This window comes from Apis florea, unplaced genomic scaffold, assembly GCF_048593485.1.
Source record: "Apis florea isolate Af1SG1 unplaced genomic scaffold, ASM4859348v1 contig_3758_pilon, whole genome shotgun sequence".
Taxonomy (NCBI): Eukaryota; Metazoa; Arthropoda; class Insecta; order Hymenoptera; family Apidae; genus Apis; species Apis florea.
This window is the reverse complement of record NW_028256839.1, coordinates 785,954-907,849: the sequence shown is the minus strand read 5'-3', so window position 1 is coordinate 907,849 and position 121,896 is coordinate 785,954. Positions and strand designations below refer to the sequence as shown.

The following is a 121,896-nucleotide window of genomic DNA, read 5'->3' as shown; positions in this document are numbered from 1 at the left end:
TATATCCGATAAGACTTTAATTAACGAATTATAAATATTTTAAGTTTATATTAAATAGACAATGAAAGACAGAGAAAATATGGTTATCAAATGAGATTTTAGATTTTCAAAGTTTAACATCACTTCGATTTTTAAAAATAATAAAGAGAATAAAATTAACCAAAGATAAAGCATAGTTGCCAAATGCGAACTTTACATTATTTTTATTATTACTACAATTAGTAAATGTGTTTCAATTTTTCTTTAATAGAATTGTCGGATAAATGCGATATATTAACTTCTTTACATTAAAAATGGCTCAATTCCTGTACGGCGAATTTCCGTAAGAGGAAAATAATATGACATCATATTATCTTACTATTATATTAGACAGAGATACATTACATGATTAGATTTCCATCAAAACGTTGAATTGCATTATCACGTATATATATTTGTCTAATTTAACAATAATAATAGGAATAATATAATGTTATAAATTCTTCTCCTGTAGAAATTTGTCGCAAGAAAATTGAATTTTTAATGATATAAGAAATAGTATATTATTCTCTCTACAACTCTCTTCTCTTTTTAAAAATATATCTTTATATAATCTCTTAATAATCTCTTTTTTTTCAATTATCCTTTAGTAACGCAAGTTAATAAGTGATATACAAATGTATATTCACTTTTAAATGTATATACTATAATCAATGCTAAATATCGTTATTTGATAGATTATACATATAATTATATAATAAAAAAATTAATAAATAAAAAAAATTGTTTTATTATTGAATATAATTTCTCTTATATCGATATAATACGCTTCTTTTTTTAGTAAAATAATTAAAAAAACCCAAAATAATAACAAAAAATAATCTAAATTCTATAGATATATATATATATATATATATATATATATATATATATAAATCATATACATTATATGAAATAACAAACATCTATTTTCTATCATATAATAAAAGAAAAATAATATCGAAAAGCAGAATATTAACACAATAAAAAATAATAAAAAATAAGAATACAAAATTTATCTCCTTATTTAAAAATCACAGAAAAGGTAGAAAATTGAATTTTGAAAGGATTTATTCATGTAAAAAAATTTTATTTTCAAAATTAAAATACGATACAAAAATATATTTCATTAATGAATTTTTTAAAATAAAAAATTCTATTTAAAAGATAAAATTAACTTAAACTTGTTAAATTTATATTTTGAGTTTTGTTAATATTAAATTAATTAAATTAAATATTTTATAATTTAATTTATTACAAATAGAAAAAAAATAAAATTCCTTTCAAAATTCAAATTAATGTTATTTTTTCAGGAGATATGTTTGGTAAAATAAATTATATTTCAGTTCGTATCAGTTTACTGTATTTCAATGCTGAATACGGCGTATTATCAGTTAAATGCAAATAAATGCACGCACATCGAAGCAGTAACGGCGAGAAAAAGATTATCACTTTTGACATCCAAGCCGCCCTACGATCAATGTGTCTAAAAATTTTTATAATATACGGGTAGAACCAGCCGATAGCAGTTCTTCTCTTTTCTTTCATTAATTTATAAAAATATTAAAAATATGATTATTCAAAAAAAAAAAGTTTCTAAAAAATACAAAATAAGAAATTAAATATTTTAATATTGGATTGAATTATTTAAATGAAGTTTAAATTAATGAAATAAGAAAACTAAATTTAAATTTTAATAAACAAATAATAATGATTAGAAAATCATAGTGTATAAAAGTAGTAATAATAATATAAAATTGATGTAATATTTTTCAAATAAAGAATTATTACTACAATTAAAATTGAGAAAATATTGAAATCTAATAAAAATTACATGATAGTAATTATTAAAACAAATTATAATAATTAAATAATTCGAAAAATAAATAAATAGTCGAGGAACGATTGATTTTCGCAGTCTAAATTTGTTCTTACGCTAACAATATATAATGAGTAAACTATGCTATGCAATATAATGAGTAATAAATACTAATGTGATGTATAATATGTATTAATAATCAGATAAAAGACATTAGAATATCTTTTATATTGATATAATAGAGAAACGTGGAATTATGTATTTTTTTATATTTTTAGTGACCAGAAAAAATAAAATTAATTAATTTTTTATTAAAATAATTATTTTTTCATTATATTTTATAAATTTATAACTTATAAACATAATCGATATTAAATTATATCAATTATTCACGATTAAATCGATTATATTTATAAATTATTAAATTTTTATATGTAATTTCTTTAATATTATTATTAAATTTAATATAATTTAATGAAGAATTAGTTTACAAATATTACTCATTCTTCATTTCAGAGTTCTTCCACATCTCTCTTATGTATTATTATAAAACTACATTTCACTTCCTCGAAACTTAATATTGTAAAACAAATTTGTGTGACCAGAAAAGGAAGAAAGAAAAACTAATGCTTTCGGCCAATTGATCCGTAATTTAATAAAAGAGCGAGTGTAACGCAGACTTGAGCGCCTGTCAAGTGAAATTTTATTCGAAAATCTACGAACAAATTTTAAGTTATTTGAATAAATATTATTCAAACAAAAATAAAAATATTTTAAATAAACAGTCTCATCTACAAAGCGTGCTAGGTAAAACAAACTTTACATAATTATATTGAAATAAATAAAATAATTTCATCCTTAATTTAAATAATTATTTAAATTATATAAAATTACATGATATAATGTCTAGCACTACTTACAAATATAACTAGAAAACTAGCTTGTGAATTTTTATGCATTTATAGAAAATTTAAAAATATAAAGATGTAGAGAATGCACGTAATATGAAAAAATATATACAATATTTAAAGTAAATTATTTCTTATAATACTTAGTGGATAAAACAAATGTTTAAGTTCCACTTCTTTAATTATGTTCATAAAAATATGAATTAGTATAAACATTCACAATCTAGATATAATTAACAATTTAATTCTTTGCAAAAATTTGTTCGTTAATTATTCGAATAAAGATTTTCCGACTTTCAAACGAAAGAAGGCGCATGTAACTTTGGATAGAAAGAGGTGTGCGGCTAAGGGAGCTGGCTCGTGTTTTCAAGATGAAAAGACGAAAAAAGATTATTTAATCCTCTTTCTCTGGTTTCTCGACATCCTGTTTTTCTTCAGCCTCTGTATCTCCCTCAAATTTCGGTCCTGGTGTTTCTTCTCCTTCAAGAACGATTTCTTCTGGATCAGGTGCACGAGGGAGGAAATCTTGATCAGGATACATAGATTGAAAGATACTCTTCGCCTTAAAAAATTCAAAAATTTAATATAATAATAATAATAATAATAATAATTACCAACACAATTAAAAATGTAAAAATGAATTAAATTATAATTTAAGAAAAAATTAACCTGATTAACAGCAAAATCGAAATCAAGTTCTAAATCTGGACCTGAACACAGATGAAGATTACTAGGCGTAGAATCATTCAATTTAATATCACTTGCAGGTAAATTTAAATATAATGACCATAAAACTTGAGGTTTTGGATTTTCTATAGATTCTTCTCTGCCATCTTGATCACCTTCCTGTATTATATAAAAAATAAATTTTTATCTATTTTTTAAAATTAAAATTATTTTATAAAAAAAATAAATAAGGAATATTTTCTAGAATTTTATAATAATTTTTGCAAATTAAATCCAAATTTATTTTTTAATATCTTAAAAAATTAAAACTTTTAAAATTTTTTTATATTATTTTTAAATTTCTTTTATAATTAGTTTTGATTTTAAAATAAATTTATGACATAAATTCACTAATATAATTTTTATTATATTTTTAAAAATTTGAAAATATATATTATTTCTATTTCAAAAATTATATTGAATATATTGTAAATAAATATTTTAATAAATAATAAATTTTAATAATAAATTCTACTAAAAATGAATTTAAAATACATGATATATTTATACAAGAATAATGTACCTGGAGATGTCTCTTATCTGGAGAAACAGTTTGTGTATGACTATGAATAGATGAACGAATAGCTAATGGATCGAGAGGTTCAGCTCTTAAAAATTTATCGACAACATAGGCCAAGTCTTCTTTTGCATTTGTTGTTCGTTTACATGTCATATGAACCATAACTATTTAAAAATAAATTGATGAATTTTTAAAATTTAATATATAAACATATTTATAGGCATAATAATTTTACATACACAATCCTTGAGGGCAAGCATTTGTAGATGGTCCCAATTCAATCAATGTAACAGATTCTTGATGAGGTTGTTCTGGAGGATAATATAAAAGTGTCAAATTTTCCTTTTCACCTTGCATAATTGACCTAAAATAAATATAATTTTATAAAAAAATTTTACTTAAAAAAAATTTTAATATTTGTATTTATTATTATGAATTTATTTATAAATTATAGATTTGTGAAAAATTGTGTTCAAGTGATTTATAAACAGATCTTTTGATTTGCTATTTTCTATACAACATTGTTCACATTAAGTGTTTATATTATTAGCAAATATAAATCGCAATAGTTTATAGTGTTTATAATGTAGATATAGTAAATCTAATATAATTTTTTTTTTTATCTTTCTTAATAAATACTTATATAATATTAATGCTAATACTAATAAACACCTGTCTGTAATAAAGATTCCACGTGATATCCGTTGATCTCCTTCAGAAGCTACAACTTCTGGTGGCAAATGGCCTTGACCAACAACTAAATGTTCCAAACTTATTCTTTGTTTACCACTAATGATAGCTTTGCATTTGTTTTTATGTATTACTATACCATCAAGTTGCCTCTTTAGACAATAAACTCCCCCAAATACTGCACATAATCTGTAAATAATAACAATTAAAATATTTTTTCTTGTTTATAATTTACATATTATACATTCCAATAATAATTATTATACTAAACTATTATATACTAATTATAATATAATTATTATATTTTTTACTATACTATTATACTATACTAAAAAATAAAATATAATAATTATACCTGCAAAAACATTGAGGTAATTCACCACTACCATACATAGGCCACAGAAAGGGTGTATTTCCATATCGTCCAAGACTATTCAGAAAATGTTTTGTGCGATTCACACCATCCCTACAGGAAGTTTTTTCAGTAGCCATAGCAATTGCTTGAACAACATAATGCTGTACAATTGGTGTTAAATTTTTTGTGTTTAAATATTCTAAGAAAGTTTTATCACGAAATCCTGTTAATAAATACATTTCAATTAAAGTGCTAGAAAATATGATTATATTATTTATAATTAATATATTAATTATAATATTGTATAATATATTATTTTATTATAATATTTTATTATATTATAATATTATATTATATTATTATATAATATAAAAATTATAATATATTATATTAATTGAAATTAAATATATAAATTATTTGTTATTATTTTTTTGCAACTTGAAAGAAAATATTTAATATAAGATACATAAAAATTTTTCCTTCTGTACTAATAATTTAAAGTTGCAAATTATATTATTGTTACAACAAATAATTAAAATATCATTTATATTTAATAACAATTTACGAATAAAAATTTAATTGAATTGATTGAATTAAATTATTCCAATCTATTCTTTCAATATGCATTAATATATTATATTACATTTTTTATGCAATTTATTATTTTAAATTTGATAATTTCTCTTTGATAAAAAAATTATATACTATTAACTATTGCACTTAGAAAGAAATGATTATTAAATTTCTTTTATTACTAAATCATGTGTTATTATAAATAATTTAAATATTTTCTTTTTAAATGAAACAAAATATTATCATTATATCACAAGTATCATACTATAAAATTAATTTAAATTGAAAAAAGAAAGAGATTACCATCGAATTCTGGACTATCAGCTCCTTGTTCCATGCATGAAGTGAGCAGTTGCATTAACATTCTTTTCTCAACAACACTAACAGTTTTATTTGCAAATACATCAGCTCTTGAGCAAGGTACTTGTGTCAATTTTCCATCCATGAATGTAGCTACTCTGGATACTGCGCGAAATTCCGCATAGCGGGCAATATTACTGGAGATTAAAAGCTCAACCAATTCACCTCGTGCAAATAACAACTGTCATAAATAAATAATATTAAAATCAACTAACACAATAAATTTTTATGCAATTATAAAAAATAACATTACAGATTTTGACTTAAATAAAATATATTAATATATTAATATATAATAAAAATATCATAATATGAAAAATAAAAAATAATAAATATTTTTAGTAATTTCTCTCACTTTTGATAATATCACTATTGACAATATCAAATATCAATATCAATATCAAATTTTTTTAGAAGCCGCATTTCATTATTAAAATAAAATTTTAATTAATGCAACTTCTATTATTTTATATAGATATTTTATATACATAATTAGTATAAAAGCATACATTACTTAATAAAAATACATTACTTAATTAAATACATATAATATATTTTCTTCCTTTACTTAATTTAATGTACAAAATTTATTAAAATAAATGTAAACAAATAAACAACCAATAATAATAATATATAATAATAAGTATAAAATGTAATAATAATATAAATAATTAAATATAAATTATAAATGATATTTTTATATTTACATACCTTTGGTGCCAAGTCAATATTGAACTTTCTGTATTCTTTTCTTATACGATCTATACTCCATTGTTTTACATTTTCTTTTTTTTCAACTTTATCGTCATCAGCTTTTTCATCACCACTACCACTACCATCTCCAGTACTATCTGTTTGAGTATCTTTTGAAGATACTACTGGTAAATCAGCATCGCTATAATAAAACATAATTAAATAAAAAAATAAAACAGATGTATATATGAACTTGGAAAAGAAAACTTACTTTGAAATATACCAAGTTTCTTCAATATTTTCAACAGTTGAATATTCATTACTAGTTTCTAAAAATTTTTCTTCAGATTCTAAATCTACTTCAGATACATTCTTAGCATTATTTTTGGAAACTTTTAGATCCTCTATCCATTTTTGTAGACCATCAAAATTAAATGTTGCCCATAAGCCACCATAATATTCATCACTATGAATAAATAAAAAATAATTATTTATTTAAAATTATTAAAATATTATATGTAGAATAAGATATAATGATTATATAATAGTGTATTATTTTTTATTTTTAAATTTCAAACATAATAAATAAATATTATGTATTTATAAAAAAAAAATTAATAAATAAATTAATTATAAAAGAAAGAAAGTTCTCCACTGTTTATTTTTTATGAATTTAAATTACCATAAGAATAAAGAAATAGTAATTAAAAGTCTCATATTTATAAATAAACATCTTGTAACTTGCAATTGAGAAAAAAAATACTCTAATACTATATCATTTAGAAAATTTTTTTAACATATGTTTATTGTTTATATTTATTGCTCCTTAGTTTTAGAATAAAACAATTAATAATAAAAATATAATATATATTATATAATATAAAGTTATAAAATGTGATCATTTCAAATAACTGCGAATATTATTTATTGCATAAAAAAATTTTATAAGATATAAAATAATAATAAAATAATAATATAATTTTATAGGATACAACAATATAATTTGATATTACAGTTTTTTTTAGCATAGTATTATATATTAAAAAATATATCAAGATTAATTTCATTTCTTTGAAATAGAATCATATTTGCAATTTCAATAGAAAATGATTAATTTTTTTTAATTTATTTTCTTTTTTTAAATTCTGTTTTAATCTAATTTTTTAAAGATATAATCATTAAAAAAATTATTCCTGATTATATATTAGTATCATAAAAATCTAACATCGATTGCTCATACTAATATCAATTGGTTGATTGATTGGTTTAATATCTATAAGTCAATACAAATAATAATCAATTCCAATATTTTAACTTGAATTATTTAAAACTTATCTTATAAAAAATAAGAAAAAAAAAAAAAAAAAAAACAAAACAAAACAAAAGAAAATTCTTGTTTCATATAGCTTCATATAGTAAGTTTTAGTTTCAAGATAAAATATCTTCTATACTAATTTAGTTGAAAATAGATTAAAACTTTTTTTATAAAAAAAAATCAAATTATATCTATTTTTACATAAGTTTTGAATAAAACATTTTTTGTATAGTAAATAATTTATGAATAATTTGATTTTTATATGACTTATAGTTATAAAGTATAAGTTTTAAAAAATATTTGTATATCATTGTATTTATTATAACATTTATACATTTATACAAATTAATTATGTTCAAATATATTAAACTTTGTAATGTTATTTAATAATTATTTTTATACAACTAAATTCATTTTAAAACTAAAAATTTGAAAGTATAAAAACGAAATTAAAATAGTACCAAAAAAAAATATATATATATATATATATAAATATGTTTTTTATAACATATTTCAGATTTCAAGATCATCTTTATTTTTTAAATATTATATATTTAATATATAAATAGATATATAAATAGATATCTATTTCTATTTCTATTAAAATGTATGTAGTGAATATTTGTGAATATGAAGTGAATATGATTCCAACTTCTTATTAGTTTTATAAAAAGAATTAATAGTAATAATTAATAACTAATAAATAATTAATACATTAAAAATAAAATTTACTTAAAAAAATAATTCATGAAATATAAATTTATAACTAAATTTAATATCTTTTTTCATGTTCACAATAAATTTTACAATTAACCAAAAAATTAATTTTTTTGGTTATATAATAATTTTTTTTAATAATAATATAAACAGATTTTTATATTTTTAAAAAAATATTTAAATAAATATTAATATTAATAATATACATTACAAATATATATGATGAATATTAATTCTATATATTTTTTTAAATTTCTCTTATTGAAATTCAATTTTTTTTTATATAAAACAAGAATAATAAAAAAAGTGTTCCAATATAAAATTTATAAAATTTATGTACAAAATATTCCATAAGAAAGAATAACTTTATCAATTTACAAATTATTTTAAATATAATAAAATATAAATAAAAAATGTTATATTGTATTATAGCTCTGTTATATTGTACTATAGCTAATGATTCATGGATTTCTGATTTAAAAAAATAGATTGCACAAAATTGGAAAAAATTGGGATAAATAGTTTTTTACTTTATATATCTTTTTATAAATGTAAATTTATTTAATATTTTAATGATTATCTTAGAATTCTTTTATCTTTAATGCTATCATTACTATTAATTTGTAATTTTGATTTTATATATATAAATTTTCAATTATAATCTTTCAAATATATTTTGAATAATAAGATATCCAATGATTTGAATATTATTGAATGTTATCATTTCCTATTTAAATATTATCATATTCTATAACTATTATGTTACCATAAATATTCAAAAACATCATATCTATATTTTATATTTAAAAATTTAAAAAACATTATGAATAAGAAGTGAATTATTGAATTCAATTGATAATTTGAAAATTACAATTAAATAAATTCATAAATATTATTTATTTCATAAATATAATATAATTTATTTTTTGATATAATGATTCATAAATAAATATTTTATTTTTTAGGAAAATAAATAAATAATCTTCATAAAGATATATGTAATTTTTTTAGATTTAATTTTAAAAAATATATAAAACTAAGTATGTAAAGAATTTAAATTAGAAGTATTTTTTTAATCCTGTTTGTTCTTCAAATATTATAATTTAATATTTTTATCACTTCTTAACATAAGTAAATGATTTCCAAATATGCTATTCTCTTAAGAGAAATATATTTAAAATATCTTATCTATGATTTTAAAAATTTAAAAGATTTGAAACTTTTTAAAATAAATAAATTAAATTAATTATAAAATTCATATGGGTTTCTATGTTTTTTTAAATGATAAAAAAACATATTTTTATATAAATGTATTTTAAAAAATAAATAGAACATTTTAATTAAAGATAACATATATTTATATGTTAAAAGAAAATGAATTGTGCATAGATGTTGATTGTTCATAATGAACATTACATATTTTATTTTATTTATAATTTTATTTACAAATATAATTTTATTTGGAATATATATTTTGATTTAATCAAATTTACTTATCTAAATTATTTAAATAGTTTTAATAGTAGAATAATTAAAAGTACTATACTTTATTTAAAATTATAAAAATAAAAAGAAAACAAGCAAAAATGAAAAATAATTAAATAAGTATATACTATATTGAGAAATGTAAGAAAAAATTTCACTTTCAATTTCCAAAATAGAAAATAATTACATAACCACATAAGCTATCTATGTGTATATATATAATTGAAATATTAAAATATTTATAATTATCAATACATAATTAAATAACATAAAATCAAACAAGTTGAAAATAAAACTCCAAAATTTTTAATAGTATATTATGAAAATTTCAAAATTAAAAAATTTTTAAATTATATATATATATATATATATATATATATATATATATATATATATATATATATAAATATCAAAGAATTACATATATATTAATTCATTTTTAATATTAAATGTTTCTTATTCGTTTAAATATAATTGTTCTAATGTGAAAAAGATGTTATTTTTGTTCAATAAAGAATTAAATGTTTAATAAAAAGATATAATTATTTACAAGTTTTCATATTTTTATTTTATATTTGAATTTAATAAATAATAAAATAATACATAATGTAATAATATATAGATAACATATGTATATACACATATATATATATATATATATATATATATATATAACATATGTTATCTATAATAGTACAATATGGAACATAGGATGAAATAAGAAACAAGTAAAATTTAAAAATTACAAGAAAATGTAAGAATATGGAAAAATATATAAAACCAAAAAGTAAATGAGCAAGAAATATGAAATCAAAAAAAAAAAAAAAATCAAGAAATAAAAAAGTAAAAGAATGAGAACAAGTAAGAGAGAAGAAGAGAGAAAATTTTACATACCTGTCTAGGTGAAGGACCTTTTTACCGATTCTACTTGCAGCTGCTGCAACAATAGATTCCGTCATACCTATAAAATTAATAAATAGTCATAAAAAAGTAAGAAAATAAATAAGACATATATTGTAAAAATCAATACCCGTCCCTACGACGACGACATCATATTCATTTGGTAGATAGTCTTCCATGGCTTCCAGCTGTAAATTGCAATAGAATGTAGGATTGTGAACACAAATAGTTTTACTATTCAGTGAAAGAATGACTAAGAAATCAATTCATTTCTAATGAATTCCGTCAATTACATTGAGTGAAGGGCCACTCCCGTCGTTTCGCTTTCGCTCCGAACTTTCACTGTTTCACGACAATCTCAAAACTCCAATTTGACAGAACAGGACGCTGTAGACTCTAACTGAACTCAATGCTGATTCGTCAGGCTTTAGTCTCGAAAGACAAAATAACTAGATACTGCTGCTATCAGTAGTTTGTACCTTAGACTATATATACTTACAGATACGATTTTAGATAATTCTAAAGCAGAGATAAAATCATCTATATGACATTATATATGGGTAAAATAAGAAATTTTTATTTTCAAAGCAATGTATATTTACGAAATATAATTTAAACATTATTAAATTTTAAAAATATATTATTTTATTACGTATTAATTTTTATTTTACTCCTATAATTTTAAATAATATTTATTATATTATATTTTGAATTTAAATATTTCTAAAAAATTAAATTTAATAATAGAATGATGTATATATATATATATATTTATATTTAATAAAATAGTAGTATAAAATAATATTATAATTTATATGAAAATAATAAAGAAAGTTCTTTTCTTATAATTTTATAAAATTTTATTTCATTTTTATTTATCTAACAAAATAAATTATAAAAGAAATAACACATTATAAAAAATACATATTTTTTTATATAGAGAATATATTAAGCTATTTTCTTTTTCTATCTGTTTTTATAATTTTAAAATTGTATTTATAAATAATAAAAAAAAATTATTTATGAATTAATTTAAATAAATAATTATACTTCATATACAATTTCTTTTTTTATATCAAGTTTTAATAAATTAACAAAGAAAACATTAAATAACAATAAAAAATATTTTTTTTTTTAAGTACATTTGTTAATTTTAATATTATGTACAAATCAACACAATAATAAACTTAATAAAAACTTTTTTTATCTGAATTTTTTTAAAACTGTTAAAACAGTATCATAGAGAAGTGTTCTAGCATCTCTACCCCATAAATAATCAATATGATTAAATTTTGCATATTCAATTTTTTTTGTCTCTATAATATTTGGCAGTCTATCAATAAGTTTTTTTACATCTATAGGATTAGTAAGAAAATCATTTTCACTATAAAATATTACAATTGGTGTTTTTACTTTCTCAAGATCATATTTTGGTGGTTGTGTTGACCCATAAATTTTTAGGTTTTCTGTTGCTCCATAATTGAATTTACGAAATGATCCTGTTAATAATAATGTCAAATTAATTATGTCAATTTGTATATATAAAATTACATAAAAATATAAAATAAATAAAAGCTAAATTTTTGAAAATAATTACATATTATTAAATAATTACCTGATAATATACTCTGACTATAATGAATAATTTGTTTTGCAGAAGCTCCAGCTGGAAAATGTCCCAAAATTAATGGTAACATAGATTTGTCTAATTGATTACTACCAAATCCAGCAATTAAAGAAAACCAGCATACACAAAAACCTTTAGTAAGACTGCCTGGAGCATTTCGAATTATTGTACCCAAGGTTTGTGCTTGTAACCTATTTCGAGGGAACCATTGATGTACATTGCAATAAGAGGATCCCCACTGAAACATACTTATTATAAAAGTGTCACTCAAAAATAATATATTTTCTGATCAGAGATGGTTCTATTTATATTATTTATAAAATATATCATTATAATCATTACATTGTTATATTTAAAAAATTTTAAACATATACATTTTTAATAATTATTTTTTTCATTAAATGTAAAAAATTTTACTTTAAATTTTATTTTAATTTTATATACAAAATATAAAGAAATATTTTATCATGGCTGTCACAAGCGATTAATATATTTTTGAATCTATATATCATATATACAATTAATCATTCTCATAAATTAAAAATAAAATAATAAAAAATTCTTGTTACTATTAAACATAATAAATTCTTTTACTATTATTAACTGATTTAATTATTTAATGTTTATATTTCAAATGAAATTTCAAAATAAATTAATATTATTATTTGAATATTTATTTGATGCATTTATTATTGTATATTATTATTGTATATTAATAATACAATTATCCAAATCCAAATTAAATATCTTGAAACTTTTAATAAATATAACATAAGAATCTAAAAATTTCGATTTTTAGAATTTACAACAATAATAGTTTCTTCTTCATTACCACAATTATTATTTCATAAATATATAGTTGCTTGTAATATATATAATATAATTTGTAGTTATATGCCCAAACTTGTTGAATTTAATAAATCATAGCAAAAATATAAAACAAAAAATTATAAACAAAACATATAAGAATTAAAAATCCATATAAATGAAGCTGCTACAAAATTTGCTAAACCTATATTAATAAATTCAAATTCATAAATTCAAATTGTAAGTCTAAAAAAAAAAATGTTTATCATGACACTAATATGTAAATTTAATTACTAGAAATATTAATTAATAAAAGTTTATTTTTTAATTTAAAATAAGAAATTCTAAGACAAATAAGATAAATATTTTTCAATATAATAAAAATTATAAAATATTATCAATTATTTTTCATATTTATATCTTGCAAGATTATAATGTAAAGAACTTGATTTGATTATAGTTATTATATTATCAATGAAAATATAAATTCAAACATAATATAGATTATATTTTTATTTATAAAATTGAGATCCATATAAATTTTATATATATAATTATATTATATTATATAATTGAGATCCATATAAATAATAATAACATTTATCATTTTTTATAGGAACCATTGTGATGCAATATATAATATAAATATGTGAATAACAGAATATATAAGAATTACAAAAATAATATATTCATAGTTTTTTGATTCATATATGAATTTCTAATTTATAAATTCACTGATTAAACTAAATTCCATTCTTAGATCAAAAATTCAAATATGTTTGAAAAAATTGAAAATCATATAACTTTTGACATATATTTAAAGCATTTAAATAGGTTATAAGTTTCATATATAAGAAATAATTAATATTTTCACTAGAAATAAACATTATCATCTTTATATAAATACAATATAAAAGAATGTATTTTTTTTTGTCAAGATATGCACGTAATGTGCATATTGAATTCTTAGAAATATAAAAAAAAAATATGTTTTTATTTGTGAACTTTTGATATGTTAATCTTGAATTTCAAGATCAAAGCCAATTTTGCAAGAAGTTTTTTAATAAATATCTCCAATTCAAAGTTGTAAAATTCACTATAATAAAATTTTTTCATTTAAAGCTTTGTATTTGAATAAAACAATTTCAAAAAATTATCAAGTACAACTAAAATTAACTATTTCTCAATTAAATATGAACTGAACTAATAGTTGATTATTTTATTTTTTCTTTATTCTAAAAATGTAAATAAGCAAAAAATAAAAAAAGTAATAGAATAAATTTTCATTTAAAAATTAATTTTTAAGAAATTTAAATTTGGAAATTTATTAATTATATATTTTGACTATATGTTGAATCCCGATTTTCTCAAAAACAAAGATATTATTACACTAATAATATTATTAAAACAAAAAATAATATATATTATATATATATATATTTATTATTTTTCATACATATAAAAACTATCTATCAATAATTCATATTTAATCAAAAAATAGTCAATTTTAATTATATTTAAAAATTTTCTAAACTTGTTTTATTCAAAATGAAAACTTGAATAAAAAAAAATTTCATTTTATTTTCGATTTATTTTTTCACATAAAATCATTTTCTTTTTGATTGTATTATGTAGTTACAAGATATTTATTTAAATATTATATAATATTTTTAAGAAATATTTAGAGAATAACTTATGAAATTTTTATAACTTTTAATTACTAAGAAGAGAAAAATTGATTACAAAAATTAATTTAACATAATTAAATCAAATATAATATTTTGTATTTATATATTTATTATATAATTTTTATATTATTTATTATTATCCTCGTTTTTATAATAAAAATATAAATACAAAATGTAATTTAGCCACCTCTGATCATAATAAAAAATTATTTCATATATTTAAAAATATACCTCCATTAATCCATAAAAATGAACAATAAATTTAAATAAAGGACTTCTTTGATTTGAGAGAAATGCTATTGGTGCTAAACTGACCATTCCTTTGATTTTTTGATTGTATTCAGATTTTTCACTAGCCATTACATAAAATACAGTTGTGCCTTGACTGTAACCTATATAATAGAGCTTTTTATGTCCAGTATGCTCTAAAATGTAATCTATAATTGCTGGTAAATCATAATAACCAATTTCATGCCAACTAAAAAATTTCATAATTATTATTACATTTTATTAATTAATATAATTACATATTTTTTTTATATGTAATAAATTATATCCACATAGTATTTGCAAATCTAGAAAGAAATTCCAGAAATTAATAATTTTTTTCTTTTTCTATTTATTAGAAATTTAAAATGAATTAAGAAAAAAATATTATGTGAAATAATATAGGATCATGATAAGAAATCAATAATAATTAATTAAATTACTAATTAAATTATTTATACTAGAGAAAACAGAGAAAACTACTTATACTAATTTATTTTTATTATATGATATAGAAATTCATTCGCAAAAGCCATTTTAAGAATTAGTAAGTTCATAATATATTCATAAAATAGGATGGAAATGCAAACACTAAGCAGATATTATTATATTTAATTATTTTGCAATTAAATTACCTAAAATCCCAAAATTCCTTGTCTTTAGTTGTATATTGTTTATGTTTTCTAGAATATGCATTGCCTCTTGCATTTCCTAACCAAACATCATAATTGTTGTCACATAAAATATATGCTAGAGCTTTCTTTGGACCCAATAATACCCAATCAGCTGAACTTGATAATAATCCATGATGAATGAGAACAGGTATAGGTCCTTTTGTTGAGATTTCACAACTTCCATACTAAATATTAAATTTTTATTATATTTTAATATTGATATAAATTTTATTTTATTACAAATATTTAATTTTTTTTTAATTATTTCAACATAAAATATAAGTAAAAAATTTAAAAAATATTTATATTAAATTTAAATATGTATTTAAAATTTTTATCATATTATGTAATATATATTATAACTAATAAATAAATAACTAATGAAATGTTATTAATATTTATTAATAAAATAATATAATATTTTTAATATTTTAACTTACTATTAATAAACAAATATGATATTTGAATACTTACTATATTTTGAATTTATTATGTAATAACTTTCAATAAAGAGAAAGTTAAATATTATAACTTATTATAACTTATAGAGATACATTATAAAGTATCTTTTTAAATGCATCAATTTTTTAAAAGAATATATTATAAAGATAAATGCATAATTTATATAACATTCTTTCTAAAAAATATATTTCTCTTAAAAATAAATATTTATCTTTGATTTTATATCATTTATGTATTATTTTTACTTACATTGTAATTAGAATTTTGATATGATTTTGGTAGAACTCGATGTATATCTAAACAATATTCATCTTCTGTCCAAATATGATGTGTTTCTGATTTATAACCATGGACTGTAATTAATTCTGGCTAAAAAAGATTTATTTTTTTTGTTACATAAAATTATGTAATATTTTTATTATTTAATTATTTTTTAAAAAAACATTTTAAAATATTTTTAAAATCATTTACATTTATATATTTTAAATGTGCAAAACAATTGTTAACAGATAAATAAATCTCTAAAAAATAAAATTATTCAATGAATAATTTACTATAGTTTAAAATATATTACATTATCAATAACTATAAATAAAGTTTAACTAAAAATAAAGTTATATAAAAAAAAAGAACTCACTGTTGTCATATGAATTTCATCCTGATTGGTTGCGTTCATTATATGAATAGCTGATGAAAGATTGAGTTTTCGTGATGGAGAATTTTCAAGAATAATGATTCCTTTTTCTTCTTATTTCTTTTTTATCTATTATTTGATTATTTTTTTGCGAATTAATCTTATAAGAAATTAAAATTTTGAATGAAATATTATCCGAATATCGAAATATTGAGAAATATTAAAATAATTTCACGCAATTTAAATTTTCAAGATATAACTTGACAGACTTAAATCTTAATAAGTTTACGATGACATATTGCGTTATTGTCATGAGCACATTGAAGTGTCCGAGATACCGATTTACACGCATGCGTTGTTATTACCTAATATTTTTAGTAATTGTAATGTTTTTATGAAGATAAAAAATATGTCATTGTGAAAAGAAATACTATTTTATATCATTTTTAGAAGTTAATTTTTATATTTTTATCAATTTAAATTAATATATATATATATTAATGAAATAAAATCGAATATTTAACATGTAAATTTTTTCCTACAATAAAATCAGTATTATATATAAATTATAATTTTTCAAAAAAAAAACATTTTTATAATTATTTATCATTTATTATATAAAATAAAAATTCTGTTTAAACTTTGTATTAGGACTTTTAAAATTTTTAATTTTTTTTCTGTTAATATATATATTATTTAATAAAATAAAAAATTATTTTTAAATTTAACAGTTCATTAATTTTATACATTTTTTAAAATATAAATATTTAATACATAAATAATTATGTATATTATTTTGATGCTATATTTATAGACCGCTTAATTGATCAAATTAGTGATTATATATAAATACACATGGATAACGATTATTTAAACAAATTAAATTAAATTGTATTATATAAATTAATAAAATAGCACTCATTTATTATTCTTACTATACTTATGTTTTAAATTTGATTGAGATTATAATTAAATTTGAATTAAATTTAGGTTACATTTTAAAGTTACATAATAAAATCTGACAAATTAGATTTAAATTATGGGATTGAAATTAGAAAAATATGCCGCGTAGGAAATATGATAATATAATATATATGAAAGTATATATAAGAGTAATGAAAGAGAAATAAATTGAGAATCTTTGTTTTTACTTAAGGATTTGATATAGATTAATGATATAGTGACTAGCAAATAATGAAATTGAATTCTAAAATGTGATCTATAAATGTCAATATAATTATTTAAAATAAATTATTTAAAATAATTCGTAATTCTTATATAAATACTATTTATATATAATTTTTAAGCCATTGATTTCTCAAAATTTTTAATTATCAAATTATATCAAAAAATATAATATTAATAATATATACTAAAATTAAATTCTTTTATATTCAACAATGAAATTTAATAAATTTAATTTTCAATTAAAATATTTATATTTTTTTATATAAAACTGAATTAAATAATAATCAAGTTTTAATTTATTTTATAATTTTTTTATAATATTCAGTATTAAAAACTTTTAAATCAAAATTTTCTATTTAGCTTTTTTATTTAATTATTATAATTTATTGTTCATTAATTTAACATTATTAAAATATTGACCTTTAATACTATGAATTCAATGTTATTGATATTATTGATGTTATTGATATTGATAATAATTCATTTCCTTTTTTTATAAAAAATATTATACTATTGAAAAAATTTTTATTAATTTATTTAATAATATATAATTTATAATTAAAATATGTAAATTATATAACTATATATACATATATATAAATTTTTATAATGAAAAATTGTTTATTTTTATCTATTTATATCTTTTAAATTTAACAACAATGAAATTTTTAATTTATATATAACATAAATCAAAGGAAATGAACATAAAAAAGTACTGTTTTATATCTTTCTCAGATATCAGATTTTATAATTAAATTTTAAATACTAAAAAATTAGTTAATTTTCCTTATGAGATAATAAAGTTACTATCTTTTAATAATATTTTGTTATATAATAGATTTTTATAAATGATTTAATAGATTTTTTAAAAAATTAAATATATTTTTTATAAAAAAAGTCTAATTCTATGATTTATATATTAAAAAATATATAATTTCATTTAAGAAAATAAATAATTGTTAAGATATATATATATATTTTATACTTTTAATATTAAAACATAAGAATCACTTATACCGAAACCACTTACATTAAATTATATTTTCTTTTGAAATAAGTTCTTTTTAAATCTATTTTCTATTTTAATTTTTTGGAACAATACATAATTTGAGATGTAATTATATCCAAAAATTTAAAAAACATTTTTTAATAGAGATTATAAATAAAAATATTTTATAAGAGATTATATAAGACATTTATAAGACATTTTATATGTATTTCAAAATAAATATAGATTCTGAATATTAAAATTATTAAGAATGAATAATTGTGAGAAATATAAAATATATAAAATATATAATGATAAATTTTCAATTCTATCATGAAAAAGTTATTATTCTTTCTCCATTGAACAACATACAAATTCATTATCAATAAAGATATTTGAAAAAAATATTATAATAAAAATTGTACCTTTCAAAATTATTTTATTTATACATTGTGTCTTATAAATTCTATTAATCTAAAATCCTTATTATTTCAAATATTTTATCTATACATTGTTCCATAAGTTCTGTTAACCTGAAATTTTCACTATTTCAATATGTGTGTGTGTGTGTGTGTGTGTGTGAATGGTAATAATTGTTTTCTAAAAAACAAAAAAAAAGTAAATAATCAAAAAAAGAAATAATGTAATGACAATGATTTTCTTTAGATGGATACAAAGAAGATTTAAAAATCAATTTTGTTTTTTTAAATGAAATGTCCAATTTTTTATGTTCAACTTCGATAAAATAATGAATATTGAGTATAATATTGAAATACTTTATTCTAAATCATATTATTTGTGAAATTTGACTTTATTCATGCTATAATTTTCATTAATGTATATGAGAAAGAGCTTAAAGAAATGAAATATTTTCAAATCGATAAATAGAACACGAAAGCATTGTTTGTTTATCAAATTGGTTTTCAAGTTTGATGCATTTAAATTTTTTTTTTTTAAGAAATATTGAAAGATATTATATATCAAGGCATAACAATTTCGCAAGATATGATGTAAGCAGTATACATTGTAATAGACCTAGATATGATAAGACATATAAAAGATAGAATGATTCAAAAATTACAATTTTACATTGTTAATAATAAAATACTGAATTAATATTGAATTAATTTATAAAATATAATTACATATATTTCTTAAAATAAAATAAAATATTTCTAAAAATATATTAATTAGATAAAAATAATATATTTTAATATATATATTGTGTATTAATTATTAATATATATATTGTGAAAGGTACTATAATAGATATATTATTAGAATATTAGAATATATTATTAGATATATTATTAGAATATAAATTATTTAGAAACTTTTATCATTTTTGTAACATTTTCATGATTTTATATTGAGAAAATATGTCTTTTTTACATTTAAAACAAAAATATATAATCAATCTTATATGCGAACGTATTTTCATATGGCATTATTTATTCGATATATAATATATATATTTAATTAAATATTACGTAGATATCTCTCAATAGTAAATACATTCATTTGTTCAATACAGATTTATATCATACAGATTATAATACATATAAGAAATCGACGGATATTACCGATTTGAGAGATCGAAAACTATGAAGTCGAATATCGTAAATTCGATTATTTCGATTAATCGATTATTGAGAAGGAGGTAGTAAAAAAGCAGTGTGCAGTGGTTCGCAAAGGTGTTGTGTGTTTTTGAACAAAGAACAAATTAAAATGAGATTAAATTGGAAATGGTTGGTTATGCATAATTTAAATAAGAAAATTAAATAAAAACTATAGATTTCTTTTTTTTTTCATAGAATGATGTCGACCATACGGTGACAAGACTAGCCAGATCGGCGGAAAACTACGTCACCAGTGACGGATTCCCCCGAAACTGGGACAAAGTGCAGTGTACTCTGGCATTGCGCTTTACCGGAATCTCTCTCACTCCATGTCCTAGTACCCTCCCCCTCTTATCCTCCTTCTCTCTCTTTCTCTTACTCAGGATTGACCAATCGTCTCGTCATCCTCGAACCCTCGATCGAAACTGACAGGTAAACATCGAGATTTTGGAAACTTAGTCAAGTTATTTATATTTATATTTTTTTGTTTCTTATAATTTCATTATTTATTATTGGCATCGTTTTATTAATACAAACTTTTATATTATTGAATTAACTTGTAATGAAATTGAATATTATGTGTGTTTTGTAAATTTTTTAATGTATATTGTTTTAAACTTATTATATATATTATATTGAAAATTTAAGATTTGAAAGTTCATATTATCAAAGTAAAGCTAAATTAAAATATATTTGTTTAATATTGCAGGTAATTAACGACGAATGGTGCAGGTTCAACAACACAGTATTTGGAGGGTTCAATATCATGTCAGATGGGGTTGATGCTGGCGGCGGGGAAAACGAGGTAGATTCTCATTCCTGTTCGCACGCCGATGTTGGAGAATCCTCAAATCCAAGAGATGAAGAGAATTTGGATTTAGATAATGAAGCTGCCTTAAATACTAATTATGATAGTGGTGATGGTGCTGTACCAGCTTTTAGGTCTGTCATCTTCATGTAATTAATTTTTTGTATTTAAAAATTCCAATAAACGTTTAGATAATCAAGGTCTTAAATAGCGTATCAAAGGATCCATAACGTGTGGACAGGTGTGAAAGGTGTGAAAATTATGAGACTATAAATAAGACAGCATTCTGCGCTCATCAAGATCAATGTTTGGCTAATGCTGAGCCAGGGGAAAGCACAGAGAACATAGAAGCTACTGAAAATGATGGAGATGGAGAAGAAACGCATCCTGGAATTCGTTCTCATAGGAAAATGTTTGAATGTGATGTATGTAATATGCAATTTTCTAATGGAGCTAACATGAGACGACATAAGGTATGAAATTTCTTCTAATATTATAAATATTGAAATTTGAAAATTAAATAATTTAAAAATTTAAAATATTAATAAAAATGTAAAAATGAATATTTATAGATGAGACACACTGGTGTGAAACCATATGAGTGTCGTGTATGCCAAAAAAGATTTTTTCGCAAGGATCATTTGGCAGAACATTTTACAACACATTCTAAAACTTTGCCATATCATTGTCCAATTTGCAATCGAGGATTTCAAAGACAAATTGCTATGAGAGCTCATTTTCAAAATGAACATGTTGGTCAACATGATATGGTTAAATCTTGTCCTTTATGCAATTATCGTGCAGCAACTATGAAGTGCCTCAGGTTACATTTTTTTAATAGGTTAGTAATTAATAATCTTATATTTTTTATTTTATCAAATAATTATTTATATTGATTATTTTTTTAGACATGGAATAGATTTAGATAACCCAGGACCAAACAGTTCAAGTTCATTGATGAATAGCTGCGCTCCAGGCGAAGCTATGCCTTCAGCTCCTCTTTCAGATAGCGGAGATAGTACTGGAAATCGTTCTGCAGATAATGCGACTCCGCCAATGCACTTCCTAACACCTCATATAGAGATATCAATTCCTTATCCTGAACAAATTGCAAGTCAACGAAATCCAAGTCCTGCTCCTTTAAATGGAGATAGCCCAAACAGTCCACAAAGTGCAGACAGTAACAGTAATGCTCCAAGTAGTAGTCATCATCAGTTACCAATTAACAGTAGTGGCATTCACAGGTATAGAAAAGATTTAAATATATAATTTATATATTATGAATATAAAATGTTAAATAATTAATTTTCAGTATTTTTCTCATAAATGGTAAATTTGTAAAAAAAATATATAAAAAGAGCATAAAATTTTAATATTATGAAATTTTATTAGATTTTTCAATTATATATATATATATATATATATATATATATATATATATATATATATATATATATATATATAAAATATATTATTATATAAATATATAATAATATATCATATAAATTATTATACATTAATCATAAAATAAAATATAATATTATTTTATATATTATGATATATTGACATGTATTATGAAAAATGTTATATGAAAAAAATATATTTGTCTTTAATATAATTCAAAATATCATATTTATAAATGTTTATTATAAATAGTTTTTATGTGCAAAAAAGAACATATTTATACAATTTATGAAACAACGAAATATTATCTTTTAGCACAAAAATTATATGTTGATTAATATTCAATGATTTTTAACGAATATTAAAATATTTCACTTATAGTAAATAATATAATAAAAAGTATTATATTTAAAAAATTTCCTATCAAAAAAATATATTTCTGTCGCTTGTTATGAAAATTTATATATTTTAATAATCATGCACAATAGCATTATTGTTTATAAATAAAACAAAATAAAAAAAATCATTTAAATAATTAGCGATATAATTATGTCAATATACTATTATATTTATACATATATATGATATATATGTATATAAAATTATATATATATATATAAAATTTGAAGCTATGTTAAAAAAAATGTGATGCATAATATTAAAATTATATGTTCTTCATATACATATAATAATATAATATAATATATTATGACATACAAAGTGATCCAATAAAATTAGTTTAAATATCTTTCTTATTTTTACAAATATGAAAAAACTTTATTAATAAAAATCATTCAGTAGAAAGTGCTATAATATGATAGTAATAAAATTTGTAAATGGAATAATTTTGGAAACTTATATTTCTATTTTTTTAAATGGGATCATATATTTTTTTGTAGTTTAATGTAGTATATATTTATACTTATAATTTTATATAAAAAAAATTAACTTATGTCTTAAAGTTATTAATTTAGCAGATATTTTAATTTTATTAAAATCTATTATATATATATAAGAAAAGAAGCAAATATTATTTTGTATATTCCTTATCTCTTATACAATAAATTTTATAAAATTTAAATTGAAATATTTGTAAACTAATAATTTTTATATAATAGATATATATATAATACATAAGTTGGTATTTTTTTTATAAAGAATATTAAATTGCATCAATTGATGTATAAAAAAATAAATAATCCTATTTAAAAAAATGGAAATATCCTTAAAATTTTTGAAATCATTCCATCTGAAAAAAAAATTTTATTATCATATTATAGCTTTCTTTATTGAACAACTTTTGTTAATAAATTTTTTTTATATTTCCAAAAATATTTATGTGCTAAATTGATTGAACTATAGTATATATATTATAATATATACATTAAAATATAATAATATACTATATAATTATATTATATTATATCGTAAAAATTAAATAAATTTAATTCAGTTTCAATTCATTTTTTAATTAAGGAATCTTGGTGGTAGTGAAGAAGCAATCACACCTTCTATTTCATTAATTCCTATTAAACAAGAACTAAATAGTAATGGAACAGAAGAAAATGGAGCAACATCTAGCAATCTTCCATTACCATCTTTAATAAAGGTCTCGCCATTAAAATCTCTTCTTCGAGATGATTTACGACGTAAACTTTCATCTGGTTCAGGAAATAATAATAATAACAACAACAACAATAATGGTAATTTTATTATCTTATAAAAATTATTTTTGTTATTAATGCCTTAGTATAATTTAAAGTTTTTAAAAATGAATTATATATTTCAGCAAAGTTTTTTGAAATTACTTTAAATTTTAAAATATATAAAATTTTATTACTTTAAATTTTTAAATATATAAAATTTTATTACTTTAAATTTTAAAATATATAAATATAAAAGTCATAAATCATTTTCATATTTCTGATACATAATTTAATTAATGCAAATATAAATATTGAGTATATTATTAAATATTATTTAAAGTAGGTATTTTTCTATAAATATACAATTGTAAATGATTTTGAAATAGGTAATAATAGCTCAAATTCAAATCCACATTCAAGAGGAGAACCTCCTAGTTCAACAAGGCCAGATCAACGAAGCAATGGACTTCAATGCGCTCATTGTAGAATAACCTTTCCTGATCAAACATTATATTTTCTTCACAAAGGTTGTCATAGTGAAAGCAATCCCTGGAAATGTAATATTTGTGGAGAACAATGTTGCAATTTATATCAATTCAATTCGCATTTATTAAGCAAAAGTCATCAATAATTATTGAAAGAATAATATTCTTTCAATAGTTCTTAGAACCTTGTTTATTTAAATAGTTAATATAATTATTTTGCTATAATTTATATAAGAAAAATTATAATAAGAATAATCTCGAATCAAAGAGAATTATGTTTTATGATATAAAATTATATATAATAATATTCAAAATTAATATTTCTATTTATTTATAAATATAAACATTAATAAACGAGGTTCAAAGAATAATACTTTGCTATTTGGAAAAAATCGTGCCTTCATCAAAAAACCTTTGCCAACGCTCACATTCGTCCGAACCGTGCTAATTTATGATGGTACGAATGATCCGTCCATGGGGCTTTATTAAATCATATTCCGAAAGCTCTATTGATAGTTTTTAATCTAGTTATATGTAGTTATAGATAGAAAAAAACAGTGAATATCATTGTGCTCTTTTCTTTTATTCAAATTCTTTTTATGCACTGTTTTTTTATTTAGTTTTTTGTAAAAATTATTTGTTAAATTTTATTAATTTTATATTTAAATTCTTATATATATATATTTTACTTAATCTTATTAAAATAAGATTATCATTATTATGTTGTTTTGATTATTTGTATATTCAAAAAATTTACGAATAATCAAACAAAATTACTTAAAAATTAAATTTTAATTATTGATTTATTATTATAACCTGAAAAAACCGAGCCGTGTGTAACATTGCATATAAATACAAATATATAAATAGGAAAAAGAGATGATAGTAAAGTGTTATTTCAGGATAAGAAATATTTTATATAAAGATATTTGTACAGAAAAGAAGTAAAATATTAAAATGTATGCAAATAAAGAGGTCAAGATATCATATTTCAAAAATTAATATTAATATCGGAATAAATTATAATAATGTGATTGTTAAAATTAAATTTTACACAAATTTAAGATAATACACAATTAAAAAGAAAATTTCATAAAAAAATATAAAATTAAAAGAAAATAAAAATGTATAAAATTAAAAAATTAAGTAAATATCCAAAAGTTATATAAATATCTATTTAATAATAAATTTATTTCAATAATAGTTCAGAAATATGATTTCCAGACTATAAGTGTTTTATGTACGTGTGTATGTATGTATTAAAACAGAGTATTCATTTATTGCATAAATTTTGTATTGTTATTTTTTAATGTAATATAAACAATTTTCAAATCAAAGTCATTAAAAATTTAAATACTATTTAAATATTATTTTCAAAAAACAAAGAGATAACAAAAGATAATAGAATTTATTAAATTGGGTACTCTGTACATATGTTATATTAAACAAGTACATTAAGCGCGATACGCACGAATATTGTTGTCAATGATTGTAGTTATTTAAAAGTCGTTCCGTAAATTGCGTAATATTTAATACCATTATTATTATATTGTTATTATTACTACTACTACTACTACTACTACTACTATTATTATTATTATTATTATTATTATTATTATTATTATTATTATTATTATTATTATTATGTTATTATTATTATTATTATATTATTATTATTATGATCATGATCATCATCATCATTACTATTACTACCACTACTACACTATTATTATCATACTATTACTATAACTATTACTACTATTACTATTACTACTACTACTGCTACTCCTACTACTACTACTATTGCTACTAGTACTACTACTGCTACTCCTACTACTACTACTATTGCTGCTACTACTACTATTATTACTGCTATTACTACTACTACTACTACTACTACTACTACTACTACTACTATTACTACTACTACTACTACTACTACTACTACTACTACTACTACTACTACTACCACTATTACTACTACTACTACTACTATTACTACTATTACTATTACTATTACAACTACTAATACTACTATCATTACTACTATTATTACTATTATTATTACTATTATTATTATTGTTATTATTATTATTTTAATTATTATTATATTATAAATAATTATTATTATATTATTATTATTATTTTTATTATTATTATATTATTATTATTGTATTATTTATCGACACATAAGTTATTTATTGTTATTCTGCATTCCAATTTACTAACAAGGGGAACCTCAGGTTTGATTATCATTGATTTTAATTAAATTTGGCACATTAATATGTCTATATGTACAACAATCATAACCATAATTTTAATCGCAAGTAACCAGCCACTTATAAATAAAATGCATATAATGTTTGGAATATTGTGTAGTCCATTACATTTGAATAATACAGCATTTTATTTGATAAGAGCCATCATATAGTAATTATTTTAAATTCTTTCATCCTGAATTCAAATTCTGTTACAAGTTGCTACAGATTCAAAAAATAATATTAAATATTAAAATTATTAAAAATATATTAATTTCCACAATTTTTTAAAATTATTTATTTCAATATAATAAATAATTATTTTTTTATTAATATAATTGTTTATAATATGATTGTTTATTATATTGTGAATTTATATCAAATGCTATTTTTGATTGACATTGATATAGAATGTCATTTATTTTTTTATTCTCTCGTGCAAAATTTTATATTTTCTATTGAATAATAAATTTATAATAATAGAATTTTTAATTTCAATGTTTATTATTTTTTATTAATTAATAAATTAATAATAAATTTTATGATTTTTATCTTTCAATCTTGAATTTCTTTATTTTAATCGATTTTTATAGTTTTAATATTAAGAAAATGAGAGAATAAAAAAATATCAACTGCAAATATTTCAATAATATGTAAATATTAAATAGATGAAAAAAATTAATATATGTATGTATTTGAGATATAAAATTTTTTTCTATACTTCAAATTCTTCGCGATTTTTACACATTTGATAACAACATAAAAATAGAATAAAATTATTTTGTTTTATATGAACAGTAATAATAAACAGTAATAAACAGTAATAAAAATTATAGTATAGTATAGTATAGTATAGTATAATAAATAAAATATATAGATAAAGATTTAATTATATCTTTTTAATTAATTTAATAATTTATGTTAGATATATATAAATATATATAGATATATAATTATATATATATGTATATATATATATGTATTATTTAGAAATTTGATCAATCGTGTTTTTTTGGAAATTTTTTATTTGTATGTGAATGTATGATATCTATCTTTCTAAAGAAAAAATGGTATACTTCTTAGAAATGATTCAATTATATATTATTCTATATATTAGTTCTAAATAATAATTTAGACATAAGTATTGATATAATACACAATTTAATATATAAATATTATAAATATTAATATAAATATTAAAAATTATCGAAAAAATTATTTTTACATTAATTTTTTTTTCGTATAAATCTTAACTTAAAATATTTCATCTATATAGAAAAATAAAATTACATCATTAAGGAATATATAATTAATAATAATATATTTTACAATCTTATGACAAAATATCGATATATTAATATATATATATATATATATATATATATATATATATATATATATATGTATATATATTATATATGTAATAATTATGTAATAATTAAAATATTATATTAATATATATATGTAATAAATATATATATTAATATATATATATATATATATATATATATATATATATATATATATATTTATATTATATACTTAAAATATTTCATCTATATAGAAAAATAAAATTACATCATTAAGGAATAATTAATAATAATATATTTTACAATCTTTAGACAAAATATCGATATATTAAAAATCAATATTTATACATGCTGTTTTACGAATATATTCTTAATATATTCTTCTTAATATAGAAGATAAATCATTAAATATCACCATTTCAATTTTGTGCTATTGTTATTGTTGATAGCAAAAAATTTTTCAAATAGAATTAAATAATTTCCAAAAAGGACATATTCTGATTATTAACAAGTTTTTTAACAAGTGAACTCATAGAGAATATATGAATATATAGTTATTAAATGGAATCATATATTTTTTACAATCAATTGATACAACTTGATATTTTCCACAAAAAAATTACTTATATCCAAAAATCATTATTATTTGAAGTTTATAAAATTTATCATATGAAAAATAAGAACAATAGAGTATCGTTTTATATGTTCGTCTTTTATATGATAAATTTTATAAACTATATATATTTTATAAATATAAACTATATAGTATTTGTAAAATATCAGTAATTTTATAACGTAAATTTATCTATTTATCTATTTAATATTATATAAAAATTTTTTTCTGCTTTTTTGATAAATTAATATTGTTTATTTGAAAATTAAACTGAAAAAAAATTGTTTTATTTTTTTTTATAGATATATAATAATGTCTTGTATAATATATTAGGGTGACCCATAAGTTTCTTTCACACCACGTTAGGAATAGTTTTAACTGGCTATTTTTATATAAATATGCAAGCTTATTTATTAACCATTTATGGTATCAGTTTCAGTTATTCTAGAGCTCTTTTAAAGTACATTTAATTGGTAACATAGTTTCTTTTAAAATTTTTTTCTACACCGTTCAATATGAATAGCCAAAGGAAGCATTTGCGGCATATTATACTTCATTGTTTTAAAAAAGGTAATAGTACAAATGAGATGAATAGAATGTAGACGAAATTTGTATTGTTTATGGGAATGATGCTACGATTATTACGACTGTCTGTAAGTGGTTTAAAAGATTTAAAGTTGATAATTTTGACTTGAAAGATGAAGATCGCAGCGACTACCTAAAAATTTCGAATACGGATTTTTTTATCATTTTATCAAGATCATGCTTGCTGAAAATTCGTGATATAGCGCGAGATAATGGATGCTATTAACATTTTCAGGACAACGGTATATAATCACTTGATCAGGATAGGATGGAATATATCAATCGATATGAAGTTTGAATTCTACAGCTATTAATGAAGACCGGCCTTACGAACCGCGTTTCTACGTGTGATTTGCTTCTCCAGCGATATCAAAGAGATCCTTTCTTAAACAGACGAGACTTGGATTTTATATTAAAATGTGCATCCAAAACGCACTTGGACAATAGAGGACAATAGAGCTTCAACAGTCACGAAATCTGGATTTCATCCGAAAAAAATTCTTTTGTCCATTTGGTGGGACTAGAAAGATATAGTGTACTAATGAGCTCTTTTCTCAAGCTGAAACCATCAATTCTGCCAAATACTGCAATCAGCCTGATAAATTGAAAGCTGCCATGGCAGAAAAACGGTAGGATTGACAAACTGATGAGGCATCATTTTTCATCATGATAATACAAAACCGCATGTTGCATTGACTGTAAGAGAAAAATTATTACAGTTTGATTAACTACTTATTCCTGTCATTAAAAAAATTTTCTCCATGATAAACGGTCCCAATCCATAAGCAAGATAAAAATGCATTTCGAGGAATATTTTGCAAATAAGTCCTAACAATTTTGGGAAGAGGGAATAATGAAACTTCTTGAGAGATGGAAGAAGGTGATAGAGCAGAATGGTTCATATATAACGCAATAAATCAAGCTTAAACAACAAATATCGTGTATTCATTTCGTATCAAAAAAAAAAAAAAGAAAAGAAACTTATGGGACATTCTAATATTATTTCAATATTATTGGATATTCTTATATTGTTTCTGATAAGTTTATTTTCTAGATAAACTAATCAGTTTAAAATAAAAATTTTCTAGCTTTTAATATTATATCATAATCTAAAAAATTTTATTCAGAATAGGTTCTAATATTCAATTATCGTAATAAAGTTAATATCAGAAGAAAAATATATAACATATTTATAAATATACAATATTTTATTATTATATTATATTTATAAATGTTATTTATAATATATTCTAAAAAACATATGTATTTACATGAAAATCCATAATTTATTTATTAATATTTTTTTAACTCAGAATATTTAAATTTTTCATTTTTTTTTTGTTTTGTTTTGGAAATATTATAAATCTATCTACAAATTAATATTTACAATATCTAATATGAATTGCTAAAATCTAAATTATGATTTCAATGGATCTTGCTTCAATTTTCAATTATTTATTTAATTTTACTTTTATTTTTTTAATTTTTAAATTTATTAAGCAAAAAGTACATTGTATATTTTTACTCTGATTAAGAATGAGTATATATCTTTCTTTTTTCATATACATATATTATTACAGTATTCATATATTTATTCGAAATTTCTCTGAGTATTCCCTATATTTGCAAATAAATATTTGATTATTTCTACTGAAATTAGATTAGTCCTAATAGATTTACTAAGCTTCAATTTAATGGCTATCAATCGCTCATCTCTAATATTTTTTATCTGTTAATAATAAAGGTGATCAGAAACTAAATAAAGTCATTTGTGACATCAATCAATCATCTAACATGATACTGAACAAAATTTTCCTATTTTTATTAAAAATGTATTATATTATTTGAATCACAATAAAATTTATTTCGAGTATTATCTTGATCAATGATTCACTTTTTTTTATGATTTCTGACTCTAAATAGTAAATTTAGCATTCGAAACTTCAATAATAATAATTCTTTTCCTTGGAAAAAAACTTCGAATTTTTGTCTTAATTAATTTATCAAATTTATCGAATTCATCGAAATTAATATTGACAGAACAATGATTGTAATTTTTCCAATATTGATCAAAATAATTATATTAGAAACAATTTCGGAATTGAGAGTTTGATATTTTTAACTTAAACGATAACTCAAATCAATAACTCATATAGCAGTATTATTTTTATTATTGATTATACATTCATTATTTTGTCTATTTGATTTTGATAAAAAATTACATCGACATTAAATTTCATATTATGTCATAAGATTCTATGCATACGCTTATATAAATTAATCTAAAAGAAAAAATCGCTAATATTCTTATTTTTTTTTTATCATAAATATTCAGAAATCTGACTACATGCATATTTTTGAAATTTTCATTTTTATAGAAAATACAATAAGATTCAGTGATATTTCAATTGCATGATTCATAGAATCCTATTTCTTATTTTTATCTCTATCTATTATGGATTTTACAATTTGTGTTTATTAAATTATTAGCATTTAAAGCATCATTTTAGAAAGGATCAAGAATAAAGAAAAGCTAAGAATAAAGAAAAAAATGTGTACGTATTTAAAAAATTCATATCTATTTTTTTATAAATTATATAAACAGATGTAAATAATAAAAATTGCATTGGTAAAAATTGCTTTAAAAATATTAATTCGATTTAATTTAATTATTTTCATTTTCATTTTCATCATTTTTTTGCATATAAATTTCTAACATTTTTTTTATAAAATATTTAAAATATTAAAATTTTTTATAAAATATTTTATAAAAACAAAAAATATTTTATAACATTTTAAACTATGCTTAAAAAATTATTTATTTTTTCTTTGATTTATTACCCATTAATTAATAAAAATCTTTTAATATTATATATTTATAAAAAAATTGACAAATTTTTAATAATTCTAGATGATATTATGTGATCAGCAACAGAATTTGAAAAAAGAAAGATATGAAAATTGTATACACGTTTTGGATTAAAAATTGAAATTAAAAAGAGAATAATTTGATATATAAAAAAAGATAGAGAACAAAAGAATTATGCTAAAAAAGAAAACATGTTCTTTTTATAATTTTAATCATTTTCTTGTTTAGTTCTCTTCATTTAATAAGATATTTATTATATAGAAATTTTTATAATTGCTGACTGAATTCCAAATTTTTAAATATTCTATTATTCTAAATATTTTTAAATATTCTATAAGTAATTTAATTTTTCCAAGTACTTTATATGTATTTTTTTTTTTTGATGATCATAAGATCAAAATTGTGTAATTTCCAAATTTCTGAAATGATCCAATTTCTATTTAATTATCAAATGCTTCTTAAATATTTTCTATCTTGAAATTCAATAAAAAGATTTTCAGTTTTAGTTTTCTTAACTTTAATAACGTTTTGTATTTTATATTTTTTACCTAACCTTTATTTTCATTATTACATTATAATATTTATTATAAATATTATAAATTTAATATTTATTATAAATACCATTTTCTTCGAATAATACTTATGTTATAATCAAACCGACAACATATATCTATACAATATGCAAAAATATTGTTTTAGTAATCTAATTATAAGTTATAGAGAATACAAAAAAATTAATTTATAAAAATCGAAGAAATAAAAATATCGTATATAGTATTTATATAATAATTGTGATTTACATTTATTTTTATATTAATTTCACATATTAATTTTAGTAACATAAAACATATGTTGATTTCTAAGATCTAATATATTATACATATGTACATTTGTATATTTATATTTATATAAATTTTATTGTATATTTTATATTTTTATATTTATTTATTCTTCATAATTAATATTCATGTAATTGCGTTTATATATATGCCTCACACACCAGTAATTTATGTTAGACAAAGCGAAACACAAACAGATCACTATGTTACACTATTGTTACACTCTATACTCGGTTTGTTTTATCTAATATAAATTTAAATTACTTATAATTTAATAAATAAACTTCAATTAATATTTGTACTAGTTTTTAAATTTGTTTTAATTTAAAAAATTTTTTTGTTTCCAAAAGAGTATATTATAAATTGTATATTATAAACTATATAACAAATAATTATAAAAAAAAACATCACAATATATATTTCTTGATAGCATACAATTTTCATCTGAAATTTTTTTGCATATTTAATACATAGAGAAATAATTATATACATGTACACATTTATAACATGAATATATATATAAAATATTCATATTTCAGTTTTTTAATAAATTAGTTATTTTATATTGGTCAACATTTTTAGATTAAATTTTTAGAATAAATAGTAAAATTAATCATTTTTTATATAATTATTATATAATTATTCATTTATTTTTTATATAATTATTATATAGTTATTTATTAACTATATAATTTATTTTCATAATTTTAATATATGTATATAGATACATATTAAATTATTTAGGTAAGAAATGTACTACTTTTGATATAAAACAAATTCAAACTTATTTATATTTAGAATGTACAGAGAAGAAATTGTTATATGTAACAAAATATTAAAATTAAATGTAAAAAATTATATATATTATGTTAATCTTAAATATAAATTGAATAATTGATGGCCATGCTTATGAAAGGAATATTCAAATTATATTTAGATAATATTTCTATTAATGTTGTTATTATAATTTCCATTATTATAATCTTTGAGTGTAACTATATAATCAAAATAAATAAAAAATTAATAAATAATCAGAAAACAAAATACATAACATAAAAAATCATTTTTTTTTAAAAAGAATATCTTACACGTTTATATCATATAAACGTATTATAAATTTTATATAAACTATATTGCTTATAATTATATTATTATAATTATTAAATATATAAGTTATATTATATAAAAGATTTATGTTTTTAATTGTTTTTGTCCATTACTTAATTATATAATTATTTTACAAATTTTTTCCAATTTTTTATTAAGTTTTTCTTCTTTCTTAATTAAATTTGTTTCTTGACATAATATTATTAAATCAGTTTTTTTCAGATGTTCTCTTAAAGCCTCTGAAATTTAAATTTAATATAAATTTATAATAATAATTTTATATAAATTTTTTCTTTAATTATCATGTTCTATGATTAATAATAACTAATCTTTAATTATATTTTACAATTGAACATTTTAAAAATTTAATGAATTAATGCAAAAAATTATTCAATAATAAAAATTCTTATAAATATATTATATATTATAAAAATTCTTATACATATCTTAAAAAAACAAATATATATAACAAATATATTATTTAAAAAATATGTTATTTAATAAAAATAATTTTTATATACCTGAATTAATAATATTATCAACTAGACATAATATATTATGTAAAATTGGTATTTCCAAATTGTTTTTATTATTAAAGAGATTGCAAAGTTTTTCTCCTATATTAGCTTCCAAAAGAAGATTTTCACATTCAATTAAAGAAATTGTAGTCAATATCATCAAACTAATTAAAGCTTCATTTAACATTAAAACATGTGGTGTTGTTAACATTTTGATCAGATGTTTTACAGCTCCATGTTCTATTATTAGATGTGCTATATCTTTATTTCTATGAAAATAAAAACATAAATATTATTAATCTCTTAGTGGTTATATAATAAAAAATAGTAAAATAATTTCTTGCACTTATTATAATATATATTAAAAAGTTAACCTGCTATTATTAATTAACCAAGCAATTAAACGATTTGCTTCACCCTGAACTCCAGGATGTTCTTCAACTTCACACCAATTGACAACTTTCTTTATTAAATCATTTTTCTTTCCTAATTCTATGGCAGCTTCATCTGTAATAATGAATAAATTTATTCTCTATATGTTAGTTATTTGTTAATTTTTTTATCAAAATATAATTTATATTATGTTACATTATATTATATTTATTTGATATATATATATATATACATATACATATATATATAGAATATATATAGAAAGAGAGAGAAAGAGAAAGAGAAAGAAAATAATAATAATATTTTATATATATTTTATTATAATATATAAATATAATATTTTTTATATTTTTTATTCATAAAATGATCCTTTAGAAGATTTATTCTAGAGATCAAACTAAATACAAAAGTTAATACAAAAATATAGTTGATATTGCTATACAAAGTAAGCTTAAAACTTATTTATTAAATTATATGTAATTTAAGTTAGATGAAATGAAATGAAAATAGAATATAATAGTAGTATAAAGAAGATAAAGTGATTTCTAGTTTCATTTTTATAATTTTATTTTATTTCTAGTTTGTTCATCTAACATAAATTTAAATTGCTTATAACTTAATAAATAAATATTAATTAACATTTTCTTATATTATTTTGTGTTTGATCTTTAGAATCAATGTTCCGAAAATATAAAAATATCAAATATATTAACATTCTGTACATATATTTAAAAAAATATTGGGAAAAACTATTGTTAGCATACTTTGACCATCAATAACAATCCTTAAAGTGCCTAATAGCTTAAATACAACTGGATATGATGAAATGTTCAGCATAGAATATAAAATGTTTATCAATCCATCTGTTAATATTATAGGTTTATTATCCATAGGAATAACAAGATTCCTTAAAGCACTAAGCAAAGCATGTTGAAATCTTATATCACCAGCATCTGTATTATTTCTTTGTAGTAATTTTAGAAGATTACGATGAACACCTTGAGTAACCATAAGTTTACAATGGGTATCTGAACGTGCGAAATTACCCATTGCTAATACAGCTGTAATTTGTAAATCTTTGTCTTTGTTTTCAAGCCATTTAACCAGTTTTTTGTACGTAATACCATTACTTTTATCATATAAACTATTCATACTATCATCTAAAACATTATACAGATGTCTTCATAAAATGTAATTAAAATATATATTTTTTTATCTTACAAGCCTTAATTTACCTCCAGTTAATATAAGAACAATTAAATTGCAAGCAATTTTTAGTACAGATCTAGTTTCTTCATCTGTACAATATGGACTATGTTTTTCTAATAAATTTAATAATAATTCACAAACACCAGCTTTTGCAAGTAGTAATTTTGTATTTTCTAAAATAATAATATGATATTAAATTTATCCAATTCAAATATAGTGATTATTTATTTATCAAGTTCATAGATTATAAAAACAAAATTTGATTATTTATTATTGTATTTTTAGGTTTATAAAAAATACCATCTTCTGCTTGTCCATGAAGAAGTTCTAAACACATTTCGGAAAGTTCTGATGATGTATCAGTAGATAACATATTTACTAAAATTGTTGTAAGTCTTTCATCTAAAAATATTTTATTAGCATCATTCAATAATTCTAGTATTAAAAGAGAATGCATTGCAGCCTCTCTACCAGAAGTTCCATCAATTTCCAAAATATTACAGATAATAGGTACTATTTCTTCTTGTAATTCCTAAGAATATTTTTTCATATATTAATATATAAATTTATATTTATATAATTATATATTCACGTATATATCAGTTAATATATAATAATAATATAATACATATAATATATAATAATAATATAATCATTACAAAATTATCATTATAAAAAATTATAGATATAATATTTTTCTGTAATTGATTTAACTCAAAATTTTTGTTATAAATTTAAAAATATAATTATAAAAAAATAATATAATTATTATATAGAAATAATATAATTATAAAATTAAATTTTTTAATATTGTATTTAATATTGTAATTTAATTAGTATTTATTAATTCAATTATAATATGATATAATAAATAAAAATAAGGAAAATAGTATAACAAATATATCATACCTTTGTATGAAGAGATGGTTGATCAATAAGAAAATTTAATAAAAGCCCTGCGGCAACATTACGAAGAAATGATACACTTTCTTCATTTTTCAATGTAATACTTTTCTTCAATACTGTTAGAATTAATATTAATCCATTTTTATTTTCAATGAATTTTTTACCATTTTCTAAAAATTTTTAAATGTAATTAAATTATTAATACATTAATATTAAATAATATAATATATAATAATATAATATTAAAATTTACAATACCTATAAATTATTTTTTTACTTTTAAATTATTATTATAAAATTATTATATTAAAAATATTTTTATATTTACTATTTCAATTTTCATAAAAATAAAAATCAAATGTATTATATATAGTTTTTAATGCTAATAATAAATATTTAATATATTAATATATTAAAAAATTTTCTGAAAATTTATTAAATATATTAAAGTTTATATTATAATTTTATGATATTTGATGAATGACATATTAATATCATGTTTCAATATAATAATTATAATTATAATTTTTTTATGAAAATTATTTTTATTACTTTTTAAAATTTTACTATTTATTTTTAAATGTGATATTTAATAATATTTCATGCTTTTAAAAAAATTAGCATTTAATAGATAAATGAATAAAATAAAAATTAAATAAAATAAAAATAAATAATTTCTGCTATTATTTCTAATATCGTATGCTACTATTTCTAATATCATAATGATGATTTTAATGTTAACTACATACATGAACAAAATTTGGGTCATTAGGGATTAAAGCTCCCTACCATTCTCATAACAAATATTTCCTAAAGCCCTGGAAGTCTGTATCAATATATCAATGCATTCCTCATTTAACAAATCTAATAATGTATTTATTAAATCTGTACTAGTGCATTTTTCTCTTCCTTTTTCACTTTTTGCAATTTCAGCAATTGCTTTAGCAGTTTTTGCAATAATTTCTTTTGATTCATGATGTAATAAAGTTAAGAAAACATCATCTATTATGTATTCTGTAGTCTCTAAAAATAAACAAAATTCACTTATTATAGAAAATATAAATTATAAAGTAACATATTAATATTTTAATATTTCCCATTATCATTTATGTTAATAATTTAGAATAATATTAAAAAACATTATAATTAATACAAATTCTTATATTATATTATTTTTTAAATATAATCTTAAATCAAATAAGACAAAAAAAAATATTTAATACCTCCGAAAGATGTTTTGCTAATGTCAACAATAGAGTCTAATATTTGGATGATATCTTCAATTTCTTTCTCAGATTTTATAACAAATCGCAGTTCTTCAATTAATTTATCAATATTGTTTTTTAATGTGCCTAAAAAAATTATGTAAACAACTAGATAATTTATAAATACATAAATAAACATATAAATATTATTATACTATGATATAAAAATATACATATATATATAAATAGCTTTGAATTTTTACATAAAGATTATTTGATACTATTTGATATTTGATATTATAAAAATAATACATAACAAAAAGATTAATTTTGTTATAAATTTAATTTATAAAACTTTTTTTATATATATTATAATCCTTACATTATAGAATTATAATATTCATATTTTCTAAATTATTAAAATTGTAGATAATAAATAAAATCTATTTAAAAATAATTTCATTTAAGAATAAAATTATATGAATTTTAATACATATTTTATTCAAGAATAGATATGATATATATTTTTGTAAATCTTTTTGTATTGATTTTTTTTGATATTTTTTTTTTGTAAATTAAAATTATAATATCATTTTTTAAATATATATATTTAAAAAATATATTTCACACAATTTTTATATTTCTTAAATACTTTTTTGATAATAAAAAAATGTGTTAAAAAACAAATCAAATAAATATTAATATGTTAAAATATACAATATTTTTAGCAAAAATTATCACTAAAAATTTAAATTCATAATTATTTAATACATTTATTATGTACGGTACCTTCCATTATTTTTTTTATTTTAATTTCTAACTTTATACAAATGGAACTTTCTTTCAAAATTATAGTAACAAAATTTCCTTAAAATGAAAGAAACATTACTATTAAAAAAATTTGTCATGAATTACAAATTATTAGATAAGAAAGTTTTCTCTAACAAAATAACTATATTATTAGTAAGAAATTTATAATATTCAATAATTATATAAAAGAAAATAATAAATTTCAAATTATATAAATCAAGATTTATATTAATTTCAATAAATTGTATTTCAATATTATTGCTATTTAATTTCCATTGTTAAATATTTAGTGATCAAGGAAGGGAATATTTAATATAGGTTGGTACCATGAAACTCTGAATTTGCTCGATAAAATGCGCGAAAATTAAACAAATTTTGTTTGATATGATTATTTTATTCTATGCTAGTTTGTGAGATATTAATTATTTCAAGTACAAGTATAAAAATATTTTAAATTTCTTTTTCCTTAACATTTCCAATTTTTTTTCTTAAATTTAAGATCCTATTTTTCCAATTCTATTCAATGGTAAACACGTTTTATTCTACTAGCAAAGAACATTAACTGGTTGAGAAATAAAAAATGCACGAATTCAAAAAAATTAATGTACGCTTTTAACAAAATTTATAATCTATTTATAGTGGGAGGAAATTAAGATTATATATATTTTTCAGAAATAGTAATATTTTAAGAATTAAATTTGATTTATTGAACTTATAATTTATTGCAACAGCGAGAATGAGGTTCAAACTTTTTCAATGATTAAGATTTTTAAATTTTTTGTTTATTTTTTATATTGTTGAATTCTAATTTTTTGTTAATCTCGCGATATATAGAATAACAATATTCAGAAAAATATGTTAATATAATGTTTTTTGTTTTTTGTCATAGATAATTTGAATTTCATTTTTAATTTACATAACAATGTTGCTAACTTTAATCTTTTAAGTATATGACGAAATATTTTGTTGTATCAATAAAATATAATTTATCATAATATTTATAAAATATATTTTATACTGGAAGATACAAAATATAGAGATATAAAATTATGTAACTTTATGAAATTATGTTATTTTTGAGAATAAAATGTATAAATTATATTTTTCCTGTTTTGATAAATATGACTTTTTTTTTTTCATTTTTTTTCTTTTCACATTAGATTGCATAAATTTGTTCTATTTTTTTTTATTTTTACGAATATTATATATTTATGTATATATATATATATGTTAGATAAAGAGGCAAACATAGTATGACAACTAAATAAAAAATCTCGAATGTAAAAAAATATTATTATAATATTATTTAAACTTTTTTTATATATACAAATCATACATATGATTTAAGTAAATACATATATTATTTACAAAAAACATGGCATTTAAAACAATTTAATAGATTATAGTTTATTAAAGAAATTAACAAATTATTCAATTTCTAATTGAGAAAAACTATCACTTTTACTAAAGCTTTCATGATTGATTAAAAGATATTTTACTGATTATATTTACATCTCAGAAAAATAATATATTAAGAAAATGTAAAGTATGTTATAAAAGAGATCTAATCTGAAGGAAATTCAGATTTTGATATTAGAATTGCTAATATTATTATAAATAATATATGTTATATTATTTTAAAATATTTTAAAGTATTTTATACTCAATCAATCTTATTTATATAATTATTATTGTTTATATTATTCATTTAATTTTTAATAATATTTTCAATATTAATTTAATAGTAATGATTTATTTTTTTGACATAATAATACTTGCATATTGTTTGACATGGATATGACAAAATATTATTATGGATATTATATATATTTCGTCATAATAGTGTACTATGAATTTGATGATATATATATTTTTATTAAACAGAAATAATTATCCATTCCAAATATTCATTCTATAAACATTCTTCATTGAATTATTTTCATTTAAAAAAGTAATGGTTGAATTTGAAAGTTCAAATTTTTAAACTTTTTTTAATATGTTTTATGCAAATTTAAAAATGGTTTTAATTTTTAGAATTCAATAATTTAAAAGTTATTTACAAAGTTGTCAATTTTAAAAATTTTTGCTAAATTTTTGTTATATGACTATATTAGATTTATTTAATATATTTGGGAAATAGAAACACGTATCAAATTCAAATTATCTTTCAATTAAAGAATTCTATAACAATTATTGTTATTTATTTATTTGATAAAAATATATAGAATGAATCATGTAACTGAGGAACTATAATTCTTTTTTTTTGAAGATAAAGAAAAATGAATAACTTAATTTATTTAGAAGATTTATGTTTATAGGTATTATTTTTTTAATATTTTTATATAATATTTATAATATTTTTGCATATCATGGTAATATTGCTCGTATTTATTTCTATTTAATTTATTAATATAATTTTAATTTTTTATTTTAATTTTTTATTGATATTATTTTATAATTATTGAATTCGTAACATTGTAAATCAATGAATCTGACTTCAACATCATCAATATCAATAAATAAAATATCAATAATTAAAACGAAAGAGAATTTTTCGAAATCTGCTGAATAAATTAATAAATACAATATAAAGCGTATGTTAATCTGTTATGAGCGATTAAACAAAAGAAATTTAAAATCCGATAAACAAATGCAATTCTATGGAAGAATTTATAAAATTAATTTATTACGAACCGAATCTAATTAGTTATTTTCGGATAAGACACGTATGATCCTTGAAATATCCAAGTTTCTTACGACATATCTTTTCTACCTTTATTCACACATTTCAAAGCCTTTAAGTAAATTAAGTAAGTAAATAAATAGTAATAAATTTAATAATAATTTTTCTTAAGAGTTGTTATATTTTTTCAACATATTTTCGGATATGTGCACCACGTCATTCTTATACAACCATTTTTATGCATGTGCGATGTATCAAAATTTATCAAATAGAGTCAAAACAAAATTTTAACAATCGAAGTTAAGAATAAACTTAATTCAAATAATTTACTATTGAAAAATAATAAGAAATCACACATAAGCACTAAATGGTTGAATTATGTAAAGAGCGAATTAATTACAATAGCTACAAATAGTTATTCAAGCATTTTAAATAAAGTTATTACTTGAATTTTATTCGAAATTTAAACTAGTTACTTTTTTAGCGAATTATTTATCAATCCATATTCTCAAATTTTATAAATCTATATAATTTTATTAAATTATATATAATTTTATTTTGACTGTGTGTTAGTGCTCATTTATTTTTAATATGTTAATATACATAAAATTGGTAAACTGATAATTTTTTATTCAGCTGTATAGTTTATTTTAAATAAATTTGTTTATTTATTATATTGAATGTCTATGAAGAAGAATTATAAGAAAATTTGTATTTTCAATACAATTGATAATATTAATGTACTGAGAGAAAATTATTTGAAAAAATATTTAAATAAATTTAAATAAGAAATAAAATAAAAGTTATTTTAAGAGTTAAATAATGAAATAATAATTTTAGAGAAATGATTTTAAAGAAAAATCATTTTCAGGTTCAAATAAACCATAATAAATTTTAGTTAAAGAAAATAATATATTATTTATTCACATAATAATTATGAATAAATATTTCGCGATGCAATATCGTTCGAATGATAAAATGAAATATTTTGCAACATAATATCGTTCATACGATATTACAGATGAGGTATCTCACGAATATCGTTCATTGAATTAGATTAACTCTGATATTTTATTTTAACAAATAAGAAATAAAGAAATAAGTTCTTATTTCAGCAATGTACATTGTATGAATTATGTATCATGGAATATTTTGTTTATAGTTTTGTTTATAGTTTATACAAAGCGATTTTTTAGAATATTTTATTTTAATAAGTTTGAATTAAACTATAGAAATTATTAATAGCTAATTCCGATATACGAAATCTAAAAATTATAAAACTGATTCTGCTTCTCGGCATTTTGTATAATGTTTGTATAATTGTATAAATATTTTTTAAAATAAATTATATTTATTTTATATTTATATTTCCAATATTAATTTTAATTTGATTGATAATGTAAACAACCATATATTTTTTTAAATATTCGATTTAGATATAGATATTCAAAAAATATTAATCTATTTATATCAAAAAACTATTAATTTATGAAATATTTATTTTCATTGTGTATAATAATTGTTTCTGATAATTTATTATGAAAGTCATAATTATTAAATTATGCAAAAATTCGAAAAAGTTGTTTAAAATATCTGTCGTTAATGTTGATTAATATTTTATATAAAAATTATATAATAATTGAATTTGTATCTCAGAATGTGACAATTGTGCACAAAATTGTGCATGTTAATTCCTTTTTTTATATTTTACTTTATTGTTATTTTGATTCTTAATGAAATGAACGAATGAACGTTTGTATAAAATTTTTTTTGTTCGTCATTTATGATTTAAGTCAATTTTTTTAATAAAAAATCATATCGTGTGAAATACAGAATTATAATCAAAATGATACAAATATATAGCTATGTAAAAAAAATTGATATTGTTTATTGATTTATGGTGAATGCTATAAAAATATTACAAAAATGAAACATTTATATTCTGAGAGATTTTCGAATAAAAATCAAACGTCTATTTGTATTTTTTGAGATTTTAACTTAATGAAACTTAAAAAAAACGAAAAGTTTCAAATTGAAGAAATACTCGAATTCCATTTAATTCAAAAGATTATGTATACAATATAAATGAAATAACTGTTATAATGGTTCAAAATATATTGCATTCAAAATATTTCGCAAAATCATGAATCAAATTACGATTAATTTTCTTAGTATTGACAATGAATAAAATGACAATTTTAGAGGATAAAAATATTTGTCATCAAACGATTTATCATTGATTTATTAATTGTTTTAATATAAAAAAATCTATTTAAAAAATGAAGATAAATATAATCGAATAATATAAATAATTTAGGATGTAATTTTTTCTATGAAGAAATTAAAATTATTTCTTCATAGAAAAAATTAAAATAATGAAAATATCAATTAATTCATTTAAATAATTTAGTTTTCAATAGATTCTTCAAATAGATTCATTATTGAGAAAAAATGCATTTAGATATTAAATATACTTTGGATTTAAAAGTAAAATTTAAAAAAAAAAATTAATTTTAATGTATTATAATATAATTCGCTGCCAATATATTTTGTGAATAAGAATAAGATTAAAATTTCATGTAATAATATATCCATGAATATTATTAAAGGATTTTCTTAACATAATATTATAACGAATAATAAATGTAAAGTATTATAAGCTTTTACATACAACTATTAATATATAATGTATATAATATATTGAAATCATTAATTTTAATCAAACGATTTATTATATTAAGTCACAAGGATCTCAAAGATAGATTATTAGATGGATTATTAGATATTTTTAAATTTATAAATTTATAAAATGGAATTTTGTCAGAACTCGAAATTTTGAAACCCAAAATATTTTTTATTAATAAGAATTAAATGTTAACAAAGTTTAATTTTTAGAATTCTTTGAATAAGTTAGTTAATAATATTAATAATTTTTTTAGATTACAAAAAAATTAAATATTTATTTTTTATAAAAGTTAATATAATAATTTGAAATTCAACTTAAATTTAAAATTAAAATAAATTTATATTGTCATAACATTTTTTACAATAAAATTAAAAAACATTTTTACAATAAAATTAAATTATTTATTTATTTTAAATTATTTATCTATTTTAATTATTTTGTTTTATTACTTATTGAAAATTTTGAATAAAAAGAAAGTAGCAAAAATTTTTGAGTTTTTTCAGTTTTGAAGTTTAATGATATAAAATATATATATTTTTGAAGTTACTTATATATTTGATATCTTTTAATTTATATTTTTATTATAATTTTTTAATAAAGTATTTTAAAGGATTTTTTGTGTTTACATAATATTTTAATATTAATTTTATAAAATATAATGGCAAATTTTACATGGAAAAATTTTGAACATTTTGTATATTTTTTTGTAATGTTTAGTAATTTTTTAATTATTATTTTAAAGTAAAAAAAGATTGAAAAAAGTTATAAATTTAAGCAGAAAATTTAATAGTTTATCTTTTATTTGAATTGTAATAGCATGGGAAATAGATAGGATAGGAAATTTGAAAATCTAAAATTTAATTTAATTTTCAACAATTAAAAATAAGCTTTTTTTTTATACCTCCCGTCATAAATTATTATTATTATTGTTAATGTACAATATTCATGTATAATAAAGAAAAAAGCATAGATAATAACAAAAGAAATTTTATACTATGAAATTATACAATTTTCCATGCTTATTTTATTCCTCTCTCACACACATACACACATACAGCTTTTCTTTTCTCTCTTTTTTTATTTTAACGTGTTGCTTTCATTTTATTTATTATTTTTGCATATGCGCATTAAATTATACTACTTAGAAAAAAATCAAACTAAAAAAAATTATCAATTCTTTATTGTTCTTCTATTGATTTTAATCTTAACTCAACTACAGAAGATAACTATCCATTGAAATTTTTTTAACACAATTCTTTTAAAATAATATGTATCAATAAAACAAGCAAAATTTTTTTTATTCTGTTTTGTTTCCTGTATTTCATATTTCGTTGTTGATATAGAGTTCCTATGTTTGAACGAATCATTGCATTTTTCATTGCAAACATTCTTTCACTTTGAAACGCATATCTTTCTTAAGCTTCAAAATCGTAGCTCAGTTTATTCATTTGATTGAATTAGCATTGTACATTTCTATACGCGTTTATTCTCTGTGGCTTATTCTCTAAAAAACTATCACTCGTTTCTCTTTAAAAAAATTTCACTAAAATGTTACACGATTATCGCCAACAGCGATAATTCAGCAGCAAGTACAGTCATACTCTGACTTAAGTCATTTTTATTAACAACGCGATAATCACTCGTTAGTAATTAGTAAAAAATGTTAATATATATTAATATATATGTATGTTTATAAACGCGTATAAATAATTAGATGTTGCAATATATGTGCATTATAACTTTACTTCGAATCGGTTACTTCGAAGCTAATTAGCACTTAAGTCCGAGAATGACTGTATTTCAATGACATAGTAAATGTAGCGCTTCGTAACATTATCTATATAAATATTTCGAGGCTTTCGGTTTTCTGTAATTTTAGTTTTTTCTTTAACTCTTCTATGAAAAATCTATGAAAAAATTAATTGTATATTTAATTCTATTGCACCATTATCGGTGTATAAAGCAGCACTCAATTAACTAATATCTTAATTAGTAATTGATTATGACATAGCATCGATACGAAAGAGCAGTGATCAGTTGCTTAATCGAGATTTAAGAAAATCTTCTCGTATACAAGTATTTGCAATCATTGTTTTCAATCAATAAAATGAAATCATGAAATCAATAAGCGTATAATAAATTTAGATAAATATATGATATTAAGCTAAAGAGTCTCTTTTTTTTTCTAAGTAAAAATAAAAAGACATAATTGTTTTTTTTAGACAAGATTATTATGATAATGTACATTTGATTCTATAAAAATTGAATTAAAAGATATATTTCCACCGAATGAAAATAAAATTGCAAATACCTTTTACAACTTAATTTGTAAATAATTTGTAAATAAATAACTAATATGAGAATAATTAAATTCTTTTTATCCACCAAATGAAACACGCACCGTTCGACCAGTATAATTGCTATTGTAGTAATATTATTGTGTTAAATAAATAAACAAGTGGAACTATTCAAACTCGATTCGAGCATAAAAATACTTTAGCAATATTTTCTGTTAAATCAAATATTGTCTTTTATTGAATTGATTTTTTCTCTTTGATATTATTAATAAACTATTAAATAAGTAGAAGAAAATAAATAACATGCACAAACTGGAATAATTATTATAGTTTTATATGAATTAAATACTTACTAAAAAAATTGTATAAACATTTAAAACTATATTTATCATTGTTTCTAAATTAGATAATAAATTAAACAATTTATGAACAATCACTGTGTTATTTAGGCGGAGTGAGTTTTCAAATTTTTATTGGCAATATTTGTGCGAGTTGAAAAGAATTAAAAAAAAAAAAAAAAAAAAAAAAAAAATCAGAAAAAAAATTAGAAAAAAAAAAAAAAAGATATATCCAGTCGAATATAAAATTTAGAAAGGAAGGCATTTAATAAATTTTGTATGAAAGTGCGCGTCGATCAGCGGCGTGAATAGTTATTTTATGATATGAATCGTGAATAATGAATTGTGTTTTAATTTCCATTCCAGTAAATAAATTTTGTTCCTCGTCCTGACCATACGACTAGAATCGGTCAGTTGATATTTCAGAGAACAACCATCCTTATAAATGTCTATTTAAAAGGATCCATTTAAAAGTTTACGAAGGAAAATTTTTCCAATACTTGAACATATATTTTCTTTTTATAATTATTGTTATTAATTTGTTTTTTATTTATGTCTAATTAGCAACAACTTCTTTTTATCTACATTAACAAAAACTTAACTGGTTTGATTTGAAAAAAACTTTATATAATGTATTTTTAATATTTTTTTTGTTTTATTTACATATTATAACATATAAAAAATTTAAATATAAATTTTTATTAACTATTTAAATAAATAAATTTATAAACGTTTTTGCAAGGTTGATTGTACTCTGAAAATTAAAAAATAGCAGCCCGTTTTATTATTTTTAATAACAAAAAATAGTCATAATACAAAAAAATAGTAAATATAAATCCTATTTTTTTTTTTATTATTGTTTTTTTTCAAATGGTCATGAATTTAGATTACAATTTCATTCTCCGATTATAATTTTCTTTTCTATAAAGAATATATAATGACTTGAGTTTTATGATAGGCCTAATGAAATTTTTAATTTTTTCACATTTTTTGATTTTTTAAAAGCAATCTTTTTTTTGCCTCTTTTTTCATTTTTACTTTAGTAGAACGAGATTTGGAAACAATTTCCTAGTTTCTTTTTTTTTTGTACGATAATATATTATATACTATTAATTTTATTTAAAAACTTTTAATATCATTTCTATTTTATATAAGCAAATCATTATACATATATTTTTATTATATTTTAACATATTTATACATTTCCATATGCACAACAATAAATATGTCAAACATATTGATAATAAAAATATATTAAGCATATTGATAAATTTTTCATAATTAATTTTTTTTTATTGGTAAATAGTTCAATACTAAATAATATATTTATACAATGTTCTAAATTCTTAAATATTACGTCTCCATTCTCGTTCTACTATTTTTTTTGTGACACATGAACTTCATAAAGAAGTATCACAAAAAAAGTTCAGAAATTTCTTTAGAAATCATTTCTAGAGAAAAAGTAGTTTTAAGAATTGCTTCTAAGAAGCTTCCTATTAACTCGTTGATAACGTACGTAACGTCAAACACGTTAAATAAGTTATTATGAAATTTATTACTATTACTACCAAATTCAGTGTGCAACATTTAATATTATCATAAAATTCAATGTGCTGTATTTAAGTAATTTCCATTCTATCTTGTGATTTCATTCTACCACAACCAATTTTACGACTTTGAATTAACAAAAACTTCTAAAAAAATTTCCAAAAGATATTTCTTGAAATACAGCTCCATAACTTTAAAAAGATTCTTAGAAAATGTTTTCAAGAAATGCCACTGGAATGCGTTTCTAGAAAAAGTTTCCAAAATATTTTGGTGTGCTTTAATTAGCCTTGAGCTTGTCATATTCCACTGTTCCATTAGTAAAACCTTTCTTTTGGAATTTACCACCTTTGTTAATGTAAGATCTTTGGAAGAATCTACAGAATAAAATGAAATAGCTGAAGTACATAAGCAAACTAAGTTTAACGTTTAAACGTGAAATATGGCATTCAATCTGGTTCTCCAGATATTGGTGAGCCGAAATATTTATAATACAACCAATAAACATTTGTGTTATCTGTAGCACAGTGATTAACATGGCGCATATTTTTGGTGGTCTGTATTGCATTGCTTTCAAAGCATAATAACTATACATTATGGAATGAATAAAAAAGTTCATTACAACAAACCATCTCGCGGATGCTGTGTATTCTGAATATGAGAACCATGAGTAAAGAAGAACTGTTATGTGATGGTACCAATGTAGAAAAATTAATTCTTGTTTTCGTAATACTATAAAGATTGTATCACCAAGCTCCGGAAGTTTTGATAGAACAAACATCCATGTCCAAAAACCAGACACAACGTCTTGTTCAATAAAGCTGCAAGAAAATAATTATGCTTTTATTTTTTTTCAATTACTATTTTAGAATTATTATTACACTTTTAGAATATAATCTACAAATGATATATTCAAAAGAACAATTCCATTGAATCAATTTAAAAAGTTATTACATGTATAATATTAATTTATAATATTAATTTTATAGTTTCATAAAATACAAATTGCCGAATAAATATTATTATGATCAAAAAATTACTCTTTATATAAATAATAATTTTAAAAATATCAAATATGACAGAATTGTATTAATATTTAATTATAATAAATTTTTTATTATAATTTTAATACATTTTTTAATTTCATATATGTTCAATTAAAAATATTTTAAAGTATAAAATATAAAAATAAAATTACCTAGGTATACAAACACTATGGTAAAACCCATAATGCTTTAACACGTGGACCAATTCTGGTAGTGTTCTAGTCAATCCAATAATGGAGAACGATGCAAGCAATGTGTTCCATAAAGCAAGTACACCCCTGAGTTCAAACCTTGGTCTAGTTGACATATAATGCTTTCCGCCAAAAATTAGGATCATATAAATGCCACAATAATAAAAGCAATTCGTCCAATTCTTCGTCATCCATACTTTAGTCTCTGTATGAATGAAATTTTCTTCGAAATTAAATACATAAGAATAATTAGGTACTGTGACCACTTCCATGTAAGACAATTTGTTCATCTTGATATATCTTTTTCTTATCGGTTTGAAGTTAAAAAAAAGACACTTCTTTCCGTCTCTGCTGCCAATTGACCTAGAAAGAAGAAAAAAACAATTGTTGAGAATTTCTTTTAAAAATTTAGAAGATAAAAAATTTAACAAGTTCCATATACTATAACCTCTCGTAGACAAAACTTCTAAATTGACACATCAACATTCTGAGAAGTTGTAATATTATTTAATTACATATTTCATATATGTGTACGAGAAGCAGAGTTAGAATCTTAAGTTTCATAACAAAAAATTTGAAGATGAAGCATCGGGCATCGTAAAGATTGCATATTGTAGATATTATTTTTATATCAGTTATTTTCTGCATCTCAACAGCAAACATCAATGTCTTTTCAAAATTCTAGTTATCTGAAAGATCATAATGTAAAATCCTAAATAATATGATTCTATATATAATTATATATTGTAATAATATTGATGAGTATTTCAAAATTAAAAAATTTTTTCATATTATTTAAACAAAATAATTATATTTAGATTTAATAATTAATTTGCTTTTAAGGAAACTAATAATAATTAAATATAATAATAATAAAATATTCACAGAAGAAATAAATAATTATTGAGATAATATAATAATACATAATTTTATGCAATAAAATTTATTTATATAAAAAATAGTATATATATTATTATTTATATAAAAATTTAATATAAAATATTGTAACAAATCCATAATAATTAATTAAATTCATATATGTATAAAACAGATTTAATGTTCAATTTTAAATAATTTTTATATAATAAAATTTATTTTTATTTCATATATGAAATTATTATATATTTTTCTATATTTTATATCATTTAAAAAAAATACATTATTTTATTTTTTTCTTACTTTCTATAAATATTCTATATTTTTTTTTTATTTTTTACAAAATGTAATTTAAATTTCATAAAAAAAATTTACAATTATTTTTTCTTCTGTAATTGTTAATATTATGTATACGTATAATATATATATATATATATATATATATATATATATATAAAATATCGTAGCACAGTAAAAATTATTTTTTATATAAATGGAATGAAAATTATTTCATTTATTTATTTTATTATTTATATAATTTCAATAATATAATTTCATAAAAACGATATTTAATAAAACGATTTCTTTATTCTTGGAAAAATATTTATAGGAAATATGGAAAAAATTTGAATATCTATAAATAAAATAAGAAAATTGATCGAAAAATTATTTTGTTAATTAGCAACAATATCTAATTATTATTATTATTAATATATTATTATTTATTAATTATATTTATTTATTAATATATTAATATTTATTAATTATATTAATATCTAATTATTATAATGTAATATCTAATCAAAAATACATTGAAACATGTTTAATTATATCTAGTCTTAAGGTAAGAAAATAATTTTAATAAATAATTCTGTAATTTTAAACATAAAACATCATGTAAAAAAATAATAAAATAATCAAAGTAATATTAGATATTAGTAATATAGTTTAATATAGAAGTAATATAGTTTCAATAATTTTATTGATATTTTGTAGATTTTATATACTTTTGAGCGATAATTTATATCAAATGGAGGATTTGTTTCCATTCTAGCATGAATTATTTATATTTCTTCATATTATAAAATTATATATTTATATAATAAAAAAATAGGAGTTAAATTTCATGATATTTTTTTAATACTAATCTAACCAATTATTTATTTTCTTATTTTGTAATGATTAATCTCACCTATTCCAAAACATAGGTATTAAGTGCATAAGGAAGCGTATTCTCTATTTTCAATGATTTGGAAAATATATTATAAATTAAAAAATAAAATTTGAGAGAAAAGTCAATTAATATGCTTTCTTGAATTTTTTCCCAACATATGGATATTATCGATAGATGACAACTTGGTTAGGGAAAGAAATTTAAATTTGATTGGTTATTTCCAATAAACCCGATACATTCATAAAAATAAGTTTAAATATATAATGCCTCGTACTTGAAAATGACAATAATTAATAAATCAAGAAATAAGAATGAAATATGAAAATAATGTATGTATAATTACGATATCATAAGTTATATTTTGCAATATTGAAAAAAATTTACATTTTGAATACATCGCTGTTGAAATTATAAACCATTTTTAATGAATTCAATATATTGCAAGTAAGAATTAATGCATTAAACTTATTTAAATAAGGATTAATATTTTGAATTTATTTAAATTATAATAATTATATTATATAATAAGATTATAATAATGAATTATAATAATGATTATTATTAAGAAATTAATAATCAATAATGGTAATATATAATACCTTAAATTGTAATATCACATTGTTAAACAAATTTTAATTTTTCTTTTTTTCTTTGTAATTTTCAATTTAATTATTTAAAGATTTTAATATGCTGAATACGAATCTGTAAATCATTTTTTTCTAAAAACCATAATCTTTAAAAAAAATCAATTTTAAGAAAGATCGCAATTTTTCGACTTTCAAAATGTTTTGTACTTTCAATAATAGTTATTGATATGAAATGAAATTGAATATGAAATTCTATTAATTCTCTAAACAAGATGATATAAATAATTATTAGATTATAAATATCTAAATACATTTAAAAAATAATATAAGATGATAAAAGTTAAATGAAGATCGAATCTATTTTTGATATTTTTCTGCTTATTTCAAAAAATCAAAGAAAAAATTTAATCATATTATGCGATAAAACAAATCTTTTTACTTAGCGAAAACAAGAAAACACATAAAATCATTTTTTATTTTCATTATAGAAGCAAGATTAGATGCGTGATGGCGTCATTGATATTCATATAATGGCAGTCGCTTCGTTATGATTTCCATCTCTGTCGTACGTAGATGATGCAACCGTCATTAATTGTATTTTGTATTTATATCGATAAGAAGAATCTAATTCTAAGATATATTATTCGCATAAGACAGTAAATAATTATTTAAAATATCAACTATATCAATTATAAATATATTGATTTATGATTCCATTTATATGATAAATTGAATTCAGATGATTTATGATCATTTCTGCCTAAATTATGAAGCTATAATTTTCTTTAAATAATAATATTGATTGATTAAAACAAGAATGGTAAAGAATTTTTTTCTCTGATGAATTAAAATTCGAATTGATTTTTGGTTCGAGAAATAAAATCTATTGTTAAAAAAAATATGAATAAATTTAGAAATTAATAAATATAAATTAATTTTTAAAATGAAATTAATCGATAAACATTATTAAAATTTAGTATTATCGATAATATATTTAGAGAATGCTAGGAAAAATATTTTCACTAGATATCAATATGTTTTCATTAATTAGCAATTCATTAATTAGAGCATTATAATTGGAGTACATAGTCGTTTTTATCTTACTTTGTTTTTTTTTTGCAATTATACTTTTTTTTAAAATGATAGTTATCATTAGTAATTGCAAAAATAATATATCTACGTATTTTGTATACAAGAAAAATAAAAAGAATTTCTATTTTTAATAATAATTTTTCTTAATAGAAAAAATTCTTATAATTTTTATGTCCTATTTCAAACTATAGTATATTGTTGATATCAGAAACTGTTACAATCAACTACAATTGTAAAAAATGTAATTATTAATCATTATTATATATAACAATGTATAATAATATAATAACGGAAAATGTTTTCACTATAAATAACAAATATCAGCGATAAGAATTGTTTTGGTTATCGGTAATCTTGCCAATAATAAGAATTTTCAATAAGAAAAAGTTTCAAATGAAATAAAGGTTATTAGGTTTAACATATTTAAATAACAAAAAAATTAATATAATCTTTCATTTAAAAAGGGAAAAACGAATTTTTTTATTGAATTGTATAATAAAGTATGAAAAAGCACTCTAACTACGAAGAAAATATAATAATAATAAATAATAATAATATTTGTATTATATTAACATAGATCTTTATCTATACAATACAATACAATAGAATATTCATTATTCCCCCATCTTCATTTCTAAATTTCATTATCATTTTATTTTTTTTTCATTCTTTCAACGACCAAACTTTTCGTAATACTTTTAAACAAGAAAGACGAAAAAAATTGTCAATTGAAAGTAATTTATAATTGTTTGTGAAAGTAAATAATAGATAGCTTGTAAATAATTTATATAAAAACAAAAAAAGAATTTTTTAAAAAAATTTTCGATAAAATGTTTTATAAAATAATATACATTACAAGATCAGAAACAGTATTTATTTCATAATTATAAATGAATGATAATATATTTATTTTCTCTTAATCAGAAAAATGTTAATAAAAGATTTTCATTATTAAAAGATTCATTGTAGATTTGAAAAATACATTAATTTTTATCATTTTTCAATAATTATTCTAAACTTTTAGAATTCTATTATAATAGATGTGATATATAAATAAATATTTACTTCGTTTATAAAGTATAGATTTTCATGATTTTTTAAATTAAAAATTTTGATGTTAACAAAAAATCTATTAATTTTAAAAATTTAAAAAAATTATGAAACATTGAGGATATACAGAGCATAATAACGTCAGATACATGTACTTGATATTATCAAAATGTAAAATTATATAATATTTCTAAATTAATTTGTATAATTTTTTTTATTTCAAATATTTTATTTCGAATAATAGTGTTTTATTAATCTTTCAGTCAACACTCAGACAACTTTTAAATAAAAAATTTTTGAAAACGCAAACTTTTTGAATTATTCCTCTATCGCCAACAATAAATTTCCATTGTATGTATTTGTATCAATTTGACAGATGAAACTATGCAATATTGTAAAAATTATTCAACATAATGCATATAAAATGCTATATTCTTGAATAATACAAAGATATCATATACGATATATAATACAAAGATATATAATAAAGATCTTGATCATGATAGCAAAAAATTAATTAAATTTATCAAAAAAATATTTTATAATTAGAAAACGTTAAAAAAGATTTGGAGCATTACTCGAATAAACTTTTAAGATTTCTCACAACCCACTTGCAATTACAAGTATTCATATATTCTTAAAAAATTCTAATATGTAGAATCATTTATGAAGCTTTAGATTATCTAATATTAATTAATATTAATAGATATATAATGAAACAAAATCCATGAATAAATATTGCAACATTAATTATAAAGTATTATAATAAGAAAATAAATTAGAAAACGATATATAAAGTCTTAAGATATTAATCATTCTAAAATTTTACTTAAAAAAAATATATATTAGCAAAATTAATCGAAAGCAGCATCTAAAATTCGCAAAGAAATTTTTAAATAAAAATAATAATTTTTCCAATGAAATTTTATTCTCTGACAAAGCTAAATTTATTTTCAAGTTAGATAGCCAGATATTAGTACATGAAAGAAGCATAATAAGTTAAATTTAAAAAATCTTTAAGATATAATCAAACATTTGTAACATGTGTTTATCTTAATTTGAGAAATTAAAGAATTAAGATTTATCTTTTTTTTGAAGAATCAAAAAATAAAATTTACAATTTAAATATTTTCAAATAAAATTCAAAGAAAAATTCAAAAAAATTAAAAATTATTTTCAAATTATTATTTTCAAGATAATGTACATGCATAATGTGTACTTGTAACATATAGAGAATGTTAATTCATGAGAAATATTCTCCTCAGATATTCTTCTCTGTATTCTACAGACCAAAATAAACATAAAAGTTGATATATAAAAATGTCGATTAAAGTTTATTTAAATTATAAACAATTTAACATTTATAACATTAGATAAAGTGAAAATAGGTGAACGGAGGTGAAAATAGAATGCAACGATAGTATAACGAAAATGGAGTAGTCTCACTTTATTTCCGTTTTATTTATTTAACATAAATTTAAATTGTTTATAATTTTAATAAATAAACAATTAAACCTCAACCTACATTTTTATATACTAACTTTTGATTTTTAAAATCAACTTTTCAAAGATATCTACGAATATATTGTACAGATCGATAATGGACTATTTAAAAGATTTTATATATTTTAAATAATCCATATAAAATGTATGTCAAAATTCTGATTTATATTCTATAAAATATTGGAATATTTTGAATAAATCAGAATTAAATTAAGAAATAATTTTAAGAAGATAAAATCAATAATAATTTTACAATGATTGATTGAACATTGATCCATCAAATCTAAATTAAAAATTAAAAGTACAAAATGTTAAATTGTGAATTAAAATAAATTTTTATTATAATTGTATTTATATATTTTATATTATTACTATTTTATTATTTATTGATAATAAATCTCAGTTATTGTAATTGTACAAATAAAATATTATGTAAGAAAATATTATATAATAAAATATTATATAATATTAGAAAAAATAATAAACGAAAAAAAAAAAATCGCATGATTAGAATTTAAATTTTAGATAAACAAGATAAGATTGCAAAGATTTTATTTACAATTACTTGTTAATGTAATAAAATAGAAAAAAATGAAAAAAATGTGAATATATATATTATCAACTGAAATATAATATTTATAAAATAATGAGATGCAATTTATGAGATCACATTATATATAAAAATGTAGTTTCTTTTTTTTATTCCAAGAAATGTGATAATCATAAAATTCATTTATAAAAAACGAAATATTCGTTAATTTATTTAATAATATGGTTACTTTGATAATATTGTTACTTTCACATTTAGTTCATTGATCTCTTTATAAATAGACATTACATAAAAGATATAATCGAATTAAAGTTACGTAAAAATCTTATAGCATAACATTTCAAATATTTATCGTATCACTCTTTATATTCCAGTTATTAACCTATCAACTTATCGATATAAAAAATATCAATATAAATAATATAAATATAAAAAACTTGACATATCGAAACAATTAATATTTACAATAAAATATACAATTTTCTTTTTCTTTTTTTATTTAAATCTTAATCTTAAAATTAAACCATTTGAGATTTATCTTATATATCAAATCATGTAATAATAGAGCATCGATTATTCGAATCAGTATTGTATCGTTTTCATTGTTATTATATTAAAACTAATATAACAGAAATGACGATGAAGTAATTATTTAATATATACGTTACATATAGTTTATGCTTTATATGCATTACATTATAGTTCGAATAATTAATGCTCTAATGTATCTTACTCTGTTGATTATAATAAAGAAATAGGAAGCTTGTCGAAATAATGAGATTTAAATGTTTGGGATCTTAAAGCTAATTTAAATGTTTGGAAAGGTGAAATCGCAAAAAATAGAAAAATTAATCTTAAAATAGAATCTTCGTTTTTTGAAATTAGACACGCATACGTATGGATATATAATAGCATTTACTGAATATATAATATATTATATATATATATATATATATTAATCAGAAGTTCCCATAAAAAATGGAAAATTCATAAATTTCATAAATTTTAGATATTGTAATAAGTTCGATACAGTATTATTTGTCTATCAGCATTGTTAAAAAAAATTTATTATTTAATGTATTTCAAATGATATTTTAAATATAATATATATATTTAATAATATAATATATATAATAATAATATATATATATATATATATTAATTCAAAAACATTATATTTCAATATATATGTTAAAAACAATACATCTTTGGAAAAAAATGTTACATATAAAAGTTTCACAGTTTTAAGAGAAGAATACAATTATCCTATTTATTTTTTAAAATTTTACGTCATTACATTCCTTTTAAATTTATCTTTTTATATTATATTAATCTTTTTATATTAAAATTTCTAAAAACATTTAAAATTTATAATATAACAAGATCGAGCAAGATCTATAATTGAGGATTTAAAAAATAGAATAATAAAGGAATATTAAAAAGAATATTTTAACAAAAAGAAAGAGAAACGAACTTGAAAATAATTATAATAGTATTTATTATAAAATAGAAAACATTTTGAAAACATACTTCGAAGATTATACGAAATTATGTATTACATATATGATTTTTTATGTAATAAAAATAGTCACGTAAAAAGTGAAAATGTTATTTTATTTTATTATTTAATAATCATCAAAAAATTAATAAAGTTTCATTTGTGTCGCTTAATTTTTTATCTCTTATTTAGAAAATTTTTATTTTAGAAATAGAAAATTTTTTTTTCCTTCGTATATGAATATTAAAAGAAAAATATATTTAAATATATTTGATTTAAAAAAAAAAAAATTAATCTTCAAATAACTTTAAAAATACTCAAATAAAAAAATAAATAGGACAGTGTATTTTCTTTTTGAAATCTTTGTGAATTTTTAAGATAATTAGACGTATGTTTTCAAATAAACGTGTATAATTATGCATTGGCTTTTGAATAACGCAGATTCTAATAATGCTTTTTTTTATCGAATCGAATTGAATTACTTGACATATTGAAATCACTTTGACATCATAAATTATTGCATATATATAAAATATTTTTCCATTGAATTAAATATTTTCATTACATATTCTTTTTTTCCATTTTGCATTTAATTTAATTTCATCAATTTTTTAATTTATTTTTTATATAACAGAATGATACACAGCATAATAATGAATGATACGCATTTTTTTTGTTGTATATTGAATGTAAATATAAAATGCAACTTTTTTCCAAAATTTTTATGCCATTTTATAGAATTAAAAAATTATAAAAAAAGAATATCTTACATAAAAAAATACGGAGAAAAAAATTTGCATCATATATTTTAGACAATGTAACAATCGATCAATATATTCAAAAATTCGTCTTATAATTATATCACTCAAATGATAATATCAAATACAAAATAGTTGAACATTAAAAAAATCTGAAATTACTGTAAAAGAATGTAAAATAATTTTTACATTCACAATGTTACAGTCAGCAATTTACTAATGTACGAATTGTGTCGAACATCAGATCGAATTGGAAAAAGTCGAGTAGATTTTGCACAACATATAGACCGGATGTTAAAACTGACCAGTTAAAGTTGGGTTAACTCAATGCAGTAGGGTAGACTGACAAATTTGACCGCACTTTTAAACAGATCGATAGGGTTGATTATTCCCACAGTGAATATACGTGGAAGTGATTATTGCACATACGTACTATTTAAGCTAAATAAATAATGTAAATATCTGACAAATTAATTTTTAAATATAAATATTTTAATTTTAAATATTTATAATTATATGTGTTATTATATATAACAATTATATGTAACATCTTTTTTAAATTGATATTAAAAGCTTTTTCATATTAATGATACATATATAATCAAAATTCAAAGATATCAATTATAAACAGAGACAAAGAAATTTAATAGAAGCAATTTATATTAGTGAAAATGAAAATGTCCCTGAAAATATTTTAAATAGAACAGATATATCTATGTTTTTATATTTTTATAAATACAATTTTTCTTTAATTATATATCTTCAATTATAATATATTATATATTATTGATTAAATATATTTAATTATTAATTACAAATTGCAATAACATTATTTCTTTAATTATTTTTATTTTTATAATTGTATTATCGCATTTTATTTTGTTATATTAAAATGATGGATTTTTCTTCCCACCAATTTCAACAACCTTAAAATATATTTTAAAAAATCATATTAAACATTTTTCTTTTACATATAACTGACGGTCAATTTTAATTTTCAAGTTATTTGCAAAAATTTATTATAAAATTATTTGTGACAATAAATACGGTCATCACTTACTATATTTTACTTTATATAGTTCAGTTAGTTCAGTTAATATATTATATAAACGGATGAAGTAGACAAAAAGGATTTTGAAGAGCTGAAAATATCTCAATCTCAAATTCTACTTCGATATTATGTATTATATTATATATTAAATTATATATTATGCATTCGCAGAATTCTAGAATGAGAAAATAAAATATAAATGTTTCTAAACGATCGTTTATTATTAGTATTATAGTATATCTGAAAAATCTGTGGAATGCTAGCTAAGTCTCGATATGGATATTACATATTAAATGTAATGATATTAATTCATCCATTATATATATATTGGTTGTTAATCGCCATAATATGTCGTAGAAACAATAAATAAGCAGTAGTTTTATACTGATGCAAATGTGTTACGAGTACGCATACATACAATATTTTAAAATTATCGAAATCAAAAAAAATGAGATGTATTTTTTTTTTAAACTTTAAAAATGAAAAAATGAAAATGTATAATTTTGATATAGAAAAATGTCATGAAATTTTGTTCAATCATTATATTATTGCTTGAATCTTAAGAAGATTTTAAAAGGAAATTCTTAAAATATAATTGAGAATATCTAAATATATCTAAATATAAATTATTTTTGGTTTTATAAGAAAAATTTATTAATAAAAGATTTAAATTTATTTTTTTTATATATTTATAAACATATAAATATAAATTATTTAAGATTCTATTGTAGCTAATTGAAATTATAAAAAATATTTAAGTGCATCAAAAATTGAAAAAGAAAAAGAAATAAGATGATTTTATTAAATCTAGAACAAGATTCTTTGATTATCGATAATCATTTCAAATTTTTATTTTATTTATAACTAAATAATAAATATTATACGTTTTTCTTTTTTCTTTAGTTGCATACTATATATACCTTTTCTTTATATTTTATGAAAGAATTTTTTTATGAAAAATTTTTTAATATCTTTATTAATTTTAAACCTTGTCATTTAATCATTAATACATTGAAATTGTATCTCATTTATCCAAATAAGTTAAAGTTATTTATAAAATTTTTTTAATAATCAATTAAAATAAAATGTTATAAAAAACATTATTAATTTAAAAATATAAAAATTAATCGAAAGATATTTTTATATTTTCTTTTCCAATAAATTAGAATATTAGAATTATTTGAACTGTCTTTAGGTCTAGAATACATCGATGAATACATTTATCGCAGTCGGCAAAAAACTTTAGTTACTAATACCGACTATAGTCGGCGCTCATATATCTAGTTATTGATAACAATAATATATGTATAATATCTGTAGTAACAATATCTGTAATTGTACATTTGATTATATGTATATTAAAAATATAATTCTTATTGTTTTTATATTTTATGTTTTTTTTTCGTAATGCAATATTTTTTGTAAATATTATAACGAAATAAGTCAATATTAGAATAGTATTTTAAAATCTGTTTCATATTATTGAAATAAATTTACGACGATAATATGGTTATTAATTTCTAAAAAATATTACATTATTTTGTATTCAGATTAAATATTGTATTTAGATTGTAACAGTATTATTATTTTTTCATATTTTATCGCAATTTATTTAATATTTATCCATATGATAATATAATTTTCTTTTTAAAATAAAAATAAAAAATTATAATGGAGAAAAAAATTAACATGTTTTAATATTTATTATAAAGAATTATGTTAATAAAAACATAATAATATATCATTATAAATTCCTTAAATTTAAATAAGTGATGATTTAAACATGATTTAATTCCTTTTATATTTTAATTCATTCAACATTTTTCGTTTAATATTTAAATTATTATTTAAATTATATAAAATTACACGTGTTATATTTTATCGATGAGTGTATAAATGTGGGAACTTTTCGATTAACAGATATTAACACGTAACTAAATGGGTGATTAAAAAAAGATTAAACGAAATGCTATTTACTTATGAAAAATTTAAAAAATTTTTTTTAATTTTAATTTAATAAATTTAATAAATTTAATAATACGGCATTCTCAAAAGGATCTTGGTTCTTTGAGAGAAGCAAAATAGATTAATATCAATATTAAAAATATATTATTATATATATTATTATAATATTATTATTAATTTATATTAATTCATATTATTATATAATAATGTTTTCTTTTAACAGCAATTAAGCAAATAATGAGATAAGATAATGAGATAAGATTTAAAGAATTTATTTTTATTTTTTGATAAATTTTTTATTCCAAAATTCCGGAAATTGATAAAATAACAACTGCGAATAAACATGATAAGTAATGTAAAATAAATAACTTCTTTTTAAGTATTTCCGTTTTTAGAATGAAAGAAAATAATTCGATATAATTTTATATGAAATTTTTATATGATATACTACCTTTGAGAATTCGCAAATTTAATCAAAAGATTATCAATTTTTAAACGTTTAATCATTTTTTTGGAATCATTTTAAAAAATAAACTTTTTATTTTTCACACTTTCAAATTCAATTTACTCGAAATTATTTCTACATATTACGAAATGATTATAATATTTCTGTCAATAATTAAATATGTTTCAAATAATTGCACAAAAGAATTAAAAATTAAAATTAAAAATTATTTTAATATTTTAAATTATCAAGAATTTGAGAAATGAAATCTCTTTAAAATAATTTTATAAAAACTGAATATAAAAAATCTTTGATGAGTATAATTTTTTTTTCACTATTGTTTAATCCAATATACGACGTCTGAAGCCATCGTTATTTTTAAGAAATTAAATACATAAATATAATTAAAATGTAATTATAATATTTTGTATTTTAATCAGAATTGAAATTGATTTTAAAAATAAATTTTAAAAAATAAATTTAAACTTTTATACAAACATTTTATAATTTTTTCAACTTTCAGTTTTTCTTTCCTTTTTGTCATGATTATAACAAAAAAAAAAATGTAAAAAAAAAATTCAACATTATAGTCGAGTTATAAATATATTTTTTGAGTATATTGCATATTTTTTGCAAATTATATATATAATTCTTATACATTACGTATATTTTAAATATTTGAAGTGAAACGAATAAGTCATAAATTATGAGACAATACATATAATATAATATTAAATAGATTTCTTTAAATTCTTAGATTTTCAATTTTTTTTTTTTTTTTTTAAATGTCAATGATTATTGTTGAGAAAAATGGAACGAGATTTTAAATGCATACATTTATATATTGTTAATACAATCATAGGAAAATGGATTTTTGAAAAATCAATTCTAAAAATTAAAATAAAAATTAAAATTTGTTATAACTTAATATAACTTATATAACTTAATATATATTAATAGATATATATTAATATATATTAAGCAATTGAAGCTTTCATATCTTTCATTTTTTATCACACTTTCATAGTATTTCGAAATGGGAACATGCGAAAAAAATTAAATTTTTCAAGTTCAAAGTCTATGAAATTTAAGATATATATTCTTAAATGTTCAAATTAAATATTGATATAAGAATAATTTGTCAAAGAAATTCAGAACTTTTTGAGAATGTTTTGAAAACAAATAAAAATGCATAAATTAAAAGAAGATCATATTCTAAAATTATTGAACTTTGCTTTATTATATTTTTTTATTGAAGAATAAGAATTTAGTTAGATCGACCAACATTCTGTATGTTGTATATATTTTATCTATACGACAATATATTATAAAAATATACAGTTTCATAATAATTATTATTATTATTCTTAATAAAAATTATTATTCGTTTCCTAAAAATTAAGATGAAAATCATTTGATTTTATTTTAGATATAAAAAAAAATATAATCAATATGTTAAAAATTAAACAATTTGAATAGAATTATAGGTAATTGTATGAAAAATTTGCAAATGTTGATTAATTAATTCAAATTAATTGTCATCTTTTTTTCGTTATTGTTTATATTTTATCTTTAATTTGGTTAAAAAATTAATTTACAATTATTATATTTACTTTAGCTATTTATCACTCACTTTTTTACACTATGACCCACTTTTCCTAATTACTCTCTGCCTCCTTTCTCTTTTTCACTTCACCCGATGTCTTTAAATATCTATTCGCACTTTTGTCCCCTTCCTTATTCAAAATTCCATCCACATTTAAACCCTTGCATTCTTTGTGTTTATAATCATTTCTTAATTCAAAAGTTTTTAATTTCTGTGTAAATTTTTTTTATAATATATTGGAAAGTATTAATATTATATCACATTAAATACTTAGTTTCAGTTTTTCTTAATAATAATTGATAATTGAAAATAAATTTTCATAGAAATAATATTAGAAATAATAGTTGAATTTTTTTTTTTAATTTTTTAGATTTTTGAAATCAATGAAATAATAAAAAATACATATAATATAAAAATATTGAAAAATTGATTTTCTATTGAATAAAATGTTACAAAAATTAATTTTTACAATTTATATTTTTAAAGGAATTCATTATAAAAATATTGCTTTATTGCGTTAATAAAATTGCACTATAATTTTATTGTTACAGTAAAACAACAGTAATAATGATACAATAAATAGACAAAATTTATTTTAGTATTATTAATAAATTTACATTTTATTTTTCAAAATTTATATAAATATATATCTTTTATTTAAGAAAGAATTTTTTATAATTCTAAAAATGACAAATTTTTATGCAAAAAAAAACTGAAAAGAAATATTTTTCCATTTATTAGCAAAACTACTTTTTGAACTATGTATAATAAATATATATGATGTAACTGTGTCAATTAATTAGTATTACAGAATATAAGAATCAAATTAATATTTTACATAAAATTTTATCTTATATATTATTTAAAATATTATAAATTAAAAAAAATTAATAAAAAATAGATTGTAAATAAACTTTCTTTAATTTTTTTATATTATATTTTAAAATTTTTTTGCAATTTGCAAAATTTGTATATTTTATATTTTAATGAAAAATAGTAGAAATAAAATTTTTAATAAAAATTATAGAAAGAAGAAAAATTGTAGAAAATCAAAATAAAGTTAGATTTACTTCACGTTACTTCACATTTATCTGACCCATGTTATATTGCTCAATTTTCAAATAATTTTACAACATATATATGTACATACATACACGCGCGCGCAAAATGCTAGCTTTATTAATAAAATTTATCTGAATATATTATATTATACATAAAAAATATATAATATTTTACTTAAAAAAAATTACTACTTAATTTAATCTTAAAATTAATCTCTTTTTATCTCTTTTATTACAATCAAAAGTAAAAAAATAAATTTCTCTTTACGATCATACAATTTTAGCTCCGAATATTTTTATTTTAATATCTTTATTTTTTTCTATGTATATTCTAGATAAAATAGTATATTTATAAATAATGGATTAATCCAATTTTATAAAAAAAAAAAAAAAAAAAAAAACTTTTTTATACATAGATAGAAAATTTCGAAGCCAATGAATATAAATTGAATTTTCTCCAAAATAAGTATATAATTCCATAACCTCTTTATTATTAAAACGATGAATCAATTAAATCACTATTTCTATACATAAATAATAGATTCTTTCGTTTTTTTTCATTGATATTGTTTACAACTAATTTTTAAAATTTATTAACTATATTGATTTTTAAATTTTTCATACGTGTCTATCAGATGCTTTAGAAATAGATTTCTTGATATTTTATTTTAAGAATGGAAAAAAGTCATATAAATATAAATTTCGAGATGTAAAATTTTTCTTTCACCTCGAAATTTTAAATAAACAACTATTGTAGAATATATAAGACCAGATATTATCAATACCTTCTTTTTTTTTTTAAATAAATATTACAACTTATTCTGATATTGAAGAAAGCTTATTAGTATCATAGTAAATTATTTAAAAATTTATTAATTAAGATAATCTTATTAAGATTGTTTATTTTAATTTGAAAAAATTAAGAAACTAGATATCAAGAAACTTCTACATTTAATACTTTGAACTTTGGATAAAATCTCGTTATTTGAATTTTCAAGGTTTTACAGCAAGAAGTTACAGCAAAGAAAATATTCCAAAAAAAATGTTGATACGAAGTGAAAAAAATTATTATATTTTTTGGCAAGAAAATTTTACGAATAGCTGAAGAATTTTTTTCGATGTTAATGCGACTAATATTTTATTATTTTTCTATATTTAACATGTTCTTTTATATTTTATTTTTTAAAAGATTAAAATTTGTTAACTTCGTAAAATATGTTGTGTGAAAAAAATATTGAATAAAAAACGTAAATACGTTGTTGTTTTATTATAAATTTAATGAATTTTAACATTTAGATCAAAACAATAAAAAAAATTATTGATTTAGGTATCAGTGATATAAATCACATTATATTCAATATCTAGTGGTAAATATATGATAGAGGAAACGATGAAAAAAAAAAGGATTTGAAAAACTTCAGAAACTTTGTTCTTATAATTTATTTAATTGAGAGAAACTTTAGCTCAATTTCTAGATCGATTTTAAAAGTTGAAGCTTAAGAATTTCATAGATATATTAATGAAAATTTACAAATTACGATTAGCAATAACTGATTAGATTAGTAGAGAAATATAAAAAACAAACTGTTAAATATCTGAGGGGAAAAGTTATCAGCTATAGAAGATGTTGCGACACTCGCGAATAAGGAAGAATATTTAAAATATAGAATATTTTATCATATAGAATATTAAGAATATTTAATAATATTTACCAAATTTATATTTGAACTCTAAAATGTTTTTTTCTCTCAGTCAAAAACAGAAATTTCAGAATAATAGATAAAAAAAATTGATAGTATTGATTTTATCATTGATAAAAACTATATCTTATAGCATAAATTTAAGTTAATTATCATTAAAAAATCCAACATAAACTCCAAGAATTTTTAAAAATATTACATAAACTTTAAAAAAATGCATGAATGGGTTCAAATTCATTTAAAAAAAAAATCTTTTTTGTATAACATTTTTATACAACATCTCATTAAAATTTAAATCAACTTTATTTAATATTAAAATGCTTTTTTTTTTTATCTTTTATCATTAGATTAAAGAATAGATAATCTGAAGACCTCGAAACATGTATTAGAATGTTTAGAAAAATGTTTTTGAGAAACAGGAGAGGAAACAGGACTTCTAAAAATAGTCTTAAAGATTTTTAATGCCAAAGAAAAGCGAATCAATGAAAGTAAAAAAGAAAATGATTGACACTAAACATTGTTCATCAAGAAAACAAAGAATATGAAGAGAATAAAGTGTGTATAATTGTAAAAGAAATATCACAAAGTGATGATTTAACGAAATATTTTTATCTTATATCAAAATAGCAAAAAAATACTTTGTCTATAATATTTTCTTCTTAAGACGTCTAACAAAAAAAAAAAAAAAAGGAAGAGAATTATCTTGATCAGCTTACTAACTAATATCGAATTTTTTTAGATATTAATAAATTTTAATAATAAATAAATATTGCGTTATATTATATTTAATGTTTAATGAAGAAAATTTGGAATTTCAACCAGTATTAGTTGATATTGGACAAGTCTCTTTCAATTAAATAAAATATAAATTATAAATTTATTTTTTTTTCAAAAGTTGTAATGAAATTTCATTCAATTAAATAATTATAATTGAATTTAAATATACGTGTAATGTTTCATACGGCGATTCGTGAATCATAATTCACATATCCATAAATATCAATTTATAATATACATATGCTTATTAATACAAGTATGCATTCTGATGTTGTAATTTAAAATTCTAATTTCGATTTTATTCCTTTTTTTTTTTTTTTTTCGATTCGAAACCATGCCACAGAAAGAACAAATTATTGAGTTTATATGTATAAAAAAATACGATTCATATCTTATCATATCTTATCACTTGCGTGTGTGATCGCTGGACGCAATCGCTGTTTCGATTCTGTTTTGTTTTTTCTCTCTTTTTGAACCGCAACATAGTGACTTTAAGGTAGCATAAAGCATATCGACACAACTCACATCTACATAAAATAATTTATTCCTATTTTCTTTATCAAATATATTCTTTCCTATGTTTCCTATATTCTTCATATATATATATATATATATTCTTCATTTTAATCAAATCATTTCACAATCTATTCCATAAAACAAATAATAATATTTACACGATAATTACAGAATTAATTATTCGCAATAGATTCATATAAAGACAGTGTTATGAAATTAGATACTGTATTGTACGAGTGTTTAATAATCAGTTGTAATAGTATTATAATTCATGAATCTTCACATGTGAAAGAATGATCGTATGATGTCAGATACGTATGTATGGGTGATCGGTATCTGTCATATATGTCAATTGCAATTCAATTGAATAAAAATGTGAAAAAAAATCAATCATAGGAATCAATCGAGAAAAAGGCGTAAGTAAGATAAAAAAAATAGAATATCGTCGCAAAAACTTTTAACAGACACTTTGAGTTAACTAGAATCATCCATTACAACGTTCATGCAAATGTTTGATTAATGCAGCGATCAATTTTTTAATCTCACACAAATTAATTATTGAAATTTAATTTTCTATTTAGAAAATGTCTTTAAAACATTATTTATTTGACAATAAAAAAAATATTTAACATTAATTATACAATAATCGAACAAAATAATATATTCATTTGATTTTAAAAATTAGAACAAACATAAAAATTTTGGTATATAAAAACTTACTCATTAAATTATAAGCAATTTGCGTTAATTAACGCAAGAATATAAATAAAATGAGATCGTTCTATGTCATATCACTGTTTTCATCTTGCTTTATCTAACGCAAATTAAAATTGTTTATGATTTAATAAATAAAATTCAATTGTAATTCAATTTATTTTGATTTTCAGAATCGATCTTCTAAAAATGAATGTATTGGTGAATGAACGAACATTCTGCATAAATGAGATAGTATAAGATAATGTGAAATAAGATTTTGTATAGAGATTTTATCAATAGAGATCTTTAATAATTATTAAAATTAATTAAAATGAAATTACAATAATCAAATTATAATTATCAAAATTGTTTATATAAATAATGAAAATAACTTTTGAGATAATCTAATGCAATAAGAGATTAAATGATAAGAGATTAACTTCATACATAACCAAATTACTATATATATATATATCAAATATGCATTGCATATATATATATATATATCAAATTTCAAGAAACATTATTAAAAATTATTTAAATTATATAAATTATTAAATCTTTTTAAAAAATATATATATTCAAAATTAAATTAAATTATTACCGATTGTTTATTGTATATCTATACTCTGCAAATGAAATTTTTAAAAATATATTATTTATATATATATATATTTTTTTTAAATTTAATAATTAAATCTATTTATTAAACTTAAATACAATTCGATAAATATAATTAAATAAAAAATACATATCATAGAAGTTTTGAAAATTGTAACTATACGATTATTAATGAAAAAAAATTTTTAAATTCGTAAAAACTAGAATAAAATTTTTGCATTATTTTTCATTCACAAAATATAAAAACACAATATATTAATTTTTAATTTTAAGCAAGATATGTGCCCTAAATTCAATAAAAATATAAAAAATGTAATAATATAAAAAAAATGATATGATAACACAGTATCTATCTGATTAAATAAAATAAAATGAATAATGATATATTACATGTCAAAATATATTTTTGAAATAAATTTTTTTGAAATAGATCTTTATTTATTATTTATAGTTAAAGGGGAACAAAATTAAATGTTTGCAGAGTAAATATCTTTTTTCTTCCATGAAAATCACTTTTGCATTCCAAAAAATAATAAATTATGTAAAAAATTTAAGATTTAAACATATTCTGCCGTTTACGTAAATACGTATCACGTAATATAAGAATGATCGATTAGATTAATCTCTATGAAAAATTCCAATGTCGTACGATACTCGGAAGATCGGTTGCTTGAAGGTCTGTTCAAAGTTTATTCCAAAATGTGAATAATGTAATCACTGTATTATTTCAAAAGAAATATAAATAAAATAATTTTTTCTATTTTCTTTTTCATTTTACTTGACTATGTTTAAAAATGATAATTTAAATCCAATAATATAATATTGTAATTTAAACTAAGTATTGAATAAATATATTATTAATTAGCATTAAAAATAAGTTTTGACAAATTATATAGGTTTTAAAAAATATATATATTATATTAAAAAAAAAAATTGAGAAAAAAAAGAATTATAATTATAAAAATATCTGTAGATGAATATTATAACAAAAAATCTTGTAATAAATAATTTAATAATAAATTTTTACACAATATGATAGTAATATGATAATTATATAATATGAATATAATATTTTATTGAAAGAGAATTAATTGAAGTTAAGTTATAAATTCGAATTAGTGTATGACATTAGTTTATAAATTTATTGATTATACACGTCAGATTAGTTAATTTATAAATCATTGGGAAACAAAAATATCAATTACAATTATAATACACAGCTTCTACAAAATTTCGAAAATTTATTTTATTAATAATTATAATAGATATAATAATATTAGATTAAAGATTTATGAAAATTGAGATATTTTTTAATACACAATTTGCTACGTTGGATCAGCTATTATGAATTTTGAAAATATAAATAGATCCAATAATTTTGATTTCTTTTCTTCTCTCGTATCTCAAAAATTAATTATTAAATTTGAAACTTTACTGTAATTAATATCTTATCATCTACTATTTTTTTATAATCAATTATTCTTTCCATAATTTTATTCTTTCATTTCTATGATATCGATATTCTATTATCATCGAAATATGTTATCTTTATTTAACTTTAAAATATATTAAAGTTATCATTTTGAACAATTTTTTTCTATACCGTTATTGTACTGTTTTAATCTTAATTTAATGTATATAAAAACTTTTTGCTATAAATGGTTGCCTCACGATTGTTTATATATCTAACCTAATCTTTACTCTTAATGATAGTAATATTAAATAATGCTATCTAATCTATATTTATTAAAAATTACAAGGGAAGAATATACATAGGAATACATATATATGTGTATATATAAATAAATATATATATATATATATATTTCTGAAATTATCTTTGGTCACAAGCAACTACAAGATGATTTTATGTACAAAAATAAATAGAAAAAAAAAAAAAAGTATATTTTATTTAAGATTTTCAAGAAAATCAAATTTGAAAATTTTTCAAAAATGAATGAAATTGCCTATTTTCTGATTAAATATATGAACTATTGATAGATGATTATTCTACATATGAAAATGAATGAAAAATATAGAATAAAATTTTATCTTTATTTTTTAAAAAATCGAGATTGAATATTAACGATCAAGAAATATAATGAATGTAATTGACAAATTTTCAAATTTCCTAAAAATTTTTAAATAAAAAAAAAATTGTTTCCAGAATTATTTATCGAGAGTTCATTCATATTTAATTGGAAAATAATAAATTTTACTTATTCAACAATTTTTCAAACTTGATTTACTTGAAAACGAAAAAATGTTATCCTTTTTTTTTCAACTTATCTTTACATATTTTATTTGTATATAAGAATTACATAGCTGCTTATGATTTCGAAAACACCCTGTATATAATATATGATTACTATTTGGTTTTAAATATATTTTAAATCTTATTGATTATTTATTAAGTTTCAATTAGATTTGTAAGTAGGAATATTTCTATAAATATATTAAAAAATTCGCATGGGAAAAAATATATTAATATTATTAATATATTTTTGTAATATAGAAAATCAATTTATATGTTAACGACTTAATAAATTTTTTATTTCGTTGTAAACATGATGTAAATATTTTGATAATCAGATAACATTTTTTTAAATGAAGAATATTTCCAATAGTATGAGAAAAATTCAATTGGAATAATTTATAATAATGTTTATAATAAATTTCAATATACATTATAATTATGATTTTATTTATTTATTATTCATGTATTAAAAAGAATTAGATAATTTAATCTTATTACATTTTAAATCTAGCTCAAGCCTAGCCTAAATTTAATTCAAATTAAGTGAAATCTGTTCTGAACATTAGAATATGATATATTCTAGTTAACATACTTTTGTGTATGAAAACACAAAGTCAACATGTAACATTCACATGTATAAAGAAAAATTGCTCGACATATTTCAAGACGTATATATTGAAATCAACAAGATGATTTTTGCATAATTATTGAATAATCAAATAATTCTGAAATCAATATATTTCTATATATTGCTATTCAAGCAATTATTAGAAAAATTAGAAATTTCAATAAAGAAATATAAAAAATTTCTATAATTTTATTTAATTTTGATTAGTATTTTTCTTTTCATTTATTTTTCATGGACAAAATTCAACATGTTAATGATACGTGTTTATCATTCTTTTCGAATAATTTTCGAAAATTCTATCATTCATATTTTAAATTTGAAAGATATTTAAAAATTTTTTTATTTTAAGATTGGTGTTTTTATTAATCCATGCTTAATCTTTCAATTTTTATAAATTTAAAATTACTTATTATAAATTATTTTCCATTTGCATGCATTTTGCTAATATTCCCAGAAGATTTTCAATAGAATTAAAATTTGCAAAACGAACGAATTGAATATTTTTTTTCTTTAAATTAATTCTTTTAATTTAATTAATTAGTTATGAATGTTACATATTATATCATGCATACAAAAATTTTCCATTGGAAATAAAAAATATATATTAAAAAAAAATTATTTAAGCTTTAATTTCATTTAAATTTTATTATTGTTAAAGATCTCTATCTATTATATATATAAATTAAAATCTTTATATTTTTCATATTTTTATCTTTATCTTTTTCCTTTATAATTAAAATAAAAAGAAATTTTATTAATTGAAACATAAAAGGTAACATAATACAGTACAAGTATATAAATACAGATAATCCTTATATAACGAATATATAATTAAACATAGTGATTCATAAATTGTAGCAATTCTTGTATAACATGATAAAAATTTGTACAATATGATTTCGATATAAAAATATACAAAATCATTTATTTATTGATTTCAATTTATTTCCCTTTTATTACGTTAATAGTTTTTTTCTATAACAGTGAACTTTTTTATTTAATTTAGATAATTTAAAAAAAAATTTTGTACACATATATAATTATACATGAAATTTTAAGTTTAATATTTTAAAATATTGGAAATTCTTTGGAATCTTTTGTATAAATTACATACTGTTTGCTATTCTTTTTTTTTTTTTCAATTATAATTTTGAACACAACACAATGCAATGTTGTTTTCTAGGAATATTAGAATAAATAGCAATGTTTCTTTCGACGATAAAAATTGATTATGAAAATGAATAAAAGATCGAGAAGATTTTGCCTTGATTTGGAGAGATTTTTTATGTATGTATGTGTGTGTAAAATCGCATATGTTATTTGTCAATTGCAAATGAAGCAGTGAATTTGTTATACACATAGATTTGACATAGACAAAACCATTAAAAATCGTTTTTAGGAAAACAATACCATAGATAAATATATACGTACTATGTAGAGATGAATTGGTTAAAATCTCTTATAGGCTTGTGTTTCTTTTGGACACAAAGGCAAAGAGGAAGACCATTAACTCTGCCTAGATCTTTTCTACCTTTAGATTTTCAGCAATCTCATTGGAGGTTAAAATATCCGTAGAAATCTCTGTTCTATTTGCTGGCACTACGTCATACCTGTTACTTTGTTCTGCTTTATCCTATTTCCTTATCAAATTTATAGCTTGATAGATAGATTTATAGATGCGATCGATTTTACTTAATCATTCTCACTTTTGCATAGTATAATTATTTATAAAAATTATATTAAATTAATTATTAAATTAAATTATATTTAAAAATTATATAATTAAAATTATATTTAATTATTATCACATCTATATTTTTGTTAATTATATTTATTGAATTTTACAAATATATGCAAATTTAATTTAATTAACTCGATGTTATAAAATAATATCAAAAATTAAACGAAATCATAATATTTTTTATAAAAATATTTGGACACTTAAAAAATTTATGGTAAAATAATTAATATAGAAATTTTTTTATAAAAATTAACTATTGGTCTTAATATATTTTAAACAATTTAAAATATTCAAAATTATTTTTTCTTAATAATTCATTCTATATTTTATTTCTATGAATGTATCATTTTTCTTTGACATTTTTATTTTTATTTTTAAACGTAATGATCCAATTGTTTATATGAGAATATACATACACTTATATAAAATTCATTCATTATTTTATCGCAATAAATAAATTCATGTTCATTTCTTCTATAATTAATAAAAATATAGATTGTTAAAATTGAGCATATATTAGTGATATTTTTTTTATATTTTTAATAACTGCACATTTCAATATCGCAAAATGTAATCGTTTAATTTTTATGCAGGTGCTATAAGTGCTATACATAAAAGCTATTTCAATCAGTCATCTCCTAAGCGAAGCTATTTTTTCTTCGATTTTAAGAGTTTTTAAATATTTTAGAAAATGAAATTTTAAACAACTTTTTACTACATATGCTAACTGATTAGCTTTAACTTCCAAGATAATCTCTATATTCATCATTAATTCGTTCTTGAAAAACGAGTGAATATCGAATTAAATGAATATAGAATCAATTTTTTCCAATATGAATTAATAAAAAAATAATCAATAAAAAGTAAGAAATAATCAATAAATATTAAATAAATAAAATTTTTAAAATTTTTATTGAAAATCTTATTGATACCAGAAAGTGAATCATGCCATAAAAAACTTTTGATGACAAACATTGTATTTTCAAAAAAAAAAAAAAAAATTATTACTATTATAATTCGTCTGTGACAGTGTGTAATATTTGTTAATATAAACACAATAATATGTTAATATAAACAGTGTAATATTTTGTTAATATAATTATAATTGTTAATATAAATACATCGAAGCGATACAACTAATATCAATACTGGTATCAATAACAGGTAAATCGTTTAAAAAAGATATTCTTTCGTGAATTGTGATAAGCTTAACATTAAACTTGGATATTCCACAGAAGTCATCGTCATCACACTATCATTAATAAATATCCATTCAATTAAATATCCAACTTGAATATCTTTCAGATTTGAAGATATTTTTTTTTTTTTGTAAAATTTTACAATAGTTTAAAAATCGGAAATTTTTAAATTATTTTATTCTTTAAATTTAATTACTCTTTAATTTTGATCATTGAATATATTTCAACAAAATAAAAATTTGTACAATTTTGAAAACAATCTTCTTTGACATTGACGCATTATATCATTGCATAATATTTGAGCACTATTACAATCCAAGCGAAAAGAGATTGATTTGCATAACATACGTGTATTTGATAATACGTAGATTACAATAGCTTCGTAAACAAAGCAACAGAGCAACTATTATTCAATTCCTTGGCTAGAAAAAGTTCTTTTGCACAGTTTTCCATACTGTTATACTTCTGTATTATATATATGATATATATATTATACCATTATATCATATTATATGATTATATACATGATTTCTGATTTATATATATATATAGGAGAGAATATCTATTTTATTTTTTGATGAAGGAATAATAATAAATAAAAAAAAAAATAATACCAAATAAAAAAAATTTGAGGAATTTTATATAATATTCTAAATAAACATAAATGTTATGGATTTTACAGAATATTTAATTTTTTTTTTTACTTTGTTTAAATAAAAATAAAAATCTGTAAATTTGGATAATAATGTAATAAAAGTAATAATTATATTACTTTTGAGAGAAATTAATTATTAAACTATTAAAATATCTATAGAAAGATTTTATTGATATGCAAATATAATAGATAATATCAAATAAATCACAATTAGACGAATAATTTGTTTTATTAAATTCGTAGAATCATAATATAATTTATAGAAATATGAGTTATTTAACTAATAACAATATAATTAATATTTTCCAAATAATTTAAATGGCTTAATTAAAATTATAGTTATAGTTAAAAAATAAATAAATAAATAATTAATTATACATGATAATATATTTCATAATAACTTATATTTCTATTATTATTTATCACTTCATTTTCTCTTATTATATATAATTTAAAATAAGAACACACTTTAAGTCTTCATTGATGCTTAGTAAAACTATTACTATCATTGCAATGTGACATATTTTTCTTAAAAAAGCACAATAACACATAATAAAATAACGTAAATTTTATTTATAATAAGTACATATAGAAATTTTTTATTACAGTTCAAACATAAAATGTCTATCAAATAAAATAATTTGACAGAGTGTTTAATTATTGTAATATTGAAGTATAATCATGTCAAAACTGTCAAATATCATATTGCATCAAAATTGTGGTGTCTCATATTTCTATTTCATATTTGTACTCTTTCCTCTATTGATTTAAATGAAAAGAGAAAGAATATGGATAATCACTTTATATACGTGTAAATAGCAGATTATCGGTTAAAACAATTTTTATTTATACATATAATGTTATTATGAAAAACTAAATGGAATTTTTTTTTTTATCTATATCTTATCGATCACTTAATATTTAATCACTTAATCACTTAAAAGTTAATAATTGCAGAATATATTTTTTAATTCGAACGATATATTAGATATATATTTTTTGTTATTGAATTTGAATTTATTATAATTGTCGTTTTGATAATAATTTATGGAAATAAATTATTATCATTTTCACGTTATATTATTTTTTGGTATGAGAATCTATTAATTAATTTAATGATCTAATTGAATATTAAGTTTACAACTTTTATATTGCCGGAAAAAAATGAAAAGAGTTTTTATATGGTCATGCATATACATAAGTAATTATATAAATTTTGAATCAAAATATAAATAATGGTGTCACAGATTTACCAAATTTATCTTATAATCTAAATTAAAATTCTCTCCAGGACACGTTATTAACATATTAAATTAACACATCTGTGTATATTTAAAACATTATCACATGTTAAATTACACGTGATATACTCATATAGATATATTAACAATAAATTTTCAATCATTTTTTTTTATTTTCATACATCTTTTAAATATCGTAAAAAAAAAAGAGAGAATACATTAAATTATAATAGTATATTTATTTTTATTCTTAAATTTATGTTTTAATAAATTATTCTAATTTATGTATAAGAAGACTCTGGGGTCACGTATTGAAGAAGATTCTGACAATTTTGTAGCAAGTGCAACTGCACTGGCCACTCGGAATAATAATCGATACAATTCTTTTGAAAAGGAATCAATAATATTGTTGTTATCTGGCTGACACTCATTCTTCAAAATAATATATTTTTATTTATAATTTTCATAATAGTCACAATAATTAATTTAGAATTATTTAATAAGAAAATTAATTAATTTACTAAACAATATAATGTTTTTGTGTGTCTGTCTAAATTAAATCGATATTTCGAATAATAATGATAACCAATAACGTCATTTCCTGCCGTGATTTTCCATGTGCTATCAAAGCTATTGAATTAACATTGAATAACAATAAAAGCAAAATTTTCTTGAACACTCATTCGTCGGTCTATTCTAATGTTTCGATATTATTACTCTATAGATTGGTTTTATTTATTATTAATATGGAAAGAATATAGATATTCGTTCAATATTAAAAAAATATGAATATATAATTGAATTTATGAATTTATATTGAATCAAAAAACTTAATACATATGTAAAAGAACTGATAAACTATGTAAATCGAATAGATACATGAATGAAAGATGATGCTGAAATACAGAAATGATTAATAATCGCGGATAGATTCCTGTAAGAAATAGAGAAGAATCAACGGATCGATCATTAATAGTTATGAGCTCGAAATGTGTGAACAAAGAAATTAAATTATCGATTTCTTCCACACGATTCGTTTTTATTAAAATATTTTATTAATAAAAACAAATTTATGATATTTATTTAAAAAGAAGATCTTCCTCGCCGATGATTTTTTGATATGTCATAAAGAATAAGATTCTGAACAACTTTTTCCTATATATGTAACTGCATAGCTCGTTTTTTGAGATTTGCAAAAAATATGACATAGATTTATATATATATATAAATATTTCAATCTAAAATCTATCAATCCACGAATCAAAAAATTTATTTGTGTACTCCATGAATTATGAAGTTTAAAAAATTTAACGTCAATTCTTATCGAGTTTGAACATGTTACAATTATTACAATTCTGTATCATAATTGAAGAGAAATTTTGTCTTGATTTAATTCAGCAACTTTGAAAATTTATTTATAGATCCTCAAATGTTGAATCAATGGAATGTAAATAAAAATAAAATATAAAACAATTTTTTTGACCGAAATTATCATATTTATTATTTGATCTATTATTATATATTATTTCTATTATTTATTTTTGCGTATAAATTGGAAAGATAGTAGCCTTTTAACCGGTCCATCATTTACATTTTTATGTTATTTATATATATATATATATATTTATATTTATTGACATACGAAGTGTTACATTAACATATATATTTCATTAAGAAGATAAGATCTGTACATGTTTTTTGTGGTCAGTATAATAAAATTTTGAGTAATAGTAGTAAATCTATTTTTGTAAACTATTTTGAATACTAAGATTAAGCGATGGTTTTATATATATATTCAGGGAAAAGAATTCAGATTTTTATAATATTTTAAAGAACCATCAAGATCAACGAGAAAATTCTTTTTCTAGATAATTAGATAACATACGTAAACGAATGAATATCAAAATAATATCTGGATTAAAAAATTGTTTCTAATAAAAATGAATCATTTTCGTCGGTCTATTCTATTTAGATGCGATTATAATATCAAACTATAGATTGTTTTATAAAATGTTTCAAATAGTACATATTAATATATATATATCAAGAATAGTCATAAATCGCTAAGTGAATGTATGTTAAGGCCCGGGATCGTGAAATGGTCGGGTCCTGCTTTATTTTCAATAGTTCGAATACCTGCCAACAGTCTAGCAGTAATTTATGAGCGGACATGGTTTTCCAGATCTTAGTTTAAACAGATACCACAGCAACGACCACTTCGAAAGCTGCGTTTGCATGTGATGGAAAGCGAGAGCAAAAGTCTTGATGCACTGCAGCGCGACCTCGCGAGGGCCCTTCGAAACCACTCTTCGACGCGATGATTGGTCCCTCTCTGTGTGCATTTTCACGAAATTGGAGGAAAAACCAAGACTCGCGGTTGAGTAGTCGAATTAGAACAGGCATAGAAGACAGTAGTGAAATTAGAACAGGCAGAGAAGACGGACAGATAGATCAAAGCATAGTTAGAATCACACAGTTTGTCGCAAAGAATTAAAGTATCACCATTCATTCACTCAGAATTCATAAGATAAACGATTATACATTTCCTATGGTAGTGGATGATCCTTCGAGCAGTAGTATCAGTTTAAGTACTTCATTTGTACAAAGTCGTATACGCTTGCGATGTTAACAATGTATTTCTATGATTTCCATGAAGGCTATCTTTCTTTTTTCAAGTGGAAAAATATGTTATAAAAGTATATATATATTTTCTACTCGAATTCATTTTGACAAAATAAAATTTGTTCAAAAATTTCGAAAATTAAAAAACATATAATATTACGAACGTTCGTATTTTTCAAATTATAACATAGATCTATATGATAGTTAAATTATTATTGAAGGAAAATAAATGTTTTTCATTTTACAACTGTCTAAAAGAAATAACAAATTGTTATTATTTATTTAAATAGATTTTATTAACAATAAAAAAATATTGAAGAAGAAACTGAAATTTTAATAAATGGAATACTAAACTGATAACAAAATTGTATTGTAAGAGAAAATCTTTCTGTGAAATTATGAAAATGATAGAAAAAAATTTATTCCATAATTTAAAAAATTATAGATAAAAATCATTACGAAAGAATAATTCACAGTAAATAATGAGAGAATAAGAAATTATGTGAAATTTATTTTTAGAATTTTCATTATAAATTAGTAACAATATATCAATGGAAATAATATATAATACGCAATATATATAATAATAGGAATAGAAATAATACAATTTAGAATTAGCGTGAAAAAAATTCTATAATTTAACAGTTGATAAAAGACAGAAACTTAATATAAAAATTTAAAAATTTATTAAAAAATTATATATACTAGAAAATATATAAATTAAGATAAAATTTTTTTAAGAAATATAATATTCTTCAGTGAGACAAAAATTAATAAGCAATGGAACAATATATGGCAAAGATCTAATAATATTATACAGTAATTTTACACATATTTAATATGGAAATAAAATATATTTTTTTAAAAATAATTTAAATTATCCTAGCTAACAAATTATTCGCTAAAAATGTCAAGGATATATTTTACAATAATTCTTTTGCATCATATTTAATACAAATATTATTAATTATATGTATTATATATTTACTATATATTTAAATTGTTAAAAAACTCCTTCTAATTAAATTCTAAAAATTAAAATTAAAATTAAATTGAATTAAGATTCAAAATGATAAATTATAAATTTGTAAATAAAAAAATGTCATAATTATAAAAAAATGAAATATAGAAACATTAAGTAATTCTAAATTCTAATCGATTATGATTCAAAAATATAAATAAGCAATATATAAGCTATATATTCATATTTATAATATGATTATTATAATATCAATGCGTATATTCAATTCTATGATCTAAATAGAATAATAATATTTTTATATTTTTTTGCCTCTCTATTCAAACTTAGATTCGCATTAATTTCAAATTCATGATAATAATTAATATAATGATTATTTTATACAAAAAAATATATATCTATAACAAGATTCTGATTTCTATTTCATATTTTGAAAAAAAAAAAATGGAAAATAGATTTTACTACGGATCCCTTTGGACTTAATATTCAATTTGCATGTTGTTGAAATTACCCAACATTGCGGATTAAATATAGATAGAATAGTTTTTTATTCAAGTTCTTTTTAAAAATTATTTGTTATAATATATATGTGTATATTGGATTTTATTATTATATTTGAATATGCATGTTTATATTATTAATATTTTTTATTTAAACCAATTTTCATTACAAGAATAAATATACATATAATTTTTTAATTAATTGTAAATGATAATTTGTAATTATTCTATATCTGAAAAACCATTTATGCAGATTCGCATAATTTAACATCTCTGATTCGAGACTCTTGCTACCATTTAAATATATTCTATTCCATGAATTTATATCCATACTTGAAAGAAAGGATCACAACAAGTAAAAAAATATTACATGGACGAATATTCTGTACACTTTAATATTACGGATGATTTGAAAAAGTATCTTAAACATTTAAATCCTTAATGTACTATTATATACATTCAATAATTCTGAATTTATCTAATATTTACAAACAATAACTGTTATCAATGAAACAGAATATTCAACAAATATGTATTATTGTCGCGTGTTGAATGCTCATGTGAAAACTTATGTATACATTTGTTAAAGTGATATGCATTTCATTTATGACTTTGCTAACGGAAATGAATACGAAATACAATTAGTTAAATTAATTATAAAAACACTTTTTGCAACGGAAAATTCCGAATCATAAATTTTCTTTTATTTGTTCTTCTTTCGGTTTTAGGAGAAATAGAGGAAAGGCGTAGAATGTCGGAAATTTTCATATCTTTATTACTAATATCATATAGAAATATAAACGACAGACGATAAAATGGCTGCTCGTATCTAGAAACAATCGCAAGGTAATATACATATAATAGCATATACGTCAATGATAATTTTCTTTCAGACAAAAAATGATAATATCGAGATCGATTTCGTAGACGATTATTCTTTTTTAAATAGTAAATTTTGTTATATGTTTTATTCATTCATGTATTAATAATTTAATAGAAAAAAAAAAAAAGAAAAAAACATATTGGATGAAATCAATTCCTCGACATTTAACATTAAAATTATCTGTTCGTAGTATTTAAATATATCTATTTTATATACATATATAAATGATTGTAATTAAAGGTCATGAAAATAAATAGATATATATAATTATATTTTTATGTCAATAAAAAATATTAATTTTATCGACAATATTTTCATATTCTTCATTTTATTAATCATAAAAAAAAAAAAATGAAAATATTAATGGATTTGTTTTAATGTTAAAAACTTCAAGTTATGTTATGAAATATATGATTAATTATTTTTAAAGATTTAATCAATCTCTAGATACATCATATGAAAAACAAAAAGAAAAGCATGAAGAGTTGAATAAAAACATACGATGTGATATTCTTTTGTTTTTCTTATATTTCATACAATAAGTTTTACAAATTACTTCAAATTCAAATATCTTCTAAACCAATGGTTTTTTTGACCTAAATAGATAATAATATACAAGTAAACAGATCGTATTAACGTATTAAAAATTATATAGTTCCATTTAAAAAATGAAGTTAGCCTTGAAATCTCCCTCGAATTTGATTTATAAAAAAATTATTTCTACAATATGAGATCCTAGTTTCTAATCGAATAGTATTTGTTCAAACATCTTTGATACGATGTGAACGATTTGTATGTACAATTGTTTCATTAGAATTTTAATTTTTACTCGATAGTTGAAAATATGCTATAAATTCGGAATTTTCTCAAGGATAATTTTCCATTTAAAATTTTTCATTGAAAAGGCACATAGAAGAAGTATAAAAGGATAGATATGCAGAATATTATTGCAAAGTATTATGATGAAACATATAATTTATTATATTTAAGAATATAAATAAAGGAATGTAAATTTTAATATTATCCATTTTTATTGAATCTCTCAATTTAGATATTTTTATATTTTTTTAAACGTATATCAAGAATATTTATCTGATTAATTTAATCGATCGTAAAATCTTTTTTACCATATTTGTCACAATTATCTCACACAGAAGAGTGCACGAGGATGATATCCCTTAAGATATATTCCTTTGAGAGATTATAAAATTAAAAACTAATTTTTTTAAAGAAAAGTAATCAGCATGAATCCGAGATCTAGAAAAACATTCAAACGACAAGATATATAACTTTCACAAATAAAATATATCCAAATCTCACACTTCACAACTAGATTTATCGCCAATTTTTTGATCAAAAAAACTTTGCAAACTTTCTAATTTACGTTTAAACACAAATAAATAAAATAAAATAAAATCGTAAATAACTAGAAATTATCAACAAAATACACGAAAAAAATTATTTTTTTATCAAACGCATTATCATCTAATCGAATGATAGATTATTACTATTTGATAGTACGATTATATAATTATTATTAGAATAATAAAAATGATAAAACAATTTATCAAGATCGAAGAATAATTCCATTTTATCAGTCTTATTTTTTTCTCGGTTAAATGCACATGCAAGAAAATTACATATAAGATAAATTAAAATTAAGAAAAAAAATATAATAAATAATAAAGAATAATAATAATAATAATAATAATAATAAAGAAAAAATAAGATAATTAATAAGTAAAGAAAATATCATTTTTTTATTTTATTTTATTTTATTATACTTTATACTTTAAGAAAGAATTAAATGAAGAATATTCAGAAAAGATAAACAAAAAGTTAAAAATATTTATGAGACATTTTTCGAGAGTCGATTCTAGAAAGTATAAAAATATTTTCACTATCTCGCTTCATTTAACGCAAAAAAATGTTATAACAAATAATTTTCAATATTTTCGTATATTAATTTTTGTGTTTGTTTTGAATTTTAAGCTCAATTTTCCAACGATCTTCTCCGAACATATTAATATCCAATATATATTTAAATTAGATTTTAGAGAGAAAAATAATAACATTTTTATTAATTTTTCTTATTTTTTTTTTTATGAAAAAAAAAACATTCTCAGGAATTATCTCACTAATAATTAAATCATTTTTTTTTTCGTTTTAAAACATTTAATTTTGTATAACAATGTAAATTTATACTTCTTTCAATCTATTATTTGAAGTCAAAGAAATAAATAGTAAATAAAATAAGAAAATTTAACACCAAACTTATCCACACTTCTTGTATACCTATTTCCTATCGCGCTCGGTCAAAATTATTAAAAAAGTTATCGTTTTTATGATTCAATGTAGATAATTGTTAATTTATTACTGAATGTATATAAAATGAGGAATTTTCATAAAATTTCGTCCAAATTTATTTTTATATAATTTCAATTATAAACTTAAAAAGCGAAAACTTCATTTTTCCCATATAACATATTTCTGAAAGATTAGTTTTCAATGTATCTACTAATTAATAAATCAGACTTTATATTATGCATATCTAAAATTATTTATATGGGAAAAAAAATAAAATTAAACTTTTATTTATATAGAGATATATCTTCGCTGCAATTTTTACAAATTATTTTATTCTCAAATGTATATTTTTCGCATCTCGATCAGATTTTCGTAGTTTTGTAAACTACTTTATCTTTATTTTACTTGCAAGTTTTTCGTACGAATCTGAACTTGTTGATAGTTTTAGCACATACTTTTCTTCCCGATTCTTGATACACAACATCTCAATAGCTAATTGAAATAAAAATTCCTGTTTTGAAATAGTTTCACTCGTTGTTTCTTTATACAAAACCATTATACAAAATCATACAGGCTATGTCCAAAATATTAAAAAATATCTGGAGATGATATCTACAAGATTTCGACTTCACATTATATTTCCTTGCCTAATACTAAATTTTGTATTATTATAAAAACTAATCATTTCCGGTATATATTTGTTACTTTTTTCGATTTTTGCATTGATTTATGCATGAAACTTATGCACAAGCACTTTTTTTTCGTTGGTTTGCTTTTATACGCTATAAGACAAATATAATTTGATTTATACAGTTTGCTTGAAAACAGAGTCATTTTGTCTTTTCGTTCTTTGGCTAACTTTGGCAATTCTCGTTTATTTCCACGGATTGTTCCAACAATTGTGGTATTTTTTGCAACTTTGTGGCCACTTCTAAAAAAATTATCTGTTATTACGTTCTTTATGCATCTTATGAATGGTTCCATTAGCTTCAAAACAATGAATTCTTCAAGTGAAATCAAATATTTTCTTCTCTCATCCTTTCCCAAATAAGAAAATCCATTTATTATATACTTATTATTCACACAATCAAAATTTTATGCCAAATTTGTCTGGTTTATTCGTCTGATATATACTGGATAAATCTATACTTAATCTTCGACGGAAACAATTGCTCATCAACAATAATACGTGCACCAGGTTTATAACAATTTTGTGAATTTTCAATAAATCGGTCATATTGTAGATATCATAATATTTATTGGTTTGCAGAAAATGGCTTCTTTCGCTCTTCTTATCAAATCGTATAACCCTCATAATATTTCAGTAAAGTCATTTCTGCTCATTGTTTTTGAAAAAAACACGGGTCCCCAAATTTTATTCCACAAATATGAGACATCTAGATTTTTTTGCCTGATATGCATCGCAGGCAATATAAATGCAAAGCAATAAATGCATCTAGTTTTGTTGTATTTAGCTTCCACTTAAAATATTTTATCGACCGGTTAAATGGACCGACCGCGGCAGACAGGACAGACTGCAAATATTTCTTAGAAAAAAGAAAGAAAGACTAGAAGTAAATATTGAAGAATATATTGTATGCATATTTTAGGAAAAGTTATAAAGTTTGAAAACCGGTCAATTTAACCGGTAGATTTAGTGTTAAATTTTATTTCCATTTCTTGCTTATACGATTTACACTTTGCGATCATATTGCATATACATTGTGACAACGTTTATTTTCTTAATTATTAAGAACATTAGCGAAAGTAGGTAAGGAGATGCATTAAAAGCATCATGAAGTCTGAAAATTATCTTAAAGAGACAGTGGAGAAAAAAGACATCGGTGAAATCGGTATTTAATATACCATCAAACAAGCATTAGGAAAACATTTGATAAGAAAAAAATTTTTTTTAGATTATCCCACAACAAAATTTCTTTGAAAAAGAACGAGGGAAAAAGAATCGGTTTTGCTTCAGGTTATAAAGATATAAAAGGAAAAATATCTATTTCCAAAAATTCTATATCAACTGATAATATGTGATAAAATTTTTAAAATAATATTTAATCATATAATATAACAAAATTTAAGAGATTTGCTTGCTAAAGATTTGCTATATTGTATCAAATCGTTATATTATACGGAGTATTAACATATCCATGGGACACTTTTCGAAATGTGAATTAATTTTCTAGACAAAAACACATAAGTTGTATAAAAATGTTTTATTTATTAAATTATAAATAATTGAAATTTGCATCAAACGAAGGAAATAGAGATCTCAGTTTCTTCGTTTACCGCAAATTTCAATTATTTACTTATAACTATAAAGTAAATAAGCTTCGATCAACAGTTTTATATACTTTTATTACTTTTTGTATTTATTTTAATTAATCCTCCAAATATGTTATACGAATATATTAATAATATATATTGGTTGTGATATCATAAGTTGAGAAATCCTGTTCTCGAATCAAATTTTTATTATTGATACAATAATAACTCGAGACAAGTCATTAGCTATCAATAATTAATTATTCGATATCGCATATCTATTATAATTATTTTGTGTTCGAAAATAAAAGATGTGTTTGTGAATATTTTTATTATTTTTTTATTTTTTAAATTTTCTAGCATTTCATTTTCAATAAAAAAAAAAAACCCATCTATTTATAATATTATAATTTCTGAGATTTGAAAATATGAATAACACGATGAAAAATGATTTTACAATATGAAGGATATTCAAAAGATTTTTATTGAAGATATTTATTGAATTATCTATAATTACAGATTTTGAGAAAAAAATTATTAGATCGTGGATTTTTACTCAAATATATATTTTTTATATCATATGTTTTTCATGTATTTATATATCTTTTATATTCAAATACATATGAATATATTATATATTTTTCTTCTAATATTAATTTTATTTGTATAATAACAATTGAATATTATAAACAAAAATTTAATTTTTTATTTTGAAAAAAAATTTTTTAATTGCGATATAACATTGAAAGCTGGAAAAATTCTAAATAATTTATTTGTAGAAATAAATTGAGATAATATGTAGATTACGATATTGAAGCAATATATCATGAAGTAATATCTAACAATTTTATTCTCTGCTCAATTTTTTCAAATAAACAATAGCAATTTATCAATTTAAAATTCAAATCATAAGAAAATTTATATAATATCATATAGATAACGAAAATATTCGAGCGCTTGCAATCTTTGATGAACGAAATACATATGTTAATGAAACTTGTTTAAGACAATGAGAGGTGTATAGTGAGAGGGAAATCTCAAGATTATGTTGCAAAATTTGAAAATGATTCACCAATTTGTGTAATAGATATAACATATTTATTATAAACACGTACCGTTAGTAGGTTACAAAGCTGATACGTTCTTACGATAGTTTTTAAACACTTTAGCCAGAAATATAAACACAGGTATTACAAGAAATATAACACAGATGAGAGCATTTTCACGTTCAGTTAATGTCAAGCTTCGTTCCATCAACAGTAAAATAAAAATCAACGGTAAAATATTCAAAATGAGTATGAAAAAGTCTGAAATAAAAAAGTGTAAACAAAAAACTATCTTTCGATTGCATAAGGATGAAAAATCATGTAATAACATAGCAAAAATCGTAAACAGAAGTAAATCTACAATGCATTAACATCAAAAAAAAAAAAAAAAAAAAAATCAAAAAATGAAGGAACAGTTATAAATAAAGCTCGTTCAGGTCGACTAAGAAAATTAACTGAAAGAGAAGAAAAAATTATTATCCGCGAAGTAAAAAAAAATCCTATTATATCTGCACTTACACTTTCAAATATGATATCAGAAATGTTTGACAAAGATATTCATCCCCAATTATGTCGACATGTCTTGCGAAATAATAATTTTTATGGTAGAGTACCAAAAAAAAAAAAGCCATATATTAATAAGCAAAATCAAAAGGAAAGATTGACTTTTGCAAAAATATTTGTAACAAAAGATAATGCTTTTTGGGAAAAAATAGTATTTTTTAATGAATCTAAATTTAATATTTTTATTAACTCGGATGAGCGAAGTTATGTGTGCAAAAAAACCAAATATAGAATTGGATATCGAAAATGTATACCCAACAATAAAACATAATGATTCAATCAAAATGGTGTAGGGCTGTATAGTAGTTAATGGTATAGGAAATTTAGTATTTATTGATGGAATACTCGATAAATACAAATATTTAGATTTTTTGAAGAACAATCTCAAACTTTTAAGGACAATGCTCCTAAACATATAGCGCAAATCGTGAAAGAATGGATTCTATACAATATAATATGCCATATGTTAAATAATCCACTATAGAGTCCAGATATAAATCCCATCGAAAATTTATGGACTGAAATAGGCAAAAAATAAATTTCAAATATTTTCAAAGCAGATGCTTAAAGAAAAAATTATAAAAATATGGAATTCTATCAATTGTAATTTTACAAAATCACTGGTACACAGTATGGAACGAGACAAATTATTATCACCAAAGGTAGTCCAACAAAATATAAATGTTAAATAATACTGTATATATGAAACGTTCGAATACTTTTGTAACCTACTAACAATGCGTGTTTGTAATAAATGTATTATAATATATAATATATACTGCAAAAATTGGTGGACTCATTTTCAAATTTTGCTGACATAATCTTGAGATTTTCCTCTTACTATACACCTCTCATTGTCTTAAACAACAAGCTCCATTCCAACATATATATTTCGTTCATCAAAGATTGTAAATGTAAGCATTCGAATACATTCGTTACTTACTGTAAATCTAATAAAATTACATTTGACATTTTGTACATATTACATAATTTGACATGTATTTTTTTCCATATTGAATATCTGATCTTCTTCAGCTACATAATAAATGCAATAATGATACTCAATAAAAGAAATCATCGTGTAGGTCTAGATCTAGATATAGATATAAGAATATCAAAGAGTTGTTCGATGAAACAAATAACTTAAAACGACACGTGCCACCAATAAATAATGACCGGAAAGAAAATAAAAGAGACGTGTTGTTCCTTAATTCTCTTTCACGTGGTATATATAATTCATATATACAAATACATGAAGTCTCGCTAAATATTACCTTGAATTACGTCATTATTATTTATACCGAGAAATGTTTTCATAGGCATTTATTAAATGGTGCATATATTGGTGTTGTTAGTTTTTTTTTTTTTTTTTTTGTTATAGATGGATGCGTGACATATAAAGATTCATTTTTCAAATAAAAATGTATGCTTTTTTTTATACACCAATGAAGTTTTTAATTTTTTATAAAAAAAAAAGGATTAATTTATATATAAGTTTAAAAGATATTTTTATGTAAATTATGTACTGTTAAGAAAATATTGTTTCTATGTTATGTAAATATTGTCTCTTTTATTAATAATACTTTTATACCAACATTACCGCAAAAAAAAAAAATATAGCGTTATGAGGTATAAACATTCGAAAAATTTGATATTACTTGATGTTGACACAGATATTTAACACGTTCGTCGCCATGTCAGCTATATATGGGTGACGGATATACTTCCGTGGGGAGTCCCCGTCACTCATATATGGATGACACTTTCTTGTTCAAGAAAAATAAGATTTTAACCGTTTGCACTTGTATTTATATTTAAGAAGGTTACCAATAAAAAGAATCCCCTAGAATATAATTATATTATAATAATAATTTGTATTATACATATAGAATGTAATTATATTATACATATATTTACATTAGTAAATATAGGATAGCGACTATAAGTGCAAAGGGTTAAAATGAAATTTTAAAAGAAATTTAATGAAATAAGCACTAAAATTTAAATTTAAAATTTAAATTCTGTATCTTTAAATCTAAAATTATATATCTGATAAGTAAGGTGTTGTTACGAATTTCCATCGATAATACGGAACTAAGTTGAAATTGGATTAGCCAATTAGAGGCTTATATTCAGGTCAGAATATTTAAGATTGATTTTGGAAAATCTTTGAACAAAACAGACGAAATAGGAAGCGTAAAAGTAGAGACAACAAGAGGACAACTAATTTAAAATCGGTGTTACAGATCGTTAATGAAAACTAAGAACTGTTATATATAACTATACCCCAATTAAATTTTATTTTAAAATATACAAAATAAAAATATTAAAACTATTTTCGTTTATCACTCCGTTCTGACTTTTCGGCAGTAACATTTAGGACCCGTGAGAAATAAAATCACGGGTGATGAACGTATTAATTATATAATTTGAAATTGTGAAAATAAAGTATATTATTAATTTATTTTGAGATTTAAAAAAAAAATGCGTCACACGCGATTAATTTTCCGGCATGATCACTTGATTGAGACGCCCCTTTGACTTCTGAGAATATTTGAAAACATAAGCAGAAATTCCCAACTATATTGCTCGATAGAAAAAAAAATGTTGCAAAATATGTTACAAAATGTGAGATGATCACTATTACATCGACATTTCCAAAAATGTAAATAATTAATAAATAAATACAATTATCATTGGTGAGCGAGTGAAGTTTTCTTAACAATATTTACGGTATTCAAAATATTTCTTAAACTAATCATTTTTCGACATATGTTAGAAACAGAATTTGTGAAACAGTCCCGGTCTGGCCTTTATTTTCAATTCTAATATTTCCAATAGCTTAACAATAATTTATTAGCGGGTAACATTTTCGTAACGTTTTTCAGATTTTTATTTAAACAAAGATGCCTCAGCAACCACGACCACTTTACAAGTCACATTTGCACGCCATGCAATGAATCATCGAGCGTAAAGATCCTCCTCCCACGCGCTGCGACGCCACCCCATCTTTCGAAACCGCCCTCCAACCGCGACGAAATGCAAGGATTGGAGGAAAAACCAAGACTTGCAGTCTTGTAGTTGAGTTGAAACAGATATAGCGACGATCAATAGCTGATTTCTTAGCTATTGCTTGAAATTCTTGCTTGAACAGAACTGGAAACTCTTAGAGAGCTCATCGCAGACTCTTCTTAACCCTTTTGCTACTACTTTTCGAGCCGCCGTACCAAAAAACGTGTACAGTGCCCGAGGAAAATCGTTGTTTTAATGAATGTTTATTGAAAAAAAGTTGATGACAAAAGAATATCGATACTTTATTTCCAGAGAAAGATACTCAATAACTCTATCGTCATATCATACGATACGCGGCATCTTATGCAGAGCGACTATACTCTCTTTTAGATGGCACGGGAAATAATTCGAATTCAATGAGCAAATAAATATGTGCACCTCTTGAAATTATTTAACGTCATCAAAATATTTTTCACTGCGAATAAATAGCAATAATAATAATAATAATAATAATAATATAATAATTTTTCAGCGAGACATTCTATATATTATGATATGCATGAATCATGAGAATCATCTGAAAATGTACTTTAATGCCATTGTTATGGATTAGGGCGGCATAATAATCGTTTCCTATTCCCTTAAATAATCCCTTCTCGATTAATTTTAGTCATCTCTACTATTCTCAGAGTATGATATTATGTACTAAAATTTATACTAGATTCAACGAGTTGAGTCAGAAAATAATAATAATAATAAAAAAAAAAATGATCGCGTGATATTTACATGATTGATGCTATATACTAGTTGCAGTTATTGATTCTCATAATTAAAAATCAGGGCCAAATTGTAGTGGTTCCTTATCGAGGGAATCATACATGGAAGGAGGAGGAAATTTAAATGATTTCCAAATGTGCAAGTGATGCGCAGGAAAGCTTTAAGAATATACTTTTTTCAGAAAGTTGGAAAAAGAGAAAAAATTTTGTTCCTCCAGATGATTACTGAAAATTTGATCAAAAAATGATCAAATTTTTATGAGTATTCGAAACATACATTTTATCTCCGTTGTATTTTTGTTTTTTCGTCAAGTTCTAATTGATGAGAAAACATTGGCATGTCAAAAAAACGAATATTAAAAGAAGATATATTAGTTCAATTGAGAAAAATATTATTTTAAATATTTGTTAAAGAAATGAAAAAAAGAAAAGGCCAGAAGAATCAATTCATAATATAGTAAAAACAATTGCTCGTGTTACACCAGTTTTTAGAAGAGATAAGGATTATATAGATATATAATATCTGTATATAAACATATTTTAACAAAATGTGATATTTTAAGAAAAATATTATTTAATTTTTTTATATTGTTAGGATAATCTATTATAGATGGAAAGAATATCATCTCATCAAAAAAGGACAAAAAATTTCTAAAAGAAATAATAACAAATTTTAAGAATATTAATAGCGATGAATAATTCATCAATTTTTTTTTACAGAACTACCGATAGTAAAAAAAGTTTTAGAAATTGTAAATGAGATCTTACATTATTTAAGGAATGTTCATTTCATAAATTATTAAAAAGTTTCAATTTTAAATTTACTTGACGAGAACGAAATAGTTTTTCAAACGATAAGAAATAAATTGTTATTTAGAAAAGAAGTTATTTATGGTAATTGAAATATTTGAGATTCCAATCGTATCTATTATTTGAATGAAACTTGGATCAATGCAAGACATATGAAAAATTCAATATGGAAGAATTTGACCGTAATTTTATCTCGAACATAATGACTTATCTAGAAAAATCCTTCTGGAAAAGGAAAACATTTAATAATTATAAATATTGGGAATATCAATGATTTTTTTATGAACATTTGAATTAAAAAATTGTAAATTATCACGAAGAAATGAATGCAACAAAATTTGAGGAATTTTCCTCCAATGATTGAAAAACAATTGAAAAACAATGATTGTAGTGAACAATGCTGCATAAAATTGAAAAAATTCCAAACAGTAGTTGGAAAAAAGAAGATATCCAACAGTTACAAGTAAAATTCGCAGATGATATGATAAAAATCAAATTGCTGTACATTATTAAATAGCAAAAAATAATTGATGTTTACATAAGAGATGAAATAATAAAATATATATATAAGTATTCTATTAAGTATTAAGAATCCAGTAGAACTTCATATGAATCATAAGATAAAAAATTATGTTGCAATTACGTTAAAAATATTATATAGTTTTTCCGATATAAAAAATTTATTTTAGCAATAAATACAACGGCGAAAAATTAGAAAAAAGTGTACACGTGCTATCACAAATTTTGACAATTAGATGGGATAATTAAATGAAAAATAGAACTATTTATTATAAATTTAAATGATTCCGATTTTAGAATCAAACAATTCTAAATAAAAAATATTAATTCTTTTATATTGTATTCTTTTGTATATTTTTATTTATCTTGTTATTTAGATATATTTATATTGACAACGACTAATTTCATATTATAATATGAACAAATTATTATTATAAGAAAAAATAGCCTTTAATTTTGTACTATGTAAGGATTTGAGATTTGTAAAACGACTCTGCCCAACTACTCATGCACGTCGATCATATGCACGTGTTTATTGACTGACCATACAAAGAGCCATATAAAGAGCAAAATACTAAGACATTGAAAAAATAATTAAAATAATAGTTAAAATTTCGAATACAGTTTTAGTAAGAATTTAAGTAATAACTTTATTTAAAATTCTTGAATTTGTTCGTAGTTATAATAATAATGATATAGTGAGGTCGTAAAATCAACCAAATGTAAAATATAACAAGATATCGTATATCAGAATTAATGTTTTGATAAATTAATTTCGATAAATAATATTTAGTTTTAAACTTTGACAATTTATATAATTTATATAAATAATATTCAGTTTTAAACTTTGACAATTTAAGTGAGAATATAATGCATAATTATATTCTGGTAAATGTTTTTTAATGACATAGTAATTTGCCATTAACGATCTTGTGATCCAAAAATTTGATCTAATTGTTTATTTAAAAATTTATTGCGAATAATGTGAAAAAATCGATTGCTCATCAAAAGAAAAAAAATATGCTTAAAATAATGCTTTAAATAAGATATTTCAAATTTAATAAGAAAAGAAAGTTAATTGGTAAATTATTAATCAAAAATATTTTATGTAATCATTTTGAATTTTGTGTGTTTCCAATATTATTTTTCTTTAATTTCTTTTTCTTTAAATAAAATCATCATATTTATCCTTTCAAGATTCTCAAATAATTTCATTATTTGATTTTTTAGCATCATTCGTATTGTTCAAATACAATATATATAAACTTTTTGATGTATTATTTTCTTTTAAAAAATTATAGTAAAATGAAAATAAAAAAATATAAATAAATACGATAAAATTATTTGCTTTTTTATTTTCATTTTATTATAATTTTTAATCTAATAATAATATTTAATCTAATTAAATTAATATCAAAAAAAAGATATGTTTGAAAATTTTACTTTTAATAAAAATCCAATCCTATGAAGTAATATTTTTTTTTTTTTTAAAAGTACGACTTTTCATTATTTTTACAAATTACATTTTTACAATTTTATTCAATATTTTAATAAATTACAAATATTTGAATTCTTTTTATTAAAATTACAATTTATATAAATTATATATATAAAATGTTTTTAAGAAGTTTTAATAATCGAAAAATATTTTTAAATCAATTATATTGCATTTCAAATGTTCAGGATTTTCTTAAATTTTTTCAAAAAAACTCAAAATCAAAAAAAATATTTACTTTTTTTAAAAATTTTTTGTCATAATATATGTTCAAAATTATTTATTTCTCAAAATATCGTAATTTGTATCAACCTCAAAAATACGTAAAATAAAATATGAATTTGATAATACATATATATATAACTATAATTGCATGTGAAATAATATACGAAATATAGTCTCAATTCCTGATACGAATATAAATATAAAAAAAGAGAAAAAAAAACTAATCAAAAGCAAACTTGCAAAGTTATTAGAAAAATTCTTGGTTATTATTATTTATTATTCATCGATAGATAATATTATTAATTGAATATTGTTAAAATATATAGTTCAAAAATTTTACTTTTACAAATAGAATGAATCGAAATAACATCATATTCCACATTAAATCATTGAATAATATTTCACATTTCAACTTATTATTCATTACAACATTAAGATTAAAAAAAACGAAGATGAAAATATTATAAAATATCATAAAAACTAATCATAAAGATATATGAAATTAAACTTTAATTAATTTAAAAAAAAAAAAACATAAAATAAACAATAGAAAACATAAGATATTTAAAAATAGTTTATTTCACTTTGATATAAAATAAGATTATAAAATAAGATTAGATTAATCTTTTACAGATAAGATGTCTTAGTCTTTAGAGCAGAAATAATAGATTAATTGAAATAATTCATTAATTCATTTTATTTTCATCAATCATTTCATTTCATCATTCAATCATAAAAAATAAAATTGAATTTAATGTATCGATGTCTTTTTTAATTGTAATCATTTCATTTATCTTTTTATTTATTCACATAGAATAATATATGGCTAAATCCCGTGGGTAATTCAAAATCTTTATAAATTATTGACTAAATATTGTATCATACTATTCAATTAATGAATGAGATGATGATGCGCGCAGATCTATCATTGGTTTCGCAAGTTTATAATCACCTCATACGACGATTTTATCATTGTACCACAAAAAAAAAAATATCGCTTTTATCACATTATTTAAAATAAACTACTATTATTTAAACTACTATTTAATAGAGTATCAAATCAATATATTAGATCAGTGAATCAGTTAAAGAAATAAATATTTATAAATAACATATAACAACAAATATTGGTAAAATCAAATATATTTTTAATAATATATGTATTTAATCTATATATATCATATTTCGATGAAATTATCGGTGAAAGTATTTTTGGAGCAAAAAATCTAGTTTTGAATTGATAAATATTTTACGGTATTATTCAACAAAGAATAACAATATCTAACAAGACATTTTGTAAAACATAAAGCAAAGCAAAATAATTTTATATGATATAAAAATATACATTTTTAAATTATTATTATCACATTTTATATAGATTTATACGAAAAAAGGGACATCAGTTCCATCCTATCTTTAAACTTATTTATTTATATTGCTTAAAACACTAACTAAATCGAATTAAGATATAATGGAATAATAAATAAAAAAAAGTAAAATCATAGAGAATGATTATGTGAAAAATAAGAAAAAAAATTTAATATAACATTCAGGATTTTATTTCGAATATACAAATGAAAAAAAAAGCAAAATGTTAAAAATAAAACATAATAAAACATCAAGTATCGATAAAAAAATTATAAAATAATTAATAAATCGATAATCTTTTTATAATTACATAATCGATATATATATATAAATACAAAGATATATATAGATGAAAGTATATTTTTATAAAAAGTAAATATATTTTTATAAAAATATAATAAATTTTAGATACATGTATATTTATATTTTATTATCAGTTCAATGTCATCTTAGTCTTGTCCACGTGCATCAGAAAAACAAAATATCGCTTGTCATGCTATCGTCACTAAAAAATTAAAGTATATCTATGTCGTACATAGATATAGAATATTTAAATATGATCTTTTAAATTCTATTAAGAAACTCAATGAAAAAATTTTTTATTGAATAGCACATCGATAATGATAATGTATTATGAAGAATCAATTAATAACTTTTTTATAAAATGTTTCAAATATTATTGAAATTGAAAAATATTATCATTGTTCAAGCCAAAAATTTCATGTGTATATGATTAATTTATCATTTCTGATTTCGAAATTATTTAAAAAATAGAGATCTTCAATTAAATTTTTACAGATAATTTTTTCAATTGGTTCTTATATATTATTCGCAAAGTCATTTTTGCGAATTTTTCACAAATTTGATTGGTTCAAATTACTTTAGATTGTTTCGTGTTGTGATATCGTTTTGTAATTTAATATGTATATTTTTGCTTTGAAATAAGTAAAGCAAACTATTTATGGATTATTGATTTAAAAAAAAAAACGATTTTTTTATAGGTTTTTCCGACTATAAATTTTGATAACTATTTTTACGTAAAACATTCATTTCACCTATTAATTATTCATATATTAATTAATTGCAAAAATAAAATTGATTAATCAATTAAAATTATTACATTTCTTTTTAATATTATAATTATTTATATATATTTATATAATTAATTATATTTGTAATTAAATATAAAAATATTTTTTAATTAATTAATTAGATAATTAATAATAATTGAGATCTTGAAAACTGACTAATTAATCCAAATTATTATATTTCTTTTTATATTATAATTATTTATTGATTATACTTATAATTAAGCATAAAAAGTATAATTAATTAAATAATTAATAATAATTATGAATATTCTTTTGAAAATTGATTAATCAATTTCTCATTCATTTTTTGTTGTTATATACATTAATTATTGTACATTCAAATAAACAAATATTAGCAAAAAATTTGTATATATGTATATATACAATATATATATTTCAAAGATATTCTAATAGATATTCTTATGTAAAAGTCATCGTGACTTATCACGATTTTCGAATTATAAATATATTAATGCTAAAAATAGACATTTTGAAAAATAAAAAACAGATATATTTTCATAATTGTTGCATGATGTATTTATAGAAAAGACGCTCTTTAATAATATGTAACTTGTTTGAACTACATCCCCCCCAATAAAAAATTGAAAAAACTTGGATAATTTTAGAAGAAACAATCTTATTCAGAATTCATGTATTTTTCTCTGTTTCCAAAATATTCTCAATACATTTAGTCTATTTTTAGCAATTTACTTTTATACCAACATTTAATTCCAACATTTAGAAATATATATATTAAATTTCATTAATTTTGAACAAATTTAAAAATTTGATTCTTTTTGCGCGTTTTGATCATTTCGAACTATTGTCGTTGCGAATTTGCATCAATGTATGTATCTAACTTTTGGACTTTGAATATCACTTATATATACTGTCATTATATACTGATTATATATTGACTTTCATATTACTTCATGCAAAAAGTATTTAAATAGTGGATGAAATTTGTGTTGAAAATATCAAATATCGTGAATATTTTGTACATTATATGCAGAATGAATATAGGGGAAGGCAGAAGAGAGGAGGAGAGAAAAAATCGATTTATATAATTATATAAACAAGGAATTTTGACAAAATTCAATCATATATTTATTGAAAATTTTCGAATATCAAATTTTACAATCACTTATAAATTATAATTTGTAGAATTTTCTATGAACAATTTTTACAATTTTATTAATAATTATTAATAATTAATATTTAAATTACATATCTCTATCGATATTAAATTTTGTAAATATTTATAACAAAATAATTGGATTATATTATATTTGAGATTGATTATTAGATATATAAATATTACTTAAAGAATTTCTGAAGATGATTTCCTTCTACAATAATATTTATACTTTGTTTCCGTTATTTTATACATATATAATAAATATTTATCCATTTCATAATACGCAATTGTAGATTTTTAAATATTAAAATTTCAAATAATAACAATTCGTCAATTTCTTTTTTTTTTGTTTTCATTAATAATTTTGAAATATGTTAAAAATATTATTTTGATCAACATTTTTCTATGAAACAATTCAACAATCTATTTTAGTTTATCTATGCATAGTACAGAAAAACCGGTTCTTTTAATGAATATTTAATGAAGATCTTAGTAAATTTTTGAATAGTTTGCAGATGTTTTTTCCTTTTTCCGTATTAAGAGAGAATCGATTATTAATTATTTTTTTTATTCTTATGCACTTTTATTCATTATTCTAATACACTTACTTTTTTCTTTATATTGTAGTGCAATAAAATATCTATTTTATTTATTAAAATATCTATTTTACTAATCTTTGATCAAATTAATTTTTTTTTCTCTTTTATAATGAAAATTTACTGTTTCACAAGAATAATATTTTTAGTAAATATTTTTATTTTAAAAAAAAATTATTATAATGATTTATTTACAAATAAATAATAACATAACTCATGGTACAAGTTATATAATTAGTGAATTCTCAAAATGATAATTATTAATAGAATAAATAATAAATAATACAAACAAATTTTTATTTTCTAATCTAAATTCCCATATCTGATAAAAAAGTTTTTATTTTAAATTTTGCGGTAAAAAAACATTAAAACACTTACGGAAATCCACATTTTTTAAAAAATATCATTTTTTTATATAATATATTATATATATTATATATTAGAATATTTAAAATTTTGCTTTTTTTCAAACGAAATTTCGTTTATGAAAATATTCTTTTTTAGTGAGAAAAATCAAATTACGAAAGAGAATTAATTAATATTTAATAAGAAAAATTATTAAAAAAATAAAAATTTTTAATATATTATTTTTCTATTGATTATTATGAGACTAAATTCCCATTAAAAATTATAATATTCAAAACAAAATGTTTATTTTTGTATCATAAATTTTTAAGTTATATCAAAAGATATAACTTAGAAGATATAAAGATTTCTCAATTGAAACTTTTATTGCCTTAATATGAATAATAATTAATAAGAAGAAAAATATTTTTTTTTCGAGAAATATATAAATTTTATTAATTATCATTTTGTTCCAAACATTTTTCATTAATTAATATTATTATATATTCATTTATGTTTACTTGAAGAATTATGTGAATATTTTATACACATATTTGCATCTTGTAAAACAATTATTGGAAATAATTATTGGAAATAAATATGTTCAGTTCATAATCAATTTATATATGTATATTTACATTTTATTATATATATATTTTTTTTAAGTACAATATTTATCAAATATATAATAGTTTAAAAATATTTTAATAATATTTATAAAATTTAAAAAAATGTTTTAATATAAATTGACCATGAAATCTAATTTAGTTTATACAAAAATAATTTATATCATATAATTGCCTTTTTTGAATTTTATATAAACTGTATAAATATAAAAATATTTGTTTAAATAAATATTATTATTTAAAAATAATCTTTAAAATTTAAAATATAAAATTTATAGATCATTAAAAAATTAGATAATAAAATAAATTAATAATATATTAATGACAAAATATATTAATAACATAAAAGTAACTAATAATTTTCATGAAAGTTTTTTATATTTAACAAAAATGATTATAATATAAAATTTAACTTAACTTGACTTGCTATGCTTTTTTATTTTTTGTTTTTTTCATATTATATAAAATTAATATAATCAAAATGTTTCATTTTAAGCGGTAAGAAACGTAAACGTAAAAATTACTTAAAAGAATTCTATCACATTTGAGATTAATAATCTAAGCATTGAATCACCTGATGTATCCCTTCTCTACTAACCAAGAAACAAACATCAAGGTTATCATAGGCAGAAATCAGAAATTAGTAACAATTTAATTCTTAAGTTAAAATGAAAAAAATTGTTTTATTGATGGTGTAAGTTATAGAATAAGTTAAGTTATATATATATACACACATACACACTTTTTTTTTCATGATATATATATATAGAGTATTCATAAAAATGTGGGACATAGCCTTTAGAGGCTGGATTCTATCAAAACAATAAAAAAAATTTATATATACATATGTCCGATAAGACTTAATTAATGAGTTATAAGCATTTTAAGTTCGTATTATAGTGAGACGGTAGAAAAAATGAGAACGTTCAGCTAGGCAATACCGTATTGTTATGTTGCTTGTGTAGCAGAGCCTCTTAATGAAAAAATAAATACAGTGATGTTCTTTTATATACAAATAACTATATTTGAATTTTAATATAATATACAATGTTCATATTATATAAATTCTTATTTAATAAAATAATCTCGAATAAGATTCATTCCTGAATATTAATACTATACATCACTTTATTTAAATCTATATTTAAATGGTTGTACGATATTCAATCTATCTATTTACCATAAAATCCATAGAAGTAAATCGAAATAAACTCTCACAAGATTTCAGATTAGAAAAGTTGAATATATTTTTCTATATATAAATTTGCTGATTCTCATACGTAAAAAAAATTACTAATGATACTTGAATTAATTTGAATTCCATAGATCAATGCATCAATTGAAAAATCTTTGTTTTTATTCCATTGAATATATATTGAATTCAATGTTTTTTATTTCGATATGAGATTACTAATGAGAAAAAAATAAAAGTCGAAATTTAATATTTTATTATTTTATTTTATTCATATCATATTAATATCACATTTTATATTCATCAAAAAAAAAAAAACCATATAAGCATTACACTTTTCTATTTCACGTTATACAGATATTTTTATCAAATATTTTTATTATTTTAAATATGTATTCAAATATTATTTCATCAAAGTCGCAATAATGTGTTACTGAAATAGCTAACAATTGGGCGTTGATTATGAGCATTAGAAAAAGAGATTAGAAAAAAAATAATATCCAAAATTGTATGTTACGTTTGTGTGCATTAATTACAAGAAAGTCTATATCAATAATCTTTTTTGTTTCTAAGGTACTATTGCTTCGTCTTGGTTTTAGTTTGTTGATAGCATATATCAGAAATAAAAGTATAAAAAAGAAATTAGTGAATTTGTAATATTCATTCGAGGCATAAAAAAAGCAATTGCAATATGTATGCATTTTTTATGGATACGTGATATTAATTCGTATTATTAATATGTGATGTCTAGAACGACTATTATTTCTCTCTGCATAAAAATAAGAAATATTGGGAGCCAATGAAATAAAGATAAAAGTTTGTCAGTGATTTCATTGGTTTTTAATAATAATAATCTGAAATTCAAATTGGTTCAAATATCATTAGAATTTTAGATTTTCCTGTGCATATGAAAATTGATAAATTTTTTTTTTTTTAATGATAAAAATGTTATATAATTACATTATATAATATTCACACATATTGTATATTATATTACATTGAAATTCAGAAATAGTTATTTGTGTATAAAAGAATATCAGTATATTTACTTTCATTGAGGGGCTCCGCTACGCAAACGACATCATTGCAATACGGTACTGTCGCGCACTCAGCTGAGCATTCTCGCTCTTCCAGCATCTCATTCTATCTAATATAAATTTAAAATGCTTATAACTCGTTAATTAAGCCTTATTGAATATATGTTTATATAATATGTTTATATAAACTTTTTTCATCGTTTTGATAAAAATCTAAAAATCTATCTTCTAATATATATGTTCTATAAAATAAGATATATACATATATATATATAAGTTTAATATTTTTTCAGCATCGTAATAGAAACAATAAATCATTTTATATACATTTATATTGTCAATAAGAGGAATAGAAGGTATAATAATACAAATACTTTCGATCAATGTATATGTCAATTTTTATAAATATATTAAATTGAAATTGAAATCGACCAAGACTTATTTCTTTTGATTTTAAATTTTTGAACTTACTAACAATTTTTTTTCATATTTTTTTCTTAATTAATTTCCTAATAAATTTAAAGCTTTCAATTAGGTAAATTATTTACAGTTATACAGTTAAAATTTTGGAAGATGAAAAATTTTATGAGAATTATCAAATTGATATTCTTAAATTCTACATTATTCATGAGTCAATTGTATATGGAAATAAATAAGTACTGATAATTTTCATAAAATTTTCTATGTAAATAATTACAAATAAATATAATTGATCTTTAAAAAATTTTTATCCTGATAAAAATATCATGATTCACAAATTAGAAATCAATGGTAAAAAATAATCATGTTTATACAATGTTTATATAAAATTAATAATAAAATGAATAATTTGAAATTAAAAATTTTTTAAATCTCAAGTTGAATTTATAATCTTTTAAATCATCTGAAGTAATAAAAATAAGTTTAATTTAAATATTTTGATTTATATTGGCATAAAAAAAAAGAAACAAAATTTTTTCGATAAAAATATTTTGATGAAAATAATGTAATGGTTATTTTTAGCACATCTGAAAGGTTGTCAATTTTTTTTATCAAACAGAAAATATTAAGAAATCTAAGATAAATTTAGATTTTTCAATATCTAAAATGTATCTAAAATGATTTATCAATGATATAAAGTGTAAAAATTGTTTTTATCTGCATTTCATTCAAAGTGAACAATTCTATTTTTGATGAATAGAACGAATGATTCAATAGTGAAGAGTCAATGACAAATCTAAATTTGTTTAATAACAAATAAACAGCCATTCAGATATATAATTTTATCTATAGTTATATAATGTGTTAATAAAATTTGAAAATGTCTTTTCCGTGAAAAAAAAGAACATGTGGAAACATCTTCAAAGAACATGTTTTTAGATATATATCAAAATTATGAGTCTTTGGAATAATAAATTTGAAAATTATCATAAAACAAATATTCATAAAAAAGCATACAAATTTATATAAAGATTTGGATTTATCTGTTAAGTGTCAAAGACAAGAGTCAAATTTGCTAAATTGAAACAATTTGCATTGATATTTTGAGAAAGTGAACAATGAATTAAATTTATAATATAATATAATATATAATAATATAAATTATTGAGCAAGTACAAATACTCTAGCTTTTATTTTTCATTCCAAATGATGAATATTAAAAATAAAAAAGTATAAATTCACCTTTAGAATTGTTTCTTCAGTTTCATTTTTTTTTGACTTGAAATTATACAATAGAAGATATTTTTAAACATTTAAATTTTATATTTATCTTTAGCTTGTATTTATTTATATATTTTTCGAAAATAAATTAGAGAAAAATCTTGTTATACAAATATCTATCAAATTACATCGAATTAAATAGAAAGTTTAAACATTATATTTTTAAGTTCATTTTTTTTAATACAAACAATGAATTAATATTTGTTAGGCATTGCATTTATCACATATTTAATATGAATGTTTTATCTTTTCCAATTCATTTTATGAAATTAAATATTTACGTTTTTGATATATTTACATTCGTTTACAAAATTTGAAATAGTATCTAGAATTAGTTAATAAGAAGTAATTATTAGCTTTTGAATATTAAATTTTTATCATATGTTGATTACATTTTATTTCGTAATCATAGTTGAAGAATATCTATTGACCAATAAATAGAAGAATGAAGAATCTATGTACATTCAAAAAATTTCAGTAAAAAATATAATAATCAGGCGATAATTATATACAATGTGTGAAATCATACAAGCATTATAATGGTTACACGCAAAAAAAAAAAAGTATTTAATTGAATACAAATAAATATGAATAAATATTCTACATATGAAAATAAACAACAAAATTTGTATTAAATATAATTATATATATGATTTGTTATAATTCTAATTCAATATTTTATTTACTTAAAATAATAAATTTTTTTATTATTATACTTTCCTTCTATTATTTTTCATGTGTAAGAAAGAGTTGTATTAAGAATATAATTTTATTTTCTTTCAATTTTATCCAAAAAGTATAATTATTCAATAATTACAAGTTATTAGTGGCTAACATTTCTAATTTCATTATTCAAATCATTTGCATCATTATAATTATGATTATCATTGAACCATATTTTATTATATTATATAGCTAAACTAAACAATCATCAAATTATTATTAATATTATCCAATCCAAAATATATAATGTATATAATGTATTAATATACATAATATTCTAAAGTTATTATAAATAAATTGATTATTTCTTTATACACCATAATAATTGACAAAAAGAAATTCATATCGATAAATTTCAATTCTGTGTTATATTGCGAAATCATTAAAATGATTTAAAAAACATGATTGTTAAAAATAACTTAATCACTTATCACTTAATCACCAGGTCACGAAAATTGAAGAGTGAGTAAGTACTAGATCATGTTTATAATATTATAGGTTACAATCTAATATTAGATCGCATTATATTTTTGAATGAATCACGAAATGATAAATGTTTAGAATCGAGGAATCAATTTTTACAAACAATTTTTGAATGTTTACATCGATTTTGAATGTAAAGATGTTTTATCTTATATCTTTGATTCGAATAAATATGGCAAAATAAATTTAATACAAGAATATAATAATAATCAAAATAATTCAAAGAGAGCAATATAACATTTTAATAATCAGACAGATTATTTTAATAATCAGATTCTAATAGGAAAATATAATAAAATAAAATAAGATTAAATACTGATTAAAATTTTGATAAAATTTAAATAGCGGTTATAAAAAGGTCGAAAAAATATGTAAGTATATAAGTTATATACTATATATATATAGTATAATATATGTATATTTATAATATCGATTAGTAAAATTATAGTAAAAATTGATGTACATTTTAATATAAATAAGTTATAATCTATATTGTTTATTTCAATTTATCTCAATACTGATATATTGATAAAATTCTAAAAATTTTTATATTTCTTTAATTACTTCATCGATATTACATTTGCTCTATGTAGTGAAGTTCAAGTTTGAAATTTTCATAGAGCAAAGAGATTTTCAATTTTAAATTAAATCTAATGAATTTATGCATATACAATATGCATTTGATTCACTTATAATCATAGTATAATTTTTCTAAACTATTGAATTTATATTCTTTATTATTCGTATATATTTTATTAAATAATAATATATAACTATAATAAATAATTTATTGATGTGTTAGAAAATTATAATATACATATATTGTTATAATATAATAGAAGAGATTAAATGTTATAATATGTAATTAAATTTTTTTTTATTTCTTTATGGCATATGAAATTATATATAATATATAATTATATATAAATATAATATATATAGAATAATACAAAATTAAATGTACCAGGTGAATATTTAATATATAAAATTATATAATTATAATAATCGCTGATTGAAGATATCTTTAAAAATATATATGATAATATGCTGAAATTAAATTTTCAATTCTTTATTATCAAGAAAAAAATTTACACAAAAAAATAACAAATAAAATTCATTTTAATATTTAAAAAATATGAGAAATAATATTATAAAATAAAGCAGAGCGAAGAAAGCAAAAGAAAGAAATGAAATATATTTTTATTTAAAAGTGAAATATCTTATAAATATCATATATATATATATATGTTAGAATGCAATAACATTTATATTTTAATATGTGTAAATAATTTTGAATACACATAACCACAGAAATATTCACATTCTATATTACAAGAAAATTCATCTTATCCAAAAATTCTGATTTTATTGAAATTTTATATATATATATATACAATATGGATTGTATAAACAATTTTATCTATGAAAAAATTTTTTGAGAATGTGACATAATAACATTATAAATATATTAAATGTTGAATTTAATGGGATATTTAAAAAAGATTGAATGAATTGAACGGATGTACACTTATTTTAAATTTATTAAAATAAAAATAATAATAGAACAAAAATAATATTTATTTCAATAAATTCTTTATTTTTAATTTAAAAATAAATACCTTTTCATGTCGTTAGAATATGGAAAAACTATAATAGTATTGTTTTAAATCTTCTAGAGAGAAAACTAAATGTATATGAAAGAAAAAATATAAATATGAAATACCTATTCTATTTTTTGATGTAAAAATTTTAAAATAATAATAAATAAAAAAATTTTATACAGAATATCATATATAAAAATAAATATATATTAAATATATTATGAACTTTAAAGAACTTGACTTTGATTTCTTCTAAATAAAGACAAAATTGGATCAATACAAATTTGAGTTATAATATAAAATACTTCTAAATCTAAAATACTACTAAAATCATTTTAGAGAAATAAGTTATGAAATAAATTTCTTAAATATAATTTATATACAAATTAATATACAAATATAATAGATAACATGAAATATAATAAAGCAATAAAAATTAATAATATACGAATTAATTAATTTTTTTTTTTTTTGCATACAGTCGCATATGTAAATTGTACTTTCTGGATTCGCATGATAAATCTACAATTAACAATATTCTATATATATATTATTATTCTATATATTAAAATTCTATAATTCATCTTTAAATTATTCGACAAAATTTTAATTATATTATTATGAATTAAATATTCATATTTCTATCTTTTTAGCATTTTATCTTGTCATAATATTTAAAATTTTATGAATATTTCAAATCTTTATTAATCTATTAAAAATTATTATTATAATATAACTTACTCTTTTGTTCTTTTTTTTAAATTACAAAATAAATTCAAGTAAATTTCACTTCAATAAGTACACATAGAAACTTTCTATTACAAACAAAATACAAAATGTCTATTAAATAAACGGAAGATAATTATCAACAATAATTGCTATGAAAGAGTTTAGTTGTCATAACATTTGAGATACAATCATTGTCAGAATTATCAATACTGTATACAGGTCAAAACCTTTCATATTTCTAGTCTATCTTATATTCATGTTCTTTTCTTTTTCTTTGTAACATATATATATATTTTGATATTAAATGTTAATATAATTTCATATATTTAATAATTATTTAATATATATCACATTAAATAAAAATTAAATTTACCATTATTGCATTATTATTATTATTTTTTTTTTTCGTGTTCTTTGTTCTCAGAAATTTGAATTAAGAATTAATTTTTGCAAAATTTTGTACACAAATCTATAAAAAGAATATAGTTGAATATAATTAAATAAAATATATATAAATAAAAATTTTTTATATTAAAACAAAATAAATCTTATATAAATAATTATAAATATATATTGTATATTTTTTAATCTTTATTTTGAAATATTTAAGTATATGTTGCTTAGATTATGATAATTAAAAAATTAAATAAAAAATTAATAAAGATTATTAAATTTTAATCCCATTACAACTTTTATCAATAATTTTAAAGTATATTGATTATTGAAAATTGGTTTCTTTGATTTGATTATTATAATCCATCACCATAATTATAACCATAACAAAACATTATTAAACATAGCAAACGTTATATAGTATAATAATTAAAATAAATCCTAAATTTAGAAAGTTACAAAACACTAAGATTAAAACAATTAAACCATTTGTGAAGAGAGAGAATTCAAAATTAATTTGAAATATTATGAAATAATAGAATAGATAGATAAAATAGAATAAATAGTAAATTAAAATGAAAAATATTAATCCATTAGATTATTCAATAAAATTGAAATCATAAGATTGCATAAGGGAAAAAAAAATATTAATTATTTTAATTTTATGTAAAGTTTTTAAAGAAAAAAAAAAACCATAATGTAATCATATGCTCTAACAATGAATTTTAAAATAGAATATAAATTAATTTTTTATGTAATTTTATGTAAAGTTTTTAAAGAAAAAAGAAAAATCAAAGCAATGTTTATATTTAATTTATATTTTCTAATCATATGCATTAGCAATATTCATTTTAAAATAAAATACAAATTAATTTTTTTCACTATAAATTGTGAAATTAATATGCAAAAATGTGATATTAGTATTTATATATTGACTATATTATTAATAGGTTTTTAAAATAGTATTAATAATAATTAAAAAATTTTGAAAATAATGGACTTGCAAAAATCAATTCTTAAAAGAGTATCAATAATAATTAAAAAATCTTGAAAGTAATGGAATTGCAAAAAAATTAATAAGAATATATAATGGTAGGAAATTCTAATTATCTACAATTATAGATATAAAAAGATAAATGCATAATACAATGAATTATCAAATTTTATAAAATTTGATATTTGAACAGCTTGAAATTAGAATAAAAAATTTAAATCATCAACAGAAGTTGGCAACGAATTATATTAGACAATTTTTAAATTTTAAATAGATAGAAACAAATAATATTAAATAAATAATAATATTGATAAATTAATTATCAAATAATGAATTGCAGATAGAATTGATTTTTTTTTTTTTTTGATTGATTATTATGAGTAAAACATTTTCAAAAATTGTAGGATTTTGGGAAAAAATTATTTGCAGATTTATGTTTATGTAGTACTTTAGCATCTACAAAAAATATCTTAAATACTACGTAAAAATTAGAATTGAATAAAATATATGAACAATATTATCATAAAATATTTTTATGTATATTTTATCATAAATAAAAACATTAATTATAGGATTTTTTTTATCATAATAAAAACATTAATTATGGAATTATGGGATTTTTTTATTATTTATCAATATGTTCTTTTATAGGAATATCTCAAAAAATATTTTGTATTGTGTAAATTGGGTAAATTTAATTAGAAACTCGAACAACTTGAAGACCAAATCATCTTTTTATGGAATATATCATGCTTGATAATGCAATATTTTAATTACACTTTTCTTTTCGAAAAAATATTTTCTATGACAATTAAAATATGTATTACATTTATCATAGTTTACGATAAAAGAATAATCATTTTCTAAATTGCCTCTTTTAAATTTATTGTAATTCTATTATATTTTGTCGAAGGATTAAGATGGATATAATAATACAATTGTTAATTTTAAATTGAATGTTGATCCTTAACCAATGATGGATATTATTAAAAAACCAAATATTGTGATTAACATGTAATAAGATATCAGTAGAATAGAACTATCATTATCAAAAAACTTTATTATAATATTTATATAATACTTTATATATACTCTAATATAATATGCTTTATATTAAGAGGAAAATGTTTTCAAAAGAACAGAATAATATTTTTAATGAATACTTATATAAAGAAAATACTGCGCAAAAAAAGATCGATTTTATATAATTGCATAAAATGCAATAAGAAAAGATACAACGTTCAACTACATTAAAAACACGAAAAATAATATTATCCTATAAAATGCAGGACAATCAAAGCAGCACAAACACGTTTCAAGTGCCAAATTTCATGTAACATATTCATGTTCTGATTGTATAGAAAAAATATAACATATAAAATTTTCTATTTGTTATTATGTTTTGTATTTAATTATTGATAAATATTTTTCACATTTATATGTTTTTAATTACAAATATTGTTGTTCATTCTCGCATTTCATTTCATTTTTCCTTTATTAGAACATGTTAAACAATATTTGCTACGATGAAACATTCATATTTCTTAGCACAGTGTACGAGAATGTTGAGTACGATTGTAAGACCAATAACGTTGTCCTCGTCTTCATGTAATCTCTTTAAATCATTCATAAAAGAAGCTACAATTGTGGATAAGATATATGTAACAATTTAAGTCTCTAATAATTGATACGATTTTAGAAAAGAAATGGTTAATAAAAAAATAAAAATATGTTATATAAAGTTCCATTATTTAAACTCATGTCGAAAGTATCCTAGACTTAATTTTCTTTTTTTTTTAATAATAAAAAATATAAATAAACAAATGTCAATCAATAAAATACTCGATGAATATTAATTAAATTGTAAAATAAAAGAATTTTAATTAATATTAAATAAAGTAATTAAAATAATTAAATAATAAATTATTTTTAATAAAAATTAATTTTTTATTTTGTTTATATTATTTTTCTATCAAACATATTAAAATATAATTAACAAATAAAATATAATAATAAAATATAATTTTTTTTAATGAACATTATATATATAATAATGGATATTATATCTTATTACATATAATATTTTATATGTATTTTATTATATGTATATCATTATTCTGTAATATTTTTTTAATATTAATATAAAATAATCTTTTTAACAGATTTTAATTACTGGTTATATATTAACTGAACTTTAATACGTTTGATTTACAAAATAAAAAAGGAAAACTTATAAATCTTAGTAGTTATATATCAATAATTTTGTATATTAAGAATTATTGATTTTTTCACCGTAAATTAAAACATTTTTAGTAAAGAATAATAGTAAAATTATATCTCTACTTTTTACATTTTAGATTTAATAGATTTAACGTTTATTATTTATATTTTAGTCTTTATAATTAATGATTTATTATATCATGTCATAAAATATTATTAGTTAAACCTAGTAGATTAATAATCATAAATATGTTTGTATATACATAATAATACAAATTATTAAAAATATATTAATAATACTATTAATAATAACATTAAACTATTTGTATTTAATATTTAATATTAAACTATTGTATTTAACGTGCATCTGTTGTAACTTTTTCTTACTCTTTTATATTCTTTTATACAATAATATAGCAAAGAGATCTTACTTTTATAAATATGCCAATCATTCTAACTACTGGAAGAAATCAATGCGCGCGCAGATCAGCTCATTGTTTGAGTATATATATAGTAAATTAATAGAGAGTAAATATATTTAAAAGTAAAATATATTTATGAAAGTAAATTTGTTTTTCGCAATAGTTTCTCACTGATTTAAGAATGATTATCCAAGAATAACTACATTAACAATTTTCAAATATATTTGTTTTGAGCCAAAATCATTAAAAATAAAAAAAAAGTAGACGTTCGTTTAATACTAGAAATTAATTAGAATGCAAGATTGACTATAAATGTCATATTAAAAATTTTTTATATGAAAAATAATCGCTAGATTATAAATCTATTTATCGATACGAACGCTAGTTTATGATTTACGAAACGATTTAGTTTATGATTTTCTATGAACTTTCTGTGATTATACAATCGTCGATTGATATCTGATTTTGTTATATTATAAAAGATGATTATGTTTTTATTTTAAATTGTAATTATAAATACAAAATTAAAGAAGATAAAATGTGATTAAATATAATAATTATAATAATTCATAATTAATAAAAGAAAAACAAAATAGAAAAAAAAGTTAGCAAATAAAAATTAAGAACTAATAGAAGTACAATCAAACAAAAAATAAAGATAAATAAAGATAAAATAATATATACAAAAAGTATATAGATGAAATATATAACACATATAACATATATAACATAAATATTTTATTTATGTTTTTTATATACTATAGTAAAGAAATAAAAATTATACATTACCCAATGAAGAAAACTATATAATAATAAAATTTATAGAATAAAATAAAATTTTATTTTTTGATATTTTATTAATTTAAATCATAACAAAAAACATAAATTATAATAAAAATATTTAAACTAATTGTTCTGATTATGTTAAATAATTATAAATTAATTTTTTTAAGCTTTATTATTAAATTATTAACAAATAAATTTCAAAATAAAATATACACAAAACTAATTTTATTTTTTTAGATATATATATTAATATAATTAATTTTTAATAGAAACAAAAAATACAAATCTATAGAAAATCTCTTTAGATCTAAAATTTAACAAATACAAATAAACTCAAATTCTACTTCCCACGCATATGTCATTTGTCTCTTAAAATATGAATTCGTAAATGCTGTTTGGGAATTAGTAACTTGACAAAATTACTGAATTACTGAATTAAAAAAGAACCATTTTTTTTAAATAATTATAACATTAAAATAATTAACGTTTTTATGATTCCAATCTTAAAAAAACGCATTTGAATATATTGCAGAAAACATAGTATTTCAATATCATCAATTCTTAGAATTTATTCGAACGAAAAAAATTCTCAAAGTCGATCGTACGCAATAAGATAACATATAAATTGATTATTATTAAGAGCAATATATTTTGATATATGAACATTCTATATTTGAATTTTAAAAATGAAAAGACGATGTAATAATTTATAAAATTACTAAAATTATTAAATTTTTAACAAAAGGTTTAATGATCTTAATTTAAAAAAAATTATTTATTAGTAATTTTTGTAACGATATATCATGTAATATATCATGTATGTAATAAGCTTCGAATTCAAATCCCAACGCGCACCATATTTGCGCATGGCATGATGTTTGCATGTGTGCACGCGTATATGTCAGAATATACTATCTTACGTGACAGCTTTCTCTATCATTTCTTTTAATGCATTTGTATTTAAAAAAAAAAAATTGTATATAAAATTACAAAATGTAAAGGAATATTAATTAAAAATAAAAGAAAATGTTAAAAAACATTATGAATATCAATGTAATAACATTTCATATTTTTTCGGAAATTATACATATTTATTTTATTACTATTTTTTTCTCGTTTTAATAATTAAAAATTTTCAACAAACAAACATAATATAGAAATTATATTTATATTAATTTAATATAAATTATTAGATAATTTAATTAATTTAGTTAATTCATTATTATAATTTAATTCAAATCATATTTATTTATTTATCTTTTTAAATTTAGATTTATTTTATTATTTTTCATATATTAATATTCAATTTTTTTACATTTATTATTTTAATTCTATTATACAATTTCCTCTATACAAAATTAGAAATAATATTTATAGAACATAAATCATCTTCAATGCTTGTACATGTAACAAATAATGAACAAATATATAACTACTATTTGATCATACATACTTTACTAAATACATATATTGAATTTGGCATCGTATATTTTGCAGTATTGACGAAAAATGATCGTGAAACTTGATTGAACAATATCACTATACTGACAAAAGATTTCACAATAAAATTACTTATAAAAATCATAAAGAAATTTTTTTATAATTATATATAAAAGTTAATAAAATCTCTGAAAAGAAATAATTTTATCATAAAAAACAATATACAAATTTAAAAAAAAAATTTACCGAATTTCTAAATCTTTATACGGAAACAGTTTAAATTAATTTCATTAGCAACGAAACTAAGATACGTAATAATAAATGCAATTTATATTTATTATATTTCATTATAATAAAATGAGTTTATGACAAAAACTTAATTGTTTTTTCAATTATTTTTAGTAAAATTTCTTTAAGTAAAATAATTAAACTTTATCACGTGAATTAATCCAATGTATAGATGTGTTTAATAAAATATAAATCATGATTTCAAAATTTTTTTCATGAGTAATAAAAAATTCATATGATAACATTTAACATACTAATATATCAAAATATATTAAAGACTATACAATGTAACCAATTTAAGAAACATAATATGACAATTTACAATATTTTAAAATTTTTCTATTTTTGCTAACATAAAGAAATAATTTGATAAATTTTCAGTAGAAAGAATAGCAATATTTCGCTCTATTGTAAATTCAGCTGTTAATTCAAATATTTGCTGGATATGCGGAAAATTTTTCTTGAATCTAATTTAAAAACTAATGATTTTTTACAGTATTTAATAATTTCTTTCATCTTTGTAATATAATAATCTCGGAATATGACAAATGAATTAAATTTTATTGAATAACATATTATAATAATAAATTAAATTTTATTAATTCCAAATCACCAATAAAATCTATATCTTATAATAATATATTTATAAAAAAGATAATTTAAAATTAACAAACGAATATGTTCAAAATAAAAATAAAAATTTTCAATATGTTCGTTTGTTAATTTCAAATTATCTTTAAAAATTTTTTTAAATAGTTTTTTTATTTTAATTAGTGAATAACAAATTTTAATATTAATAATTCCATGTTAATAATATTAAAATTTCATTCAAATAATAAATATAAATGACACAATTGTCAATTATAAAAATTGAGAAGATAGGATAATGGCAATAGAAAGGATAATAGATATATGTAAAAAAATATTCAAAAATATAAAAAATTAAATATAATGAATATTCTTAAAAAATAAATTAGGAATGTAAAAAATATCGAATCATTAACTACAATTAGGAATTATTTTCAATTATAAATTTGAAATATAATGAAATTTAAATCACATAAAAACATTTAAAAAAATAAAATTACAAGAAGTATTATATAGAAATACAAAATATAAAGTAAAAATGCATTAAAAAATTAGATAAAATATTCAATATAAAGTAAATTATTACTACTAAAAATTTAACACATGCATAGAGCTTATATTGGGATGAGCTTGTTATTTTAAACAGAAATTAAAGATAATAAAAAACATTTCAAAAAAAAAATTATCAAATAAATATTTAGTACACGATATTTAATAAATTTAAACTTTCACAACTAATTTCAATTTATTAAAATTAAAATAGAAAAAAAAAGGCTATCCAAAAAGTATAACATAAATCATGCAGAAAAATGTATAAAATTCTCAAACAATATAAAAATTGTAAGAAAAGTGAAAATTAAGAATACATACCATAAAGTGGGCCGAGGAAGTAATGGATTCAGAACAAGTTGATGGAGGAAGAAACACAAGGTAGATCACAATGGAACGTTGTTTTACTTCGTTTGTGCACACGGAAAGACAGAGAATCGCACTAATAAGCGAACAGTCGCGGTTGCCTGCTTTAAGTAGGCATATTCGTTGAAGAGGATGAAACAAGGCTGACTTTCAGTGCTAGTAGTTTTCACGCACGCTACCGGCCCAGCAAGATTAAAATGGTAGAATACCGCAAGGCGCCATCTTTAGTAGATGGCACGCAAGCGCTGTTTTTACCGCCATCTTATAGTCAATTATTGAAATAAAGTTTAAGAAAAATAGCATAGAATATAATTCTAAGGATACATAAAATAATTTTTACATATAAGCATAATTTTATTTTGTAAAAATAGAAAATATAATGAAAATATAAATTCTATTATGATAAATATAAAATAATAAAAATATAGAATTTTAATATTATTTAAATTTTTATTTAAAATTTCGATAATATACAATATTTCGAAATGCATTACAGTCGAATCTTTTAATTTAAATAAATTGATAGCTTCGCTATTGATTAATTTGCTAATAAAAGATATTTCAATCATAAATTGATTTATAGTTAAATGAACAATTAAAATTATTATATATAAATCTTATATATAAAATAAAAAAAACAATTTGTATTTTAAAGTTTGAAATATTAATTTTAAGTATGAATCATATTAATATTCGTAAAATTGTAAATTCTATTTAGAAAAAAAGAAATCTATGTTAAAAAAATATCAGACAAAAAAGATAATATCAAAAATAATTATAAGTTAAATTTGTTTATAAAATATGCAATAATATCCAAATAATAAATTATTCGGTCATATCTATTCTTTGAATTTTGTTTGGACACAAATGGAATTATTTAATTCAAACTTTTTCTATTATTGTTTATTATTATAACATACATTTGATCATACATTTGCATTTGATTATATTATGTTAAAATGCATAAATAAAAATAAACAAAACCACGTGATTAAAATCTTAGAGAATTAAAATCGATCTATAATTCTGAACATAGTTTAGTATTTTATTATCAATTTTTTAATAATTAATATAAATTCGTTTAAATGTTAATGTTAAAATTTATTTAAAATGTTATATTTATATTTTGTTTAATATTAATCTTTTTATATATTTCAAAATATGTTTATAGTAATCTCATATATTTATAAAGATATTCTGACATGATAATATGTGATATAATGTTGGAATTGTAAAAGTGCCTAAATTAAATAAAATATAAATATTATATTTATTTATGAATATATATATATATTTAATATATTAATAATATACTTTTTATTCATAGAATAAATTTATTATTGAGCATAGCATTTCTAACTCTAAATCGGATTGATACAATGATTATTTTTATCTTTCATATCTATGCATAAATTATTTTTCATTTTTTTACAATTAATATCATTTTTACTGTATATTTCATTAATACATTTTATTCGATTTCTTTATTCATATCAATTCATGGCTTCAGAGCAAGGAAAAAATAAAAAATGTGAAATAGGATATCAGTTGAACTTTTTGTTTCTCAGTATTATTTAAAATAAATTAAAAACTGAAAAAATTTAGTTAAAAAATTAAAAAAAAAATCATTTATAATCGAATCAAATTTAAAATTATAACATCAATTTAATTGTTATGTATATATATTTTATAAAAAAAATAAATAATTTTAAATTTAATATTTAATATTTTAATATTCTCAAAAATATTTATTTAAATTATTTGAAAATTTTATTTACAATATTCATTTATGTTACAAGATTTATTTTATATTTGGTACCAAAGAAAGATTATGTATTGAAGTTTAATGTATTTTTGATGCAAATTTGATTTAAAACAAGATTTAATACAAAAATCTATATATATATATATAGTATATAAATTTATATATATAGTGACACAGAATTAAATGATATCAATTAATATCATTTTATTATCGAATTGTTTGCTAGATAATAAAACACTATTATAATCTGCTTTAAATATAACTCATTATAATTAATTTCATTGATTATAGCGATTTAAATAATTTGAATGAAATTTTCCTAAAGAAAAATTGCATTTACAATTAATCGAAAAAAATCGTCAAAATTCAATAACTGTTTATTAAGTTTAAGTTTTCATGTTTTATTTCATCTAAAAAAAATATATATATATTATATTTAAAAAAATATATTATATACTTTAAATATATATATATATATATATATATATTTAATCTTAGATAGAGCTGCAAACATAGAATTTACGTTATTTCTATTATTATTAAACAAAGCGAATATATGATATTATTTTCTCTTTCACTATACATTGATATTGCAGATATATTACGTGATCAGATTTCGGTCAAAATTAAGCAACGCGTTATGTCACATGCAAGGCTTTTTATGCATAGCATAAAAAAAAAAAACAAAAACAAAAAAATTCAAATTAATATAAATATAGAAAATAATTACGCTACATTATTCATATTATTGCATCGAATTATTTTAGCATATTCTTCATGTAATTTATTATAACAATATATATTACTAGAAGTATTTCATAAAACAGTAAAAATTTAAAACTTTTTTTCGATTAATCTAAAAGTTTTTTGTTCAATTATTATAAAATTATATATTATATAATATATTATATATTATATAATTATAAAATTTAAACAGTTTACTTTTATCATGATTTATATTTAAAATAGGTTATATAAAAATATATTCATTAAAGATAGCAAATAAAAATAACTTTAAGGATTTTATTATTTATTTTATATAAATATTATTTATATTTTTAAAAAATAAATATACCTATTATTTTTAAATTTTTTAATTCTATACTTAAGATCTAATTTATAAATATAATATTTATGTATTTAATGTAATAAAATATAATACTATAACTATTATAATTACTAAAACATTATATTAATTTAATATATTTAATAAAATATAAATATATATTTTATGAAAATATACAATTTAATAAAAATTTAGATGAGTTTCTTATCTTGTAATTTTATTATCATAGAATAACATATATAGAAAATTTCACTTAACCTTTTTCTTGATTAGTTTTATAGAATTTTTGAAGTTACTTTAGAGAATAGTTGCTGTTATTTTTATTCTCTTATATTATAAATATATATAAAATATAATATATAAATATATGAAAAAAAGAAAAATGTGACAAAAAAATTAACAATAATAAAAATTATTATGGAAATTATTTTAAATAATTTTAACATTTGACAAAATCTATTTCTATATTGCGTATGAAAGTTTGTATATATATTTTATAAAAAATGAAACGTTTAACTGAAGAAAAAACAAAACTTGTTTTAGAAAAATTAACAAAATAGTAAGTACAATATATCTACATAATTTTTTCATAACCATTCAACAATCGATTACATGATTTTTGTTTAATATATATATTACATATTATTATAATAAATATAAATAGATTACAAATGTAAATTTATATTTTCATTACAATTATAAAAATGAAATAAATAAATTGATTTATCTTTCAAATATCATAATGAATATTTTATTTTAAATATTTTATATATTTTTCTATATTATGTGTATTTTTTAAACATATATATATTTAATTTTTCATAAATGTATAAATATTTGCAATCTAATTATAACTAAAAAAGTTAGAAATATAAAATTTATAATTGATAATAATAACTTTAATTGTGCTAGTAATCTTTATAATAAATATTTAAAAAATAAATAAATAAATAGTATATTTTAATTATACTATTTAATTATTATACTTTTAATTGTACCATTATAATTTTATTGATAATTATTATATAATTATTAATATTATTACTAATATTATTATATCTCTTAAATTATTTTATATATTACTATATATATATATACTTGTTTAAAATAATATTTATTGTTATTTTTTTTTGTTTTTATATATATTTTATATAATGTAAATTAAAAAATAATTGTGATATAATATAAATAAAATAATTTTATGAATTTTTTTTGGATGTTCAGTGAAATTCAATTAAAAAATGATAAAAAGTTTATTAATATTATTATTAAATAAAATTAATTATTTGTTATTTGTTATAACAGAAATAAATATAAACAATTATATCTAACTATATTTATTATGATATAATTTGATATATTTTTGATATATTAATTATAATATTATGTATAATATTTATTATATTTATGTGATTACATCATATGATTATTATATTTAAATTTTATTTTTAGTATTGGAAGCAATGTAAAATTATTACTTGATCGACCAGATGGTGTTTATTGTTTCCGAGAAAAGAAAGGCAGAGTATATTATGTTTCTGAAAAGATTTTATCATTAGCAAGTATGGTAAATCCAGAACGATTAGCAAGTGTTGGCACATGTTTTGGAAAATTTACAAAATCTGAAAAATTTAGATTACATATTACTGCATTATATCATCTGGCTCCTTATGCACAAGTAATTATATTATTTTTAATTATATATTTGAATATAATTAAATTTTATTATTATATATATTATTATATATTATATATTATTTTCTATTCATAATTTTTCATATACATAGATATAAAGTAAAATAATATTGAAAACTAATATGATTAAAATAATGATTTTTATTATTTTATTATATTATTATTATATAATTTATTTATATATATTTATTTTTTAATATTTTTTAAGCATAGATAAATAATTTCATGTTCATTCTATTTCAAATATATCGTTCATATATTTTATTGATTTATCAATATATTTACTTCATTATAATTATCTATTAATTTTATCAATTTTTATAGACACATTAATAATAAAATATTTATGATGACATAGAATATAAATATTTCATTTTGATGAAATCATTTTATAATAAAATTTGTTTTTAATTTAGAATTTATTCCTTATAATATATAAAATATATAATATATAAAATATAAGTTAAAATTATTGATTGGTAAATATTAAATGATATTAAATAAATAAAAAATTAAATATTATTAATATCAAGTCAATCCTAAATAAAAATAAAATATAAAAAATATGAATAAAAATTTATATTTATGTAAATATATTTTATATAATTTCATTCTTTTTCTAGTATAAAATTTGGTTGAAACCTTCAGCTG

At 19.3% G+C, this 121,896-nt stretch overlaps 6 protein-coding genes and 2 long non-coding RNA genes across 10 annotated transcripts in view; 4 read left to right on the top strand and 4 right to left on the bottom strand.

Moving 5' to 3' along the window:
- Positions 1-1,364: 1,364 nt before the first annotated feature.
- Rep (Rab escort protein) lies at positions 1,365-11,521 on the bottom strand. Its single transcript, XM_012489386.3, has 12 exons — positions 11,373-11,521; positions 11,210-11,267; positions 11,074-11,140; positions 6,934-7,128; positions 6,681-6,864; positions 5,913-6,150; positions 5,037-5,259; positions 4,664-4,870; positions 4,231-4,355; positions 3,995-4,155; positions 3,415-3,591; positions 1,365-3,307 (listed from the first exon to the last, which is right to left on the bottom strand). The coding sequence occupies exons 2-12, from the start codon at positions 11,256-11,258 to the stop codon at positions 3,140-3,142; spliced, it is 1,794 nt and encodes a 597-aa protein (XP_012344840.2). The 5' UTR covers positions 11,259-11,267; positions 11,373-11,521; the 3' UTR covers positions 1,365-3,139.
- A 395-nt stretch (positions 11,522-11,916) lies between these two features.
- On the bottom strand, positions 11,917-19,995 carry LOC100863735 (lipase 3). Of its 2 annotated transcripts, none has more exons than XM_031917862.2 (7): positions 19,840-19,995; positions 17,242-17,367; positions 16,854-16,973; positions 16,104-16,327; positions 15,433-15,679; positions 12,695-12,944; positions 11,917-12,578 (listed from the first exon to the last, which is right to left on the bottom strand). In XM_031917862.2, exons 2-7 carry the CDS (start codon positions 17,278-17,280, stop codon positions 12,283-12,285), a joined length of 1,176 nt encoding a protein of 391 aa, XP_031773722.1. In that variant the 5' UTR covers positions 17,281-17,367; positions 19,840-19,995; the 3' UTR covers positions 11,917-12,282. The 2 variants fall into 2 exon arrangements, with proteins under 2 accessions (XP_031773722.1, XP_086771064.1); XM_086914938.1 differs by having other exon boundaries at positions 19,457-19,993.
- Positions 19,996-21,051: 1,056 nt separating this feature from the next.
- LOC100863618 (zinc finger protein ztf-16) lies at positions 21,052-26,165 on the top strand. The gene is made up of 8 exons (XM_003695721.4): positions 21,052-21,162; positions 21,229-21,465; positions 21,743-21,975; positions 22,083-22,314; positions 22,414-22,682; positions 22,750-23,085; positions 24,722-24,948; positions 25,278-26,165. Exons 3-8 carry the CDS (start codon positions 21,800-21,802, stop codon positions 25,520-25,522), a joined length of 1,485 nt encoding a protein of 494 aa, XP_003695769.1. The 5' UTR covers positions 21,052-21,162; positions 21,229-21,465; positions 21,743-21,799; the 3' UTR covers positions 25,523-26,165.
- A 4,212-nt stretch (positions 26,166-30,377) lies between these two features.
- Positions 30,378-31,077, top strand: LOC147656469 (uncharacterized). Its single transcript, XR_015294360.1, has 2 exons — positions 30,378-30,771; positions 30,862-31,077. It is a non-coding gene; the product is annotated as an uncharacterized LOC147656469 (long non-coding RNA).
- A 2,706-nt stretch (positions 31,078-33,783) lies between these two features.
- Positions 33,784-40,101, bottom strand: vimar (visceral mesodermal armadillo-repeats). 2 transcript variants are annotated; one of them, XM_012489376.3, is made up of 10 exons: positions 39,978-40,101; positions 39,207-39,335; positions 38,773-39,006; positions 37,987-38,153; positions 37,378-37,609; positions 37,104-37,250; positions 36,633-37,028; positions 35,850-35,982; positions 35,479-35,744; positions 33,784-35,196 (listed from the first exon to the last, which is right to left on the bottom strand). In XM_012489376.3, exons 1-10 carry the CDS (start codon positions 39,982-39,984, stop codon positions 35,075-35,077), a joined length of 1,833 nt encoding a protein of 610 aa, XP_012344830.2. In that variant the 5' UTR covers positions 39,985-40,101; the 3' UTR covers positions 33,784-35,074. The 2 variants fall into 2 exon arrangements, with proteins under 2 accessions (XP_012344830.2, XP_086771060.1); XM_086914934.1 differs by lacking the exon at positions 39,207-39,335 and having other exon boundaries at positions 39,978-40,089.
- A 2,538-nt stretch (positions 40,102-42,639) lies between these two features.
- LOC147656468 (uncharacterized) lies at positions 42,640-92,668 on the top strand. Its single transcript, XR_015294359.1, has 2 exons — positions 42,640-42,808; positions 92,095-92,668. It is a non-coding gene; the product is annotated as an uncharacterized LOC147656468 (long non-coding RNA).
- On the bottom strand, positions 48,570-116,965 carry LOC100863496 (very long chain fatty acid elongase 6). Its single transcript, XM_003695720.4, has 3 exons — positions 116,675-116,965; positions 50,746-51,147; positions 48,570-50,368 (listed from the first exon to the last, which is right to left on the bottom strand). The coding sequence occupies exons 2-3, from the start codon at positions 51,072-51,074 to the stop codon at positions 49,828-49,830; spliced, it is 870 nt and encodes a 289-aa protein (XP_003695768.1). The 5' UTR covers positions 51,075-51,147; positions 116,675-116,965; the 3' UTR covers positions 48,570-49,827.
- A 2,622-nt stretch (positions 116,966-119,587) lies between these two features.
- LOC100863376 (60S ribosome subunit biogenesis protein NIP7 homolog) overlaps positions 119,588-121,896 on the top strand; it is a 3,369-nt gene continuing 1,060 nt past the window's right edge. The window contains exons 1-3 of the mRNA XM_003695719.3: positions 119,588-120,109; positions 121,003-121,228; positions 121,869-121,896. The exon at positions 121,869-121,896 is cut by the window's right edge and continues 113 nt beyond it. Of these exons, the coding sequence (XP_003695767.1) occupies positions 120,054-120,109; positions 121,003-121,228; positions 121,869-121,896 (310 nt within the window). The 5' untranslated portion in view covers positions 119,588-120,053. The remainder of the gene's footprint in view (positions 120,110-121,002; positions 121,229-121,868) is intronic.

Bases quoted from the DNA above. Each gene is read 5' to 3' on its own strand.
- Rep (XM_012489386.3), bottom strand. From the start codon at position 11,258: ATGGAAGACTATCTACCAAATGAATATGATGTCGTCGTCGTAGGGACG. The intron at 11,141-11,209 runs GTATTGATTTTT...TTAATTTTATAG, and splicing joins TGTCGTCGTCGTAGGGACGG to GTATGACGGAATCTATTGTT. The intron at 4,156-4,230 runs GTATGTAAAATT...ATTTTTAAATAG, and splicing joins TGCTTGCCCTCAAGGATTGT to TTATGGTTCATATGACATGT.
- LOC100863735 (XM_031917862.2), bottom strand. From the start codon at position 17,280: ATGAACGCAACCAATCAGGATGAAATTCATATGACAACA. The intron at 16,974-17,241 runs GTGAGTTCTTTT...AATCTTTTTTAG, and splicing joins ATGAAATTCATATGACAACA to CCAGAATTAATTACAGTCCA. The intron at 12,945-15,432 runs GTATATTTTTAA...AGTATGTTTCAG, and splicing joins ATTTTTATGGATTAATGGAG to TGGGGATCCTCTTATTGCAA.
- LOC100863618 (XM_003695721.4), top strand. From the start codon at position 21,800: ATGTCAGATGGGGTTGATGCTGGCGGCGGGGAAAACGAGGTAGATTCT. The intron at 21,976-22,082 runs GTCTGTCATCTT...ACGTGTGGACAG, and splicing joins GGTGCTGTACCAGCTTTTAG to GTGTGAAAGGTGTGAAAATT. The intron at 22,315-22,413 runs GTATGAAATTTC...GAATATTTATAG, and splicing joins CTAACATGAGACGACATAAG to ATGAGACACACTGGTGTGAA.
- vimar (XM_012489376.3), bottom strand. The intron at 38,154-38,772 runs GTAGGGAGCTTT...AAAAATTTTTAG, and splicing joins AAATATTTGTTATGAGAATG to AAAATGGTAAAAAATTCATT. The intron at 37,251-37,377 runs GTATTTTTTATA...TTATTATTTTAG, and splicing joins TCATGGACAAGCAGAAGATG to AAAATACAAAATTACTACTT.
- LOC100863496 (XM_003695720.4), bottom strand. From the start codon at position 51,074: ATGAACAAATTGTCTTACATGGAAGTGGTCACAGTACCTAATTATTCT. The intron at 50,369-50,745 runs GTAATTTTATTT...ATTTTCTTGCAG, and splicing joins CATAGTGTTTGTATACCTAG to CTTTATTGAACAAGACGTTG.